The following is a 129,312-nucleotide window of genomic DNA, read 5'->3' on the forward strand; positions in this document are numbered from 1 at the left end:
AATGAGATAAGAGTTGATAAAATACGAAAATAATAATTAAAATAATATTTAGGAGATAAAAAAATGATAAAAATAAAAAATATTAATTAAAATAATATTTAGGAGATAAAAATTTGATCACAAACGAAAATAATATTTATGAGATAAAAATCGACAATAATATTTAGGAGACAAAATTCTGATAAAAATCGAAAAATAATATTTAGGAGATAATTCTTTTATAAAATTCGAAAACAATATTTAAAATAATATTTAGGCGATATAAATTTGATCAGATTCTAAAATAATATTTAAAATAATATTTATGAGATAAAAATCGAAAAAAAAAATTTATGAGATAAAAACTTGATAAAACATAAAAATATTATTTAAAATAATATTAAAATAATATTTAGGAGATAAAAATCAAAAATATTATTTAAAATAAAATTAAATTTAGGAGATATAAGTTTTATAAAATTCGAAAATAATAATTAAAATAATATTTAGAAGATAAAAAATTGATAAAAATCTAAAATAATATTTAGGAGATGAAAATTTGGTAAAAATCAAAAATAATATTTAGGAGATAAAAATCTGATACAAATCGAAAATAATATTAAAAATAATTTTTCAAATAATATTTAAGAGATATAATATATCTGATAAAATTCGAAAATAATATTTAAAATAATATTTAGGAGATAAATTTGATAAAAATCGAAAATAATAAACTATTTTTTTTACAAATATGACATTAGGGTTTCTTAGGGTTGCCCTAGCGTTTCTTTATCTTATATATAAAAGTAAGATATTTTGACCTTTAATCTAAACCTAAACCTAAGGGTAAATTTGTCAATTCAAAATTTGTCATATGTTTGTTTCCCTTTCGGTTTCTTCATGTTTTGCGTTTTTTTTGTTCGTTTGATGAAAATTTGAAAAGAAATAAAACCACCCATGACATAAGAAACTGAAAACATGACCGCACTAACTCGGAAAAAAAAAAAGAAAAAAATCCACATGTTCACGCATAATTACACGATTGTCTGATAACTTCCCTATGTTAACCAATCGGTAATAGAAAAAACCGAAAAAGAGCATATTTCTGCCCCTTTAGATTTTATAGGATCGGATATATATATATATATATATATATAAAAAAAAGAGAGAATGTTATAGAATCGGCGGAAGGGGCCGAAATGCAACTCTCAAATCCTCCGTCCGACAATACCTTCTTCTCAAAAGATTATCGTATTTTCAGGTGAATTAGTATCCTCTTAGGTAAATTTTGCATTTTGATTGTTTGATCCACGGAAATTGAGTGGTTTTTCTTTTTTTCTTTTTTTTTTTGGCTAAAAAAATTGTTTTTATGTTGTAATTTCTTACCTGCTTCAGTTGGTATTGCCTATGTTTTCTCTTAGTGACGATAAATTATGTGTATGTGATATAGCTGTGCATGTGTACTGTTTCGATCCTATGAGGGATTTATTAACTGTAGTAATTTTGAGCGTGTTAGTTGTGAATTAAAGGTTTAAACTTTCATGTATGTGATTTGTTGAAGATTGATAACTCAGAGTTGCAGTGGTAGTGCTCAAATGAAACTAATGGTATACTATTATCATTCTTGATTCAAATTATTCATTATAGTGAGGGTTGTAGAAATTAGTGTTGTACACTCTACATTCTTACAACCTATTTGTTGTTTAATTTGTTAATGGATTTTAGTTTCTCTTTGGACGACAAAGGTTTGGCATCAGTCGGCTGCGATAAACTTACGTCTTCACAGAACATAAAAGAACCTCCAGAATGATGACGATTTGATCTGCCATTCTCCTCTTTCTTATGCAAGGTACAATTGAAACTGTTAATGTATATTCTTAGGAAATAAGTTAGGGATTTGATTTGATATACTTTACATAAGTTAGGAGATTTGATTTCATTGTAATTAGTAATTTCCTTGTATAGCTTTCTCTCTATGTGTATAAATAGTGCCTCCTATGGAGAAGAATACAAAATCAATTTTTTCCTCAATTCTATTAACATGGTATCAGAGCTGGGCAGTGCGTGTTCTACCTGTTCATTCTCCACCTGTTCATTTGGGGTTGGGCTGGAGCGAGGAATACTATTATTTTCAAACAAGTCGATAGGATAAGGATATTTTGAAAGGCATTTTGAGTATATTCAAGAGCATTATCAGATCGAAAAGTTTTGATGCGCTGTGAAAATTGAGTTTCAACCATTTTTGCAAAATTACTATATATGGACAATAGTTCTGAGCGAGATTTCATGAGAAAGATCCAACTATAACGAGAATAATCATCAATGAAGACAACAAAATATCTCGAGCCACCAATACTAGTAACGGGGGAGGGACCCCAAACATCAGAATGAATTAAGTCAAAAATTTTATTAGAAACTGATGAACTAGTACTAAATGGTAAGGCTGGTTGTTTTCCTAACTGACACGAGGTGCAATCAAAATGTTCTTTAGACACAGAACCTAACAGACCTTTAGAAGCTAAGTGCTGAAGACGAGATGTAGGAGCATGACCAAGGCGAGAGTGCCATAGAACAAGAGAAGGTGAAGAAGATGCAACATCGTTTGATGCAATTCCAGTTATTCCGGTTTCTTCGTTTCTTTCGCCCAATATAATTCGTGAGTATTGAAGAAATAATTGCAATATGCCTATGTTTTGTGTGTTATTTTCTTACCTTTTCACTCTAATGTTCTGATTTATTTACGATTTACGATTCATTAAATTAATCAATGGTGTGTTTAGGGAAACACACCCCCAAAGTTCCATATTCTTAATTCCTTTACAGCCAAATTTGTGTATGATCAAACAACAACGATTAAGAACGGCTCCGGAAATAATTTTCTAGACGGTTTAATAAGAGGTTATTGATGACTGTAGAAAATAGCATGCCTTCTTAGCATTGAGCTGAATTTTTTTTTTTCACGAGTTCTAAATATTCAAAAAATATTGCAGTACAAATTTTGTACCAGCAAACATCAGAGGTTAAAAGAGAGCTCCTGAAGCAATTCCGTATTCAGGTAAACAGAGGTTAAGGATGACTTTACAGTTAAACCTCTGTAAATTAATACAGTCGGGACTAGGAAAATTCAACGAATTTAGCGAATTATTAAATTTTGAGTTAATAATTTAACACATTTTCACCGATTCGGGACCGAGAAAAACTATTATTTAATCGAGGTTATTAATTTATTGAGTATTAATTTATCGAGGTTTTACTGTATATCTCTATTGCTTTTGGTGAATTTCATATATTGTAGAAAGATTGATGTTTTGGAACTGTGTTTGCTTTCTTACATATATTGTTGAATTGTTTTAGTTCCAATTATATGATTCCCAAGTGCCTCATATACTACAAACTCTCAGACTGATCAAGAAACTCAATTTTCCGAATTAGGAAAAAAATATGTTTTTTCCTTCTCTTTATTATGATAATAAGCTACCTGAGGTTCTATGTTTTTTCATTTCCGTTCTATACTTATTATCGATTGGACAATCACTTTTGCAGAACTTGGTCATTTTTCGTTATTCTCGGACGAAGATGAATGACAAAGAGAGAAACACTAAGAAGAACCTTAACTTGCATAATTGATAGGAGTACTCACTATTTCAATTGAATATATTTTACCACACTTAATGTTTAATGTTATGGAGTTCCTTTATTTTATAGGTTTGTGGTTATTTTTCAGAGAAAAATTGTGACGAGAAGATGTTTAATATGTCGATTAATACACAAATTATCTGATTGAATGAAGAATGGATTAACATCCTCATCCATCATAAGATTGGTAGTTACTCTCCCAATTTGCAAGTCTGTATATAATGTGTATAATATTTTTCAAATTTGTATGTAGTACAGTACGCATATAATATTTTGCAAGTTTGTATATAATATGTGTACCGTGTCTGTATCTGTCTTTTTTTGCCTTTTTAAATGTATGTATAACCAGTGTAATGTATCACAACAGTTTGTATATAATATGTTTCATTTTTTCTCCTTTATGATACGACATCTTATTGTATACACGTTTTTTATTTGGTGCTTCTACATTAGTTAAATTTAATGTCAGCAAAAGGTTTAACATAAATTTTGACAGATTTTGGTTCGAATGAGTACACTATTCTCAACATGGTTACATGAACGTACACAAGTTCGTCTTTTATTTTCTTTTGAGCAATAATTTTTTACATCGTTTGACACGAAATAATATTATTAAGAAGACGTCTAGAACATTTTGTGTGTAAAATATTTCAATAGAAAATAAGGTGGAAAGTAGAAACATATTTGTAAACTCAATAATTTAATATTTTTGCAGAATTCCAAATATGAATTTCTAGATAAATATAGTTCAAGTATTTATCTGTGCAAAAACGAAAATGTCTATAGATTGATAGAAAGTACATTACAATAATAATGCAAACATGTAATTTTTTAAACCGAAATTTTGTAATTTCTTTATTTTTCCAGAATTTAAAAAATGCATTTCCATATCAACGACTGAGAGCTTAGACAAATAAATCCGTCGTGCATCTAATTATAACATCTATATTTTAGTATAAATTGTATTATGGATGCTTCAATTTTTTCATATATTTTCTAAACAAATAAAATCATCAAGGTAAGAAATTTAAAGTTGGTTTTTACATGTATTAATTAATTTATGTTTTTCTTAAACAAATTCATGCATTTATAGAGCAATGCATTTCAATTATAATTTTCTTTTGTTTTGGAATGCTATCCCGTGCAACGCACGGGAATGGTTACTAGTTTTATATATAAGATAAGATTAGGAGATTTAATTGTTTGTGCGTTAGAGATATTTATGGCTGAAAAAAGGAGTGATTGGGCTGGTTCGGGCATAAAAATTTGATAAAAATCGAAAATAATATGTCAGAGATAAAAATCTGATAAAAATCGAAAAACAATATTTAGGAGATAAAAAATTGATGAAAATCGAAAATAATATTTAAAATAATATTTAGGAGATAAAAATTTGATAAAAAATCGAAAAGTAATATTTAGGAGATAAGAATCTGATAAAAATCGAAAAAAATATTTAAAATAATATTCAAGAGATAAAAATTTGATAAAAATCGAAAATAATATTTAAAATAATGTTTATGAGATAAAAGTTGATAAAATATGAAAATAATAATTAAAATAATATTTAGGAGATTAAAAAATGATAAAAATCAAAAATATTATTTAACATAATATTTAGGATATAAAAATTTGATCACAATCGAAAATAATATTTAAAATAATATTTAGGAGATAAAATGTTGATAAAAATATACAATAATATTTAAGAGAAAAATCTGATAAAAATCGAAAAATAATATTTAGGAGATAATTCTTTTATAAAATTCGAAAAAAATATTTAAAATAATACTTAGGCGATATAAATTTGATTAGATTCTAAAATAATATTTATGAGATAAAAATGTGATAAAAAATAAAAATATTATTTAAAATAATATAAAGGAGATAAAAATCTGATAAAAATAAAAAATATTATTTAAAATAAAATTAAATTTAGGAGATATAAATTTTATAAAATTCGAAAATAATAATTAAAATAATATTTAGAAGCTAAAAAATTGATAAAAATCTAAAATAATATTTATGAGATAAACATTTAATAAAAATCAAAAATAATATTTAGGAGATAAAAATCTGATACAAATCGAAAATAATATTTAAGAGATATAATATATCTGATAAAATTTGAAAATAATATTTAAAATAATATTTAGGAGATAAATTTCATAAAAATCGAAAATAATAAAAAAATGTTTTTACAAATATGACATTAGGGTTTCTAAGGGTTGCCCTAGCGTTTCTTTCTTTTATATATAAGATAAGATTATTATTATTATTATTATTATTATTATTATTATTATTATTATTATTATTATTATCAAAAGAAAACGGTGACCTCCGTCGTGGCAAACGCCGTTACTCCATTTTCTCCGACCAAAGCAACATCTCTCAAATATCTCCTACACGTGTCCATCTCTCTCTCGGCGGCCTCGATGCTACACCCAGTTATAATCATCGGGTGAGGCTCCTTGTGACACGTGTCCCACTTTATGAATTAATTGTTTTTTTTTATTATTATATTTATTAACTGAATATTTAACCATTATCAGAAGAACCCCACCCACATCCGTAATTTTCTCTCTCTATCTTCCTGCTTAATACCCTATATGCGAGCAACGAGTCTTCACATTTTCCTTGACTCATTCATAATACACGCAACTCTCTTTCTCTCTCTTACTAGCCGCCGGAAAAAAAAAATGCTGCAGCTGAACCTAAAATGAGAAGTCCGGACTCCGGAGCAACCACACGCACAGCAAACACGAAAATCTCGTTGGAGAAGACTGGATATTCTAAAGCCGAGAAGACTGGAACGGCAGTGGCCGCGACAGCAGACTGTTCTGTGCCGGCGAACCATGGATTTGATCCCAGGCCGCTGGCGATGTCAAACCTCGAGGACGTTCGCGACAGTTCCGCCGCCACGAATCCACTGCTGTCCACTTCTTCCGAGAATTAGTTTACGGGCACGTTTCGATGATGGGGCGGCGGAGGGCGATGGAGGATGCGGTGACGATTGCGCCGCCGGGGTGGATGGCAGGGGAGAACTACTTTTTCGCGGTTTACGACAGGCACGGCGGAGCAGATCTGGCGGAGCAGCGGTGGGGTGAGAGTTTGTCGATATAGAGAGTTAGAGAGAGAAAGAGAGTTAGAGAGATATGAAGAGGGGTGGGGATAACGGCTGATACGTGTGATTGAAAAAGAGAAGGTTGGGGCTAGAGTTTTATGTATTGAATTAAAACTGAAAGGGTAAATTAGGTTTTTATGTTGTCTAGGGGTCTCACTAATTAAGATCAGATTTTGGGTTTTTAACTAGGAAAGAAAAATTTGTTGGGTCTCCTCATATATATTTTGAAAAGTAGGGGGTTATCTCTCATTTCCCCATATTTTTATTCCATGGTCCATAAAAGCCTATAAAGTTTTTCCTCTGCTAATTCTCATCGGTTTTTTTGCAAGAATCACCTTTGTAATCTCGAATGGCTGAAAAGTCCTTGTGTTAAAAAAAAATTAGCATAAACCCCCTTATCAAAATTTGTCAAAGCTAAAAAAGTCCCTGAAAACATATCGTGTGATCCACACGCAGGTTGTGCGACTGAAAGTGTATTTTCAGGTATGAAAAGTCAAAAATATCCTTTGATGTTCTATTATAAATAAAGATAAATCTAATTGGTGCTTAATATAGATAATTCAAATTTTTGGATAAAATTACAATTTTCAAAATTTCTTAAACAAACAAGAAGAATACAGTAAAAAAATAAAATAAAATCTGAAGGAATACATCTTCCCCAAATTTCTTCCATCGCCTCCACTCTTTTCGCCGGTGACACCGTCCATAGCAGAGGTTAATTCCTCCTCGCCTTCAATACTATCTCCTCCTCCATCGCCAATTTCTCTTTGCCGCCGCAAAGTTCTTGAAGAACCCCAGTCCTCCGGCATTCATCGATAATGGAGAATCTTCTGCCCTTGCATGCTTCAACCACGATTTTCTGGCGAGAACGATGACTACGGGTAAATTATTTCGGCGAGATCTAAGGGTGAGGTCTGGTCCAAGGTAGGTTCGACGGGGCAGACGTTTTCCGGCCAAATCTTCCGGCGAGTTCTAAAGGTGGGGGTTTGTTCGAAGTAGATTCGATAGGGGAAAGTGTTTTCCGGACAAATTGAACGGAAACACTTTGATTCCGGCGAGTTGTGAGGCATTAATACTGAAAAATATTAAGAATTAAAGAGGATAAATGTCTTCTTCTTAGAAATTTAAATGAAGAATTATGATATTCTTTTTCATTCTTTTGCAGCTCCTTTTGTGTTTTTTTTTTTAAATTTCATTTTTTCCTTTGTAAGGGTAAATTAGTCATTGCATATAAGTCAACAGCCAATTTTGAAAAAAATGGGCAGTGTGCTCTGTGAAAGATAACATAGAGGGTATGTGCTAATTTATTTAACACGAGGGCTTTTATAGCAATTTGAAATTATACAGGGAGTTCCATGCAATTAGCTCAATTCTCATCCACAAGAAGCAGTATTATTTTCCCTCTTTTGTTCGCCCTAATCGAAAAAATTCCGAATTTCTAAATGATCACAATTAAAAAATAAATTAAGAAAAAAATCCGGAAAAGCATTTTACACTACATTCCATCCGACTTTGGCACTAACCATTTTTTTTTATCAAAGTTTTGTCACTAACCATACACAATACAAACTCAGGGCTAATGTGTAATTAAAGATTTTTTTTTCTTTTTTTACTAAATTCAAGTCGTTTACAAGAAAAAGTATTGAAGGAATCCTAAAACTTTAATCCGTTTGGTTAATAATTAAATATGATTTGTTTTTAAGAGAATAAATATTGATTTCTTGTCTCTGTTTGACCGAATAGACATCATAAGCAACCATGGCCAAGAGAAATAAACAGCTGGCTACCTGTTTCACCACAAAAATAAACAATTATAATAGTAATTAATAAACAAAAAAAAAATGAAAGAGTTCTTTCTATTTTCGATCTTTATATAAGGGTAAATTACAACCAACCCCCGAGGTACTATCAAATTACAAAAAACTACATCTTGTTTGAGTAATTATAACTACCCATGAACTATAAATCTTCTTACACATTCACCCTTGCGGTTTCAAATTTAATGGAATTTTCGAGATTACATGGAATATTATCACTTTTGTACCCGTTTTATCTCATTCAAACTCCACATTTTGAAGCTAGATGATTATAATACGTGTTTTTTGACTTGTATATATCAGATTATGGTATATCAGAAACTGTATTTTTACACAAAACGAGTACAAACTAGAGCACTTTCCACGAAATCTAGATGATTATGTTGAATTTGACATCAATGGTGGAGATGTAAGAAAAAATCATAGTTGAGGGAGGTAGGTGTAATTATCCAAACAAGAGGGATTTTTCGTAAATTGACCATACCTCAGGGGTGATTGTAATTTAACAATAAATAAATGACAGTATTAAATATATATATTGTTCCAATACACCAAATAAACGCGGCGACCAACCAAAAACCCATCACTTCAAAGCTGCAATTTGGTAAAAGCAATTCAATATTCCGACCAATCTTTTCTTCCCTCTTTCCTTCTACTATACTTCCTCGTATATATATATATATATATATATATATATATATATATATATATATATATACCCTTTGTCTTATTTGTGGGTTTATCTTACAGCCTCCCTCTCTCCCCCATCATCTGGATCTAAAAGAAACAGTGGCCTAATGAAGTCTATATCTTAAGTTATTTAGAGTATCTCTTTATTTTATTTTTAATTTTTGTTGTTGGGTATTTTGGTTTTTGTGATCTCATTATCTTCCAAAAATGGCATATAGAATGCTTGTCTCTCTCTCTCTCTCTTAACCTGGAACATTTTGCCATGAAGGAGTAATTAATTCTTAAGCATCTGCTGAAAGAAAAAAAAAATCATTTGAAATATATATATTAATATATATATATACAAAAAAAATGGCGAGAGAGAAGATAAAGATAAAGAAAATCGCCAACGTGGCAGCGCGGCAGGTAACATTGACAAAGAGAAGAAAAGGGCTATTCAAGAAAGCTGAAGAACTCTCTATTCTTTGCGATGCTCAAATTGGCCTCCTCATCATCTCCTCTTCATCATCTACCCCAATTAACTTCTTCAATTATGCCACCACCAGGTCTCTCTCTCTCTCTCTCTCTCTCTCTCTCTCTCTCTCTCTGTGCATAGATGTTTATATATAAATGTATGTGTATGTATTTACGAGTAGGGATGCTAAACGAGCCGAGCCGACTGAGCTCGATGAGTCGGCTCGAAAAAAACTCGAACTCGGACACGAGTTTTTCGAGGTCGAGTTTCTGACGAGCCGAGTTCGAGCCAATTTTTTGTTGTTTGTGAGTTCACGACCCAGCTCGAGCCTTATTTATTATTTTTATTAGTTTTTTTATAGATTACTTTTATTTAAATAATGTATAATAATATAAAATATTATATAAATAAAATATAAATATTAAAAAAATTATAATTACAATTTATTGTTTATTTTGTAATTTTTTTACATCTTTTAATAAAAAAAAATATTAAAAAAAAAAACAAAAAGAACGAACTCGACAAGCTCGAGCTCGACAAAATAAAATCGAGCCCGAGCCTGCCAAAAGAGGCTAGCTCGGCTCGTTCACACCCCTATTTACGAGTGCTTGTGTATCGGTGTTTCGGAGACATTTCGTGTCTGACACGGGCCATTTTTGTAATTTTCAAAAAAAAAAGTTTAGAAACATTATTCAAAAGTAAAATTTTCAAATATTTGGTTGATTACTTAGTTATGTAGGTCATTTGATGATGAATTCCAAATTAAAATGATAGTTTATAATGAGGATATTTGTATGAAAATATATACAAAGAATTTATTTATACATAAAAAATAACATATATACATATATTTATTATTTATAAATATACCCCCATAATTTTTAATTTTTACACATATCCCCACAATATTCTATTGTCCTACTTTTTAGAATACGTCATTCTCTCGTATGCTTTTCTACGCTTCGCCGTTTCCCATTCCTGTGTCTATGCAACATATACCAAATTGTGAATCTAGAACCAAAATCTCCAATCATATAATATGTGAACAACCCTATAACTTTATCATTCTTTTTTTTTTTTTTCCGATCCGTTTGGTGTGTGATGAAGTATGAAGGACATAATTGAAAGGTATAATTTGCACTCAAAGAACCTTGATGAGTTGGAGCAGTCATCGGAGCTGCAGGTAATTATTCTAAATTATTGCTATATATATATATTCAATGTACATTAATGGCTAGCTATATACATAACAATGTTCTTGATCGATAATTCAGAATTATCGATTTTCGTCCTTTACTATATATCAGCCTAACGATGTTTTACTAAAATTAAAATTGGTGAAATATATACGTAATGCATCAGCTAGTCCGGGACAGCAACAAAGAAGTGGCTGAGAAAAGCCATCAACTTAGGTTACATGCATTTTCTATGTGTCTAATTTTACATATATATATTCCATCTATATATCGATGCAATTATATATATTATAACTAGAAATTGTGCCGTCGTCGACAGGCGCATGAGAGAAGAGGAACTTCAAGGATTAAGTATTGATGAGTTGCAGCGTCTTGAGCAGTCAATGGAAGCTGGATTGAGACGTATTACGCAGAAAAAGGTGTGCGTTTGTGTGTGTGAGCGTGTGCGCGCGTGTATATATGTTTTTCTCTACAACAATATTAATAAATAATATATGGAATTAAAATGTGCAGTGATCTTGATTGAATTATTTTGATTTAATAATAATATATATTAATTGGCAGGAGGAGAAAATCATGAGAGAGATCAATCAGCTTCAAGAAAAGGTCTGTAGTATTAGTATATCCAAAAACTTTTGATATAATTAACTCGATTTACCTGTCCAAATAATACTACTGTTAGATTGTTATATGCTTGATTATAATGAGTATACAATACTATGTAGTAAGTTATCAATTTGCTTATTACTATATATGTGTTAGAATATACTATGATTTGAAACTGAAATTACTGGCCTTCATATTTTGGCTACATTGCCAAAATCTAAATTTTTTCGAGTATTAACGATGCATGGTATCTTGTACTACCTGCTCATGGAAAGGTGTTCTAAAAAAACGAGTTTCGGTTTCAGTTTCATAAGTATATTTGTAGATACATATTCGATAATGTTTGATTATTAGTTTCTTTCCTTATTAATAACCCCTAAAAAATGCAGAGAATGCAACTTATGGAAGAGAACAAACTATTAAGACAACAGGTTTGAACTTACAAACACGCACACACACACGCACACAAAAAAAAAAAAAACACGAGCATTCTAATTCCTAATTAGACATGCATTTAAAAACTTGACATGTATTTTTTGGGTAAATAAAGGTGGTGGAAATATCGAATCCCGACTAGGACCAGCTTTGTCGCAGAACTACCGAGACCCAAATTGGTAAAATAGTATTAGAGTTATGGGCCTGGATTTGGGAAAAACGAATTACGTATTGCGGACGATTTGTTGTTTTTGGTTTGGGAAAATAAAAGGCAAAAGTGTCCGTTTATTGATGATGTATATGCTTGTGAAAATCTACTTACTTTGCTGGAACAAATTAATTATTATGTCGCAGATGTAGTTCAGTGTGTGGTTATTATTAACTCTCAACTTAAGGAGATAAATGACACATAATGTTTGATAAAAAAGAAATAGGGGTTTTTTTGCATTAATTTATATTTTGGGTGTACTAATTAATCAAAATAAAATGGGCTAAATGTATATATATGTATAATATTGGGGATAAATTATAAGCGGGGTAAATTTTCACAAACAAAACATCCTCTGTTTTGCTCTGTTTTTTGAATTTTCATCTTTATAACAAGCTTTAGATAATTTGAGAGTGATGCTTATGCATTGAATATATTTTACTGCATTTTTGTTCGAGGATGTACTCGGTGATGAATCCATGATTTTATTCAAGAGTGTTCGAAATCAATTATAATAAAATATATCAATAACACTCGATAAAAATGGTGTACTAAAAGTTTACGGGGGTTCGGGGGCAGCGGCTGTGATTTTTTTGGTAATATTATACACATAAAAACAATACAAATATGTAAAAGTTTCAAAATTAAAAATCATTTGTACACTTTATGAGAATTTTAGAAAGAAAATAATTGCACCAGGATAAGAAAATAAAATTAAGAAATAGATTTGACATACTAAACGGATAGTTCCAAGTTGATATAACAAGAAATATAACATTTTTTTTAGCATCATATTACAATTTTAATTAACGGACTAGAAAATCTTTAAAATGTCTCAAATACGATCCTTATAAATTTCATGAAAGAGAATTAAACATGAGATCTTTCACTACATTCAACGTTGCTAACCATTCATGCACATTAACTTATATAAACAATTCTAACAATCATTTTATATATTGGCAAGACACAATGTAAAGTGATAATAAATATAAGTATTTAAATAATGTTAAATAGAATATTAAATGCGACATTTATTATTATTAAATAATGTTAAATAAATTATTAACAAATTTAATATAATAAAGTTTAAAAAGTATAACGAACTGCGGTTCAATATCCCCAAATATCTATTATTAATTATATAAATTAATAAACTCCACTATTGAAAAATATACAGAATACTCAATTAAATATAAAAAAAATGTATGACTTAATACAATCTCACTTAGGTTATTGAATCGATAGTGTTACAAATTCGAATAAAAAATAAAACAAGATGTTTATTTATAAGAAAAAAATAAATTGTAACTCATTCCAATTAGTTTTCTTACTTTAAAATAAAACTATATACTCAAAATACTATATTGTGATTTTTCTTTTAATATTAAGTTTAATCAAATAGTAAGATTTGATTGATTAAGCTCAAATTCTTTCAGGTAGTAAACGTTAATCAAAGATTTGAATCAATGAAGCTTAATAATTGACACAAACGTATTAAATGAAGTAACTATTTATAATTAAAGTCTAATATATTTTTAATTCAATTGTATCATAAAAAATAATAAATTTAATTCATAACATACGTAAGAATCAAATTGTAAGACTTGAATCGATTAAGCTCAAGTACGTTCAATTTGTAAATATGTTTCAAAGATTTGAATCGATTAAGTCCAACCATTGACATGAACGTATTAATCGAGTTAACTATTTATAATTAAAGTCTAATATCCTTTTAATTCAATTTTAATAAAAAATAAAAATAAATTTAATTCGTAAAAATTGTAAGAATCATATCGTAAATCGTAAGATTTAATCTAACCAAAATATTTGAATCGATTAAATCTTCCGACTTTTACAAATTAAATTTTATTCTTTTTATGATAAAATTCAATTAAAAAAAGATACTAAACTTTAACTATACATAGTTACTTCGATTAATGCATTATTGTAAATTGTTGAGTTTAACCGTATTTGAATATTGTCTACGAATTAAAATGACTTGAGCTTAAACGTTTCACATCATTGAATATTGTTTTCGAATTAAAAACACATTAGCTTAATTGTTTCAAATCTTACGATTTACGATTCAATTCAAACTTCAAATTCTTTCGAAATTCATTTTTAATTACACGAGTTGATTCTCATTAACTTAGATTTTTAAAATTTATTATATATAGATTTGTTAATATTGAATTTTTAATATATAATAATAGTTATATGAGAATTAGGAGTTTATTAAACATTACGTATATAAGTTTTAGGCCTAGTTCGGTTACCGCTATAAGGTTCTACTCACTAAATAGTAGGGGCTAATAACATATCCGATTGGCAAGATTCACACGTTTTCAAACTCGCTACTAAAATCAAACTCCGCTATTAAATGCTACTATTTCATTAAATTAGTAGAACCCTCCCCCTGAGATTAATTTAATAGGGGTGGCTAAAAAGGAATTAAATCATATTTTGTTATTGTAAACTAAGTGGTTTTATAGACAATTCATATATAATAAATGATTTTAATAAATTTAATAGAAAATATAATCTAAGAAACCGAACATGCTACTAACTAAATAATTAATTAGTGAGTAGGAAGTTAATCCAATCTCAATCTAATCTAATATTCCAATATAGCTAACCGAACGAGCCCTTATAATTATTAAACATTGTAGAGTTGTGATATACATGCGTCTTGTTATGAAATTTTCATAATTTGTTGTGTCTCAATGATAAGTATTCTCACATGCTTGAAGGGGTTATGAGTTCGAAGGTTTAATGATATTTACGAATACAATACACAAATCATTTAAAACTATCTCATATAAGCTGTGTTGCTGAGATCTACCCTAGACAAACCCGAAATAATAAACTAGATTAAATTCATTAAGGAATATTCTAGAAGGTTAATTAAACTAGATTAAATGTATTAATAAAGAATATTCTAGAAGGTTAATTAAACTAGATTAAATATATTAAAGAATATTCTAGAAGGTTAATTAAACTAGATTAAATGTACTAAAGAATATTCTAGAAGGTTAAGTCATGTATTAAATTAGGTTATTCATGTATTTGGTTTTAATTAAAGTTCATGTACTAGTTAGAGGGGAAGAACTAGATTTATGTTAGGGAAAATCCTATAAATACCACATGAACTATAGCGATTTGGAATAAGTCAAAGTTTTCAGGTTTAATAGAATTCTCCTACATGTGTGTGTGAGAGTGTTGAGTGAGTGAGCTCTATCCATTTTATATACTAAACTGAGTAAACAACGATAGTTGAAATAACAACACAAATTCTACTTGCAATTTTTGCAACACACATCACAGTAGGCCTCGGTATTGGACGGAAATATGCTACGGTGAAAGAGAAAAAGTCAAAACGAAAAGAAGGTGATCAAGCGACGCCGTTTTTTTTTTTCATGTAGAAAGGGCGCCGGACCGGTGGAATCAATTGGGAACGGATGTATGTGCTGGCGAGCGGAGAACAGAACACGGCCCCATGCACCGATAGTGGTTATTTCTGTGGAAAGAAATTCAATAAGAGAAAAGGAGGTAGAAAGAAGTTGTGCGCTTTGGCCACCATTGGACGACGCCCGGTTTAATTTGCAGGCGTGTTGGATAAAGAAAAAAGGACAGGAAAAGAAATTGGAGAGTGGATATTTAGGAGCGCGGCGCTCTTACTAAGTTTTAATTTAAAATAAATAAGCAAATAACTGCAGCAAAGCAACAGATCACAAAAGGGAACATCTGCTTGAAAAGTAGTGAAATAACTGAAAGGTAGCAGTACCTTGAAAAAGGTTTATTTAGCTTACCTTCATAGTGAAAGAAAAGCAAATTATACGATAACATAACCAAACGAAAATATTGAAAACATATAGTGGATGTTTTATTATTAGAGATGGTACAGTGGTGGTGGTGGTCCCGGGCCATGCATGCCCAGATACGTACGTACTAGCTAGATCATTTATTAGCAGTAGTAGTGGTGGTGGTGTGGTGGTGGCGGCGGCGCTTGCGACTAGCGTCTCGATTCTTCCCCCACTCGTGAATCTTGAGGTGGAGCTCGGCCGCAGCAATAAGGAAGTAAGCACCCTGAATAGGACTGAGAATAAGGATCAACTCTTTGAGCGTCTTGAGCCTCAAGTCATCGGCCATCTGCAGAACCCTCACCAGCCCATTCTCCTTGGATGCCAGAGCCGCATCAACTACCACCTGTTGATCATGTTCCTCCATATGAACCATCAACTCGGTCGTCAACCTGACCATGGAAGAGTCGGCAATTGTCTCCTGCCTCTTAGCCAGCTTCTCGGTTATCATCTTCTCCTCCCGTAAAGTACTCTTGTGCAACTCGTCCACCCGCACCATCTGACTGTGCGAGAGATCGCCCAGGTCCCCAGTGTTGAGCCCGCTTGGTAGATGATGATAGTCTTCCAACGCGGCCTCGAGCTGGAGGCCGCATTTGGAGTAGAGCAGGTGGAAGGCCGTGGTGGGCCTCCACCCGCCCACCCACATGAAGGCCTTCTCCAAGCTGCTCGTCCACGTCGGGCTGAACATTGACAAAATGTCCTTCTTCGCCCACAATGACTTCGTCTTGTAGTAATGCTCGTAGTGATGGACCACCTGCTCCACTACGTCTGATCTCCCGCCCCACTCCTTGGTGGCGGAGACAAGTTCTTGGAGTTGGTAGTTTTGCTCCACCATCCAGGAGTCGAAGAACATGTGGAAGGACACGTGTTCTCCGACCCCGCCTCCGGTAGCATGCACCGTGTTTGTGGTGCCATTGGGCAAATGCAAATTCGACATCGTGTCGTTGGGGGTGGGGGGTCTCTCTTTTTTCTTTTCTTTTCTTTCTTTCTTTTTTTTCTTTTCTTTCTTTTCTTTTAGTGGCAAGTTAGTTTGTGTCTTTTTTTTTTAACTCAACTGTTGTGATATATATATAGTGAATATTTATATTATACATAAATTTAGCTAGGTTCATTTTTGGGTTTGTGGTGTTGGATACATGTATCTCAAAAGTGGTCGGTTAGAGAGGATTCTAGGGACTTGCCTTTGTGCTCTGCTCTCACTGTGGTTTGGCCCGTGGGGGTGGGATATATATGATGACGATAACTATGACATTTTTATTGAATAACTCAAACAACCCTCCAAATATCCAAATCATTCACTTTACCCCCTAGTTTTATCATGCTCGTCTATAGGAACCCAAATATGCAACAAATTATGTTTTTTTTTTTTTTTTTTTTTTTTTTTTTCTTTTTTTCCCCTTTGATTTTGGCACTTTGAAAAAGGACACAAACCAACATCATCTCGTGCAGTGGCGAGTCCAGAAATTCGGTAAAGGGGGGGCTTCAATTTTCGGGGGTTCGGGGGCAGCGCCCCCGATATTTTTTTAGGATATGTTCGAAAATAGGAAAAGGAGAAACGAAAAAAAAGAAAGAAAAAAACAAATTTTAGAGTTTTTTGTATTAATTTGGATTTTGGGTGGGCTAATTAATAAAATTTGGGACTTTTTTATATGAATTTGAATTTTGGGTAGACTAATTAATAAAATACGGGACTTCTTTTGCATTAATTAAAATTTTGGGTGGGCTAGTTAATAAAATTTGGGTGGGCTAAATAAAGATATGGTAATATAGGGGGTAAATTAAAAATTGAGGGTGGGCTTGAGTCCACCCTTGCCCTAGGGTAGACTCGCCCCTGATCTCGTGTTGGAAAAAATTCAAACTGCCAAAATAAAATGGAAAATAAAAGTGGTGACCCAAAAAAAAAATGAAAACCATACTAAATTAACTTAATTTGGACACAATTTTTTTTTTTTTTAAATAACATAGTGAATTACGATGATGAAAGCAAAAAGTAAGAACACGTATAAAATGGTCAGAACAAAACAACTTGGTGTTATATATATATATATATATATATATATATATATATATATATATATATAAAGCTTCACGGATCAGATATAAAATATCAAACTATTAATTAAAATACTAATTTAAAGCCATTCCCGGCCATCCATGAGGGAGTATGAGCGGGTGAGGGAGGGGGTATGCTATTATGGATCAGGTTAAATGAAACATTATTTTATATATAATTCCTAAATTTTATAGATCATCATCAATATTATGGAACTAAACCTTAGCCCTTCTTTTCACTATTTTTGTGACGCAAATATCGAACCCGAGACCTGTTCATGTATGAAGAAGCTCTTTGCCACCTCAACCACTAGCCATTTCAATTAATTTATGTATAACAGTCAAATTTGTTTTTGAAATTTTTGGGTGTGTAGCTCCACACCATAGACCATAGCCAAATTCGCCACTGATTACGTATGAGAAATATTCCAAACAAATCATTGTATTAAATAGTTCAAGAACATAAATAATTCACAAATCAAGATATATAGTTCACTTTATACTTTATAGTACAGACATGCACAAACAATTAATTAATTAGTTATAGTAAATCATATAATTAATTCAGTAACAATTAAAGCACTATTCGATCGAAACAAATATTCCACATACATTATATATTTATTTATTTTTCCCAAAAAAAAATTAAAAAATTAAATATTTAAGCTTAAATCTTGAGGGCGAACTTCACAATGCTCAACACCACTATTCAAGTATTTAAAATTGAATGAAAATATTGCATGCATAATATAATTAATTAGTAAAATTAAGAAATGTAATAAGGTTAAAGAATAATTGTACCTGGTGGCCGGCACAGATTCTCCGATCGGAACACAGCCATGCATATTCTTCGATTTGAGATTTACAAATTATCAGATCTATATACTTTTGTGTATTTAAAAATTTCGAATTGAAGAGATCTCCATTTTTTTTGGTGACAAAATTTATAAGTACTAATTACAGAATTGGATTTACAATGAACGAAGAAAAAAACAAGGGTTTAGGATATTTTTGTTTGTTTCTCGTTCTAATCGCCTAGCTCCTACGAAATAATTATTTTCCAACAATATATTAATGTTTTTTCATTATATATCTATTTAAAAAGGGTGAATATCAATTTGCACCCCATAATTAACCCTAATTGGCCCTTTGCACCCCAATATTTCAAAATTGGTAAAGTCCACCCGCAAATTATATTTCTCATGGCACAATGCACCCCACATCAATTCCTTGTGAGATTTTAACCCAAAAATCAATATATCACTATATATTGTACCTTTGAAGGGATTTTCATGCTTGATTGTATATTATAGTTTTTATTTTTTATTTAAAAATAAATAAATTGTAAAGCCTTACTCTCTCTATCCCTTATTATATGTCTTTTTGGGGTGTTTTTTTTCTGTCCCAAATAATTAGTCATTTTGCAGTTTTTTTTTGATAATTAGTCATTTTGCAGTTTCAATAGGGTATTAATTGCATTTTTATAATGTTGTCCCTTATCACTCTTAATTAGTAAATAAAAAAATTTGTGACAAGGGTACTTTAATATTCCGTATTTTATTTTTGGTATAACCTATGCATATTTATTGACTATCTTAATATGCGCGTAACTACCCAAAACGACATATAACATGGGAAGGAGGGAGTATTTTGATTAATCCATTTAATTTTTATCAACTACACATTAAAAAAAATGTTACTAATGTCCAATAGTTCTCATTCTATTTTTCTTAATATATATTAATTTAATGGAAAATTATAATTTTTTTAAATTTAAAATTGAATTAGAAATTCTATATGCATTTATTAATTCGATACGAAACATATGAAATAAATCGCCACTTATGTTTTTGAAATTTATATACAAGTAAAATAATTAAAATAAATATTAAGTAAGAAAACAAAACATAAAGAATAATGAAAATTCTTCAAATGTTTAAAATATCATATGATATATTATTGAGTTTTGGCTAAAATATCACTAGAAATTGAGGCCGGTGCATTTTACCAGGACATATATTTTGTAAGGGTGGATGGACTTTGCCATTTTTTAATTGATAGGGTGCAAAACGCCAAATGCTGTTAATTCCGGGGTGCAAAACGCAATTCACCCTTTGAAAATGAAATAAAAGAAAAAAGAAAAAAGAAAAGCAACGTGTCTGCATGTGTGATTGCCAAGTGTCGACCCCTAATGATGACAAGTGTGAACAAGTGTCATTGCGTTTGGGGTATGCCTATCTGATTAATTCGGTAACTGGTCTACATGCATGTATGTAGAATATATATATATATATATATATATATATATATATATATATATATATATATATATATATATATATATATATATATATATATGGGAAATGTGAGATAACCCCCTAATTTTAAAAATATATATGGATAGGTCCTATGGATTTTTCTTTTCTAGTCAAAAACCCAAATTTCAATCTTAATTTGATAGACCTCCCTGAAAAAATTGAAATACCTATTTTACCCTTTTAGTTACAATTCAAACCCTAACCCACCTTTTATCTTCCACAAACTTTCCAGCCGTTTTTCTTATTCTTCTGCCTCCCTCTTTCTTCTTTCTCTCTCCAACTCACTTTCTCTCTCTAACTCTTCTTTCTCTCTCCTTCTCCCTCTCTCTTTCTTCTTTCTCTCTCTAACTCACTATCTCTCTTCGGCACACAACTCTCCGCGGCCACCTCTACTCCCCACCGCCTTGCGCCGCCCATCGCCGTTGCTTCCTCCCACCTCATTGTGCCGCCGACGTTGCTCTCCCACAGCCTTGCGCCGCCCCTGCTCCTCCCACAGCCTTGTGCCGCCGCCACTTTTCGTTTGCTCGACGCCAATCGCCGCCTTGAATCACCCGTCCAAATCGAATATACTCGGTGATGCAAAAAACATGATGGATGAGGGTTTGTTTGTTTTAAATTCGTTTTAAATCTCTTTCTACTTCCGTTTGAAGAAATAGTTTCTACGTTATTGTTTTTTTTTTTTTTTTTTTAGGGATGGCTCAAACCAGATCTATTATTTCTTATAAAATAAAACACAGATCTACTATGTTTTTCAAGATCTGTGAATAATTAATATTAAAATCTTTTTCGTTGCATTAATTTGATTTTTTATTTTGTTTGATTCTTATCTTGTTCATTTTTGTTATAATTCATATGTAATTTATTTTTTTGTATTTATTTGAAAATGATCCGAAATACCTCAAATGTGAGAGCTTTGCTTGTCTGTAGTAGAAACTTAATCAGTAGTGGTTACTTAGATGGATGATTTAGTTCAGGCTACATATAACTGACTATAGAATTTGTAGTATACTATATGTAGTCATATGCAGTCATATGTAGTCATGTCTACATATAACTATACATGACTATAGAATTTGTAGTATACTATAGTCATTTGTAGTCGATTTCAATATGGTAAATTTATCTAAAAAAACCATGAATAGAAATAGAAATATAAATTCTAATAATGCTCTATTTCTAGTAATGCAGTCCATTGTTCAATAAGAAAGTCGTGCTTCGGCGACTGGTTAGCAATCAGGCGCAACGTAGGGGAAGAAGGGCAATAGAGGTATGCTAAGTTGACACATTAGTAAGTTACATTTTGAAAATGGTGATATATTGTCCGACTTTGATGTCTTCTTGGTGAAATTACATTCAGGTATTGAAAAGACTGGCTCACCGTAGAGTAATGTACCATTCTTACTCGGTTCAAGTTCATGGCTATATATGTTCATCCACAAATGATGACAGTGGTTCATTTACTCTAGTACATGGTGTAAGTTTCTCTTTCTCAAAAAGTCAATCTAGAGGGGTGCTCCCGTTTTCATTTATTCTATTAGTTAATGTGCTAATGATTTCATATTTCCAATATGATTGAGGGTCTGAATTATTTTTATGTTCAGTATCATGGCAATTCTTCTTTGAGACATTGGCTTCAACAAGCAGATTGGCTACCAACTCTAGAAGCTACTCTCGTGTTGGATGAGGAGTATGTCAGGCGAGTCGGTGATGATACAGTGGGAGGACCGGAAGTTTCTCGACAATTACGTCTTATTCGAAACTTGGCTGTACTTGTTTCAGTGTAGGAGAGATTTGCGTTATCAAGTCATAAATAGTCACACGTGGTCATATACATATAGTCATATTTAGTCACGTGTAGTCATATACATGTAGTCATATATAGTCACGTGTAGTCATATACATGTAGTCATATATAGTCACGTGTAGTCATATACATGTAGTCATATATAGTCATGTGTAGTCATATACATGTAGTCATATATAGTCACGTGTAGTCATATACATGTAGTCATATATAGTCATGTGTAGTCATATACATGTAGTCATATATAGTCATGTGTAGTCATGTACATGTAGTCATATATAGTCACGTGTAGTAACTCGTAGTAATATATTGTTATATATAAGCTATATAAGTTATGTGTTTTTTCTGATGTATAGTGATGTTGATGATTGTGTTTTTCCAATTTTTTGTTGGGTATTAATTGATTTATAATATCAAGATTAAATTGTGAATTTTTGTATTTGGTGTAGATGAAGTTTTTTTTATATAATCATATGTAATATATATACCATAGTCATGTGTAGTCAATTTCAATACAGTAAATTTATCAAAATATTGAAACAAAATTAAAAATTAAAAATTAAAAAAATTAAAAAATTAAAAATTACAAAAATTAAACAATTTTAAAAAATTAAAAAAATTAAAAAAATTAAAAATACAACAGAGGTATATATAAAAAATAATAATAAAATAAACATTTATAATTTTTTATTAAAAAAATCTGATAATATGATAAATGCAGGTCTAAATATTAATTGCAGTTGATCATAATGCTGAATGCAGTTAGTAAAAATACTGAATGCAGTTGGGCAAAAAATAGATATAAGGGCACAATAGTACTTTTGCCTCCCCAGGGGTTATCTCAAAGGAAGAATTTTAAGGGTGGACCTATCCCTATATATTTTCCATATTAAGGGTGTATATCAAATGGACCCATATATATATTCATTGGGATTTTAATTTTAGATACATCTTTTATTTATAAATGATATTTGAGATAAATTTAATGGTCCTGAGAAATCATAAATGCCCACACTAATTAATAATTAATATAATTATTTAAATTAAAAAAAATTATACACATAATCTACACCCAATTTTTTTCCATAATTTATACCCACAAATCACGCTTCAGATTTATGCCTAAAATAATGCTCCCAAATCAATTCTAAAAATCTCATTTTTATTTCTTTTCTTATTTTCAATTTCTTCACAAAAAAAATTTGATTTTGTTTCTAAAAAAGTTTATATTTCATTTTTTAATTTTGGTTTTTTATTTTTTATACTTTTGTTTTTCAATTAAATTTAAAAAAAAAATTGTTTTTAACTAATTGAAATTCACTATAAACTTACCAAAAACCACTATGTGATTATAGTATTCCATTACGAAAATTCATTATAAACTTATCGAAAATCTCTATGTAATTAATAAAAACCACTATGTAATTAATGAAAACTACTATGTAAATTAACTAAAATCACTATGTAATTAGCAAATTCCATTACAAAAATTCACTAAAAACTTATCAATTAACAAAAACCACTCTATAATTAATGAAAACCACTCTGTAATTAACGAAAATCACTATGTAATTAACAAATTCCATTACAAAAATTCACTGAAAACTTATCATTAACGAAAACGACTATGTAATTAATGAAAACCACTATGCGTGCAAAAACCACTCTTTCTTTTAACTTTGAAATCCGGCAATGTGTCAAATCCACGTTGTAATTTGAAAGGATCGATCGACTAGATGCTAAAAACCACATAACAATGGGGGAGAAAAACCATGTGCATTCATATTAACATCATTTCGAACGGTGTTAAAACCACGACTATTATGCACTTACACATTTTGCGTAAAAAGTACGAAAACCACTCTGTAATTTCTTGAGACGAACTTCCTTCTTTGCCATATATGACACCTCTTGATTTCTATACTAATGATTCACAAAACAGCAACGTGAATGCCCCCGTCCTTAACATCTAAATCACGAATAATCAACACACATGAAACATTCCATTATTACCGATAAACAAACAACAATGGAACAGACGATTCCTAATGGCATCTATTTGAGGAGGCTGCACGGCGGTGGAGAGAGAGCAAATAAGGCCGCGACGGTGGAGATAAAAGAGAAAGGGCCAACGACGCGAGGGTGGTGCAAGGCCAATTCCATCTGTGGTGGAGCGGGAAGTCTCGCCAGGAGGAGTAGGGAAGAAAAGGCGTCGTCGTTCGATGGGGCAACGGTGTTGTGGGTGTAGAGAGAAGATAAAAGAAACCATCGTGATGCAAATATAAGATCTAGAGTTTGGGAAATAACTCAATATAAAATAATAAAAAAATTAATATCAGAAAGGGTATAATCGTGAAACTATATTTATTTGTATTAATTAAAATTATTTTGGATTTATCATAAAAATGTAATTTTTTTTTGGACTCATTATAATTGAAGGAGTCTAATGAGGGGTGTTTGTCAAATAGTTAATATATATATATATATATATATATATATATATATATATATATATATATATATATATATATATATATATATAAGGGTAAATTACAAACACTCCCTGAGGTATGGTCAAATTACAAAAACCCCCCTCTTGTTTGGATAATATACATCTATCCTCCTCAACTATGATTTTTTCTTAGACCTCCACCTTTATGGTGCCAAATTCAACGTAGTCATCTAGATTTCGTGAAATGTGCTCTAGTTTGTACTCCTTTTGTGTAAAAAATACAGTTTCCGATGCACATAAACTGATATATACAAGCTAAAAATCACATATTATGATCATCTTGCTTCATAATGTAGAGTTTGAATGGGATAAAACGGGTACAAAAGTGATAATATTCCATATAATCTCGAAGATTCCACTAAATTTGATGAGTTGAGGAGGTGGTTGTAATTATCCAAACAAGAGGGGTGTTTTTGTAATTTGACCATACCTCAGGGGGTGTTTTTAATTTACCCTATATATAAATATGATTTTACTTCTATATATAACTGCATCCCTTTTACCGCCGCTAAATATTTATTTTCTAATTTTTTTGTTTTTGGCCCATTATATCACGATACAACGTCGTTTCGTTTTCCCCTTCCCTTTATTTTTAATGCAGCCCTATTTTATATTTCTTTTTTTGGTCATGTTTAATTTTCTGCCGAACGACGTCGTCTCTTCATATCCGAGGCACCGAGCGCATTCGTTGATTGCAGTTCTCGGCCACTATTGTTGACAATCTTCCGGCATTCCTAATTTCAGCCTCGTCATCAAAGCTCTTGTGGCGCAACTCTTTGGGGGGGGCGGCCCCCAGGAAAAAGTACATTTTTTTTAATTACTCTTTTACATAATAGTTTAAAAATATATAATTTTGCTCCCTAAGTTTTTTTTTCTTCTCTATTCTTATTATGATTTTTTTTTCTATTTGCTAATACAATTTAAAATAATACTACTAAAATTTAAAATTTTTTAATTAAAAAAATAGGGTAAATTACAACCACCCATGAGGTATGATCAAATTACGAAAACTCCCCTCTTGTTTGGGTAATTACAACCACCCCCTCAACTACAAATATTTTTACACATCCATCCTTGCGGTTTTTCAAATTTAGTGGAATCTTCGAGATTATATGGAATATTATCACTTTTGTACCCGTTTTATTCGAACTCCACATTTTGAAACAAGATGATCATAATATGTATTTTTCGGCTTGTATGTATCATATTGTAGTGCATCAAAAACTATATTTTTACACGAAACGAGTACAAACTCGATCACATTCTACGAAATCTATATGATTATGTTGAATTTGACACCATAAGGGTTTTATGGTGGAGATGTAAGAAAAAATCATATAAGAGGGGGTTAGATGTAATTATCTAAATAAGAGGGATTTTTTCGTAAATTGACCATACCTCAGGGTGATTGTAATTTACCAAAAAAAATATAAATATATATATATATATTGATTTTAGCAATTTGTTTTGTGTGTGAATGACTCTAATTGGTTTTGGAGACGTTGCTTTTGAATTTTCGAAAATTTTAACGTACTTTTAAATAAATTAATTCCAAAATAAAAAAATCGACCACATTCAAAGTTGTTTAGCTTAGCCTCTACCGAAGCTGCTGCGTGTAATTCATGCATGGCATACGAATTACAGCAGCAGCTTCTACGTACATTTATACTAGTTTCGAGGTTTCCTGCTATTACTATACGGTTGTCTTTTCGAAATTGTTTTTCTATTTTCCTTTTGTTTTCAGTTTGTTCTTTAGTGTGTTTCTTTAGACTCTAATATTTAAATGGAATTATAAATGTTTGCTGTAGATGGTCCTATCAGTATCACATTCAATAAAACATTATGGTCCCATATTTTTTTTTTAATTAAAAAAATAAAAGTTGATATAATTGTCTCTATCGATTTTGTAAAAATATTTATATGTACTACAGTAAAGCATAAGAACATTTCTTAGATGTTATATACTTGTAAATAATACGGTAAGTGGCAAGTGATTATTCTTATGATTACAATTACTAGGTAAAATTTAAATTCAAGATTTAACTACTTAAAGTCATACTTAAAGCGTGCAAATTTAGACCGGATGGCCTGTTTTAATAAGAAAATTCATAATTGACACGTAGATAGTTTAAATAAAAATATAATTAGGATTCTAATAATTGAATAAAAAAAGAAAAAATAAAAAGAAAAACTCATAACTCGGAACACCTCCAACCCTAATTATAATCAGCGTGGATTTATTAAGAGAGCGTGATTTATTAAGAGTTAAGACTTAAGAGTGTTATATGTCAAAAAATTAGTGGAATCCGATTTATATTGTGATTTATTAAGAGAGCGTGATTTATTAAGAGTTAAGATTTAAGAGTGTTATATTTCAAAAAATTAGTGGAATCCGATTTATATTAAATATCGGCTGATCCGCTCAGAATTTAATCTCATACTTAAATTTAGCATTAATATTTAGGTGGTGTTTGAAAAACTTTGTTTAAAAGCAATAATTGATTGTGATTTAAGTTGGGATTAAGTTTTCCTAGCAGAGGCATGGTTTTTAGGACGTTTTCAGCGGTCCCCAAAGATCTCTTCTTGTGACACTTATTCCTGTCCCACGTAAGCAGGGCCAGTTCCAAAAAATTGATGTTTTTTAGGGCTTCCAATTTTGGTAAAGAATTGTTATATATTGTTAGATGTAATTTTTTTTCCAAGAATTGTCTTTAATTAGCTCAATCGGCAAAGACATGTTCATATTTGTTGTTGGTCGCGACTCCGACCCTCGGCAACGCGTTATCTCATAAGGGCCTTGTTACGCTCCGGTACCACTTAATTAGGCGAAGTTAAATATCTCTATTTTTTTTTCCTGGGTAAATTAGTAGAACTATAGTCCCCAACAGATGGTCTCTTCGATCGATGTTCACTGTAATGAAGTTGCATGCGAACTCGTGAAAAAAATGCCCGATTTTGATGCATGTGTTTGGTAATAAGCAGACGGAGAATCAAGAAATATGAAAAGGCAACAAAATTTGTCATACACCTAAGAAAATGGAAAAGTAGGCTTAGAGAAACAAGATTTTAAGCAAACTGGTATATATTCATATTGGGAAAAAGCAACAAAATGTTGTAAAAGTTACAACAACATCAATCAAACACATCAAATGGAAAACACTAAAGAAACTCAATCTGTAGGAGATGTGTTTTTGACTTCTCTCATTATCACATCTCTTTTTCACTGTAGGAGAAGAAAGAGGATGAGCACCTGTTTCAATATTCGTCTCTTCGCTCCTTTCTTCATCCGTTTCTCAACCTTATTTACGTACCCTTTAAATCCTACTCACAAATCAACACATAACTTCAAACTTCAAATTGGATGGTGTCGTCTATATATTATATAATATATATCTGCACAATTTTCTTGATCACAACCACCCAAAGTAACAAACAGAGTGAAGTGTGATTAATAAACCTCTTTCTTCGGCTTATCAAACAAGATTGTAGCTTGAGACCGACACCTCCGCTGGAGAAGCAGAGTGAATATACACAAACTCGATGTTTTTTCCGGCACCCAAAGAGTTCACCCACGACGGGAAAATGTAGGAATCGCCTGATTTTGTTAGACCCCATAGAGGACCGTATAGCTTGGAGATGTAAACCTTCAAATTCTTCAAGTTCTTGGATGACTTGTTCGTGATTGTCGTCGAGTATCTGTAGTAAATCTTTCCCTTCTGAACCCACGTAGCTGTCACCTTCTGAGTAACGGCAATCGATTTGGTAGACGACGAAACTGCAACTAATTCAATCAATAGTGTCAAATTCACATCCCACTAAAACAAGATTTTCCTCAACAAAGAAAACGAAAAATAAAGAAATGTACCTGGAGAGGGTCTAGCCACTGGCTTTGCAGATGGATTTAGATTTGCAGCAATTGGTTTAAGACTAGGTAACTCCACTATAATCAAGAATGACAATAACACAAAAAAGGGTCATCAAATTGACGCGAATGCTTTCTGTTATTTTTTTTGTTTGATTTGTACTTACAATTTACCTTATGTATTCCCCCTCCCCTTTTTTTGTGTGTTTGTTATTTTGTTTGAATAATTGTTTGTTAAACTATCAGTTAAAGGTCTGATCATGTTTTGTCCACAAATTATATATATCTAATAATATTGTACCTAGTATTCTATATATATATATATATATATATATATATATATATATATATATATATATATATATATATATATATATATATATATATATATATATGAGAAATATATTTGGAGAAAAGAGAGAATGATGTCTCTTACGTATATTAATCATATATATAGTTACATGTAGGAAACTCTAACCTACTACACAAGGTAACCTAATATACAAGGAAACCTAATATACAAGGTAACCTAATAAATAAGAATAATAATAGGTATACGTAATTTATATAATATAGATACGCTGATACACCCCCGCAGTCGAAACGGGAAAGGAGAGGACGTGGAGACTGGAGACAAACTGTTGGAACAGTTGAGTAGGGAGTCCTTTCGTGAAGATATCGGCAAACTGGTAGGCGGATGGGACATGAAGGACTCGAACGTGTCCCAAAGCAACTTGTCTCGTACAAAATGGATATCGATCTCCACATGTTTTGTACGAGAGTGTTGAATAGGATTGCTCGATAGGTAGACGGCACTGACGTTGTCACAGTAGACAATAGTGGCTTTCGAAAGTGGGCAGAGCAACTCAGAAAGTAGGTTGTGTAACCAAGTCGTTTCGGCGACGGCATTTGCGACAGCTCGGTATTCGGCCTCCGCACTCGATCGAGAGGTAGTGACCTGTCGTTTGGAGGACCAAGAGATGAGGTTGTTGCCGAGGAAGACACAATAGCCTGATGTCGAACGGCGAGTGTCAGGGCAGCCACCCCAATCGGCGTCGGAGTAAGCGATAAGGGAGAGGTCCGGATTGGGGGAGAGCTGAAGGCCGTGATCGAGAGTTCCACGAATGTAGCGAAGGATACGCATGAGAGCGGCCATATGAGGTTCCCTCGGATCATGCATGAATAGACATATTTGTTGCACAACATAGCAGATGTCAGGACGAGTAAACGTGAGGTATTGCAGTGCACCGGCAAGACTGCGATAAAGATTAGGGTCTGCAACGGGGGGTCCAGTGGTCGAAGACAACTTGCTCTTTGTGTCAGCCGGCGTAAGACAAGGGTTGCAGGAAGCCATGTGTGCATGCTCTAGGATCTCGTCGGCGTACTTGCGTTGAGAGAGAAATAGCCCATTCGACGAGCGAGTGACTGAGATGCCGAGAAAGTAGTGAAGGTCGCCAAGATCCTTCATTGCGAACTCTTGATTAAGGGCAGCGATGATGGAGCGGAGCAATTCAGGATTTGAGGCCGTAAGTACAATGTCATCGACATACAGCAGAAGGTAGGCGCAGGAACTGTTGCGACAGTCGCGTGAACTGCTGCGACAGTCGCGTGAACTGTTGCGACAGTACACAAAGACTGAAGTGTCGACTTGCATTATCTGAACCCCATGGTAGTAAAGTGAGATGCAAAACGCTTGTACCAAGCACGTGGTGCCTGCTTGAGACCGTAGAGTGCTTTGTTCAGACGACACACGTGGGTGGGGCGAGATGGATCGACGAATCCGGGAGGTTGCTCGCAGTAGACAGTTTTGATTGCCATGTAAGAAGGCATTTTTCACATCAAGCTGGTGGATTGGCCATGATCGCGAGAGAGCAATACTGAGAACTGTTCGAACAGTGGCTGGTTTGACAACTGGGCTAAAAGTCTCGTCAAAATCGATGCCTGTCTGCTGGTGAAAACCACGAACAACCCACCGTGCTTTGTATCGCTCAAGAGAGCCATCAGACTTGAGTTTCTGTTTGTATATCCACTTACCAGAAAAAACATTAGTGAACGGGGGGCGGGGCACAACATTCCAAGTATTGTTTTTAATTAAAGCAGTATATTCCTCAATCATGGCGTTTCGCCAGTTTTGGTCAAGAAGAGCTTGGCGATAGTTAGTGGGAATGGAAGAGGTAGAGGACGCAACGAGAGAGAAGGGGACTTTGGGTTTGTGGATGCCCACTTTACTGCGAGTCACCATAGGGTGAGCAGGGGGAGGTGGTGGAGGTGTGGGAGTGGGGGAAGGAGATGTAGAAGTAGGAGAAGGGGTTGAGAGCTGGCCGTGGTCGAGAGGTGGTGCTGCAGGAGAAACAGGTGTTGGTTGTGTTATAGGACTGTTGGACGAACTGTTGGAATAGGGTGGTTCACTGTTCGAACAGTTGGATGAACTGTTGCAACAGTTAGACGAAGTCTGGGGGAGGAGGAACATGGACTGTTTTCGTCCAAGGCAGAAGGAGGAAGTGTGTTTTTGGGGGGAGTGGACTCAGCAAAAGGAAATTTAGTTTCGTCGAAAGTAACATGACGAGAAATTATGATTCGGCCAGTGGATCTATCAAGGCATCGATAGCCTTTGTGAGAGGAAGGGTGACCGAGATAGACACAAGTAGTAGAACGTGGGGCGAGTTTATGTGGTGTGGTGGCGGTGAGGTTGGGATAACAGAGACAGTCGAATACTCGAAGATGAGAGTATGTAGGCTTGATGAGGTAAAGAGCTTCGTGAGGGGTCCGGTTTTGGGTGGTTTTTGTAGGTAAGATATTGAGTAGGTGCGTGGCCATATGAAGGGCTTCGACCCAAAAAGTAGGAGGAAGATGAGCTTGAAAGATGAGGGATCGAACCATGTTGGTTATGGTGCGGTTCATTCGCTCAGCGTGTCCGTTTTGAGGGGAGGTGTGGGGACATGAAAAACGATTTAGGATGCCGTATTTAATGAAGTAGTTTTTAAAATCCGCATTTTTTAATTCACGACCATTATCACTTTGTAAGGCTTTGAGGGGATGTTGGAATTGAGTTTTTAGAAGTGTATAAAAATTGACAAAGGTTGTAAAAACGTCAGATTTATTTCGAAGAGGAAAAGTCCATAAATAATGGGTAAAATCATCAACTAAGACAAGATTTATTTTGTTTGAATAATTGTTTGTTAAACTATCAGTTGAAGGTCTGATCATGTTTTGTCCACAAATTATATATATGTAATAATATTGTACCTAGTATTATATATATATATATATATATCGTTCCGACTTCTTGCATGTTTAGTACAAACTTCACACTGATGTGAAATTGTTTAATCTTGGTCAAACTCTATTGTTTTTGCTCTTGGGTTCCCCAAAAGACTTTAGATCAGTATAGTTTATATCTTCTCTTTATAAATGAGTGATATTTCCATATTAATCAAATGTGGAGCTATGTTTGTACCTCAACAAGGTTACAAATAGCAAATTTGTGTGTGCCTTTTTTTTCCGGGATATTCTTTTGTCTAATTATGCCTCGTTTGCTTATCTATATCGGATTAGACCGAATTAGATTAGGTTAGATTAATTCCATACTCATTAAATAATAGTTAATAATATGTATGGTTTTTTAGATCACATGTGGTATTAAATTAGTTAGGTTATGTTATTATAGGTGATTTGTCTATAAAGTCTTTTATTTAATAAAAGTAAGTTATTGTTTCAAGGATAAAATTGTAATTTTCATTTTAATCACCCTTTACAAAACTAATCACGGAGGGGGTTGGGGGTAGGGGTGAGATCGGCTCGGATCGGGTCGGTTTTAGCCTCAAACCGAACTTGGAACCGAAATGGTCGGTTCACGAAGAACCAAAAATCAAACCGGTCGGTTCATGTCGGTTCGGTTCTACTCGGTTTTTCGGTTTTTTTTTTTCGGTTTCGGTTTTTTTTCGATTCCTAAATTTCCGGTTCGGTTTCTTAACGGTTCCGGTTTTCGGGTCGGTTTTCAGCCCTTTTTTTTCTCTAAAATAAATCTAAATAAGCCCAAAATAGGCTAAAAATAATTCAGCCCATTTGGAACCAACAAAGCCCAAAAAGAAACGAGTTGGGGCGGGTTATTGGGCTGGGGCGGGTTATTGGGCTAGGGCACATTAAAATTCAGAGAAAAAAAAATCAGGAATATATATTAGGCCCTATCAAAACGACGTCGTTTCGGGTCGGTTCGGTACATCGGCTCGGTTAACCACTTGAAAAACCGAGTGTGAACCGAAAATTTCGGTTCGGCGGAAATAAAAAACCGTATATGCGGTTCTTGCTTCGGGACGGCACACTTCGGGTCGGTTTTTCGGTTTTCGGTCCGGTTTTTCGGTTTTCGGATTTTTTTTCCTCACCCCTAGTTGGGGGTGTAACTAATTTCATGATGTAGCAGCACTTAATTGCGGATTTCAACTTTAGTAACAGATTTGAGTAATATTAAATTCTACTAACCAAACATCTTATTAATTTCTACTATTTAGTTAGTTTAAGCTAACAGTAGCTGCAAGCGACGCCTTAATAAATGAGTGGCAGCTTGTTTGCAGGTGTGCCTTCCTTCCTATAGGCTGCAAATTAAACAGTATTTCTCCAATTTTATTCCAACTGGGCCACCCATCAATTCAAAGCCCAATTTCCCACGACGCCCAAATAGAGCAATAGTCTAGCTTTGCTGTTCTTTCATATTTTTTCTTAATTTGGATACAAGTAGGTTGTGTATATCTAGGGCTAACAATCGGGTCATAGAGCCGAGCTTAGATTGGCTCAAACTCACATTTCATCAGCTTCATTACTATAGGTTCAAGCTCGGGTCATGTATTTTTAGGTTTCAGGTTTATATCGACTCATATCGAGCAATATATAAATCACATACTACAAAACTTTGCAGCCGAGCTTGTTCGGAAAAAAAGAAAAAAAAAAAAAAGAGCCGTGCAGTCAAAATCTAGAATATTCATGAAAAGCAACATAAAATAAAAAACTATAGTCGCAAAATAAGATGAAAATCATTGTTTTTTCCTTGAAACAAATGAAGCTTAATGCTACAAATACTTAATCCTTAAGTAACTATTTAAAAAAGCATCAAAGTCCAAAATAAATAAAGTAAAAGAAGATTAATATCTCTTATTACTGGAAAGGTTTTATATTTCTCTTATTAAAATTTTAACATCTAAACAAAAATGATCCTAGTAAACTTTTTACTGTGTTGTTTTATACTTTTATTGAATTAGATTGATATGCCATTAATGGTTGGCGGCATATTGTACTCGAGTCCAAAACTGATTATGCAGCGAATATAAAAATAATAGTAAAAAAAATAAATGAATAATTTACATCTTCGGACGTGAAAACAAAAATATTTTGATGAAATATAAAAACAAAAGAAAGAAGCAGCATAAACATATGAGTATAAATTAAATATATCTATTTGTGTGGATGCATGTAATTAATTGATCTGACCGTGTCGCATGAAGTTTCTCATACTCATCAAATGGGCACAGAAGTTTATGGCATCACTCCAATCTCGTGTATATTTCAATTTTTGGAACAATAGGCTAAACTATTCTATTGTATTTAAATTTTATTTAAACTTGATTTATTTGTATATTAAATTAAAAAAAAAAAAAAAAATTTATGACCCTACTTAAGAATTTAGTCTTCTAATCTATCTTATTATATACAAACTTATAACTTCAATTTTTTTCGTACAATAATTTAGATTTAAAACTGATCCTTTGATAACATGATTACTAAAAAAAAACAATGAAATATAAATCAATGTTGTCAAAACCGAACCGGCTATAGAACCCGACGACCATTCAGGTCATGGTTCGATAGGGTCGAACTGGTTCAATCGGGTTTTTTTCTTTTTATTTTGTTTGATTAATTTTAATGTTTTAAAAATACTATTTTTTATATTTTTTTTAATCTTCGTCCTATTATTTTTACTTTCACACCTCATCATATTTTTTACTATATTTCTTTTGCTTTCACTTTAATTTATATTTTCCCATTTTTTCTTCTCCAAATCTGGCAATCCGTCATCCCTATTCGACCACCCATGGCCAAATTCGGTCATCCATAACTAATTACGTTGAAGGCTCGCTCAGATCGAGCCACAAATAACCAACTCCGCCAGTGGTTTGAGTTGTTTTGGTCGAAAATCGGGTTCTTTGACCGATTCCCGGGTTTTGATCATGTACCCCCGATTCTTGAATTTTCCAGTTTTAGAGGTCAGATCGGACCGCCTCATCGCCGATTCGCGGTCAAACCGGTCCGGCCTGCCGGTCCAGTCCTATTCTGATAACATCGATATAAATGCAATGCAAAATGATAATGCAATTGATATATATGCATTACATATTGGATAAACTAGAAGTAGATATTATTCCCTAAAAAACAAAATATCCAAATTGCATTATTTGGCATATTGTACAGCAATTTGGCGCATATATATAATGCATTAATTCATGACATTTTATTCAAACTATATATATATATATATATATATATATATATATATATATATATATATATATATATATATATATATATATATATATATATATATATATATATATATATATATATATATATATATATTATAATTAATTTCTCAGATGCATGCATGTAATTAATATATAAAAACTAAAAAAAAAAAAAAAAAAAAAGAAGTTCCTAACTTCAATGTTTGTACTGAATACTGATTCACGGATCAGCAGGCAGGGGAACAAAATTTTATAGAACGTTTTGGTTTCTACTAAGGAGAACCATTGATTGAGCGGTGGTTTTCGTTATATTTCCCGCCCACGCGCGGTAAGTGTGTATTTGCATGCGCCAGTAGCAGAGGAGTTCCTGTTGGCGCCATATTTCCGGTTATTGAAGATCGAGGAAATCCGCCAAGTTTTGGAATTAAAAGATTGGCAAAGATTTGTTTTCCATATTTATTTTGGAATTTATTAGAGTCCTATTCTTATAATACTTCTATTAGGACTTAGATTTATTTCCATGTATTGTATTCTAGTTAGGTATCTTTTGTACTTATCTAGAATAGAAGTAGAAATCAACTAGGATTCTATTACCTAGTTAAATAGATTTCTTGAGGTTCAAGTTAGGTCTTAGGGCTTATTTTCGTGGCTATATAAGCCTCCAAGACATACAAGAACCGTGTGCATTATTTTGGGAGAAAAACCTCTTCATAGCATCGAAGTTTTGCCAAGGCGTTCTGCGGAGCAGGACTGTGCCATCGTTGCACTGTGCCAACATATACAGATTTGCTGTATAGATCTCAAGGGAGATCAGCCGCGTTTTCTGAAGGGAGTTCAGGCTTGAAGAAAGTTCAAGGCACGCGGGTGGAGCTGCTGTTGGAAGAAACACGAAGTTCGAGTTGTGTACAAGAACGGCATATTACATAAAGAGGGAGTCTTTAGTGTTTTTAATAAGTCCTATTAATGTACACTGTAAATCTGAACTAGTGAAATCGTGTTTGCAGGTCCACGTGGATGTAGGGCACATTTGTGTCTGAACCACATTAATTCCTTGTGTTCATTTATTTGCTTTAAGTAGTTTATAACTGTGTTAACACAAGAATTATAGTTGTAACTGAATACTATTTCCACAACTTAACTGTTACAACTTAGGTTAATTGATTTCTATAGGCATATAAATCAACAATTGGCATCAAGAGCCTCTCACTAGATAAACATAGTGTGTGATTTTGGGAATTTGATTTATTTGCCATTTTCTTCCATAGGTACTATGAATGCTCATATGGCAGGCGGTTCCACGACTCGCCCACCACTGCTTACTGGAACCAATTACTCTTATTGGAAGACCAAGATGAAGATGTTCATCAAGTCAATGGATGAAGATGCATGGCGCACAGTTCTGACTGGCTGGAAACGACCTGTTGCCACAGATGAAAAAGGAATTCAAACTGAGAAACATGAAAAAGACTGGAGCAAAACTGAACAGATTGCCGCAAATATGAATTCCAAAGCATTGAATGCCATATTCAATGGAATTGATATCAATCAATTCAAAATCATCTCAGCATGTGAGTGTGCCAAGGAAGCATGGGAAAAACTTCAAACAGCCTATGAGGGGACTACCTCTGTTAGATTATCAAAACTTCAGATGCTTGCTACTCGTTTTGAGGATCTTCGGATGGAGGAAACTGAAACCGTGAGCGATTTCAACTCCAAATTATGCGACATCGCAAATGAAGCCCATGGCCTCGGTGAAACTTACCCTAAAGTAAAACTTGTTCGTAAAGTGCTGAGATCTATGCCAGACCGGTTCGCATATAAGGTCACTGCTATAGAGGAAGCAAGTGATGTGGACTCATTGCGGCTTGAAGATTTGATCGGAAATCTACAGACCTTTGAAAACAAGCTGAACATCAGTAGAATGGATAAAGAGAGAAAAATCGCTTTACAAACTGTGTCTGTTGTGACACCATCCGTGCCCTCAGCTCCCATGACAGCACTCGAAGTCAAGCTAACAAAATCCATGTCTCTAATAGCCAAAAACTTCGGAGAACTCGTGAAAATGAATGGACATCCCAGAAGTCCTACAAACAAGCGAGAAGTTAGGAAGGGGATTCGATGTAGAGAATGTCGTGGCTATGGCCATATTCAATCTGAATGTGCAAACACTCAGAAGAAGCAAGGAAAATCACTTGCTACAACCTGGAGTGACGATAACTTTGAATCTGATGGTGAAAGTGAAGCAAGTGATGCTGAAACTAGTATTGACTTCTGTGGTACATGCAGGGTTACTGACGTGACACAAGATGTTGTCACATGCACTGAACCACCACACCTCAGGTATGCTACTCGTAATCTCGAGAATCATAGAAATTTAAACACAATATTTTTGCCCACAGGAGAAGAAGATTCAGAGAATGATGAAGAATGCTCCATTGAGATGATTCAACAGCAACTGAATGATCTTCTAAAGCAATGTCATGAGGTTAGTGATGAAAACAAGCGTTTGAAGGAGAAAGTAAAGGAACTGGAAGAGGAGAATGAAGCAATTAAAGTCAACCTGAAGGCCAAAATCGATGAGCTTGAATTGGAAAATGAGGCACTGGAGGTAAAACATGATTTTGCTTTGAAAGATATTGACAATCTAAAAGAATTGTTGAGACATTTGCGAAACAACGATTGCAATAAGACAAGGCAGATCAAGAAAAATCCTCCTTAATGAAAACTGCTGAACCCTGCCTCAACCTGAAGTGTGACAACTCCCCTGTCGCAACAACGTTAGAGGCGTCAGTCAGTAAGTTAAATCGCACTACGATTCTTCCTTCAAAAAGGTTAGATGAAATTTTAAATGCTCATCCCTCAAATCCTGATAAACTTGGTCTTGGCTATATTGGAAGTAAGTTCGATGGTAAACCTAATCCAAATCGAAAAATTAATTTCGTGAATAATACTGCCAAACCTACTTCACAACATGTTGCCTCACAGTCTTATACAAAAAAGTTTGTGCCAACTTGTCATTTCTGTCACAAAGTAGGACATGTTAGGCCAAAATGCTTTAAAAGATGGAAATTGATAAATAAGAGTTTAGCATATCAATCATCCAATTCCGCTGCATGGGATCACAATTCCCAAAGAAGATACTCTGATAATAAATGGATGAATAAGTATAATGCAAACTGCTTTCCTGCTATTCTTTCTTTAAAAGCATGTACTACGAACTCTTGGTATTTTGATAGTGGTTGCTCCAAGCATATGACAGGTGTACCTAATTACTTGAAGAACCTGCATAATGTGTCTGGTGGACAAGTTACTCTTGGTGATGGAAACAAGGCCTTTGTGAAAGGAGAAGGTAACTTGGATGTTGGAGGATTACCTAACCTTGACAACGTTCTGTATGTAGAGGGTTTGAAATCAAACCTACTCAGCGTAAGTCAGCTATGTGATCTATACGACTCAGTGTTGTTCACCAAGCGTAAGTGTGAAGTGTTTGATCGAAACCACAGGTGTGTTCTATCTGGTTATAGATCCTCTGATAATTGTTATAAAATTGATCAAACTGACCAAGTTGAACAGTGTCCCCTCACCACCTCTGATATCACAGATATGTGTTGTCATCGACTGGGGAATTTGAATTTTCAGGATCTAACACGAAATATTAATGCAGGTTGTGTGAAAGGTGTTCCCCAACTGAACTCCAATACACCAGATTTATGTGGCGAATTTCTAATGGGGAAACAAACTGAGAGCATTGGAAGAGAAATACCAGAAGACAAAATCACAGAAGTATCAGTGCCGACATCTGATGTCACAACTGAAGACGTTACCACTGGTAAAGAAGGTATGAAAACTTGCAATAAGCTGAAGGTTGACTACCAGGAAATGGTCAGGTATGTCTATTTCACTTCCACTGTAGAACCAAAAAACATCAAAGAAGCAATTCTTGATGAATTTTGGGTGCTAGCCAAGCTTGAAGAACTTGAGCAGTTTTCTCGAAATGACATGTGGGAACTGGTTCTGAGCAATGACAAGGTAAAGCAACTAGAGGATGGTGTATTTATCTCACATAGCAAATATGCCAAGAACGTGGTAAATAAATTTGGGTTGCAAAAGGCAAAGCCTTTAACAACACCAATGACCTCAATTGAGAAGTTGGGACGAGATTGTGATGGCACAGACGATGATTCCACACTATACAGGAGCTTGATAGGAAGTTTGTTTTATCTTTCTGCTAACAGATATGATATTCGTTTCAGTGTAGGTATTTGTGCTAGGTACCCAGCAAGCCCTAAAGAGAGTCATTTGAGTGTTGTAAAGCGCATTATCCGATATGTTAGTGGAACACCCGAATTGAGAAAATGGTATTCAAAAGATACTAACAATTGTCTTGCAGGGAACAGTGATGCTGACTGGACAGGAGATGTGGATGACAGAAAAAACATCACAGGAGGTTGTTTCTACATGGGTAACAATTTGGTATCTTGGTACAGTAAGAAACAAAATTCCATTTCCTTATCTAATGCTGCGTGTGAATACATAGCTGTAGGGAGCTGTTGCACTCAACTCTTTTGGATGCAACATATGTTAAATAACTATGGCTTACATGAAAAAGAGTTGCATGTTCTTTGTGATAATGAGAGTGCCATAAATATTTCAAAAAATCATGCTCAGCATTCTAGGACAAAACATATTGATATTCGTCTTCATTTCATCAGACAATTAGTTGAGCAGAAACGTGTGACTATAGATTATGTGTCCACAGACAATCAACTAGCTGATATTTTCACAAAGCCTCTTGATTTCCTTAGGTTTGATTCCTTGCGTAAAGCGCTTGGAATTTGCCATGTGCAAAACTGAATTTTCTATGATAGTGCAATTAATGTTTGTGTCCGGATTGCACTTGAATTCTTTAATCGGACATTATATGTGTCACCTAAATGTGACATCATTGTTTTTGGACTAGGAATGATTGAAGGTTCATTTTGACTAATTGTTTGTGTGTTAGTTTTTGTGAATTAATTTTTGTTTCCACAGATAACCATAATAGAAGTGTGCTGCCCCCTCTATCGGGAGTGATCAATGTCTATGACCTCATTCATCTCAAAGATCATACCTCTATTGGGAGAATTATGCTACCGCATATGCATCTCTGACTTCTATTTAAAAGCTATGTGGATTCTTAAGGAGGTTGCCCTCCTAATGTTTGCTTGAACATCATATCAACAAAAAAAAAGAGGAGAAGAAAAATAGTTCGAATTAAAAAAAAAAAAAAAAAAAAAAAAAAAAAAAAAGGGAGAAGAAAAGTTGGGATGATATTCAAGCATATATTAGGAAATTCTCCTTGAAGTCCACGACCGAATTGCTGTGCTAATCGCATACGCATTCATAACCCTTAAAAATTACCTAAATTATGATTTCTTGAGTATGGTTATGGGGTTATAGTTATATCGTGCATCCAAGAGTTTGCTTGGTGGCCTTCTATTGTGATTTTCTTTAAGATTATCTAATTAATTCATGAAAACCAAGCCCTCAACTTTTAATCTTGTGATCTTCTTGATTTTCTTTTCCTTAAAAGATGTGATTTTTTTTTCTTTTAAAATTTTTTAAAATATTTTTTGGGCTTTGTGAATTTTTTGGCTACTAGTTGTCTCTGGCCACGTGGCCATGGCCATGTCATCTGCCTTCTCTATTTTTTGATGTTTCGTGTGGAGAATATCTTGTTTGTTATTGGTCACGGATTTTTGGGGATCTTCTTCTGATTTGAAAATACCCGGTATTTGAAGAGTCCTCTATTTTTCTGCCTCTTTTCTCGTTCTTTGTGCTTTAAATATCTGCCCCTTCAGGGTTTCCGAGTTTATTGTGGCCTCTGGCTGACTGTTGACACATGGTTGTCTTGATACGTGATCTGTCCGAATCTCTAAAGAAGCATGTGGGAATATACTTCTGTTTTATCATGATGTTTGTGGGATCTGTTATCATCCTATCTTTAGGGATTCTAGGATTTCTCAATATTTCTTATACTCGACCTCTCTCTCCAATATCTCTCTATGTTTTTCGAAAGCTACTCGTTTCTTCTCTTTTCTGTGCTCCACAGATTTACTATGGAAATAGACAAATCGGTCGAGGGGTCTGAAATGAGGAAGCGCAAACAACTGTGCATCGCCGTCCGACAAGAAGTCTAGAAAAACGTCAAAGTTTGTGACGACAACAGTGGTCTCTGTAGTTCCCATCTCCCTCATGGCCATAATTCCGGAGCCCATACTCACACATGTGCAGTCACCAGCCCCAAAGCTCCGAATAAGGTGTTGTCTCTGATCAGTTGGAGAATAAGTGATCCTTCCATGTCTAAGGCAGAAGATGTTGGTGGTGAAGACCATGTCGCAATTGAAGAAGCTACGTTCAGTGCCCATGTGCAGCTTTGCCGCTCTCAAAGGAAGTTTGAGAGCAATTATGGTCTTGAGGATGAGTCATACGCTTCGAGTGGCCACCAATCTCTTTCAGAGCAGACTTATGCTGCCTTTACTGTCGTACATCCAACTAGATCTGAGTCATCAGAATCTTCACCAGAGTCCTAACTCTTTGTTGACTCTCCGTTGATGGGACTCGCGGTTACTTGCAAAGGGAAATTTTTCAATGTGGCTCCTGAATTGAATAAAGATCTTTACCGGTGTAAGAATCAAATCACTGTTTAGTCCTTTGTGTCAAGTACACCAAAGCCGCTGTGATCACTGTATGTTGAGTTTCCCTGAAGCGTCACTCATGCTGTTTTTATCAACATTGGGAAGTACTTCTATGCTCAAGATGGAGCTCTTGCTAACTCTCGCACAAAAAGTTGGAGTGTCTGTCTTTTTCCTCGTTGACCTATCACTCACTGTCACAACATTTCTTAGTGAGAACTTCAGCTTCTATGCCTGAACGACCAATCACTATTCATCCTAAGGTATTGGTTGAGCATTTTGATGATCCTCAAGAAGATGCTTTGTCTGTGGTCCAGGTTGCTCTCAAGGCGAAGAAGAGTTTACTTAATGCTTCTGGGCCCATGACATCTGGTTGCTCCTGAAATTGGTTGTATCAATGAGAATTTTACAAAACTTCACGTGAGGATTACATCTGTAACTCCTGCTTTGATCAATGACTTTTCTAAGTGTCCAAACGGGGTTACACCTAAACCTTCTGTTTCTATGGACACTCTGGCCTCTGTTCTCACTGCCAAAGTATTGAAAAAATGGCCTGGTCCGAAATCTGCTTCTCATGTCTCTAAGCTGGCTCAATTGTATTCGGTCCTGTTCAAGATAGGCATTTCCAACTGGTTTCCCACTAACCACAATGCCACTCTCAATCCCACCCAAGCTGAATTTTTATGGTGCATCACTCATGACCATAAAATCAATATTGGTGATTGGATTTTCAATCAGATTGGTGTGTTAGCCAATTCCCGAACCGAGCGTGAGCATCTGCCGTTTCCTTCTTTGATATATCAGCTCTTGATCAAACAAGGCCTGCCCACTCGTGATACCACTCTGTTGGATCCTACTGGCCGTCCAATCACTATCCATGGCTCAGTTTGCTCAGGGATTTTCGTCTATTCAGGACCAGCTTCTTAAGACTTTGGCACAGTCTGGTCAGAAAGGGGGAGTAGCAACAACTCCAGATGCAACTCCGCATGCCCCAGCAAAAACTTCAAGGATGAAGCAGCAGTCCACAACCACAAGGCAAAGCGTCCAACAGTTCTCATGATAATGATCAGCTCTCCGACTATGATTATTAAGGGAAGTTTCTTTGAAAATCCTTTTTGATGTCCTTTTTTATGTCTTATTTAGGACTGTTATAGTTATGATTACTTTCATGTCTTTTGGATATCACCTTGGTTATCTTTATTTTGTGCCTTGGGCTTGTTTTGGATAACTTTGTGCTGCAGGAAATTTCTCTGTTACAACATCTATGTGTTGCAACTTCTGTTGTACTAACAGTATGTGATGCAGGGGGAGTTAATCATTCCTGCAAAGAGAGAAAATCTCATATGCAGGGGGAGTTCTTGTTAAATATGGATTCTGACCAATCTATGCCAAAGGGGGAGATTGTTGGCGCCATATTTCCGGTTATTGAAGATCGAGGAAATCCGCCAAGTTTTGGAATTAAAAGATTGGCAAAGATTTGTTTTCCATATTTATTTTGGAATTTATTAGAGTCCTATTCTTATAATACTTCTATTAGGACTTAGATTTATTTCCATGTATTGTATTCTAGTTAGGTATCTTTTGTACTTATCTAGAATAGAAGTAGAAATCAACTAGGATTCTATTACCTAGTTAAATAGATTTCTTGAGGTTCAAGTTAGGTCTTAGGGCTTATTTTCGTGGCTATATAAGCCTCCAAGACATACAAGAACCGTGTGCATTATTTTGGGAGAAAAACCTCTTCATAGCATCGAAGTTTTGCCAAGGCGTTCTGCGGAGCAGGACTGTGCCATCGTTGCACTGTGCCAACATATACAGATTTGCTGTATAGATCTCAAGGGAGATCAGCCGCGTTTTCTGAAGGGAGTTCAGGCTTGAAGAAAGTTCAAGGCACGCGGGTGGAGCTGCTGTTGGAAGAAACACGAAGTTCGAGTTGTGTACAAGAACGGCATATTACATAAAGAGGGAGTCTTTAGTGTTTTTAATAAGTCCTATTAATGTACACTGTAAATCTGAACTAGTGAAATCGTGTTTGCAGGTCCACGTGGATGTAGGGCACATTTGTGTCTGAACCACATTAATTCCTTGTGTTCATTTATTTGCTTTAAGTAGTTTATAACTGTGTTAACACAAGAATTATAGTTGTACCTGAATACTATTTCCACAACTTAACTGTTACAACTTAGGTTAATTGATTTCTATAGGCATATAAATCAACAGTTCCCTTTACGGCCTTCACGGCGGCAGAAGGCTGAGCTCCGCCGCCGCCTTGACCTTTCAAATTTATAAAGTGGATCTGCATGCCTGTTATTATCATGTCAAGAAGAAGTTAAAAGAAGTACTTGTGCCACCGCAACAAGAGTCATGACCAAGTGGCGAATCCAAAATTCTTATCCAATATTGATTATATATGTAGATATATACGGTTAAAAAATTACACGGTGTAAATAACCAGCGAGCCTCATTTCGGTCGAATTAGCCTTTCAATGCGCTATCGTCAACGATATTGCATATCCCAACCCTTTATTTTTCGTCCACACATACCATTTTCATATTTTTCACCTTTTGGCTCAACACAATTTCAATATTTCATGTTAGTTAATTGAAAAATACAAATTACATCCCACAATCTTGAATTAATGTAAAAAATCATGTCTTCAGAATAGACAAAAAATACGAACAAAGGTTTTCGTAATTTGACCATACCTCAGGGAGTGGTTGTAATTTACCCTAAAAATTAATTTTACTTTTTGCGCCTCTATATGATCGAAAAAGAAAAAACAAAGATATATATTTGCACAATGAAACCACCAGAGTTTGAGCCGGTGAAAATTTGTATAGCGTTACGTGGGTTCGGGGGCATCGCCTTTAATTTTTTTAAAAGGATTATAGACATTAAATAATAATAAAATATGTAATATTTTCAAATAAAAAAGATTATTTTACAAAAATTGGGATAATTTAGATAATATTTAGACATAAAATTCGTGAAAATACTTCAGAAGTGGTAAATAAATTAAAGTTACAAGTAGCAAAATGTGTATTTTCCATTAGCAAATTTAGAATTTTCGAATTATAAAAAAATACACATAGAGTTTGTTTTGTTCGAGTTGTTACAACTTACAATTGAAATAGGTGCACTTAATCCAATTTATTGAACCTTGTCTACAAAACTCCTAGACACTCCGTCCTCTATATATAGATTTGCAGATTATATGTGTACGTATAATCTGGAGTCTGGACAACAAAATTTCTTACTCAAACTAATTATTACTACCCGCCGGAAAAATAATGACACAGCTGTTAAAGTAACAAACACTATGAAAGGTCCAAGAAAGCCAAAGACGGCGGCTTTGCACGCTAATAAGAAAACACGAAAATCTTGCCGGAGAAGGCTACAGGTTCTGCAACTGATCAGATTCGTCCCCACGGCGGCGGCGGCGGCGAAGTCGAACCTCGAGGTGGCGGCCCCCGATCAGAACTCGTCGACTTCTTCTACTGAGTCTTCCAACAGTAGTAGAAGAGGCGAGCAGGTCACTAATACTGGCGGCGGCGGCGGACCGTCGTCGGGGAGCCAGTTAGGCGACTTGGGCTACGGGCACGTGTCCATGATGGGGCGGCGGCGGGCGATGGAGGATAAGGTGACGGTGGCGCCGCCGGGGTGGATGGCTGGGGAGTACTACTTCTTCGCAGTGTACGACGGGCACGGCGGGGATCAGGTGGCGGAGAAGTGCGGAGAGAAGATGCACACGTGCCTCGCGAGGCACATAGAGAAGGCGAAGAAGCTGCCGGAGGAGAGATCTATTGACTGGGAGAAGGTGATGGTGGACTGTTTCAGCAGCATGGACGAGGAGCTTGACCGGAACGACGGGGCGCCTGAGCAGGGGGACGATGGGCCGGCGGCGGCGGCCGCTTACAAGAATATGGGATCGACGGCGGCGGTGGTGCTGGTGGGTAAGGAGGAGATGGTGGTTGCGAACTGTGGGGATTCGAGGGCGGTTCTTTGTCGCGGCGGGGTTGCAGTCCCCATGTCCACTGATCACAAGGTTTTACGTGTATATATATATATATATATATATATATATATATATATATATAAAACTGCTCTTATTATTATTATTTATCTTTGAATATAAAATTGATAATAAATATGTGTTTAATTGTAATAAATAAATATTAATGACGTCAGCCCGATAGAGAAGATGAGAAAGAGAGGATAGAAGCTGCTGGGGGCGAGGTCATAAATTATAACGGCTGGCGTGTCCAAGGTGTACTTGCTACTTCAAGATCCTTAGGTATAAAAATAAATAAATTAAAAAACAAAAAAAAAACACTCTATTCAACTCACAAATTAATCAACAGTAAATATTAATATTGTTGTGTTATAACAAATTAATTGGGCATGCAGGTGATCAGTATCTGAAACCTTACGTAACCTCGGTGCCTGAGGTGAGTGTCGTAAGACGATCCGATTCCGACGAGTTTCTAGTAATAGCGACCGACGGTTTATTCGATGTTGTTACAAATGAGGCTGCATGCGAAGTTGTGAAGAGATGTCTGGATAATAATACCCGAAACCGTAGACACGAGGCCGGTGCTTCTCATGCATCTACTCTTTTGGCTGAGCTGGCAATTGCGAAGGGAAGCAGAGACAACATAAGCGTCATCGTTGTGCAGCTGAATAAGTGATCATATCAAATCGACAATGTCTAATGCCTTTTATTTTTATTTTCTGTTTGATTTGTACTTTTAATTATTACCCTGCAGCCATGTTTGTAATTTGTCTGTGTGTTTGTTTGTTTGTTTTGTTCGAGTTGTTGCAATCATCGGTTGCACGTCTGGATGTGTATGCACAGCGAAAGGCTTTCCACTTTGGCTAGTACTTTTCGCTTTTTGTTGTAATGCGTGTGAGTTTTTAATTTGTCTGGTATTGTATATAAGATAGTACTAGGGGTTATGTTGCCATGCATATATGTAAAGCTCTGATCATTTGTTCTTTAAATGTATAATTGGCAACTTATAAATTTCATTCAATTTGCAAAAAAATAAATGCAGAAAGTTAAATTATGCAAAGAATTAATCACTCACATCCAAATAGAGCTAGGTAGGCGTTTAAATGAGTTGAGTCGGTTTATTGAACCTGATGAGTAATGAGCTGACTCGACAAAAGTCTCATGAGCTCGAACTCGTTTTACTTGTGTTCGTGAGCCTTTTCTAATTAATAAATAATAATAATAATAATAATAATAATAATAATAATAATAATAATAATAATAATAATAATAATAATAATAATAATAATAATAATAATAATAATAATAATAATAATAATAATAATGTATTAAATACTAAAAATAAATGTTACTTAGTATAGTCAAAAAGTCTAAATTTAGAGTCGTGAGAGAAGGAATAGCAACCCTTCGAGACCATGATAGAACAAAGATGGGATATATACCTTATGAAACCGCAAAACCTGCGGCCTACAAAAGATTAAATATAGGAACAAACGTGATTTTGTCGGGCTAAAAATAGACGGTTTCCGTGCATCGGAAACGTCCACGTTACCCTTAATTTACCAAAAGAAAACGGCAGCCTCCGTCGTTGCAAACGCCGTTACTCCATCTTCTCCCATCGAAAGCAAACTCCACAAATATCTCCCGCCAAGTCGGCCTTCTGTTACACGTGTCCATCTCTCTCTAGTCTCTCCCCCTTCCTACTTATATAATACCCTATATGCGAGCTCATTATACACGCATCTCTCTCTACTTTCTCTCTCTTACTAGCCGCCGGCACAAAAAAGATGCTGCAGTTGAACATGAAATGAGAAGTCCGAAGAAGCCACACGCAACGCAAACACGAAAATCTCGTCGGAGAAGACTGGATATTCTAAAGCTGAGAACTGCCGATTTGATCCCCAGGCCGCCGGCGATGTCAAACCTCGAGGACATTCGCGACAGTTCCGGCGAATTGGTTTACGGGCACGTTTCGATGATGGGGCGGCGGAGGGCGATGGAGGATGCGGTGACGGTTGCGCCGCCCGGGTGGTTCGCCGGAGAGTACTATTTTTTCGCGGTTTACGACGGGCACGGCGGAGCTAAGGTGGCGGAGAAGTGCGGGGAGACTATGCACAAGTGCCTCGCGGCGCATATGGAGAAGGCGAGAAAGCTGCCGGAGGTGGAGGAGGAGGAGGAGCGGGGTTTTGATTGGGAGAAGGTGATGGTGGATTGTTTTGGTGATATGGATCAAGAGTTTTCGGATGAGGTGGCGCACGGAGAGGCTGAGCAGCTGTATTGGAGGATGGGATCAACGGCGGTCGTTGTGCTGGTGGGAAAGGCGGAGGTGGTGGTTGCTAACTGCGGGGACTCGAGGGCGGTGCTTTATCGCGGCGGAGCGGTAGTCCCCATATCGACTGACCATAAGGTGACGCGTTAACCGCTTTGCTTTCTGTTACTCTCATAATAACTGTCTTTAAAAAAAAAAAAATTACATATTACTTCTCGCTTTACATTTTCAATAGATTGATTACTTAATTTCCAGTTTATACACTTATTAAGGATTTCCAATACTGCATTAATTATTTAATTTCTAATTTATACCCTTATTAAGGAACAGAGTGAGAACTGTTGAAATATCTTAATTCTTCACAAGGGTTTAATTTTCAATCATTTAAAAAAAAAATTAATTTAGCAGAACTAGCCCAATTTATTTTATGTTCAGCTTCTTCACGAAACATGACTTTAATAATAAATATAAAAATTGTTAATGGAAATCATCAAGCCTGATAGACAAGATGAGAAACAGAGGATAGAAGCTGCTGGAGGAAGCGTCACAAATCGGAACGGGTGGCGCGTCCAAGGAGTTCTTGCCACTTCAAGATCCTTGGGTGTGTAATATATCAATTATATATATATTAATATTTCAAATTACATAAACAAAATCCTCGATCATTAAATAATACACTTTGTTTGGCAGGTGATCATTATTTGAAACCTTATGTAACCCCAGTGCCTGAAGTGACCGTAGTAAAACATTCGGATTCCGACGAATTTTTGATAATAGCAACCGACGGTTTGTTTAATGTTGTGTGTAATGAAGTTGCATGCGAGCTTGTGAAGCAATGTCTGACGAGCGGCCATAATAGTAGACAGGCTGGTGCTTCTGTGGCAGCTACTTTGCTTGCTGAGCTGGCGATCGCCAATGGAAGCAAAGACAACATTAGTGTCATCATTGTACAACTTAATTAAGTGAAAATCGACACCAATGCTTTTGGAATATTTACCCTTTTTTTTTTCTTTTTGGTGTGTTTACTTGAATTAGTGTAAAAGGCAATCAATCTGGACTCTTGTTTTTTCGGTTGTAGGTTTGTGAGCGTATCGAGTGTCGAAATAGTATCTGCTATGTGAAATCAACTGTCGTTGTGTCTTTTTTCTTTTCTTTTAAATAATTTTCGAGGTGATTTTACGAGTTTGAGATTCAATGTTGAGGTTCGTTTATGGAGTTCAAACAAGAGTGTTTAATTTCTATGCCTGTTTTTGACAATAGGCTGATGGAGAATCAAGAAATATGAAAAAAAAAAAAAAAAACAACAACAAAATTTGCTTTAAACATGAAAATATGGAATAAGAGCTTAGGGCAACTCAAACAGAGAGTTTAGGGCAACTACCACGGAGGCCCTAAACGAGGCCCCAAATGGACCAACCGCCAATTTGATGGTCGGACACAGAAACCCAAATGGACCAACCGCCAATTTGATGGTCGGACACAGAAAAATAAGCTTTCAACGCTGCCATCAACCAATGCCCTATTTTGGGATCCTTCACTAGGACTTGGACCCTGATGGGATCATATTTCACTTGTATCCCAACCTTCAGGGCATAGTGGGCCGTACCGAAGGCCCAACTGGGCAAAGAGAGTAACGGGGGCCAGGTGAGGTCGTCCGAAGGGTCTCGATAAGATGAGCCAAGAGATATATCGTTCCCATGAATTATGATCGCTCGGTAGAGGTCATCACACGAGAGCTCGCCCAACATCTCTTGGCGCAGGAAGGAGTGAGAAGAGAAAACACAAAGAATGGCGAACTGATCTCATGATCGTTGAAGGATGAGATCCGAAAATAACGTCCATAAGAAGATAAAGGAAAAATTGTAAATTGAGGTCATTGATTGAGCAATCATAATTATAGACGAAGATAGCAACTGTAAATAATGGAAGAGACATAAATAATTCTCCATATAAGAAAGTGTAAAACAACCCCATTGGACATCTTATTTATAAAAGGAATAACGTTGGCTACGATTTGGAGAAACCCTAGATTTTTTTGGGATAAATTCCTTGACACGTAGCATTTTCTCTTATGTTTCCCTTCGCTCCACCTTCTCTCGAGCTTCGACCAACTGTAAAAATCTCATCGATCACGTCTTCTTCCTCACTCTCACCGCACTTCTTTTTCAGTTTTCATTTTTCTTTTGGGGTTTATAAACGATCGGCATCTATGGACATCGAGCACATATCTTTTTTGGAGATTCCCGTGCAGAAATAATCTCTTTTTTCCCGGTTATTCGAAAAATTTCTTAGTGTAAGCAATTTTTTCTATAACAAAATGTAAATGCAACGTCCAGTCTCTGTTAATTGATGTATATGTTTCAAATGTATATTAGTTTTATCAGACCTTGGACATGGAAGTAGTTGGGCTGAAGGATTTGCATGGACCCAGACACTCAAAATGCAATGCTTCTGAGACAAGCTCTATGGATCATCAGCTCCTGGGGGGCAAAAGGAATTTGGATTTTTTGATTTTTTTTTTTTTTTTTTTTGAATATATTACTATATATGCATACCAAATATTTTAGAATATAAAATATTTTGGAAAATTTGTAATAACTATAGTTGAAACAAAATACAATGAAAACTATGATGGGTGGTCTATTTGAAGCAAAAAATATTGTAATTGTTAATAAATATATATTACTATTTTTTATCCATTTTTTTTTTATCCTGTGCAAATTTTAGAATATTTTATCCAATATAAATATATATATATATATATATATATATATATATATATATATATATATATATATATATATATAATAGCGTTTTGAAATCTGGGTCACTAGTATATAGTTTTTGTTTCCTTTGCATTAACGGAATCTTTCAATAAAGAGTTTCTGATCCATAAAATAGGGGTGAAAATCGACGGAATGAATCGAGAATGATTTTTTTCGATTGTAAAATGTTGGTTCCAATTTCCACTATAAAAAAATTGGAATGCAATAGTTCATTCCGAATTCAAAATGCCTTGGAATCGGCGAAATTTCGAAAATTAGACTAGTTTATAATCTCTTGTTCAAAATTCATATATAATGAGAATTTTTACAATATTTTCATGTCTTTTTCAAACTTTTTTGCAAGAAAATTCAGAAGAGATTTTGACAAAATTTAATAAATAAAACCAAAAGTAGGATTTGAAATGAGATTTTATAATTAGAAAAAATGCAAGAGACTTTAATAGAAAAATGGTTTTTTACTACGACCATTAACCGATGCAAAAGATATCAAATTCGTAGTAAAAATATTTTTGCTACGAATTTGACCCGTAGCATATACCGGATGATTTGAAATGAGATTTTCTGATTAGAAAAAATGCAACAAACTTTAATAGAAAAATGGTTTTTTACGTACTACGACCATTAACTGTTGCTAATTAAGATATCAAATTCGTAGGAAAAATATTTTTGCTACGAATTTGCCCCGTAGCATATACTGGCGTGACAAAAACTTTGCTACGGTAAATAGTCGTAGCAAATACTTTTTTGCTACGGTAAATTTTAATATTTACTACGACTCCGAGATTGTTACATAGTAAAATGTACCTTTTGTTACGGCCTTTTACGGTAGTAAAAAAATTCGTATTAATTAAGAGTCATTTTTCTATTAGTGAGAGTTTTTTATATCAATTAATATTTTCCAAGGTTTTAATTTACTTGACCATTTGATATTTATCCTTTTCAAAATATATAATAAATTATATTATAAATTTCTAAAAGCAATTGAAATAGTCGGAACTAAAATCAGATCTGAAATCAGAATTTTCGGTAATTTTATATACAATTTCGATTCCGTTCTAAATAAATTCGGAAAAATCGGAGATCGGAAGTTCGGAAATCGGAATAATAGCAGAGTATAGACAAACAACTTCATGTTATAACATAAAAATATCCATCTTTTAAAAATGATATCATGCATGCTATTCATGAAACTTAGTCTTCTAGGATTAGATCCTAATATTCTCCACCATTTTATGAAGCATAAAGTGATAGCATCAATATCAAGTATTAATTGGCAGAATGTTGAAAAGATTTAATATTTGACAACATCCATGCAATAGTCACAAACCCTCGCCTATATATAAATCCTTAAATTCTAAATAGATTAATCTAACTCAAATATATATTACTATAATTAACCCCTCTATTTACATATATACCATTAAAATATCGCGTAAATTACAACCACTCATGAGTTATGGTCAATTACAAAAAAAAAACCATGTTTAGATAATTACATCTATTCCCTCAACTATGAATCTTCTTACGCTTGTACTCTTATGGTGTCAAATTCAACATAATCATCTAGATTTCGTGGAATGTTCTCTACTTTGTATTCGTTTTGTGCAAAAATACAGTTTCTAATGCACTAAAATTTGTTATATACAAGCCAAAAAACACATCTTATGATCATCTTGCTTCAAAATGTGGAGTTCAAATGGCATAAAATGGGTAAAAAAAAATGAGAATATTCACTAAATTTAAATCCGCAAGTGTGTACGTGTAAAAAAATTTAAAGTTGAAGTGTGATTGTAATTACCCAAACAAGAGGGATTTTTTGTAATTTAATCATACATCAGGGGTGGTGGTTGTAATTTACACTCAGATATATAAGATTGTCCAAACAAATGTCCTATCAAGTAAAAAAGAAAAAGAAAAAAAGAAAAAAATTATTGGGATTCCAAATGACTTTCTACCACCATGCTTAGTTAAGTGGGATTCGAGAGCCTTTTTGAGGACCAAATTTCATACAGATATTCGAAAATAAAGTTTGTAGAATGAGTTTCATTTCATGTTTATATTCTTTATATATATATAGATGCTTCATGCCTTGCTACATGATTACTTATACTCTGCTGCACAGTGCATACCTTGTATAATAATAATAATAATAATAATAATAATAATAATAATAATAATAATAATAATAATAATAATAATAATAATAATAATATACTGAACTTCCAACCCTGTCAAGTGTCAAGACTGTATCACCTAGAAAAATAATTGACCAAATAACTATATACCATTATGAAATAACTAAAGGACAAGAATGTAAAGATAACTAGATAAGCATTAAAAGTAAGACGTCATGAATAAGGACGACGGGATATAATTTAAGAAAATAATTTGAATGTTAAATGAATAAATTAATTTTATATAGACCATTTTTATTGCAAAATTATGCACCAAATCCTCTTATGTTAAAAGAAAATTGCATAAAATCCCCTCTGTAGTAGTGAGTTTTACATTCATGAAAAATGAGAGTTTTACGCAATAAAAAAAATCACATAAATTTGGTGCAAATTTATCTTAACACAGAAGTTTTATGTTATTTACACTCGTAAATAAATTGAGATGATTTTATCTAGTTTGGTTAGTATAAATTATAAAATCGAATGTGTTGTAATTAATTAACAATTTCATGAGGCTAAAAGGCAATTATTTACATAAACTTGTAAGGCCATAGGGTTTGAAACTTATTTTAAAATGACATTTTAGGTACTTCTGCGTGGTCAATGGGGCATGTCAAATTATTATCGAAATAGAGATGGTTTGCACTAGTGCGTAATCCGCATGATAGTTAGTCATATATAATTTCGAAATGAGCGCTCATCAAAATAATCCCTAAAAAAAAATTGGAGAAACTTCTTTAAAATCTTAGAACTTATGTAATTTTCCAAATTCCGAAAATTTCATCGATCTTGATTTCTAGATTATTTTTATACTTGGGAGTTTCACTCTAACGATATTCAGGCCGACGTGCAATTAATTGACTCCCATAGGTAAATATTGATTTGTTTTTTTTTAGAGAATAATATTGATTTCTTTGTCCTTGTTGCACCGAATATACCGAAGCAATTACCAACCCCAAGAGACATATACAGCTGGCTACCCATTTCACCACAAAAAAAAACACACACACACATAATGAAAATAATAAAAAACAAAGAAACAGGAAAGAGTCCATCCTATTAATAAATATTAGTGTAAATTCCACTTTTCCTTTGTGTTTTGGTTCGCTATCACTTTACCCTCTTCTACTCTCGATTGTCTCAATGTGGCCCTTGTTATTAGTTTTCAAATATTTGACCTTAACACCGTTTGATCTAAGCTCGGAAATTACAAAAACACCACTTCTCTCAGTTTAAATAATTATTAAAATAATAATAATAATAATAATAAATTCAAGACAATGAGAAAACATAATCAACGACGCCAACCACAATTTATATGTATATTTTTTTTTGTTTTTTTTAATAATTATTTATAATGGGAGGGCTGGTTTTTTTTGTAATTTTCAGACTTATATCAAACAATGTTAAGGTCAAAGGTGTGATAACAAACGACGAAGGCCACAGTGGGACAATTTTTCAAGTACATGGGCCAAATCAATGCAATCGAGCGTAGATGATAAGGAACGTCAAATTGGATTCGAATTGCAAAATAACTATTTAATTCGGAGAAGAGTTATTAATAGGCATTGGTGGAGATATCGAAAGAAATTATGGAAAAATAATGGTTTTCGACGAAATCAAATTGCATTTTAGTATGAAACGAACTCTATCTCAAGTGAAACGGTGCAAGGAACAAAACTCATGAGCAAAAGCTCATGAATCACGTCAAATTTCGGCAATCCAACGTCGTTTAGACTCATAAAAGTTCGTTTTTGCTATTTTAGGCAAGTTTTATAAATTAATATCAAATCATAGAAAAATCGTATTAGGATTTCGTAAATTGGGTTGTTCCCATAATTAAGTGATCTATTAGAATCAGACTCTAACTCGTTTTTGCCGTTTTTGGTAATTTTAGTATTTTCTTAATTTAATAAGGGTTTTCAGTTTCATTAGTATATATAGCAGCATCAGGACTTTATTTTGAGAAAAAATTCGAATTTTAATAAAATCTTTATAGTTTTCTCTATTTTCTGGTGGATTCCAGAGTTTTCGGTGGATTCAGAATATTATTTTGTTCTATAGGATTAATTCGTAAAAAATATTTTTTTATCGTGCTTCCGTTCTGCATCGGTAGAAAGGGTAAAGTGATATTGAGCTAAAGTATAAGGGAAAAGTGGAATTTACCCTAAATATTAACAAGGGCTAATTTGCTAAAGACCCCGTGAACGTCTATTATCTTTCAAATCAGGACATACCAACTTTAGCAGTTTGCTAAAAGTCTTTTGTTTTTCACGCTCGCCTTCATCGCTCTACCTTAAATGTTTCCCGTCAAATTTCGTCCAACCCCATTACACTTTGTCAAATTTGTTCAACCCTCGCCTCTGCCGCTGCCATCATCGAAGCTTCACCACAGGCGCAGATACACATAATCACACACAAACGCAACCACACACACATGCGACTTTGATTACACTCATTTTGTCATTCATATCCGTTGTGACCTAACAATCATGAAAACCAAAACATAAAAATATGAAGAACTGTTTGGTGATGGTAATGTTGGTGGCGATGTACGCACCAGAGGTTAAGTTTTTTTCTTCAGCTTATTTTAAATAAGCTATGCAAATAAGTCTTTAAGCTGTCTAACTTCATTGTAAAATTACATGAAAAACATTTTTTTTCCTATTTTTTTGCTCGTTAATGGAACCAAGTTTTGTAAATAAGTTTTCTAAGTTGTATGTGTAAGTTGTGTACTTGTGCATATGTTGTGGAATGCATCTATTCTTGTTTTAATTTTTTCTTCAATTTATTTTAAATAAGTTATTGCTTATTAATATAACTAAATTGTTACCTATTAATATAACTAAGCTGTACAAATCACCGCGTCTCCGTTACTATTAGTTTTCCTAAACAATTCCGTTAGGGAGACTCCAGAAAGGCAAAATCGGGGGTTCGAGCTAGTTTCCTCTATTAATACAAATGATATATATAAAAGTAAGGTTGCTCCTAGTAAAATTTAGAAATTTTTCCCGCTCATTTGGAAAATTCTTGAGATTGAATAACATCATTGATTTACAGTAAATTTACTGAGACTTGTTAATAAAGAAGAAAATTCGTCAAAATTCAACATTAATTTAGATAAATAAATATACAACCATATTACAAAAATATAAAATTAAATTACTAATATGGCAAAAAAAGTTTATGAATAAGTGATTATCATCTACGCATATAGCAAAATATCAAAATGAATTGAAACTTCAGATTTGTCATTTAAATTGAATTTTACTACAATCACGTACATCACACGCACCAAAAATCTAGCATATATATATATATATATATATATATATATATATATATATATATATATATATATATATATATATATATATATATATATTGGGACCACCTGTGCATCTCTTTCACATACAGTCACACACAATTCGGTAATTCGATCTCATTCATTGGTGGCCTCTCGACCAACATGAAACGCTAGCTTTTTTTCCCATTACACCAAATCAACACCCCACCGTCAGTTCAAATCTTTGCGATCAAAAAAAGAAAAGGAAAAAAAAGCATACGCACTCCAAATTGGTAAACTGTAAAAGCAATAATTCAATTATCGACTGGACCAATCTTCCTTCTTTATACATACCCGTGTCTTATTTTGGTGGGACTATCTTATTACTGCGGTCTTTGGTTATAATTTGGAGGTATAATATCTTCCTTTTTTTTATTATTATTTTCTTTTTATTTTCTTTTTAGAGGGAAGTATAATATCTTTCCTTTAATTTCTTCTTTTAATTTTCCTTTTTTTTTTTTAATATGTATTTAGGGTTTTGTGGTTTCATATATGGCTGCGGCTATATGCAATACTCATTCCACTTGTGCAAGACCAAATTAAAGAAAGATTCCAAAAGATTCTATTTTATTAAGATGGAATGACAAGTATGCCCATAAATTAAATTGACTTTTTCTTCTCGTGTAAGACCAAATACAAATAATGAGAAAAAAACAAAAATCGACACCAAGGTGTCGAAAAACTATGCTACAAATCGACACTTAAGCGTCGAATTTCATACGTAAAAATCGACATTGACATGTCGAATTTATAGCACAAATTCAAATGTCGAATTTTATACCTCAAAATCGACATCTAAATGTCGAATTTTATACCTCAAAATCGACATCTAGATGTCGATTTTTAGCTGTAAATTTCGACCTGTACATGTCGAATTCGTTTGCGCGGGATTTTTTTGGGAAAATCGATATTCTAGCTAAAAGAACCCATAAATGCATACATTTTTGGGTTCTTCCATCGTAGAATCTTCTATTTTGATGTCTCCTGACTCCATACTTGCCATCTTTGTAAGATTTGTTGAGTTTTGATGGTTTTGAATTTCTAGGTTTTGTGGGTTAATGGAGGAGGAAGGAGAAAGGTCTTGTGCGTTTTGGAAGATGGAGAAGATGATAGTTGATCTTGTGGTTTTGTGGTCTTGTGATAGGGTTTTTTGTGTTTTTTAATTTTTGGTCTTGCATATTTGGAATTTTTTATTTTTTTAATAAATAAGGGTATTATAGTATTTATACATTGAAAATTTTAATTTGGTCTTGCATAAGTGGAATTAGTCTTGCATATAGCCGCAGCCTTCATATATATATATATATATATGTTACCGGCCTCCTCGGCAAATAATGCACCTCTGATCTCTCTCTTAACCTGGATTTTGCCATATGAAATAATAACTCTTTTTTTTTTCTTCTTCTTCTTCTGATCTTTTTCTTTCTCGTTTACATCATTTCATTTTCTTTCTCCTTGATTGCCTTCTTAGTATTACCTTAACCTTCTCATTAGGGGGGGCATTTTTTTTGGAAAAAAATGTATAACAAAAGGTTTCAAGGACAGGGTCACCGATTTTTTTAGATTGATTCCTTAAAAATTACTAAAACAAGTCAATATATTTACAGTTTTTCTAATCAAGAATGTGAATAAGAATTATTTTTATTTTGGGGAGGGGGCGACAACACATATTTATGAGATTTATTATAAATACTACATTAGAAAACAGTCAATTTCTATTTTTTGAGGGGCGGCTGTCCTCCTTGGCATAGCATAGGTACTCCCCTGCGCGCGCGCGCACATACACACATACGTACATACATCCATCCATATATATATATATATATATATATATATATATATATATATATATATATATATATATATATATATATATATATACATACAAAAAAATGGCGAGAGAGAAGATGAAGATAAAGAAAATCGCCAACGTGGCAGCGCGGCAGGTAACATTGACAAAGAGAAGAAAAGGGCTATTCAAGAAAGCTGAAGAACTATCTATTCTTTGCGATGCCGAAATTGGCCTCCTCATCATCTCCTCTTCTTCTAATACCCCAATTCACTTCTTCACCTATGCCACCACCAGGTCTCTCTCTCTCTCTCTCTCTCTCTCTCTATATATATATATATATATATATATATATATATATATATATATATATATATATATATATATATATATATATATATTAAGTATTAACGAGTGCGTGTGTGTAGATGGTGAAAAATGGGGTTTGTATACGTCAGTACATCTGTGTCAGTGGGTGCGTGTGTGTGTGACATGTGGCCGGGTGCGATTGATGAAATTGTCAATGTTTGTAAAACCGGGACCAATTGGATCGGGTCAACTTATTTCCTAACGGTTTTTATTTTTAAATTATTTTTATTTCTCCGATCCCATCCGCTCTCTTCGCTCTCCATTATCCAACTCACGTGGTGTCTATTTTGGTTTTTTTTTCTTTCTTTTTCACCAAAAAATTATATAACAATAAATCGAAAGAAAAACAAGTAAATAATAATATTTTCCTCCCCATTTTTTTTTTCAACTATTAGAGCAACTCCAACCCACCCATTGTTATCAAATGGGGTTATCAAATACTCATTTGATAATCAGAATTATACTTTGATATCTCTATACAACTAGTGAACTCCAACCACAAGTATCAAAAAATAATTATCAAACAAATTTATGATTATTTATATATTTATTTTACCTTTTCAATAGAAAAAAAATTTATATATAAATAGAGATTATTTTTTTTCCGTGAAACTTTGTTGAAGCTCTAGAGAAAAAAAAAAAAAAATATGTTGAAAACGTAGAAAATTTAATTTTATTTTGTTGAGATTTTTTTTTCCAGTGGAAATTTGTTGAAGATGTAGAAAATTTAATTTTAATCTGTTGAGATTTTTACGTAAAGAAAAGAAAACTCAATTATTTTGAGATTTTTCTTTTTTCACGTGCTCCTATTTCTTACGAGAATATTTGATAACTATTTATTTGGGTTGTATTTTTACTCCCCGAAGGATGAGTTATCAAAATAGAACCTTATTTTAATAATCCCATTGGAGGAAAGAGTTTTTAAAATTGAAGAGTCAAATGGAGGTTAAGGGATTTGATAACCCATTTAATAACCCGGTTGGAGTTGCTCTTAGTTGTGGGCTTTTTCATTATATAACTATTTTCTTATAAAACCCAACAAGAATTAAATACATAAGCCCACAGGCCACAAGTGATTGAATAAGAAATGCCCACCTTAAGAGGCGGGTCGTGACACGTGGGCACAGAATAATGGCAATTCTTTTTTTATTTTTTTTAATTTATTTATTATTACTATTTTTGTTTATAAATTCCGATCCTGTCAGCTCGATCGATCATTAATAGTAGTTACTTTATCCAAAAAAATTGCTAGTAAACACATTTACTTTAATTTAATTTGGTGCTTTTATCATTTTTATGGTGCATGGAATCACTAGTTCATTAGTGTGTGAGTGTCGGGTATATAAAACCAACACAAGAGCTTTATTATAACAGCAAAGCATTATTATATTGAGCTTCACGATTTTTTTGACAATTTTTTTTGTTTTTTTTCCGATCCGTTTGGTGTGTGATGAAGTATGAAGGACATAATTGAAAGGTACAAATTGCACTCAAAGAACCTTGATGAGTTGGAGCAGCCATCGGAGCTGCAGGTAATTATTCAAAATTATTGCTATATATAACAATATTCTTGATCGATAATTCAGAATTATCGATTTTCGTCCTTTACTATATGCCTAACGATGTTTTGCTAAAATTTAAAATATTGGTGAAATATATATCTATCTATATATATATATATATATATGTAAAATACAGCAGCTAGTCCGGGACAGCAATTTCTCCGAGATTAACAAAGAAGTGGCTGAGAGAAGCCATCAACTTAGGTTACATGCATTTTCTATGTGTCTAATTTTACATATATATTCCATCTATTTATCGATGCAAATGCTATATATGCACTTCTTTTTATTATATATATATATATATATATATATATATATATATATATATATATATATATATATATATATATATATATATATATATATATATATATATATATATATATATATATATATATATATATATATATATATTATAACTAGAAATTGTGCTGTCGTCGACAGGCGCATGAGAGAAGAGGAACTTCAAGGATTAAGTATTGATGAGTTGCACCGTCTTGAGCAGTCAATGGAAGCTGGATTGAGACGTATTATGGAGAAAAAGGTGTGCGTTTGTGTGTGTGAGCGCGCGCGCACGTGTGTGTGTGCGCATATATATATGGTTTTCTCTACAATATTAATAAATAAATGGAATTAAAATGTGCAGTGATCTTGATCGAATTATTTTGATTTAATAATAATATAAATTAATTGGCAGGAGGAAAAAATCATGAGAGAGATCAATCAGCTTCAAGAAAAGGTCTGTTGTATATACAAAAACTTTTGATATAATTAACTCGATTTACCTGTCCAAATTAATAATACTGTTGTTAGATTGATATATGTTTGATTATATTGAGTATACAATGAAACCGAAATTACTGGCCTTCATATTAATTATTGCCTAAATCTAAATTGTCCCAGCACTAATGATAGTATTTTGTACCTGATCATATGGAAACTTGTTCTAAAATTCATTAAAATTCGAATACAAGTCGTATATTTGTAGATACATTTTCAATCTTGTTTAATTGATTTTGTTTTCTTTTTCTATTTCTTAATCAATAACCCTACAAAAATGCAGATGATGCAACTGATGGATGGCAACAAACTACTAAGACGAGAGGTTTGAACACACACACGCACACGCACACGCACAAGCACACACACACACACACACCACACATATAACGAATTACATTTGAAGTCGAGCACTTGAAATATATTTGAAATCATGAGTGGCGGTGAGATTCGAACTCAGGATCTCTCATTTGGCCCGGCTCTCTGATACCATACTGAATGACTACCTCAACCAAAAGCTTAAACTTTTAATGAAACGTATCGTTTAATACCACACATACAGAAGCATTCTAATTAGACACGCATCTAAAAACTCGACGTGTGATTTTTGTGAAATAAAGGTTATGGATATTATAACAAATGGAAGCGGCGACGAAGAAGTAAGTAATGAAGTGTTGTGTCAATTATGTCTGTAACTCAACTGGTCCTCCAGAAGCTTGGGTGAGATTTTTTTTTCTTATCTTTTATATACCCTTTGATTAATATATTCTAAATTTGTGCAGATATATATATAAATATTGTTAACATATATCTCAACTGCTTTAGCTTGTGCTGAACATTAGTAAATATAAAATAGCACATTATATTGTTATTTTACAATGGAACTTTTTTTGATCTTGCAGGCTGGCAAGGCGAAATCTGAATGTCCAATTTACAGGGAATTGACTATTTTAATTGCTAATTGGATATGGATATAATATGAATGTAATGCTAAGTAATATTTTTCTTTATGGATGTGTAATATATAATGAATAATCTCACTATAAGGGAATGCATAGTTTGTATATGTTTTTATTATTGTTATGAAAACGAGCTCAAATCAATCACAAAAACCAAGTCCGATCACAATTACATTCACACACGCACAGTTTGGACAATTTACATTTGAAACCTTGCACTCGAAGGACTTGAAAATGATGGTGGCGGGATTCGAATTAGACCCTTTAATTTGGCCCAACTTTGATACATGAGAAGTTTTGAAGAATTGGAGAATTAAACAACCACCTACTACTATTATTATACTTTCTTGACCTTTTCATTTGACCTGATTTATAAATATTAAAAGATTATTATGAGAGATACCAGCTATTAATGTTATTAGTACTTAATACTTATACTTCAATCTTCTTGACCCACTCTGATTTGGTCCGTGGGGCTTCCTCCGCGTTCAAGGCTTGAGAGAGTGTACCTGCAACGCCGGGGGAGATCCCGGCGGGAAAGCTCCGACGATCAAGTCAGTTACGTGTGATTTAAGATGTTATTACTGTAAAATATGCAAGTATGTATATGTGTATATTTGGAGAGATGATGTTTCTTCTATTTATAGATGGACCTTTCTTGATCTCCAAGGTTTCCTTTTATTAGGGTGTTGTCCTCTTCAAGTTACATTTCCTGGGCCTTCGTAATTTGGGCCCGCTCCTTGTTATTGGACTTGGGTTATTTTTATCCTCAGCTGCGAACTGCGGCATGCCGAAGTCATGGGTCGTCATTTGGAGATCACAGCTCAATATCTTTTCTTGTGGTAGTGAGCTATTTCTTCTTAACTCGTATTTGTTCATCTTGGTCAGAATGACCCATATCACACTCAATATATATTTCTCCATTTGTTCCACAACTTCTGTCTCTTTTAAGATTTTTTTTTTTGTTTCATATTATATGTCATTTTACAATTCCAATGCAGCATTAGTTACATTTTTTTCAATTATACTTCTATTAACTCTCCAACATTATTTCTACATTAGTTAGTAAACAAGGGTATTTTGGTCTATCTATATATATTTTCATAAAATCAAGACATATTTATTGAGATTTTTTAGACTTGTGCGAAGGTGAAAAACGACATATATTTAGAAACGGATGAACTAATATATATAGCTTACCATTGGCCTTAGCTTGTATACTTCACAACCTCGATTCCAGTATTTTTCAAATGTACTTAATCAGCTAACTGGTGCAGAGGAGAAATTAATATATCCAGAACAATATCTGCAAACCCAAAAAAAAAAAAAAAAACTAATAATAATTTAAAAGAAAACATACCATAAAAGATAGATCATAAATTAAAAGCTCGAGTTTATTGCAATTAGTATACCCCATGTTTTGTATGTGTCGAAAAATAGATACATAAATAAAAATGACAACTAATATCGGAAAGAGGGAGTATATATATAAGCTAATTTTATTTAGAATGAAGGCAGAAACTACGTAAACCTTGTCCATTAATATCTGTTTCTTGTTTGTTTTCATTATTGATCAAATGTACGGTCTAATTAACCATTGGCTTTGAGCTCCAATTCAACTTGTTAATCAGTTAAGTAATGTGTTAATCTTATAATTATGTGCTAATCAAGAACCTTTAACCAATCAATTGTAAATTAAGGTTATTGTTACTCTGTTTTTAATTACTTTTCATTACGTGGTCCATTATATTTAAACATTCTCGAATCATGCACAAAAGAAGAAAATGCTGAAGGTGTGATCCGATTAATGATTCATAGATATTACAATGTTTGATCCAATTATAAAATGTATCTAAACCAAAAAAAAAGTGTTATTTCCAGAAATTTTCTAATTAAATAGCATATATATGTATACATATATATAGAGGTAATATAATATCTTAACCTAAGATATCAATGAATAATTATTGCTAGTTAATGGACGATTATACATATATATATGAATAATTTTAGTACATGTTTAATTAATTCACTAATCCACTGACCAACTAATATTCATTATCTCTTCTAGTGCTGTGTTCATTTTTTACAAAACAAAGAACTCTCGGATTGTACAAAATGGGAGAGATCTGTAGTTCATTTACTACCGAGTTTTGAGAGAGTGGAGAGCATAGAGCTTCTAGAATACCTTGTTTTCATTTGCATTTTTCTCATTACAAAATTGAGTATGTTTGTGTTCATTATATCATTGAATACTAGCTAGTTTATACTCCTAGGCCCTGTTTGGTTGGCAAGATAAGATTAGCCAAGATAAGATTAAATAATCTAATGAAACCCAATTATTTTATTGGAGTTTGAAACGTCCAACAAAAAAATTCATTAGAAGACAAGATAAGCCAAGATAAGGCAAAAATAAGCCATGATTATATAATTTTAGCGGGTCAACCCGTCAATCTATTGAGGATACCAAACATTAAATTAAGTTCAACTATTTAGTTAATCATAATTTATCTTAGCAACCAAACAGGACCCTAGTATTTAGTATTACTAATTAAAAAGTGAAAACCCATACAACGAGCATAGCATAAAAAATCATTTAACACAGTATTTATAGACTGAAGTGATGTAGGGTTCACAGTGAAGGTTCCACCGAACCCAAAAATTACCAATTTTGGAGTAAATATTTCTGCTCTTGTATACGTATAAAATTAATTAATTGGTTAATTAAATTAGCCAATTAAATAGTGTCTAAATTAAATTATAATTTGGGTAAATTACAAACACCCCCCTGAGGTATGGTCAAATTACAAAAACACCCCTCATGTTTGGATAATTACAACCACCCCCTCAGCTCTTCAAATTTAGTGGAATCTTCGAGATTATATGAAATATTATCACTTTTGTACCCGTTTTATACCATTCAAACTCTACATTATAAAGTAAGATGATCATAATATGTGATTTTTAGCTTGTGTATATCAGTTTGTAGTGCATTGGAAACTGTATTTTTACACAAAACGAATACAAACTAGAGCACATTACATGGAATCTAGATGATTATATTGAATTTGGCACAATAAGGGTGGAGGTGTAAGAAAAAATCATAGTCGAGGGGGGTATATGTAATTATCCAAACAAGAGGGGGTTTTTGTAATTTGACCATACCTCAGGGGTTTTTTTGTAATTTACCCTTATAATTTATCTTACAAAATAAGTTATGGAGATAATTATCAATTAATTATTGGCCAATATGATTATTTCTTCTCTTTCAAGTTATAAGAGATAAATATCAATTTAAAGAGAGCCAATCAAATCGCGCCACGTCATCAAGTAGACTTTAAATAGGACTCTTATTCTACCACTATAAATAGGGACCCTCTCTACACAATTCAAAACACAACTCAAGAAGAAGAAAAACAGGAGAAAATTCTCTCTACAATATTCAAGTCGTTCTTCAACAAATTCAAGGAAATTCAAAGTCAAACGCATATTCTTCTTGAGAGAAGAATCAGAGGATTAACGATATTTTATTTTAATTCAATAAATTATTTTGTGCAAATTTTTCTTGTTTGTCTAAATCGCAGATAAGAATTCGTTGCCACAGCTCTAATTTCAAAAATTTTGATTTTGACTTTTCTAATTTATTTATTTGAATTTGAAGTTATATCAAAATTCAAAACTAAAACAAATAGAATTTCCGATTCCCAATTTAATTTTTATTTTATTTTTAATATCTATTTAAAAAATAAATCAAAAAGACACCCATAAGCAATAACGATTTAGTTTAAATGTGCAAAATTAATTACATTTTTATTATTTTTATTCCATGGCCCAGAAAAGCCTATAAAGTTTTTCCTCCTTGCTAATTCTCATCCACAAGAAGCAGTATTATTTTCCCTCTTTTGTTCGCCCTAATCGAATAATTAAAAAATAAATTAAGAAAAAAATCCGGAAAAGCTTTTTACACTACATTCCATCCGAGTTTGGCACTAACCAATTTTTTTTGGGTAAATTACACCTACACCCCTGAGATATACTTAAATAATTTGAAGGTTCCTGTGGTATCGATAATTACAATCACCCCCTTGAGACGTAATTATAAACTCCAATGGTATAATGCATTGGATGCGTTATTACGATAGAGTTCTAACGGACTATTGGTTTCAGGAAGTGCTGAAGACAACAAAGAGTTATGGGTGATTTAAAGGATATTGGGGGAGCCATGTCACCCCATAACTCCTCATAACTCTATGTTATCTCCACAACTAGCTAAAAGTAATAGTCCATTAGAACCCTATCGGAATAATGTATCCAATGCATTATCCGTTTAGAGTTTTTAACTACCTTTCAGGGGGTGAGTGTAATTATCGGTAACACAGGGACCTTACAGTTATTTAAGCATACCTCAGGGATGTGAGTGTATTAACTATTTTTTTTTATCAGAGATTTGGCACTAACCATACACAATACAAACTCAGGGCAAATAATTAAATATGATTTGTTTTTTAGAGAATAAATATTGATTTCTTTGTCCTTGTTTGACCGAATAGACATCATAAGCAACCATGGCCAAGAGAAATAAACAGCTGGCTACCTGTTTCACCACAAAAATAAACAATTATAATAGTAATTAATAAACAAAGAAAAAAGAAAGAGTTCTTTCTATTTTCGATATTTATATCAGATAAATTACAACCAACCCCTGAGGTACGATCAAATTACAAAAACTCTCATCTTGTTTGCGTAATTACAACCTCCCATCATACTATAAATCTTCTTACACGTCCACAATTGCGGTTTCAAATTTAGTGGAATCTTCGAGATTACATGGAATATTATCACTTTTGTACCCGTTTTATCCATTCGAACTCCACATTTTGAAGCAAAATGATTATAATACGTGTTTTTTGCCTTGTATATATCAGATTGTGGTGTATCAGAAACTGTATATTTACACAAAATGAGTACAAATTAGAGCACATTCCACAATATCTAGATCATTATGTTGAATTTGACACCAAAAAAATAGAGGTGCAAGAAAAAAATCATAATTGAAGAAAGTAAATGTAATTATCCAAATAAAAGGGACTTTTTCGTAAATTATCCATACATCAGGTGATTGTAATTTTTCCAATACACCAAATAAACCGGGCCACCACCCAAAAACCCATCACTTCAAAGCTACAATTTGGTAAAAGACTAAAAGCAATTCAATTTTCCGACCAATCTTTTCTTCCCTCTTTCCTTCTATTACTATACTTCCTCGTATATATACCCTTGTCTTATTTGTGGGTTTATCTTACAGCCTCTCTCTCTCTCTCTCTCTCTCTCATCATCTGGATCTAAAAGAAACAGTGGCCTAATGAAGTCTATATCTTAAGTTATTTAGAGTATCTCTTTATTTTATTTTTAATTTTTGTTGTTGGGTATTTTGGTTTTTGTAGTCTCTCTCATATGTTATCTTCCAAAAATGGCATATAGAATGCTTCTCTCCCTCTCTCTCTTAACCTGTATTATTCTGCCATGAAGCAGTAATTAATTCTTAAATTTCTGCTGAAAAAAAAAAACAAAAAATCGTTTGAAATATATACATACATACAAAAAAATGGGGAGAGAGAAGATGAAGATAAAGAAAATCGCCAACGTGGCAGCGCGGCGGGTAACATTGACAAAGAGAAGGAAGGGGCTATTCAAGAAAGCTGAAGAACTCTCTATTCTTTGCGATGCTGAAATTGGCCTCCTCATCATCTCCTCTTCTTCTATTACCCCAATTCACTTCTTCACCTATGCCACCACCAGGTCTCTCTCTCTCTCTCTCTCTCTCTCTCTCTCTCTACATAGATAGATGTTTATATATAAATGTATGTGTATGTATTTACGAGTGCTTGTGTATTGGTGTTTCGGACACATTTCGTGTCTGACACGGGCCATTTTTGTAATTTTCAAAAAAGAAACATTTATTCAAAAGTAAATTTTTTAAATATTTAGTTGATTACTTAGTTATGTAGGTCATTTAGTGATCAATTGATCAATTCCAATGATACTAGTTTATAATAATATTATTTGAGGATATTTGTATGAAAATATATACAAAAAATTTATTTATACATAAAAAAAACATATATACATATATTTATTATTTATAAATATACCCCTATAATTTTTAATTTTTACACATATTCCCACATTCTTCTGTCCTACTTTTTAGAATGGTTTTTTTCTTTTTTGCAATAACTGCGCTTGTGTAATCTAATTGTCGTAAACCCCGTGTTAAAATAATTGGCAGGGACCCCTAATAACTTATCGTGTGTTGCACACGCGAACTTTGCGACTGAGAGTGTAGTTTTTTTACATTAAAAGACACAAATTTAAAAATTGCAGATTCACCCTGAATTTTTTATAAGCACCAAAATGGAGTTTTCAATTTTTTTGTTTCAGTCCCTTACACTTTCATAAAAACCCTCTCCTACACTACACCCAAAAATACCATTGCCGGCCAGTTCAAAAAACTCCTAACTAGCCGCCCAACTTTGCCACAACCTCCGCTTCGCCGCCCGCCTCACTACCTCCCGGAGTCTACGACTACCCTCTCCACCGTCGACGTCAACAAAACCCTCGACTCGCCAAAATCTCACAAATGCCAAAAGGAAAGGTTAACACCCCCTTTCATCTGTTCCATATCTCCCAAGGAACTTCGACCACTTCAACCGGCGATAAATGCCACAGTTCCACCAAATCAAAGCACCACTATGGCGGCGGTTTGCGTCGGTCTGATATGCGAGTGTGGGATGTGCGGTGGTGGACGACTGATTTGGGCTGTGAGAGGTAGACGGCCGACACCGGCGGGAGTATGGGGCGGCAGCGGGACGAGGTAATTGTCGCGGGTGGTGGTGGAAGTTTGAAGGAAGAGGGGCAGCTCTTGCTTTTTTTTTTCTTTTTTCACAATATTTTTAATTGGGTTTTGGATATTCTGCTTTATTTTATATGAGGGATAATTTTGTCTTTTCATTCAATTCAACAATTGAATTTGATAAATGGGGCACTGTGCAATCTAAAGTACAGCATAAAGGGGAATTTGCTAATTGTTTTATCACGAGGACTTTTTTGACAATTAGAAATAACACGGGGGTGTGCTATTAGCTCTTCTAGAATACGTCACTTTCCCGTATGCTTTTCTACGCTTCGCCGTTTCCGCGTTCCAATGTCTATGCAACATATACCTATTTGTGAATTTAGAACCAAAATCCAATCATATAATATGTGAACAACCCTATAACTCTATCATTTTCTTTTTTTTCGATCCGTTTCGTGTGTGATGAAGTATGAAGGACATAATTGAAAGGTATAATTTGCACTCAAAGAACCTTGATGAGTTAAAGCAGCCATCGGAGCTGCAGGTAATTATTCTAAATTATTGCTATATATATATTCAATGTACATTAATGGCTAGCTATACATCACAATATTTTTGATCGATAATTCAGAATTATCGATTTTCGTCCTTTACTATATATCTGCCTAACGATGTTTTACTAAAATTAAAATTGGTGAAATATATACGCAATGCATCAGCTAGTCCGGGACAGCAACAAAGAAGTGGCTGAGAAAAGCCATCAACTTAGGTTACTTGCATTTTCTATGTGTCTAATTTTACATATATATTCCATCTATATATCGATGCAAATGCTATATATGCACTTTTTATTATTATATATACATATATATATATATATATATATATATATATATATATATATATAATCTATATATATTATAACTAGAAAGTTTGTTGTCGTCGACAGGCGCATGAGAGAAGAGGAACTTCAAGGATTAAGTATTGATGAGTTGCAGTGTCTTGAGCAGGCAATGGAAGTTGGATTGAGACGTATTATGGAGAAAAAGGTGTGCGTTTGTGTGTGTGCGCGCGTGCTTGTGTGTGTGTGTATGTAATATATATATATATATATATATATGGAATTAAACAGTGCAGTTATCTTGATCGAATTATTTTGATTTAATAATAATATATATTAATTGGCAGGAGGAGAAAATCATGAGAGAGGTCAATCAGCTTCAAGAAAAGGTCTGTATATCCAAAAACTTTTCATATAATTAACTCAATTATTTTAGATTGTTATATGCTTGATTATATTGAGTATACAATACTATATAGTAAGTTATTAATATGCTTCTTACTATATATGTGTTAGAATATATTATGATTTGAAACCGAAATCACTGGCCTTCATATTTTGGCTACATTGCCAAAATCTAAATTGTTTCGAGTATTAACGATGGTATATATCGTGTACCTGCTCGTGGCAAGGTGTTTTAAATAAAACGAGTTTCGGTTTTGGTTTCCGTTTCGTAAGTATATTTGTAGATACATATTCGATAATGTTTGATTATTAGTTTCTTTCCTTATTAATAACCACACAAAAATTGCAGAGAATGCAACTCATGGAAGAGAACAAACTATTAAGACAACAGGTTTGAACATACAAACAAACACACACACACACACACAAAAAGAAGAGACAAGCATTCTAATTCCTAATTAGACATGCATTTAAAAACTTGACATGTATTTTTTTGGTAAATAAAGGTGGTGGAAATATCGAATCCCGACTAGGACCAGCTTTGTCGCAGAACTACGGAGACCCAAATTGGTAAAATAGTATTAGAGTTATGGGCCTGGGTTTTGGGAAAAACAAATTACCTATTGCGGACGATTTGTTGCTTTTGGTTTGGGAAAATAAAAGGCAAAAGTGTCCGTTTATTGATGATGTATATGCTTATGAAAATCTACTTATTCTGGTCGAACAAATTAATTATTATGTCGCAAATGTAGTTCAGTGTATGGTTATTATTAACTCTTAACTTAAAAAAGCAGATAAATTACACATAATGTTTAATATAAAAGAAAATAGTTGCATTAATTTATATTTTGGGTGTACTAATTAATAAAAATAAAATGGGCTAAATGTATAAATATGTATAATATTGGGGATAAATTATAAATTGATGGTGGGCCTGAGTCCACCGCCCCTGCAGATATATAGATAGATAATTAATAAATAAATACAAGCGGGGTAATTTTTCACAAACAAAACATCCCCTGTTTTGCTCTGTTTTTTAGTTTTCTTCTTTATAATAACAAGCTTTAGATAATTTGAGAGTGATGCTTATGCATTGAATATATTTTACCGCATTTTTGTTCGACATGTCCATGATTTTGTACAAGAGTGTTCGAAATTAATTATAATAAAATATATAAATAACACTCGATAAAAATGGTGTACTAAAAGTTAACGGGGGTTCGGAGGCAACGGCTACGATTTTTTTTGTTTTGGTAATATTATACACATAAAAACAATACACATACGTAAAAATTTCAAAATAAAAAATCATTTGTACACTTTATGAGAATTTTAGAAAGAAAATAATTGCACCAGGATAAGAAAATAAAATTAAGAAATAGATTTGACATACTAAACGGATAGTTCCAAGTTGATATAACAAGAAATATAACATTTTTTTTAGCATCATATTACAATTTTAATTAACGGACTAGAAAATCTTTAAAATGTCTCAAATACGATCCTTATAAATTTCATGAAAGAGAATTAAACATGAGATCTTACACTACATTCAACGTTGCTAACCATTCATGCACATTAACTTATATGAACAATTCGGGAAAATTACAGTTTATGTCCCTAACTTTACCACTAAAATGATTTATGTCCTCAAATATTTCAATTCACGAAATATGTCCTTTAACTTGCCACTTTTGATCACTTTATGTACTGCCGTTACCGCCGACAGCTAACTTCGACGAAATAGCACGTGTGGCTCACGTGACGTCTATGTGGCCGTTAAATGTCGAGCTGGACAACACCCAGTGTCTCCCTGGCCGATGAAACGTGATGTGGAGCGACACGTCAATCTCCTCCCTTATTTCTATTTTAAAATCCCTAATTCGCCATACCCCCAATGAACCCGTAATTGAGGTGAAATTCGAAAATCTCATTTCGAATCCTTTAATTGAGGTGAAATTCGAAAATAGCAGAATCGTCTTCTCAAGTTTTTTAATGTCTGAATAGTTAAAGCATCACAATCGCAAAACAATTTTCAATTTGGTAAGTTTCCTCAAAGTTGTTATCTTTGACCAATTTTCGATTTTGGTAATTTCCTCAAAGTTAAGGATACTTACTGTAGTTTGGAGTCCACTGAAGGCCGGATTCACTCCTTCTTGACATTTTCTTCTCCAGAAATCACCCAAAGCAGTGCGGCGTCTGTGAAGGGAAAAAACTCTTCAAATGTGAGAATGTTTGGATTTTTTTATTGGTTTATGACTTCGAGTTTGATATGGGTTCGACCAAGAATGCAGATTGGATTGAAAATTTGGGAGTGGATTGAGGAAATTGAAATTGTGAAGTGTGGACAAATTAGGATTTATGGGAATTAAGCATGAACTGTGAATTAGTAATTTGGGAGAGTGAGTTAGATGAAATTAGTAAATTCGTGTGTCGGGTCAACATTTAATATTCAATATATTATTCCACATCACATTTAACGGCCACATAGACGTCACGTGAGCCACACGTGCTATTTCCGTCGAAGTTAGCTGCCGTTATAACGGCAGAACATAAAGTGATAAAAAATGGCAAGTTAAAAGACATATTGCGTGGATTGAAATATTAAGACATAAATCATTTTAGTGATAAAGTTTAGGGACATAAACTGTAATTTTACCGAACAATTCTAACAATCATTTTATATATTGGTAAGACACAATGGACGTGATAATAAATATAAGTGTTTAAATAATGTTAAATAAATTATTAACAAATTAAATATAATAAAATTTAAAAAGTATAAAGAACTGCGGTTCAATATCCCCAAACATCTATTATTAATTATATAAATTCATAAACGCCACTATTCAAAAATATAAAAAAAATACTCAATTAAATATAAAAAAATGTGTGACTTAATACAATCTCACTTAGGTTACTGAATCGATAATGTTACAAATTCGAATAAAAAATAAAATAAGATGTTTATTTAGAAGAAAAAAATAGATTATAACTCATTCCAATTAGTTTTCTTACTTTAAAATAAAACTATATACTCAAAATACTATATTGTTATTTTTCTTTTAATATTAAGTTTAATCAAATAGTAAGATATGATTGATTTAGCTCAAATTCTTTCAGGTAGTAAACGTTAATCAAAGATTTGAATCAATGAAGCTTAATAATTGACACAAACGTATTAATTGAAGTAACTATTTATAATTAAAATCTAATATCTTTTTAATTCAATTTTATCATAAAAAATAATAAATTTAATTCATAACATACGTAAGAACCAAATCGAAAGACTTGAATCGATTAAGCTCAAGTCCGTTCAATTTGTAAATATGTTTCAAAGATTTGAATCGATTAAGTTCAACCATTGACAAGAACGTATTAATCGAGTTAACTATTTATAATTAAAGTCTAATATCCTTTTAATTCAATTTTAATAAAAAATAAAGTAAATTTAATTCGTAAAAAAATGTAAGAATCAAACCGTAAATCGTAAGATTTAATCTAACCATACTATTTGAATCGATTAAATCTTCCGACTTTTATAAATTAAATTTTATTCTTTTTATGATAAAATTCAATTAAAAAAAGATACTAAACTTTAACTATACATAGTTACTTCGAATAATGCGTTATTGTAAATTGTTGAGTTTAACCGTATTTGAATATTGTCTACGAATTGATATGACTTGAGCTTAAACGTTTCAAATCTTTGAATATTATTTTCGAATTGAACACATAAGGTTAATTGTTTCAAATCTTACGATTTACGATTCAATTCAAACTTCAAATTCTTTCAAAATTAATTTTTAATTACACGAGTTGATTCGCATTTCCTTAGATTTTTAAAATTTATTATATATAGATTTGTTAATATTGAATTTTTAATATATAATAATAATTATATGAGAATTAGGAGTTTATTTAACATTACGTATATAAGTTTTAGGGCTTGTTCGGTTACCGCTATAAGATTCTACTGACTAAATAGTAAGGGCTAATAACATATCCGGTTGGCAAGATTCACACTTTTTCAAAGCCGCTACTAAAATCAAAGTCCGCTATTAAATGCTACTATTTCATTAAATTAGTAGAACCATCCCCTGAGATTAATTTAATAGAGGGTGACTAAAAAGAAAAAATACAATTTTATCCTTAAAATCATATTTTGTTGTAAACTAAGTGGTTTTATAGACAATTCATATATAATAACTGAGTTTAATAAATTTAATAGAAAATCTAATCTAAGAAACCGAACATGCGACTAACTAAATAATTAATTAGTCAGTAGGGAGTTAATCCAATTTCATGCGATCCAATCTAATCCATATAGGTAACCGAATGAGCCCTTATAATTATTATTAGGGGTGGAAATCGGACGGATCGGATCGGATCTAGGCCTTTCGGAAAATTTCCGATTTTTTTCGGAAATCATTATAGCCTTCCGATTTCGATTCCGATTATTTCGGATTCTTAAAATGGATTCCGATTCCGAAAAAATCGGAAATTTCGGAAAATTCCGGAATTCCGAAAAATTTCGGAAAAAGAGAGAGAAATAGGAAAAACAGATCAAAAAAAACATTAATAAAAAAAAAATCCAAAACTCAACAGCAAAATCAATGGCGAGTGTAAAGCAAACAGAAATTCTATTTTCTTCATATTACATGAACAAATCAAGTATTACACATTAATAATTCCTAAAACAACCAACCATCTACTGAAGCTACAAAGCAAAGAAAAAGGGAAAAATGTTATCAATACATGATTGAAATCGATCGGTGCATTGATGAAGCGAGCAACTCGAAGGAGTAACAAGTACGAAGATTAACTCAATACTCCCTCCGTTCCTTATTAAGTGTCGTTTTTAGCTTTGCACAAGGATTAAGAAGCTCAATAAATGTGTCTTGATTTTAGGTAAAATATATTAGAAAGACTAAAATAACCTTGATTATTTAATGATGTGATAAGAGAGAGTTAATATTTATAGTTGAATTAATAAGGTTAAAACAGGAAAAAATGCATTTAATGCGGTATTGGAAATCTAAAGTGACAGATAATATGGAACAAAAATATTTTTAAAAAGAGACAGTTATTGTGGAACAGAGGGAGTATTTGACTGAAGAACGTAACGAAAACGAAGAATAGCCAAAGCAGCTCTCTGCGAAGAAGAAAGACGAATCGGACGATTAGGTATGAAGGTGAGGAGAAGAGCAAGACGGCGCAGACAAAGTGAAAATTGGATTAGGTTTGAGAGGAGATATGCTGGGCATTTTGGTTTCTAAATTGGGCCATTAGTACATGGGCCAGAATAAAAAATAAGAATAAAACAATCAATTTATAGTCCAGCCCAAACAAAACCTCAGTTTTATTAGTATGAAAATATATAATTATGTAATACATTTTAAATGTATTAAAATTTCGGAAAATTTCGGAAATTTTCGGAATTATTTTCGGATCGGAATTCGGAAATTCCGGAGGTTTTATATCAAATTCCGCTTCCGATCCGATTTTTTTCGGAAAATTCGGAAATCGGAATTTCGGAAATCGGACTACAAAAAATCATTCCGAAATCGGAAATAATCGGATCGGATTCGGCGGAAATCGGAAATTCTGTTCCGATCTCCACCCCTAATTATTATACATTGTAGAGTTGTGATATACATGCGTCTTGTTAGGAAATTTTCTTAATATGTTGTGTCCAATGGTAAGAATTCTCACATGCTTGAAGGGGTTATGAGTTCGAAGGTTTAATGATATTTACGAATACAATACACAAATCATTAAAAAATATCTCATATAAGCTGTGTTGCTGAGATCTCATCCTAGACAAACCCGAAATAATAAACTAGATTAAATGTATTAAAGAATATTCTAGAAGGTTAATTAAACTAGATTAAATGTATAAAGATAATAAGCTAGATTAAATGTATTAAGGAATATTCTAGAAGGTTAATTAAACTAGATTAAATGTATTAAGGATTATTCTAGAAGGTTAATTAAACTAGATTAAATGTATTAAGGAATATTCTAGAAGGTTAATTAATAGATTAAATGTATTAAAGAATATTCTAGAAGATTAATTCATGTATTAAATTAGCTTATTCATGTATTTGGTTTTAATTAAAGTTCATGTACTATTTAGAGGTGAAGAACTAGATTTATGTTGGGCAAATCCTATAAATACCACATGAACTATAGCGATTTGGAATAAGTCAAAATTTTCAAAATAAGTCAAAGTTTTCAGGTTTAATAGAATTCTCCTATGCGTGTGTGTGAGAGTGTCGAGTGAGTGAGCTCTCCATTTTATATACTAAACAGAGTAAACAACAATAGTTGAAATAACAACACAAATTCTACTTGCAATTTTTGCAACACACATCACAGTAGGCCTCAGTATTGTACGGAAATGTATATGCTACGGTGAAAGAGAAAAACTCAAATGAAAAGAAGGTGAAGCGACGCCGTTTTTTTTCATGTAGAAAGGGTGCCGGACCGGTGGAATCAATTGGCAACGGATGTATGTGCTGGCAAGCGGAGAACAGAACACGGCCCATGCACAGACAGTGGTTATTTCCGTGGAAAGAAATTCAATTAAAGAAAGGAAGAAAAAAGGACGGGAAAATAACTGCAGCAAAGCAACAGATCATGCACAAAAGGAACATCTGCCTGAAAAGTAGGGAAATAACTGAAAGGTAGCAGTACCTTGAAAAAGATTTATTTAGCTTACCTTCATAGTGAAAGAAAAGAAAATTATACGATAACATAACCAAACGAAAATATTGAAAACATATAGTGGATGTTTTATTATTAGAGATGGTACAGTGGTGGTGGTGGTCCCGGGCCATGCATGCCCAGATACGTACGTACTAGCTAGATCATTTATTAGCAGTAGTAGTGGTGGTGGTGGTGTGGTGGTGGCGGCGGCGCTTGCGGCTAGCGTCTCGATTCTTCCCCCACTCGTGAATCTTGAGGTGGAGCTCGGCCGCAGCAATAAGGAAGTAAGCACCCTGAATAGGACTGAGAATAAGGATCAACTCTTTGAGCGTCTTGAGCCTCAAGTCATCGGCCATCTGCAGAACCCTCACCAGCCCATTCTCCTTGGATGCCAGAGCCGCATCAACTACCACCTGTTGATCATGATCATGTTCCTCCACACGAATCATCAACTCGGTCGCCACAGAGTGAGTCAACCCGACCATCGAAGAGTCGGCAATTGTCTCCTGCTTCTTAGCCAGCTTCTCGGTTATCATCTTCTCCTCCCATAAAGTACGCTTGTGCAACTCGTCCACCCGCACCATCTGACTATGCGAGAGATCGCCCAGGTCCCCAGTGTTGAGCCCGCTTGGTAGATGATAGTCGTCTTCGAACGCGGCCTCGAGCTGGAGGCCGCATTTGGAGTAGAGCAGGTGGAAGGCCGTTGCGGGCCTCCACCCGCCCGCCCACATGAAGGCCTTCTCCAGGCTGTGCGTCCACGTCGGGCTGAACATTGACAAAATATCCTTCTTTGCCCACATTGATTTCGTCTTGTAGTAATGCTCGTAGTGATGGACCACCTGCTCCACGACGTCTGGAATCAGCAGCACTGATCCCCCGCCCCACTCCTTGGTGGCGGAGACGAGTTCTTGGAGTTGGTAGTTTTGCTCCACCATCCAGGAGTCGAAGAACATGTGGAAGGACACGTGTTCTCCGACCCCGCCTCTGGTAGCATGCGCCGTGTTTGTGGTGCCGTTGGGCAAATGCAAATTCGACATCGTGTCGTGGGGGTTGGGTGTCTCTCTTTTTTCTTTGCTTTTCTTTCTTTGTTTTTTTCTCTCTCTCTCTTTGCTTTTCTTTTAGTGGCAAGTTATTTTGTGTTTGATGGCTGTCTTTTTTTAACTCAACTCTTCTCGTATATATATACATATAGTGATTATTAGTGATGTAATTATACATAAATATAGCTATGTTCATTTTTCGGTTTGTGGTGTTAGATACATGTATCTCAAAAGTGGTCGGTTAAAGAGGATTCTAGGGACTTGCCTTCGTGCTCTGTCTCACTGTGGTTTGGCCCGTGGGGGTGGGGATACATTTGATGATAACTATGACACTTTTATTGAATTACTCAAAACAACCTCTCAAAATATCCAAATCATTCACTTTAACCCCTAGTTTTATCATGCTCGTATTTAGGAATCCAAATATGCAACAAATTATGGTTTTCTTTTTTTTTTCTTTGATTTTGGCTCTTTGAAAAGGGAAACAAACAACATCATCTCGTGTTGGAAAAAATTCAAAATGCCAAAATAAAATGGAAAATTAAAGTGCCGAGCCAAAAAAAAATTAACTTAATTTGGACACAATTTTTTTTTTCTTTTTTTTTTTTAAATAACATAGTGAATTACGATGATGAAAGCAAAAAGCAAAAAGTAAGAAGACGTATAAAATGGTCAGAACAAAACAACTTGGTGTTATATATATATATATATATATATATATATATATATATATATATATATATATATATATATATATATATATGTTAAAAAAAAAAAAAGCTTCATAGATCAGATATAAAATATCTGACTATTAATTAAAGGGTGCAAATTTAGACCGAATGGTCTGTTTTAATAAGAAAATCGGATACCATAGGATGATTGACACGTGGATAATTTAAATTAAAATATAATTAGTATTCTAATAATTGGAAAAAAAAAAAAAAAAAAAAAAACAACCACAGCAGAACCCGTAACCCATCTAACCCTAGCGTGATTTATTAAGAGTTAGACTTAAAAGTGCCACATGTCAAAAAATTAGTGGAATCCGATTGATATTAAATATCGGTTCATCCGTTCAGAATTTAATCTCTTAATTAAAATACTAATTTAAAGCTATCCCCATCCATGGGGGGTGTGAGCGGGTGAGGGAGGGGGTATGCTATTATGGACCTGGGGTTAAATGAAACATTATTTTATATATATATTTTCATGTGATTTATATATAAATTCTAAATTTTATAGATCATCATCATTATTATTATAATTTGTAGATATCCTTATCATGTTTTTTTTACTATTTTATCCTTATTGTTTTCTATTATTTTATTAATTGTTGTTTTATTCGTGATTTTTATTTCAATAATAATAGTTTATATTATGTCAACAAGCTTTTCAACCAACCAATGGGGGTTTTCAGGAAAAAAAAAAAAAAAAAAAAAAAAAAAGAGGAGAAATGGACTGTGCCTAAATTAATTAAGATATCACGAGCAATTCATAAATGGTAACGAACGAATTTGGTTGAATTTTGTTGAATAATTCAAGAATCAATATAGTTCACGGATCAAATTGAGAACTTATTGGAATAGTTATATATGACAAATATTCCAAACAAATCATTGTATTGATCAATATTTCAAGAATATCAATAATTCACAAATCAAGATATATATATCACAAATTCACAATGCTCAACACCCCTATTCAAGTAATTAAAATTAAATGAAAATATTGCATGCATAATATAATTAATTAATTAGTAAAATCAAGAAATGTAATAAGGAAAAAGAATAATTTTACCTGGAGGCCGCCACAGATTCTCCGATCGGAACACAGCCATGCATCATCACACTAGGAATCTCCAAATAATTCTTCGATTTGATATTTTGACCAATTAAAAATCGTATTTCCAAATTGTCAGATCTATATACTTTTTCGTATTTAATTTCGAATTGAAGATAGATCTACATTTTTTTTTTTTGGGTGACAAAATTTATAAGTACTAATTACATATACCTACAGAATTGGGTTTACAATGAAAGAAGAAAAAACAAGGGTTTAGGATATTTTTGTTAGTGTTTCGTTCTAATCGCCTATCTCCTACGAAATAATTATTTTCCAACAAATATATTAATGTTTTTTCATTAATATATCTATTAAATAAAGAAGTAAAAAAAGGAAAGAAAAAGAAAAGCAACGTGTCAGCATGTGTGATAGCCAAGTGTCGACCCCTAATGGTAACAACTGTTTAACAAGTGTCATTGCGTTTGGGGTATGTGTGGGTGATATATATGTGGGTACATGCATGTATGTATAATATATATATATATATACATGATTTTACTTCTATATATATTTGCATCCCTTTTTCCGCCACTAAATATTTAAGTTCTAATTTTTTTTTTTTGTTTGGCCCATTAACTAACGATACGACGTCGTTTTCGTTTTCGTTTTCCCCTTCCAATTTCTCTGCTTCTTGTTTTCCCTTTATTTTTAATGCAGCCCTATTTTATTTTATTTTCTTTTTTGGTCATGTTTAATTTGTTACCGAACGACGTCGTCTCTTCATATCCGAGCGCATTCGTTGATTGCAGCAGCATATTATTTCTCGGCCGCTATTGTAGACAAATCTAACAGCATTCCTAATTTCAGCGTCCTCATCAAAGCTCTGTGGCGCAACTCTTGGGGGGCAGCCGACCCCCAGAAAAAAGTACATTCTTTTAATTACTCTTTTACACAATACTTTAAAAATATGTAATTTTGCTCCCTAAGTTTTTTTTTCTTCTCTATTCTTATTATGATTTTTTATTTTCTATTTGTTATTACAATTTAAAATAATACTACTAAATTTTATACTTCTTTAATTAAAAAAAATATATGAATATGTACTAATTTTAGAAGAAAAAAAAAATTGTGAATGACTCTAAATTTTTTGGAGACGCTGCTTTTGAATTTTCGAAAATTTTAACCTACTTTTAAAAATATTATTTCCAAAAAAAAAAAAATCGACCCCATTCGAAGTTGTTTGGCTTCGCCTCTACCGAAGCTGCTGCGTGTAATTCATGCATGGCATACGAATTACAGCAGCAGCTTCTACGTACATTTATACTAGTTTCGAGGTTTCCTGCTATACGGTTGTCTTTTCGAAATTGTTTTTCTATTTTAACTTTTGTTTTCAGTTTGTTCTTTGGAGTGTTTCTTTTGACTCTAAAATTTAATTTGAATTATAAATCTTCGCTATAGATGGTCCTATCAATATCACATTCAAATAAAACATCATGGTCCCATAATTTTTTTTTTAATTAAAAAAATAAAAGTTAATATAACTGTCTCTATCGATTTTGTAAAATTATTTATATGTACAGAGTAAAACATAAGAACATTTCTTAGATGTTATATAAGTGTCGGTGAGTGGCAAGTGATTATTCCTATGATTAGATAAAATTTAAATTCAAGATTTAACTATTTAAAGTCATACTTCAATTATGATCATTAATATTTAGGTGGTGTTTGAAAAAAGCTTATTTAACAGCAAAAGTCAGTGATTCTGAGTTAAGTTGGGACAAACAGGAGCATGGTTTTTAGGACGTTTTCAGCTGTCCCCAAAGATCACTTCTTGTGACACTTATTCCCCGTCCCACGTAAGCAGGTCCAGTTCCGAAAAATTGATGTTTTTTAGGGCTTCCAATTTCGGTAAAGAATTGTTATATATTGTAAGATGCACAAAATTTTCCAAGAATTGTCTTTAGCTCAATTGGCAAAAACACATTCGTATTTGTTAATGGTCGCGACTTCGACCCTTGGCAACGCGTTATCTCATGAGGGCCTAGTTACGCTCCGGTACGATGTTGTCTGTGATGAAGTTGACTGCGAACATTTGTGAAAAACTGGCCGATTTCTATGCATGTGTTTGGTAATAAGCTGATGGCCGAGAATCAAGAAATATGAAGAGGCAACAAAATTTGCCGTACATATAACTTGGGCAGGTGACGAGTATCTAAAACCTTATGTAACCTCCGTGCCTGAAGTGACTGTAGTAAGCCGATCCAGTTCCGACGAATTTCTATTAATAGCAACCGACGGTTTATTCGACGTTGTCTCGAATGAGGTTGCATGCGGAGTTGTGAAGAGATGTCTGAATTGCAGGAGGCGCGGCGATTCTGAGGCAGCTACTTTGTTTGTTTGTTTGTTTGTTTGTTTGTTCTGGTGTGATTGTTTTAGTGTTTTTGTTTGAGTTGTTGCTAAACGAATCTTCGGTTGAAGGTCTGGTATGTACAGCGAAGGGAATTCGCCTTGGGCTAGTACTTAATTTTTTCGTTACTTAATTACTGCAGCAGGTTTGTCGTCGATCAGGTGTGAACGTGTACCGTTGTGTTTTGTCTATGGGTGTCTATGTAATGTATATTATGTGTCAACTAGTAGTATTGTGTATTTGTGTATGTACTATATCTAGTACTATTGTATATATATGCCATGTTGAATACTTCCATAACTGCTGCAGTTGCTTTGCAATCTGATGTTTATTTAGCAAAGCTTATTTCTTTTATTATTATTATTAGGGTAAATTACAAACACCCCCCTGAGGTATGACCAAATTACAAAAACACCCCTCTTGTTTGGATAATTACAACCACCCCCCTCAACTCATCAAATTTAGTGGAATCTTCGAGATGATATGGAATATTATCACTTTTGTACCCGTTTTATCCCATTCAAACTCTACATTATGAAGCAAGATGACCATAATATGTGATTTTTAGCTTGTATTATATCAGTTTGTGGTGCATCGAAAACTGTATTTTTTACACAAAGAGTACAAACTAGAGCACATTTCACGGAATCTAGATGACTATGTTGAATTTGGCACCATAAAGGTAAGAAAAAATCATAGTTGAGGGGGGTAGATGTAATTATCCAAACAAGAGGGGGTTTTTTGTAATTTAACCATACCTCAGGGGGTATTTGTAATTTACCCTTATTATTATTAATTTTTTTATTTATTTAGGAATTAAGTAGTCGAACTTTAGTTTGAAGATTTGGAATATTGTCAGATAATTAATATAGGGGTTATCTTGCCGAGCATATTAACAAGGCTTCTAATTGATTGGGGTGAAAGTCGGATGGATCGGATCGGAATTAACATTTTCGGAAAATTTCCAAAAAATTTCGGAAGTACAAAATCAATTCCAATTCCAATTCTAAAATTTTCGGAATCTAAAAATTCATTCCAATTCCAAAAGGCTCAGAATTTCGGAGAAAAAATCGGAAATCGCATAAGCTTTAAAATTTCAATACTTAGCCGAAATTTTCTAAAATGTTCATAATTTATCGAAAATAAGAGCATCCACGTCGATAAAAGTAAAACTAATAACTACTAAATTTCAGTTTAAAAAAATAAATAAAAAGAAACACGGCATAATATCCAATAAAACTTCTAACAACAATTCATTATGTCAAAATCCTAAAACAAAACTTATAGGTGTATTTTAAAAAAAATAAGTATTATATAATATATACTATTTATAGGTGTATTTTTCGGAAAAAAATCGGAATTTTTCGGAATTAATTTCGGAATTAAATCGGATCGAAAATCGGAAATTCCAAATTTATTTTGTATAATTCCAATTCCAATCCAAAAAAATCGAAAAATTTCGGAAATCGGAATTTCGGAAGTCGGAATGAAAAAAGTTGTTCCAAAATTGTAACTTTTCGAATCGGAACCGGCAGAAATTGGAAAATCCGTTCCAACTTGCACCCCTAGTAATTGATAACTTTCATGCAATTTACTTGATAATTTTAGTGCAAGAGTGGACATATTCAAGCATTAATGCCACACATCCCACGAGAAGTAGGAGCGTAAATGAGTTGACTCGGTTCATGGTTTTGATGTGAGTAATGAGTTGGCTCTACAAAAGTTTTATTTCGAGCTCGATCGTTCTAGTTGTGCTCGTGAGATTTTTGAAATATAAAATATATGTACTAAAAGTTATGAGCGTAATTTGACATCGTTAAGCCACCGTTGGAGAGTTGGAGTACAAATTAGATGGTTCATGCCGCTCCAATCCCGCTCCGGCATGTTCCAGTACCCGTGACGCCCGCAACACTCCGATTTATCGCATTGTCTCGGCGTTCCGGCAGTTTATTGTCTGTTTCTCGACGTTCTAGTCCTGGAACAGTGTTGTTACGGACTTCAGAACGGAGAGGGTTATTCCCGTTTCATTCCGGTGCCGTTCCCGCGAATCCTTCCCACCAAACTCATCACTATGGATGGTATAAATACAACTCTGTCAGTCAAGGTGAAAAGATGAAATATTAATTACTCAGTACGTCCTTCTTTAAGAAACATATCATTTTCCACATAATTCGACTGATTTAATCGTCAGAGTGTTAATGATCGGAAAACATATCCCGACACTCCCTTTTGCAGGTCTCCTAAAGCAGTTGGACTCTTTCTAAGTAAGGTATTTCTTCAAATGGTATATGTTCCAAGATTTTGGCGGTCGTTTGCCCTCTTTGATTTCGATCCAGTATAACCCATCGGACAATTTTTCTAGTACCCAGTACAATTCTGTAATTTTGAGGGCGTCTTGAGCACCCAATAACAATAATAATAATAATAATAATAATAATAATAATAATAATAATAATAATAATAATAATAATAATAATAATAATAATAATAATAATAATAATTTTATATTACGAAGGTCAAAAAATGAAACCACGTCACTTGTTCTATACTTGTGTAAATTGTAATAATGTTTGAAATATAGATTTAAAAGATGTTACTTGGCGTAGTCAAAAAACTCTGGCAATGTTTAGAAGCGTTTTGGATCTTATTTTGATTTCATTTCGAGGAAATATGTTTTGGGGGAATAATTTGAGAATGAAAGTAATGTTTGTTTGTATTTTGGAAGGAGACAAAATACACTGTAGCAGTCAAATCATGTTTAAAGGTGTTAGAAAAAGGTATTTTTGAAGAAAAAAATTTAAAAATGAAGTGATGTTTATTTGCTTTTTAGTGAAGATATTTTTTACTGTAGCAGTCAAATCATTTTACTGTAGCAGTCACATCATGTCTGAAGGAGAGAGAAACTTTTGGAATTGTTTTGAGAAAATGATTTGAAAAGTGTAATAAATCCTATTTTATTTTGGGGAAACAATGAAAACAAAACAAAAATGCATCCAAACATAGCCTCTAAATTTAAAAAACTCTAAATTTAGAGTGTGTTTAGCGTCCCTTCAGTACCATGACAGAACATACATGCGATTTATAGCTGATGAAAGCGTAAAACCTGCGGCCTACACAAAATTAAATATATGAAGAAAAAAAAAAACAAAAAAAAGGGTGATTTTGTCGGGCTAAAAATAGACGGTTTTGGTGCAATAGAAATCGCCACGTTACCCATAATTTTACCAAAAGAAAACGGCAACCTCCGTCGTGGCAAACGCCGTTATTCCATCTTCTTCCACCGAAGCAAACTCCATAAATACGTCCCGCCAAGTCGGCGTTCTGTTACACGTGTCCCTCTATCTCTCCTTAATTCCCTACTAATTACCCTATATATGAGTCCGGGTCTTCACATTTTCCTCAACTCATACAATATATATTATATGAGTAAATTGCAAAAAGTTCCGCTGTGTAATCTTCAAATAGCAAAAACCTCCATGTGATAAATAAACTAGCAAAAATTCATCTGTGAAATTTAGTCAAAGGCAAACATCCCCCAGTTGACTTAAGTGTGGCTCACTCGCGGGTTGCGCGACTGGTAGTAGATTTTTGGACGTGAAATAACGAAATTATCCCTAAAAATGTATTTATATGTATATATATTATATGTATATATATTTTCCTTTTAATTTGATTGTTTAGAAATTAAAATATTGTTAAAAAATAGTAAATAATTAAATTTAAAATTTATTAAAAATTTATTAATCAAATTAAGTATAGATTTTTTTTAAATATATAATAACGGAATTTAAATTTTCTTTTGATGTTGCGATAATTTAAAATATATACAAAAACTATGTGATAATAAAAACAAAAATAAATTAAAGACCCCATTGTACCTTTTTAAGATATAACAAAAATAAAATAATTAAAATATTTAAAAAAAAGAATTTATTAATTGCAAAATCCCGGAGGTATTTGTGTCTTTTTATGTGAAGTCAACACTCAAATGATAAATGGGCCGAGTGTGCTATTTAAATAATTTGGATTTTTGCTAATTTATTTATCATAGAAGGATTTCCGCTAATTAGATATTACACAGGTGGGATACTTTTGCAGTTTACTCTATATTATATACACGTACCCCTCTTCTCACTCTCTCTACTTTCCCTCTCTTACTAGCCGCCAGAAAAGATATATATATATATATATATATATATATATATGCTGCCCCTGAGACTGATGATGCTAAAATGTAGATCACCTGGGGTAGAATGAACTGGGAGAGCAAAGCAGATCAGTAGCTTGACAACTTGATGATCCTGAGGTACCTGCGATCATAGAACACATGAACTAAGCCGGGGGTTGATCCGGCGGAAACCCCTCCGACGCTCAAGTCAGACGTGCTGATCATAGAAATAGTCCAGAGAATACGCATTGTAGTATTGCTCAGTTAATAGGACGTACCTTAATAAAATGAGTAAAACCTCTATTTATATGTCGTTTATTGGGTTGAGTTTGCTTTGTTGGGCCCAAGCCTTACTTGAAGGTGTTTGGGCCTCGGTGATATTAGTCTTCGATATTGGGCTCGTAGCCCAGTAGGTAAAGAAATTGTAGGCCCATTGGGTTGGCCCAATTAGGCATATCATTAAGCCCCCCACTCTCGAGTCGATGTGGGGGCCATGTTGTAATGGGTCTCAAATCGTGTCGAGAGTAAAAATTGTAGAAGTCGATCGTTGGCGTATGGCCTAATGGTATGCGAAAACGCGTTGGAGCGTGTGTCGGAGGGGCGTGAATGCGCGTTGGCGCATAGCGCGACAAGGTCGTCGCGATGTAAGTTAATTGAGTCGTCGGTTTTGTCTCGCGGCGATGTAGTAGCGAATTATCTCCTCGTGGGAGTTGTCTCTTCGCGGGGTAATAGTGTTGATCGAGTTATCTCCTCGTGGGAGTTGTCTCGCGATAATGTAGTAGCACGGATCAAGTAATCTCCTCGTGGGAGTTGTCTATGGGGTAATAGAGTTGATCGAGTTATGTCCTCGTGAAAGTTGTCTCACGATAATGTAGTAGCACGGAGCTAGTATTCTCCACGTGGGAGTTGTTATTTTTCGACATTGTCGATGTTTTGACGCGTTGCTTATATGTGTTTACATATAGCCTTGTGCGTGATGTACTTGAGGAGGGGATCAGACTCTCAAGATTTTTTTATGGGGGTCGTGCCCCTTGTTAGACCTCGTGGGTCTTAAGTATGTTTGGACCGTGGCCACGTTTTAATGAGGGACCCGTCGAAAACAAGTAGATAAATTTGAGTAATCAAGCTGGCCAGGCTATATAGATTCTCATAATATTTCTAAGTGTTTCTAGGGTTGTAATCGTGCTAACTTGAGCTTGCGATTACATAGTGAGTTTCGGGCGAGTTGTCTCCTCATGGGAGTTGTCTCGCAGCGAAGTTGTAGAATCATTGGATGACGCACGACTGACGAGTGTGCGGATTGATGTCGCTCTGAGCGATTTCTCTCCTCGTGGGAGTTGTCTCGCATCGAGTCTTATTATCGAGTGAGGTGGTTGCACGTGGGAGTTATTTCGCTGAGGGTTCGTAGTACCGAGCGAGTTGGCTCCTCGTGGGAGTTGTCTCGCTGCGGGATGTGGGACAGAGCGAGTTTGCTCCTCGTGGGAGTTATCTCGTTGTGGTTTCGTAGATCCGAGGGAGTTGGCTCCTCGTGGGAGTTGCCTCTCAACGGGTTATAGTACCGAGCGAGTTGGCTCCTCATTGGAGTTGTCTCGCTACGGGTTGTAGGACAGGGCGAGTTTGCTCCTCGTGGGAGTTGTATCGCTGCAATTTGCGGGACGAAGCGAGTGGTCTCCTCGTCGGAGTTATCTCGCTGTGGTTATGAGACCCGAGGGAGTTGGCTCCTCGTGGGAGTTACCTCGCAACGGGTTATAGGACGGAGCGAGTGTTCTCCTCGTGGGAGTTATCTCGCTATGGTTTCGTAGAACCGAGGGAGTTGGCTCCTCGTGTGAGTTGTCTCGCAAGCCCCCCACTCTCGAGACGATGTGGGAGCAAACTCGAAAGGGCTACCGGATCGTATTGAGAGTAGATCGGTGCTGTAGTCTTGCGTTAATCGTTGGCATGGCGTGGAGAAATAAAATTTTTTATTTTTATTTTCCATAAGATAGCGAACGCAATTTGGTAGGTGCGTTAAAGAGCTCGCGCAATTTGGTGGAGCGCGTTGAAATTCTCGTGCGATTTGGTGAAGCGAGTCAAAATCTACGCGCAATTTGGTGGAGGGCGGTGAAAGTTCCGTGCGATTTAAGGGGATCGCGCAGTCCAAGGGCGCCTTGGAAAGCGCGCGCGCGTGCTTGCGCGCACCCCCATTATATATATATATATATATATATATATATATATTTTTTTTTCTGTCAGATGACGCGCGCGCGCGTCAGCGCGTGTACTCCACGCGCGCGTGCTATGCACGCGCGCTTCCTCCTCCTCTTTTTTTTTTTTTTTTTTTTTTTTCTCTCCTGCTGACGCGCGCGTGCGGTGCACGCGCGCCTCCTCCTTTTTTTTTTTTTTTTTGTGATGGAGCCGCGCGCGCGCGGCTTGGCTCGGCTGCTTTCTCCAATTGTATTTTTTATTCTCTTTTTTCTTCTTCTTCTTCTTTCTTCTTTCTTTCTTCTTCTAATTCTTCTTCTTTTACTCTCTTTTTTCTTCTTCTTCTTCTTGTTCTTGTATTTTTTTTCTTCTTCTTTCTTCTTCTCTTTTTTCATCTTCTTCTTTTTTCTTCTATTTTTTCATCTTCTTCTTTTTTCTTTTTCTTTTTTCTTCTGTTTTTTCATCTTCTTCAAGGGTCTCGCGTACGCGATTTTACCCCGCTTTTTTTTTTTTTTTGTTGATATTCACCCCCTTGGGGATGTTCTATTTTTTGAGTAGGGAGATTATCCTTGTTCCTTGAGATGAGATGTGCACCCCCTTGGGGATGTTCTATTTTTTGAGTAGGGAGATTATCCTCGTTCCTTGAGATGAGATGTGCACCCCCTTGTGGATGTTCTATTTTTTGAGTAGAGAGATTATCCTCGTTCCTTGAGATGAGATGTGCACCCCCTTGGGGATGTTCTATTTTTTTGAGTAGGGAGATTCTACTCGTCTCTTGAGATGTGAACCCACTTAGGGTTGAGAGGTAAGGGTCATGCCCAACCTTAGGATGGGGATAATTTCCCACTGTAGGATGAGGCGTTCGAGACCTATGGTCTGAGGTGGATGCGCACGGTTGTGCCATTGGTTCGCGCGTGCGCGTCAGACCTTTTTTTTTATTTTTGAAGTAGGGACGTGAAACACTTGATGGGATGTGAGACCCCTTGGGGTTGAAAGGTAAGTGGATGTACCACCCTTGAGATGAGATGCCCAACTTTAGGATGGGATGGCCCCCCATTTAGGATGAGGCGATCACGAACCACTGGGGTGAGATGCCCAACCTTGGCGATTTATGGTGCCACTGATTCAGTGGCAGCACGAGTTGAATCTTCCGTGATCATACGCTGAAGGTCTTCTTCGGTTATCTGAACCGTTCGAGAAGTAAATAGAAATTGATCATGTTGAGGACCCAGTGGGGCCTCACGAGGAGGAGCGTTGGCTCCTGCTATGACGATGTATGGTGTCACTGCTTCAGTGGTAGCACAAGTTGAAGCTTCCGCGATTATACGCTGAAGGTCCTTATCGGTTATCTGAACCGTTAAAGGAGCTAGTAGAAGTTGATCTTGTTGAAGGTTCGGCGATCCTATGCTGAAGGTCCTCTTCGGTTATCTGAACCGTTCGAGGGGGCGGAAGTAGACCCCCAGAGAGTCAATGACCCATGGCGAATGAAATGTTTTGGGGGCATTGTGAACCCCCAGGAGTCGATAACCCTTGGCGAACGAAATATTTTGGGGGCAGTTGTAGGCCCCCAGGGAGTCGATAACCCTTGGCGAACGAAATATTTTGGGGGCGATGTAAACCCCCAGGGAGTCGATAACCCTTGGCGAGCAAAATATTTTGGGGGCGATGTAAACCCCCAGGGAGTCGATAACCCTTGGCGAGCAAAATATTTTGGGGGCGATGTAAACCCCCAGGGAGTCGATAACCCTTGGCGAGCAAAATATTTTGGGGGCGATGTAAACCCCCAGGGAGTCGATAACCCTTGGCGAGCAAAATATTTTGGGGGCGATGTAAACCCCCAGGGAGTCAATGGCGGTGGTGCCATGGGTGGCTCCACATGTGGAGCAGGTGATGGTATCGCGTTGGGAGCATTTGCTCCCATCGTGGCGATATATTAGATCACGGCCTCTATGGCAGCGCGAGTTGAAGCTTCTGCTATCATGCGTTTAAGCGCATCCTCGGTTATTTGAACCATTCGAGGAGCAGGGAGTGATGGATCGGCGAGTGGTGGGTCCCGAGGGGGGATCACCTGAACCTCGCGAGGCGGATCCATGGGACGTGGAGGAGGTGGCAAGCCAGAGCCTCCACGAGGTGGGAGGTTGTTAGCTGTGTCATTTTCTCTCCGAGCAGACGCCTCAGGAGGATCTTGTTGGCTACGTGATCTGGTTTGCATCGTTCCCACAGACGGCGCCAAAATGATGATGCTAAAATGTAGATCACCTGGGGTAGAATGAACTGGGAGAGCAAAGCAGATCAGTAGCTTGACAACTTGATGATCCTGAGGTACCTGCGATCATAGAACACATGAACTAAGCCGGGGGTTGATCCGGCGGAAACCCCTCCGACGCTCAAGTCAGACGTGCTGATCATAGAAATAGTCCAGAGAATACGCATTGTAGTATTGCTCAGTTAATAGGACGTACCTTAATAAAATGAGTAAAACCTCTATTTATATGTCGTTTATTGGGTTGAGTTTGCTTTGTTGGGCCCTAGCCTTACTTGAAGGTGTTTGGGCCTCGGTGATATTAGTCTTCGATATTGGGCTCGTAGCCCAGTAGGTAAAGAAATTGTAGGCCCATTGGGTTGGCCCAATTAGGCATATCAGAGACTATAACGAGAAGTCAGAAGAAGCCGTACGTCAAGCAAACACGAAACTCATATTCTATAGCTGAGATCTGCCGATTTTATGGCGACCCGCCGGCGACGTCGAACCTGGGAAACATTCACGACAGTTCTTCTGCCCAGCCTTCCGGAAGCCGGAATACCGATGGAGATTTGGTTTACTTGTATGTTTCGATGATGGGGAGGCGGAGGGCGATGGAGGATGCGGTGACGGTTGCGCCGCCGGGGTGGATGGCAGGGGAGTACTACTTTTTCGCGGTTTACGACGAGCACGGCGGAGCAAAGGTGGCGGAGAAGTGCGGGGAGAAGATGCACAAGTGTCTCGCCGGTCATGTGGAGAAGGAGGTAGACGTGGAGGAGGAGGAGCGAGGTTTTGACTGGGAGAAGGTGATGGTTGATTGCTTCGGTAATATGGATGAGGAGTTTTCGGATGCTGGTGGGGATGAGGTGGCGCACGGAGAGGGTGAGCAGCTGTATTGGAGGATGGGATCGACGGCGGTCGTTGTGCTGGTGGGAAAGGCGGAGGTGGTGGTGGCTAACTGCGGGGACTCTAGGGCGGTGCTTTGTCGCGGCGGGGCGGTAGTCCCCATGTCGACTGACCACAAGGTGACGACGCGCTAACGCTTTGCTTTCTGTTACAAAAGTTTAGCCAAATCTTTCATTTAATATTAATATTTCCAATATTTTTATTTCATTTAATATAGCATAACTAGCTCAATTAATGTTCAGCTTCCTAGCTTGTTCATTAAATGTGACATTGATAATTAGCGAAATTTTTACTAATTTAATGTGAATTAATCAGCCCGATAGAGAGAGATGAGAAACAGAGGATAGAAGCTTGTGGAGGAAGCGTCACAAATCGGAACGGGTGGCGTGTCCAAGGGTACGTAGTATATCAATTATATTAATATAATTGATCCTTGGGTACGTAATATATCAGTTATAATATTTCTAATTACATAAACAAAATCAGAAATCCCATTCTTTTATATAATTAAAAAATTTGGCTGGTGATCATTATTTCAAACCTTATGTAACCTCAGTGCCTGAAGTGACCGTAGTAAGCCGATCCGAATCCGACGAATTTTTAATAATAGCAACCGACGGTTTGTTTGATGTTGTGTGTAATGACGCTGCATGCGAGCTTGTGAAGAAATGTCTGGCGAGCGGCCGTAATAGTAGACAGGCTGGTGCTTCTGTGTCAGCTACTTTTCTTGCTGAGCTGGCGATCGCCAAGGGAAGCAAAGACAACATTAGTATCATCGTCGTACAACTTAATTAAGAGAAAATCCACACAAACACTTAATTATGTTCTTGTTTGATTTCTAATTTTCATTACCTCTGTTTTTTTTTTGAATTAGTGTTAAAGGCTATCAATATGTACTACTTTTTTCCCCTGGTTGTAGGTTTTTGTGAGTGTATCAAGGTGTTGAAGTAGTATCTGCTATGTGAAATCAACTATCGTTGTTGTTCGTAGCGCCTTTTTTTTTTTAATGAATTATTTTTTTAGTTGATTTTATGAGTTTGAGATTCAATGGTGACGTTCCTTCATGGAATTCAGACAAGAGTGTTTAATTTCTATGCTTGTTTTTGGCAATAAGTTGATGGAGACTTAATCAAGAAATATGAAAAAACCAACAAAATTTGCTTCAAACCTGATCAAAATATGGAACAAGAGCTTAGGGCAACTCCAACGGAGAGTCTAAGCGAGGCCCCGAATGGACCCACATACAACAGACAAACGAACCTCTCGCTGAAAAGTACTGAAACTGAAGCGAGAGGTACCTTGAAAAAGGTTTATTTAGCTAATTACCTACATAGTACATAAGAGCAAATTTTACGATAACATAACATAACGAAACGAAAATATTGAGAACATAGTGGATGTTTTATTATTAGAGATGGTACGGTGGTGGTGGTGATGGTGATGGCCATGCATACGCTAGCTACTCCATCAGTTTGTTGATGCATGCCCAGATACGTACTAGCTAGCTAGCTAGATCATTTATTAGTAGTAGTATCTAGCTAGCTAGATCATTTATTAGTAGTAGTGGTGGAGATGGTGTGGTGGTGGCGGTGGTGGTTGCGACTAGCGTCTCGATTCTTCCCCCACTCATGAATCTTGAGGTGGAGCTCAGCCGCAGCAATAAGGAAGTGAACACCCTGAATAGGAGTGAGAATAAGGATCAACCCTTTGAGCGTCTTGAGCCTCAAGTCATCAGCCATCTGCAGAATCACCACAAGCCCCTTCTCCTTGGATGCCAGAGCCGCATCAACTACCACCTGTTGATCATGATCATGTTCCTCCACACGAATCATCAACTCGGTCGTCAACCCGACCATGGAAGAGTCGGCAATTGTCTCCTGCTGCTTAGCCAGCTTCTCGGTTATCATCTTCTCCTCCCATAAAGTACTCTTGTGCAACTCGTCCACCCGCACCATCTGACTATGCGAGAGATCGCCCAGGTCCCCCGTGTTGAGCCCTCTCGGTAGATAGTCGCCTTCAAACGCGGCCTCGAGCTGGAGGCCGCATTTAGAGTAGAGCAGGTGGATGGCCGTGGCGGGCCTCCACCCGCCCACCCACATGAAGGCCTTCTCCAGGCTGTGCGTCCACGTCGGGCTGAACATTGACAAAATATCCTTCTTCGCCCACATTGATTTCGTCTTGTAGTAGTGCTCGTAGTGATGGACCACCTGCTCCACGACTGGAATCAGCACTGATCTCCCGCTGACATCGAAGGCGACCCCGCCCCCGCCCCCGCCCCACTCCTTGGAGGCGGAGACTAGTTTTTGGAGGTGGTGGTTTTGCTCCACGATCCAAGAGTCGAAGAACATGTGGAAGGACACGTGTTCTTCGACCCCGCCTCTGGTAGCATGTGCCGTGTTTGTGATGCCGTTGGGCGAATTCGACATAGTGTCGTGGGGGAGGGTGGTCTCTTTTTTCTTTGTTTGTTTTTTTTTTCTTTTTTCTTTCTTTTCTTTTCTTTCAGTGGCAGTTTGTGTCTTCTTTTTTAATTTTTTTAACTCAACTCTTCTGATGTATATATGTAGTGAATATTTACATTATACATAAATTTAGCTAGGTTCATTTTTGGGTTTGTGGTGTTGGATTCATGTATCTCATCTCAAGTGGTCGGTTAGAGAGGATTCTAGGGACTTGCCTTTGTGCTCTGCTCTCACTGTGGTTTGGCCCGTGGGGGTGGGATATATATGATGACGATAACTATGACATTTTTATTGAATAACTCAAATAACCCTCCAAATATCCAAATCATTCACTTTACCCCCTTGTTTTATCATGCTCGTATATAGGGTAGACTTGACCACCGGTTCGGTTAGAACCGGAACCGAACCGGGGTCAACGATTTTAGAACCGAACCGGAACCGGAACCGAAAAAACCAGTTCGGTTCCGGTTCCTCATTTTTGGAACCGGGAACCGACGGTTAGAACCGTGGTTCTAACCGTTTGAACCGGTTTTTAAAAAAAAAAAAAAAATCCTAGCTCTCTCCCTCTCTCTCTCTCTCTCTCTCTCTCTCTCTCTCTCTCTCTCTCTATATATATATATATATATATATATATATATATATATATATATATATATATATATATATATATATATATATTGCTACTATATATATATATATATTGCTACTATATATATATCTTTCTCGCTCTCTCTCTATATATATATTTAAGTATTAAGAAAAAAAATTACGTATTTAAAAAAAATTAAGTTTTTTAAATATACTTTCCACTTAAAAAAAACTATTTTTAAAAGTATTTTTTTAAAGTTTTTTAAAGTATATATATATATATATATATATATATATATATATATATATATATATATATATATATATATATATATAATAAAAAAATAAAAATTTATTGTTAAGAACCGGTGGTTCTACCGGTTCTAACCGGGAACCGAACCGCAAGGAACCGAAATTTTTCGGCTCGGTTCCAGTTCCTCCAAAACCGGAACCGGAACCGGCGGTTCGGAACCGGAACCCGAACCGAACCGAACCGTGGTCAGGTCTATATATAGGAATCCTGATATGCAACAAATTATCGTTTTCTTTTTTTTTTTTTTTTTCTCTTTGATTTTGGCACTTTGAAAAAGGAAACAAACAACATCATGTCGTGTTGGAAAAAAATCAAACTGCTAAAATAAAATGGAAAAGGAAAGTGTTGACCCAAAAAAAAAAAAGAAAAAGAAAACCATACTAAATTAACTTAATTTGGACACAATTTTTTTTTCTTTTTTTTTTTTTTAAATAACATAGTGAATTACTATGATGAAAGCAAAATGTGAGAAGACGTATAAAATGGTCAGAACAAAACAAATTGGTGTTATAATTTATATATATTTTTAAAAAAAAAAAAAAAAAAAAAAAAAAAGCTTCACGGATCATCATCAATATTATGGACCTGGTTAAATGAAACATTATTTTATATACAACTCCTAAATTTTATAGATCATCATCAATATTATAACAAAATTTGTAGATATTTATTACTCCTAATTATTATTATTATTTTTTTTTTTATCTCAAAAACAAAAAAAATATCAATTTTTTTTACTATTTTATCCTTATTGTTTTCTATTATTTTTTTACTATTTTATCCTCATCGTTTTCTATTATTTTATTACTCGTAATTATTATTATTTTTTCTTTATCTCAAAAAAAAAATCAAGTTTTTTTTTTACTATTTTATCCTTATTGTTACTATTTTTTTCTTATTGTTTTCTATTATTTTGGAGAGGGGATGTGCCTAAATTAATTAAGATATGGGCGATTGGAACTAAACCTTGCACTTCTTTTCACTGTTTGTGAGACGCAAATATCGAACCCAGGATCTCTTCATACATGAAGAAGCTCTTTGCCACCTCAACCACTGGCCATTTCAATTAATTTAAATATAACAGTAAAATTTATTTTTGAAATTAAGGGTGTGCAGCTGCATACCCTATACCATAGTCAGATCCGTCACGGGTTATATATGAGAAATATTCCAAACAAATCATTGTATTAAATAGTTCAAGAACATAAATAATTCAACAAATCAATTAGTAAATTAGTTATAGTAAATCATATAATTAATTAAGTAACAATTAAAGCACTACTCGAGCGAAACAAATTTATATATTTATTTATTTATATTTCCCAAAAAAAAAAGGAAAAATTAAATATTTAAGCTTAAATCTTGAGAACGAACTTCACAATGCTCAACACCCCTATTAAGTATTTAAAATTAAATGAAAATATTGCATGCATAATATAATTAATTAGTAAAATTAAGAAATGTAATAAGGATAAAAGAATAATTGTACCTGGTGGCCGGCACAGATTCTCCGATCGGAACACAGCCATGCATATTCTTCGATTTGAGATTTTGACCAATTAAAAATATCTCAAAATTGTGTTTACCAATTATCAGATCTATATACTTTTGTGTATTTAAAAATTTCGAATTGAAGAGATCTCCATTTTTTTTTTTTTTGGTGACAAAATATATAAGTACTAATTACATATACCTACAGAATTGGATTTACAATGAACGAAGAAAAAAACAAGGGTTTAGGATATTTTTGTTTGCTTCTCCTTCTAATCGCCTAGCTCCTACGAAATAATTATTTTCCAACAATATATTAATGTTTTTTCATTATATATCTATTTAAAAATGGTGAATTTCATTTTGCACCATATAATTAACCCTAATTGGCACTTTGCACCCCAATATTTTAAAATTGGCAAAGTCCACCCACAAATTATATTCTGGGGTGTTTTTCTTTTTCCCAAATTATTTTTCATTTTGCAGTTTCAATAGGGTATTAATCGCATTTTTATAATTTTGCCCCTTATCACTCTTAATTAGTAAATTAAAAAACAATTAATGACAAGGGTACTTTAGTATTTCGTATTTTATTTTTGGTATAACATATGCATATTTATTGACTATCTTAATATACGGGTAACTATCCAAAACGACATATAACATAGGAAGGAGAGAGTATTTTTATTAATCCATTTAATTTTTATCAACTACGCATTAAAAAAAAGTTTAATAAAGTCCAATAGTTCTCATTCTATTTTTTTTAAATATATATTAATTTAATGGAAAATTATGATTTTTTGAAAATTAAAATTGAATTAGAAATTTTATATGCATTTATTAATTCGATACGAAACATATGAAATAAATCGCCACTTATGTTTTTTAAATTTATATACAAGTAAAATAATTAAAATAAATATTAAGTAAGAAAACAAAACATAAAGAATAATGAAAATTCTTCAAATGTTTAAAATATCATGATATATTATTGAGTTTTGACTAAAATATCACTAGAAATTGAGGAGGGTGCATTTTACCAGGACATATATTTTGTAAGGGTGGATGGACTTTGCCAATTTTTAAATGATAGGGTGCAAAACGCCAAATGCTGTTAATTCCGGGGTGCAAAACGCAATTCACCCATTAAAAAGGAAGTAATAAAAAAGTAGAAAAAAGAAAAGCAACGTGTCTGCATGTGTGATTGCCAAGTGTCGACCCCTAATGGTAACAAGTGTTAACAAGTGTCATTGCGTTTGGGGTATGCCTATCTGATTAATTCGTAACTGGTCTACATGCATGTATGTAGAATATATATATATATGTTTTTACTTTTTACTTCTATATATAACTGCATCCCTTTTTATTTTCTATTTTTTTTTTTGGCCCATAATATCACGATACGATGTCGTTCGTTTTCTCCTTCCAATTTCCCAGCTTCTTCTTTTCCCTTTATTTTTAATGCAGCCCTATTTTATATTTCTTTTTTTGTCATGTTTAATTTTCTACCGAACGACGTCGTCTCTTCATATCCGAGCGCATTCGTTGATTGCAGCAGCAGATTCTTAAGTTCAGCCTCGTCATCAAAGCTCCTGCAGCGCAACTCTTTGGGGGGGGGCCGACCCCCAGAAAAAAGTACATTTTTTTTTAATTACTCTTTTACATAATAGTTTAAAAATATGTAGTTTTGCTCCCCAAGTTTTTTTTTCTTCTCTATTCTTATTATGATTTTTTTTTCTATTTATTAATACAATTTAAAATAATACTACTAAAAAAATATAAATATGTACTGATTTTAGAAATAAAAAAAAAAATTGTGAATGACTCTAAATTTGTTTGGAGACGTACGCTGCTTTTGAATTTTCGAAAATTTTAAACTACTTTTAAATAAATTATTTCCAAAATAAAAAAATCGACCCAATTCAAAGTTGTTTGGCTTAGCCTCTACCGAAGCTGCTGCGTGTAATTCATGCATGGCATACGAATTACAGCAGCAGCTTCTACGTACATTAATTTATACTAGTTTCGAGGTTTCCTGCTATACGGTTGTCTTTTCAAAATTGTTTTTCTATTTTCCTTTTGTTTTAAGTTTGTTCTTTGGAGTGTTTCTTTTGACTCAAATATTTAAATGGAATCATAAATGTTTGCTATAGACGGTCCTATCAAGGTAAAATGAGTTTTTTTAATTACGTAAGTTTACTAGTTGAGAGTTTTAGTCCACCATGTTTAAAATTAGAATTTTAGTCCTGTAAGTTGCAAGTTGCAAAAGTTGGAAATTTTGATCCTACGACCTGCTATAACAGGTAATGTGATGGCCGGTTGAATGAGTTGACATTTAAAATTTAAAAATAAATAGATAAAAAATAAATTAGGTGATGTGGCTAATGAGTTGAATGATTTTTTAGGGAAATAAAATATAGTATCAATTTATTTTATTTGATGAATGAAAAAAAGCATTTTTTTTCCTAACTATTTTTTAATTAATATTTCATTGTTTTCAATTGATAAAAATAGTACTTAATTTTATGTTATTACTCGTTATGGATATTTGTTTCTCTTAGTTTGTGATGATGCTAAAAATAGATCACCTTAAGTAGTTGAGATCGAGGGAGCTGAGAGAGCAAAGTGAATCACTGCTCACGGGCTAGATGGCCCTGAGATACCTGCGAACAAAGAACACGTAAACTAGGCCGGGGTTGTTCCGGCGGAAACCCCTCCGACGCTCAAGTCAAGCGTGCGGATAGTCGGTAATTGTAGAGAGAATTTGAATAGAAGAATTGATTGAATAATAATAGCGTACCTTAATTAAATGAATTTAAGTTTTATTTATACTTTATTGATTGGGCCGAGGTCAATTTATTGGGCCAGCCTTATTTGAATGTGATTGGGCCTCCGTAGAAATAGCTATCAAGCTGGGCCTGTGGCCCAGTAAATATGGGTCTATTGGGCTGGGTTAATAGGCATATCAGTTTGATATCGTATTTTATGTTTAGAGGTTCTAGAATATTCTTTTGGTACATTTAATTTAATAAAGTTTTGAATATATTTTATTATTACTAAAAAAGATATATTATTATTTTTTTGGTTAATTCGTAAATGTGTATTTGATTTTTTATACTAATTATAATTGTGCATGTCATTTAACTTTACAACAAATTTTCATAAAAGTTTTTTTTCGATTTTTTATTGAATTTGATTGTTGGTTCAGTTTAATTGTGATCACTAAATATAAATTTATAAAAAATGAATAGTTAGATAAATATGAATTAATTACTATTTTATCAAATAAAAACTAAGAAATATTAATTAAATATTAGTTATTCTTATTTCTTTCATAAAAAATATAATGATAGACTTTATTCAATGGTTTATTGTGGTTGTTTATTGCAAATATAGCAAAGAAATAAATATATAAATTAATATTTTAAAAATTTCTCATTATTTTTGGTGAATTTGACATTGATGATCAAATTTCTCTCCAAAACCATCCAACTCATTCGCCACATCACCTAATTCATTTTAATCTATTTATTTTTAAATTTTAAATGCCAACTCATTCAACCAACCATCATCACATTACTTGTTATAGCAGGTTATAGAACCAAAAATCTCAACTTTTTTAACTTACAAGGCTAAAATTCTGATTTTGAAATATGATGAACTAAACCTCTCAACTAGTAAACTTACAGGACTAAAAAACTCATTTTGCCGTCCTATCATTATCACATTCAATAAAACATTATGGTCCCATAAAATTATTTTTAATTAAAAAAAAAAGTTAATATAATTGTCTCTATCGATTTTGTAAAAATATTTATCAGTAAAGCATAAGAACATTTCTTAGATGTTATATACTTGTAAATAAATCGGTGAGTGGCAAGTGATTATTCTTATGATTATAATTACTAGATAAAATTTAATTATTTAAATTCAAGATTTCACTACTTAAAGTCATGCTTAAATGATCATTAATATTAAAGTGGTGTTTGAAAAAACTTATTTAAAAGTAAAAGTTAGTGAATTGTCTTTCACTCAATCGGCAAGAACATATTCATATTTGTTGTTGGTCGCGATTCCGACCCTTGGCAACGCGTTATCTCATAAGGGCCTCCTTTACGCTCCGGTACCACTTAATTAATTAGGCTAAGTTAAATATCTATATTTTTTTTTCCTGGTTAAATTAGCAGAACTAGTCCACAACAGATGGTCTCTTCGATCGATGTTGTCTGTAATGAAGTTGCATGCAAAAATGCCGGATTTCGATGCTGTGTTTGGTAATAAGCTGATGGAGAATCAAGAAATATGAAAAGACAACAAAATTTGCCATACACCTAAGAAAATGGAAAAATAGGCTTAGAGAAACAAGATTTTGCGCAAACTAGTATATATTCATATTGGGAAAAGGCAACAAAATGTTGTAAAGGTTACAACAACATCAATCAAACACATCAAATGGAAAAAACTAAAGAAACTCAATCTGTAGGGAGATGTGTTCTTGACTTCTCTCATTATCACATCTCTTTTTCACTGTAGGAGAAGAAAGAGGATGAGCACCCGTTTCAATATTCGTCTCTTCGCTCCTTTCTTCATCCATTTCTCAACCTTATTTACCCTTTAAATCCTACTCACAAATCAACACATAACTTCAAAAGTAACTTCAAACTTCAAACTGGATGGTGTCGTCTATATATTATATAATATATATCTGCACAATTTTCTTGATCACAACCACCCAAAGTAACAAACAGAGTGAAGTGTGATTAATAAACCTCTTTCTTCGGCTTATCAAACAAGATTGTAGCTTGAGACCGACACCTCCGCTGGAGAAGCAGAGTGAATATACACAAACTCGATGCTTTTTCCGGCACCCAAAGAGTTCACCCACGACGGGAAAATGTAGGAATCGCCTGATTTTGTTAGACCCCATAGAGGACCGTATAGCTTGGAGATGTAAACCTTCAAATTCTTCAAGTTCTTGGATGACTTGTTCGTGATTGTCGTCGAGTATCTGTAGTAAATCTTTCCCTTCTGAACCCACGTAGCTGTCACCTTCTGAGTAACGGCAATCGATTTGGTAGACGACGAAACTGCAATTAATTCAATCAATAGTGTCAAAAATTTACATCCACTAAAACAAGATTTCCCTCAAAAACGAAAACGAAAAATAAAGAAATGTACCTGGAGAGGGTCTCGCCACTGGCTTTGCAGCTGGATTTAGATTTGCAGCAATTGGTTTAAGACTAGGTAACTCCACTATAATCAAGAATGACAAAAAAAACATCATCAAATTATGTATAATCGGCAAATAAAAAAATACGATTTTTTTTTTTTTTTTTTTTTTTTTAATCTTAGGAATATTGAACTGACCAGGAAGAAGCTGATTATAGCCACTGTGACCAGCATGGAGTCTGGCTAAAATGCCGAGAAGCGGGGCATTGTTGTAAGTAGCAGGCTCGGTTTGCTCGTAATTATCTCTTTGATCAGCAAAGTTGTCGTAAGCATCGGGTCCACCAACAATTGCACCGGTAAGGAGATTAGGGTCACTGGCCTTTCTGCCGAACCAAGTGGCGTAACCTCCTCTGCAGCTAATAAACGAAGGGTCAACTTTATAGGACACAATTGAGGATGCCCTGTGGTGCACTTGTTTCGGGTAATTGTTTCCGTATCCAACCATGTAACTCGTCGCTCGCGGGTTGTCTCCTAGTATGTAGTCAACCTAATTTCCCACGAAAAAAAAAACATGTGAGTGAGCTTCAAGGGGCCTTTTTATTTTGTACTTCCAATAACATGTGAATTAAAAAAAAAAAAAAAATTTGAACTAGTACACGAGTGTTGAATGCAAAAAAAAACCCGTATTCGTTTACCTGAGATTTAGCGAAGGAGAGAAGCTCGTTAGGGGAAACATTGCCGCTAGCACACTTGAGCGACTTGCCGGCGGAGGTTAGATAGTCGGAGTAGACAGTCATGAGGAAAGAAGCACTGGTAACAAACTGCATGTTGTTCCATCTCTGTCGGAAAATGAGGCCGCCAGGTGTCTTTTGAGCGTTACGGTTGCCTTTACCCAAGCACGAGCACATGAAAAACTCTGCTTTCTCCTGGTACTTTCCGAACACCTGTGTATAACTACCACCTTTCCCTGCCATCAAGAACTGCAGAAAACAAAGAAAACCAATAAATAAATATGCCATTTAGTAGTAACTTGCATAATCTTAAATTCAAGAATAACAAATCTCAATACTCAATTCTTGTGTTGACACTTTTGAAAACCATTTCAACTTTCTGAGTGTAAAATGAGTTTCACACGTGTTCTTAATTACCATACTTGGAATTAATTAAATAAATCCTTAAAAATGCATCAAACTTCTAATATTAAAAATCCCAAAAAAAAAATCAATGAAATAAAAACTGTGATCATATATATATATATATATATATATATATATATATATATATATATATATATATATATATATATATATATATATATATATATATATATATATATATATATATATATATATATATATATATATATATATATACCTTAGCAACCAGTGTCTGAACACCAGCATATTTAACATCCCAGCCAAATTCAGTCATGCCCCAACCAGTTCCACCAAGTGCATCTCCATTCTTCCCTAAGTAATTCAAATAGTACCCATTGTTCGTTGCTTTGTATAGCCATGCAGCTCCCCACAATAATTCATCCTAAAATAATAATAATAAATTAGTTAGTTAATTAATTAGTTAATTAAAAAATTAGGAAAAACATTTTAAAAAAATCAAAATAAAGTATAGATCTTTAATTTTGAACGTAATTAAGAGAGGGTACAATCACGTACTGCGTATCCACTAACAGATCGGTAGTACTTTTGCGCAACAGTTATGCTACTGTCGTATTTGCCCCTGTACTTGTCCGCAAAATCGAAGAGCTGAAAATAATAAAAGAATTATAATAAGGGTAAATTCGACATTAGTGAAAGAGAAGAAATCACGTGCATCACCGACAACCGTGCACATGCACCGGGCCCACGGTAACCACCGGATCCTTGACAGATTATCTTGTTTAACGGTTGAGATTTGGGGTACGTCAGATTTAAAAATTAGGGTGCCGAACTATACCCGTGATTTACGGCTAAATTTGGGCCCCACCACATGATCCCATTTTATGCGCCGAAATATGTTACCGAAGCCATTTAATGCCACAAATTAAAAATTCTACTTCTATAATTAAATTAACTATATTTTAAACTATATAATTTACATTAGTAAAAAAATATTATTTTTTGTAAAATAATAAATTATGGGATTAATAGTCCAAGATATTGTTACTGCGTGGGACCGAATAAATTAATTTATCGAAGTTTTACTATATTATATTTTGTTTCTGAGATATTAATTATTGTTTTCATATAGTACATAATTATTAGGAGCCAAATTTTAAACAAAAATTATTTTGAAACAAGTGGAGAAATCAAACATTCTATTTCAATGGACTAGTCCAAAATTACTCTTTACACGTATTTAGAAAGCTATTAAATAACATTTAGTATGAGAAATAAATTATTACTGTGTTAAAGAAAAAAATAATTGGTAAAAAAATTTAATTAAATATTAAACTGTAAAAAAAATTGTAATTAAAGAAACAGCAAAAAGAACACGAGTATAGTCTTTTAAATTAATTCCTGTACAGTAGTACCAAATCTATACTAGCATTAAGATTCCATTAAATTAATTAAGATTGACATTTTAAATCAGTTTTGCTAGAATGCGCCGCTACAGTTTATATTGACATTTTTTTCGGTTTTGTGAAGATCTGGTCACCGACAACAACCAGCCTGACAGAAAGCTGGGCTAAACTTAACTACCCTAATAACTACGACCATTTCACTAACATGCGCGCACCAACCGCTATGCTAAAATGCGCATAATAAACAAACCGACAACTCCGATTACGAAACACACACACACAGTCACACACTGACCACACACCGCTCAGTAGGGCAGTTACACTGTACCTCTCACACTAAAAATATGGAAGCACAAAATGACAAAATAAATTAGCTAACCTGGTAGGCGTGTTTAAGGAGCTCGGCGGAGTAGGAAGGATTGTAGCGGCGGAAGACGATGGAAGCGGCGGCCATGGCGGCGGCGGTCTCTCCGGCGAGGTCAGATCCAGGGTGGCTGGGGTCGATTCTGTAAGCAGCTCTTGAGGTGGTCATATCCTCCGGCCTCTGCCAGCAGTTGTGATCTGTGTTTCCATCTCCCACCTTCAAAGTCAAACCAAAATCACCATCAGTTTCTTAATTCAGTTAAAGTTTCACTAACAGTGTTAAATTGGTACATAATAATTAATATTTTAATGCTTTTTTGCTACAAAATCAGCCCCAAATTGAAACTACCAAACGCAGTTTGACTGGAAAAAAAAATGTGTGTGTGTGTGTGTGTGAGAGAGAGAGAGAGAGGTGGAAAGAGTAATTACTTCGCCGTAGAGGACGTTAGGTTCAGGGTGAGCTTTGATGAGATAATCAGTGCCCCACTTAACGGCGTCAATGGCGTGGCCGAGTTCGCCGCTGGCCCCCATTTGCTTGCCGTATTCGAGTATGCTCCACGACAGCATAGTAACGGTGAACGCCATCGGCAGTCCGAATTTCACGTTGTCGCCGGCATCGTAATACCCTCCGACTAGATCCACCTGCAAATGAAGAATCAGTTCGAATTCCACACTTTTCCGTTGAGAAAAATACTGTGCGCAAAAAAAAAAAAAAAAAAAAAGGGAGAAATTCTCTGATAAATTACCCCGTTTAATTTTCCGTCGTTGAGGCCGGAATTACCCCTCCATTGGACTCTCTGGCTACCGGGCAAGTAACCGGATCTCTGAGCTTCGAAGAAGAGAATGCTCTTCGTCAAAGCTTGGCCGTAGTCGTGGCCGGCGAATGCAGGAGGAAGAAGAAAACAGAGCACCAGAAACAGGGGAGCCATTGAAAAACAGAGCCCCACTGATTTCTCCATTTCGTTTTTAAAATGTACAATATACAGATCTGTTTCTACTGTAAATGTGTGTGTGTGTGTGTGTGTATGTAAAACAATAGCTTAATAATGTGGATTTTTTGAGCTATCAGAAACAATTTCTCTGATAAACTCACCCAGAAAATGTTGGAGAGAGAGAATGAAGAGAGAGAAATGGGGAATGGGGGTTGAGTGAATGAGAAGAGCTAACGCCGGTATATATGGAGAGAGAGAGGAAGGAAGGTGCCAATACTACAGAGAAAGGGCAGAGATTAATTAATAAATGAAGTTTGTTTATTTATTAATTATTTCTACTATTTGTTTATTTGGATAAATTACACCTACACCCCTAATGTATGCTAAAATAACTTTAAGGTTCATGTAGTATCGGTAACTACAATTACAACCCTGAAATAGGGATCTAACGAACTATTAGTTTCAAGAAGTAGGGTAGACAACATAGGAGCTACGGAATGACATGATTCTCCTAACATCACTAAAATCCTTGTTATTTTACAATCTCTCCGTTCCACAATATCTGTCACTTTTAAGAATTTTTTTTTCTCCATATTATCTGTCATTTTAGAATTCCAACACTAAATCAATTACATATTTTTCAATTATGCCCTTATTAACTTTTCAACACTCTCTCTGCATTAATTAATAAATAAGGGTATTTTGGTCTAACAATATCTATTTTCCTAAAATCAAGACATATTTATTGAGTTTCTTAAGATTTGTGCAAATGTGCAAAACGACTATTATTTAGGAAAACAAAGAGTATAAGATTTGTAAATTTCCGTCTATGGTAGGATTAAAGTCCCGCGGGAAAAACAAATTTAGTCATATTGGTTCCTAGAACATGAAATCTTGGCTCTAGTAATTGTTTCAGGGGTCTGGTTGTAATTACCAATATCATATGGGGTGTAGGTATAATTTACTCTATTTATTTTAAATGAATAAAAATAAAAATAAAAATAAAAATAAAGGAAAAAACACTATTGCTGTATTATTTATGAGGGGGGATGAAAAATGAGCAGAGGCATGTGCTTTTGTTCGGTGCTTTTTTGCTAGGAAGGGTCGGCTTTGTACTTAAGTAATTTTAATCAGAAGAAGAAGGTGATTAGTTTAGTTAATGGTGATTAATTAAGGGTCAATTATTGTAATTATTCTAGATTGATAGGACAACTACTTGCCAGATTTTGTGAAGCTTATGGAGAGTTACCAAAAGCAGTAAGAACAAGATGAGTTTTAGTCAAAAAGTTTCTTCTGAGGAGTCTCTCTCCTTTTTTTAAATGACCATAATGCCCCTGGTCTTTGTATTGAATGCCATGTGGATTGGTTGGTTAAACTTTCATTAGCATTGGATGAGTTGGATGTGAGGACACCAAAATCATTTAATTTTAATGTTGTCAGATTTAATACTCCAAATGGAGGGAAAATTCATTTGGGTTTGGAAGGTTTTCATGTGCTTTGTGCAGTTAAATCTTGAACGCCTATGAAATACTACACCTCGTGGAAAATATCGAGTGAGTTTACGACAAAGATTTATACAAATAATTATTCAGTGAGCACACATACATATGGGTATTTGTGTTGTTATGTCTAATCAATTGTTACGAGTTATTTGGTGAATTTCATCAGATGTAGCATCTACAAAATCGAATTTAAAAAAGACTAATTTATTTGAAAATTGGAACGAAACTTATTGTAATAATTTTTTTGAAAAATTACTATAGTCCCAAAATTTATGAACTCTAGTCGATTCTATAAGTTTTTGAAATTTTGGAATCATACAAGTTTTCGAAGTATCAAAAAATTTCTATAAATATTAAGAAATTAAGAAAACCAAAATTAAAGATACTACTTTTGTGTCGTGCAATCTTATGGATTAGATAAGGCGCACAAATTTTCGCAAGAAAAAAGGCTACAAGATAAAAAGACTATCAACTAACCATGATCACTAAGTAAAATTAATGGGGAGTTAGATGCTAATCAAGTGTAAATAAACAAGTGTAGCATCTAATTTATCTAAAATTTATATTATAACATAAATATGTTATTTATTAGTAATGTATTTGCAGAAAAAAAAAGGGATTTTAAAATATTAATCAAAATGAAAAATTAAATAGAAAAACTCAAAACAATTTATATATATCAAAATCCCCAAAAAAAATAGAAATTAAAACTTTTTTATCTTTAAAATTTGAAAGAAAACAAAACGTGAATATTTCATTCTGATTTTTACCTCTAGACTTCACCGATTATTTCTCAATTTTTTTCACACAATCAATTAAGTTATATTGATTAAATAATAAAAACTAGCTAAATGTTAATATAAATTAAGAATTGGATACTAAATATAGTTTGAGATAATGGAGTCAATTTTTATCTATTGTGCATGTAAAACAATTCAATGAATCTTCAAGTAATTCTTTTAATTGGTGGAATAAATTTAACTCATATGATATTCGAGTTTAAAATTATTTTCTATATATGTCACTTTTTTCAATCCAAACGCAACCTTAAATTTTTTTTTGCATCTTTTGAGTGATTTATTATCTTCCATTAATACGTGTCATCACTTTCAATTTTCATAAACCAAAAAAGAAAACAAATAACAAAAAAATACCATAATTACATACATCTTTCAATATTTTTCCATCAGTAGTGTTTGCTTTTAAATTATATTTATCTTAACTTTCTACCATCTTCCACTTCAAGTAAAATTAGTTACTAAAAAGTAAATATACTAATCGGATAAGCTTCATACATATTTAGCTTGTGGACAACATTTATTCTACCGGCTTATAAATCACTAAGAATGCTTTTCTCTTATGTGATTTCTTTAATTTGAGTTAATGACAATTTCACATTCATATTCCACTACAAGGGCATTGCTCGAGTGGTATCAGGGTGGGAAGGGTAGTGTTAGGTCACGGGTTCTGTTCCGTTTGGAAAAGTTCAATTTATCACGGCCCTCAAGAATGGTGTAGTTCTTCTCAAAAGAAAAAAAAAAGAAAAAAAAGGAATGGTGTAGTTGATATGATAAGAGAGTGTATCATTTAACGATTCGACTTTGATTCCCGGGTCAGTATTTTCTAAGTTGAGTTTGTCACACTTTACTTGCCTATCAGACATTTGTTGTCGTTACGAGTTTCTTTACTTTAGAAAAAAGGAAAAAAAGTACAATTTATTTCATACAATAATATTATAACAAATTTGCATACAATTTAAATATTTGCAAAATAAAAAAAAACGAATTTAGAAAAATGCGAGGCATTATTACAGCTAATTTGTATCACTGCCAAACAAGCATGTATGATGCATAATGTTAAGATATTTAATGTATTATAAAGTCTATCTGGAAATAACTAGATATTCACATGTTTGGCTGCCCAAGCATGTTCAATTTGGGATTTGATGATTTTGTGACATATTTAAGTGCATGATTTTAGTGTGCATATATATATATATATATATATATATATATATATATATATATATATATATATATATATATATATATATATGTGTGTGTGTGTGTGTGTGTGTGTGTGCGCGCGCGCGCACGCGCACTGAGTAAATCAACGTTCTCGTATAATAGCTTGCAAATTATATGAAAAATGTAAACCACACTAGGTTAACCATGTTGGAGAAGCTCGATCTAGCGACCATTGGCAAAGCAATTCGAACTTGGATCAATTGACACGAGTTCAATTACTCCAACAGTAGGTTAAAAACAATGTGTTTACAGCTAAAATGAATTATTTGAATCCAAAATAATGTGTTTACAGCTAAAATGAATTTTAGATTAAAGAAAAAAAAAACCAAAGAATTGTATGCAACATAGTTAGAACAAGGGTAAAAGTGTAAATTGATCAGTATGATTAGGCGCCCTCCACACGTGCCACACAAGTGATTCGACCTGTAATACGATTCGACAACCCGACAAACAAAACTCACAACCATTTAATTCTGTATTTGCATTCACATTAATAAAATCACCACCGACAGCATTCTGTTAAAACTCCCTTTCTTTTTCACCGTTATTAATATCCGGTCAAAACGGAGCGGGGGGCGCCTCCACAAATTCGTCCTTCTTTTTGTCTTTTTACTATTTCTTATTTTCATATATGTAACAAGTAAACCTAACCTAAGATACTTTGGGAGTAATACAAACAGAAGTTCATCTTAATACATCCAAATTAAATTACACAATAATAAGACGAAATTACACTTGTCGAAGTGGTGATGGATAAACAAAAATTTGAATAAATTTAAACATTATCCTGAACAAATGGAGCGTAGGACCTCAAGCGCTATCAGTTGTCCTGTAAAAAGGCGCAAACCCTAACATTTTTAGTGTATTCGACACATACAAACGTCCACGACATTCGATTGTGGGCCGCACCCGGGTCTCCCCACGTTAACAATTGCTGCAAAGCCTAATCTAACTTATTATCCATCCCTTAATCCGACAAGTATTTGATGGAGGAATGTAAATCATGGTGACTCAACGACCGGTTAAGGTAGCGGACCCGGACCTGGTGTCCGCAAGGAACCAACCCTCATTGGAGTTGATATTCCCACACTGCTGCTCTCAGGATTCGATTCTAGGACATTGTACCAATTTACCACATCTGGAATCAGTTGAGCTATACATATTATTATTATTATTATTATTATTATTATTATTATTGTTATTATTATTATCTTGGGATGTGAGAGAATGTGATTCTTGATTTATCTTATTCATTTCTTTTTGTATTTAAAAAGAGGGAAATAGAGAAAGGAAAAAGGAAAAGAAGAAAATGCCAAAAAAGAAGAGGTTAGGCGATCGTGGTCAAAAAAAATTAGGTCCACTAAGGAACACTTTATTCTCAACCGCAATCAACGGCCTAAGCCCAAAAAAGAAATACATGTAATCTCTATTTTCTCGTGCGCTTTTGTTAAAGTCTAGACAAACAGAACGCTTACGATTATTATAAAATTCATTATTTATTAATTTAATTATTTATTTATTACTTTAAACAGAGTGTGGAAACACACGATATATGAACACGTCATGCACAAGTCAAAAAGAGCAGGTCTCCGTGATTACCGGCTCTCGCCGGTTTTGTTACGGCTACGGCAACTGTTCCCACTGGCGGAGGTGACCGGGTGGAACCTGCTGAGCAGGTTACGTTTGTGGTCCTCTCCTCTCTATATTTCGGTAGCCTTATTAAAGTGACACTTGGTGGACTCTAAACACTAGTCACATGTGTAGTAGGTTCAAAATTAAACCAATTTTACAGTCGATAAATTACTAATTTTATTTAAATAATAATTTCTTCTGGTCTTGATTCAAAAATGATGTAATTAATTTTTAAATTAATACAGTCGTAAGTCGTAACAAGCAAAATTCTATTAATTTAATGAAATATTAAATTATCGAACTTATAGAGTCTAATTGTAGTACTTTTCACGAAAAAAAAAAAGAGAGATCATTTTCAATATTAAGTGAAAATTTTCACTTACCTCCCTTGTATTACGGAAACTTTCATTTACCCCCTGAATTATATGTCATACCTATTATAACATTATTTAAGCAAAATATCTTCCTTTTTATTTTCGATTAAAAAAAAACCTTCCATTATTTTACATACTCATTTAATTTATTATTATTATTAGTAGTATTTGTTATTGTTATTTTATTTAAAAATGCAACTAAAAATAAACCACTACAAAAATTAGACTTGTAAATTCAGTCATACCGGAGATTATGGCATATTTCTCGACCAAGATGGACTTTACAATTTTCAAACAATTGATGTGTGTCACATTTTGAGATGACTAATGACTTTACACAAAGATGTGCATTAAAATCAATGTATCTACACAAAACAATTGAATATTTTATTTCTTAAACTCTCATTATATTTTAGTCCGTTAGAACCCTATCGGAATAACGTATCCAATTCATTATCCCATTAGAGTTTCTGACTACGTTTCAGGGGGCTAAGTGTAATTATCGATACCACAGGGACCTTACAGTTATTTAAGCTTACCTCAGGGGGGTGTGTGTAATTTACCCTTATTTCTTTCTTTCTACCTAAAACATGTCCATACGGCCAATAAATCACCAAATTTATTAGTTTATTTTGCACATAATTATTACTCTCTCCGATCGTTTGTTAACTTGACTCAGTCTTAAAATTCTCAATAAATATGTCTTGATTTTAAGAATATAGATGTAGATAGACCAAAATACCATTGTTTACTAATTAATGCAGAAAGGGTATTGGAGAATTAATAAGGGTATAATTGAAAAAATATGTAATGAATACAACATTGAAATTGTAAAGTGACATATATGGAACAAAAAAAATTCTTAAAAGAGACACATTGTGGAATAGAGAAAGTATTATATTGCACAATACAACCTCAATAAATTAATAATATCACTTAAATATTTTTTTTAATCCAAAATATTAGAGTATATTATATTATTAGATATTATAGGATATCAGGATTCTATTATGATTCGATCACCTAGATTAGTTAGGATTTAGTTACCTAGCAGACTCTATTACCCTGCATTATTTCTCTATATATATTTCATGTAAATCAACCCACACTAATGGGGGTTTCTGTTACGTATTATTATTTCTCTCTAATTCTATTTCTCATATACAAAATATTTACTTCAAATAGAATTTTAATGGTCTCGTCTGATATATTAATTTATAGAAATTTAATTGTAGTTTACATTAGTTTGGTCGGGCTGAGCTCAAGCCAACTCGAATATGGGTCTGTCTATAAGCATGTTGAGTTCAGTCTAACTGGATTTAGGGTTGTGAGAATTATAATTTTTATTTTATTTTATTATTATTTATTTAATTATTGTGGGAAAGCACATTATACGAAGTGGCATGTCTTCCGGGAAGCAACTTTATTTGCATTCCAATGAGTACATTAATTAGGTCTTGTAATTGAAGTAAAGATTGACACTATCGGTTCTTTATTTCTGAACAACAATAAATGCCAAATTATTTATTATTTTTCATTTCTTTAATCTGATTCTAAAATTTAGCCCTTGGAGTATAATTTAACTAATGTCAATTGAAACTTATAAATTAGTTATGGACAATCTAACGAGATGCTTCCTCCTTTATTTTAATATTTGTATCTGAACCATGTTAAAATTTGTATCTCATTTAATTATGTTTACTTACAAACTGTTGCAATATTTAGGTGGTGTTTGCAAAAGTTTATTTAAAAGCATAAGTTAATGATTGTGAGTTAAGTTGATATTAAGGTGGTGTTTGCAAATGATTATTTAAAAGCAAAAGTTAGTGATTGTGATTTAAGTTAGTTTTAAGTGCTTATTTCTAAAAGTTAGGGGTGTTTTCAAATATTCCGTAAAATGAACTTAATAGAAAAAGCAGGGTTAAGGGTACTTTTAAAAAAATAGCTTAAAACAGATTATTTTAAGAGAAGCAAAAGCAAAAGTTGATTTTACAAACACGTAAAAACAGATTATGAGCAAAAAAAACCGCATAATCACTTTCAAAAAGCATTTGCAAACACCACCTAAGTGTTTAATTCTAAAAGTTGAAGGTGTTTGCAAAACATCTGGAAAATAAATTTAAATAGGAAAAGCATGTATATGGGTGCTTTTAAGATTATAGTTTAAAGCAGCTTATTTTAAAATTGAAGAAGCACAAGCAAACTGGTTATAAGAGGAAAAAAAACTCATAATCTATTTCTAAAAGTTCTTGCAAACACCACCTTAATAAAACAATTATAAAAAAATTAATATGACACAAATAATATAATATTTGCATAACTATGAACTAAAAGGCGAAATCCCTCGCCCCCAGGGCCCCCATCCCTTGGCCCGACAAGGATTGATGGAGGAATGTAAATCATGGTAACTCAACGGCCCGTTAAGGTAGCGGACCCGGACCTGGTGCCCACAAGGAACCAATCTCATTGGAGTTGAAATGAGTGGTTGGAGCATGGATGTATGAATAAATAGGAGGGCCACCCTCCAAATTAAAGGAAGCTTCATAATTAATTACATATAGCTGTATTTCTTGTCTGTTGGCTTCATAATTAATAATGTACATTATTTTGTAAACCACTGCTATGATTTTTCTTTTCGAAAAAAAATAATTAATTTTAGAATCTTACATTTGCTGACAAAATAAAATATTGCATGCATCATACATAAATTCTCGCCTTCAATTTGGCTACTGGATTAAGATTGCATTTCCCATTATTAAAACATATTTAAATTGTAAAATGTAACTGAAAGATTGAATGTATCATAGGATTATCTAATCCCGCGCATGCTAATAATATTACCGCCGCTCGGGATAACGGAATCCTGGCTTTAACTAATGCTTCAGCCTTCAGGTGTGTTGACTAGTCAAGCGTGTGTAGAATTTACTGTCCCCATGCCCTCACACGTGCGAGTTGGAGGTGCTTCGTGTGCAATCGTGGCTTATTTTTTGCAGCTTACATATATTCCTGTCTTGGGAGAATGATTAAGCATGATAGTTGTCTTGCTCCCTTTTAATTAATTCCTGCCCTTTGAACACTAATTAATAATGTTCTTTTTTGATATTTTAATTGAATAATATCTCCCATATAATATTTATATAAAAGTGTGTGTGTGTGTTATGAATTATGATAGATTAGTTATGAGACTAAATATTTGATTAACTGACTAGTTTCATCCAAAGGTGTAAATGAGTCGAGCCGACTCGTGAGCTTAATGAGCCGGCTCGAAAAAAGTTCGAACTCGAATTCGAGCTCGAGTTTTTTCATGAGTCAAGTTTCAGCCTTTTCTTAGTTGAACTCCAGACGGTTAAAACAGCCGAGTTCGGCGCGTTCACTCTGTGTTAGTCCCATCGAATAAATAGAAGGATTATTGAATTTTGCATAAGTAGTTTATTATTTTATCACCAACTCCACAAATGCATTCATCGTAAAATAATATTTTTCAAATAATTAATTGTTATAAAATTATTAATTCTAATATTCTACATTTATAAAGGAATATAATACAAAACGTATATTTCTAAATTTTCTTGGATATTGTATATGAAAATTTGTTTTTTTTTTAATTATTATTTTATTTTTATTATTCAAAGTATTTCATTTGAGTTGTGGAAGCTGGTTGAACCGGTCAGTGATTAAACCCAAAAGACCATTTGACCGGTCAAACCAGTACTGAAGAGCCTGTTGGATAACTCAAAAGTCAAAACCATGCACTATGGAGTAATTATTATTTTTCTATTTTTTTTTTAACAAAAGAATAAAAATATCAAGAAATCTGCTTTCAATTTAAAAAACACTTGACAATTGACACTGATAAAATCGACATTCCCCTAAATCAATGGAGAAAAATATGGGTCAGCTTCCATAATCAAACCAAATTAGTTTCCCTACATTAATCCAAAAAAGTACTCCCTTTCCTATTAAGTGTCGTATTTGGCTTTGCACAAGAATTAAGAAACTCAATAAATGTGTCTTGATTTTAGGTAAAATATATTAGAAAAACTAAAATAATCTTGATTATTTAATGATGTGTTAAGAGAGAGTTAATACTTATAGTTGAATTAATAAGGTTAAAACAGGAAAAAAGGCATTTAATGCAGTATTGGAAATTTAAAGTGACAGATAATATGGAACAAAAATATTTTAAAAAAAAGACAGTTATTGTGGAACAGAGGGAGTAATTAAAAACAATAGAATAAAAAAATCTAAATTCCAAAAAAATCTAAGCTCCAAAAAAAAATTAGAATTATTTATAAAAATATGTCAGCAATAATCGACTTCACTATTAAATTACTAATTTAAAATTTGGATTTATAGAGGTCGATGAGAAGACAAAGGAAAATAAGAGAATTGACGAGTGATGCAACGATGATTGGTATATGTGCATGTTAGTATATGGGCGTAAACAAAACAAAGTCCATGTTGCCGGTAGGGAGAAAAACAACAAAAACTTTCATCTTCACTTCAATTCAACAAAAACCTCCCGTGAATGAAACGATTGCGGTGGCATGTGCTACGCCGCCATTAATAATATAAAATAAAATAAAAATACATTCGGGCATATTTACGAGTACGCAATGTGAATGCAAGGATGCCTAGTCGAGTAGGAGAGTGCACTATCTAATGATTTGAGTTCAATTTCTTCTGCCAACACTTTCTAACTAGGTAGACCTCGTCGCACAAGATCTCTCACTGCACTTTACACATTTACTGTGGTTTGTGGGCTATTTTAGAGCATGGAACAATACTCAATGTTGCGGGTTCTTATGTTAAGAAAAAAGAAACAAGTGAAAAATGTTAGAAAAAAGAATAATAATTGTGTCAAAATAGTTGAACCATTTATTTTAGGGCAAATTGCGGTCATCCTCTAAGGTATGGTTAAATTATGAAAAAAAATCCTTGATTTGGACAATTACAATCACCAATCAATTATGTATTGTCTTACACATTAATTCATCCTTACGGTCTCAAATTTATCAACTGAATGATGGGTTTTTTAGTATGAAAATACATAGTTGGAGAAGGTAGTTAGAATTACCCAAACAAAATTTTCGTAATTTGATATTACCTCAAGGGTTTGGTCGTAATTTGTCCTTTATTTTATGCGCATTAAAGTTAGGTCTTGTGTGTGCTAATAACTAATTATTATTGAGTTAATGACAATAATTAGTTATTAGGACCACTCCAATAGTATTGCATGTGGAATCATTGGAATTGAGATAAAGCGACAAAGCATGCATGAATTCATTTGATCCGGTTCAAAGTTGTGCTGTAATGATAATATTACTAGTGTATTATATTTCTTACGAGGTAGTTATTTTCAACAGGAGGAGTCACCATCAAATTTAAATATTTATATGAAATAATGTTGTAAAGTTATGTGACAAATTCTTTGGCCCCTACCCAATTTTCACCATTACATTTTGATTAAATTAGCATTTGTTTTGGCAAAATGGACGGCTACATATTATTTATCAATTATTTTGAAATTTTATTAACTCAGTATAATTTGATTTTAGGATCCTAATTGTATGATTGAATAAAATTTAAGATAAAAACTTAAAAAAAAAAAAATCTCATAATTGCGATTCGGTTTGGAAAATTGTTGAAGTGGTAAAATACTATATTCGTCATATTTTATATATCGTTTTGAGTGGTTGCGTACATATTAAAAAAAAAATCAATATACATGCATATATCATACCAAGAAAATATAATAGATACTAAAATACCCTTGACATAAATTGTTTTTGAAATAACTAATTGAAAGTGATGAGGGCAAATTAAATAAAAAATAATGTTTTATTGAAATTCTAAAACGATAAATAATTTGTGGAAAAAAAAACACTACAAATAGACAAATAATATGGGGAGAAGTACCAAATAAATAGAAAAAAAAATATTTAATTAGTTATAACTCTAACTAATCGATTAATAAATACATGTAATTTGTAAAATAAAAAAAATAAAAAACAAATAAATAAATAAATAAAAGAGTAAGTAGTAGTATATATATGTTTGGACCTACAACCAAAATATAATAGTTTGGGAATGAAATCATTGTGTCGTTAGCAAGATTTTGTTATAAAAAAAATGCTTACGTTACATTACTTTTTAGTGGTCATAAATATTATCGATTTCTGTACGTAGACATCATTATTAGTTAAACAATATCGAAAATTTTGTCAAGACTTGACCGTCGGTAGCTAATAATAATATTTTCTTAATTAGCAATACTTCTATTCTGGATTTTAGAATTTAACATATATTAATATTGGGTTTTCAAATTCGATTAGTAAATATTTTTCATCAATAAGAAGTATATTGTGGGATAGATATCCCACAATATAAAATGTTTTTGTTCATTTACATTTAAAAGAAAGAGAGAGAGTACAAACAAACTGGAGTTTGCGACTCTGCGTTTTTTCGTTTCTAAATAGTTGTTGTTTTGCACAAATTCTAAAAAACTCAATAAATATGTATTGATTTTAGTAATACATATATGTTGTTAGACTAAAGTACCCTTGTTTATTAATTAATGCAGAGATAATGTGTTGTAGAGTTAATAATAACATAATTGAAAAATACGCAACTACTGCAGCATTGAAATTCTAAAGTAACAGCTAACATGGAACAAAATACTCTCTCAGGAGTGACCGATATTACGATACGGAGGGAAGTGAGTAATGTTTAACTTAATTACTTATTTTACTACGTAACTAATGCATGCAACGTTGAAATTCTAAAGTAACAGCTAACATTGAACAAAATACATTCTTAGAAGTGACCAATATTACAATAAGGACGGAAGATAGTAATGTTTAACTTAATTACTTACTTTACTTTAATTGCACCTTGAGTTAGTAGAACCTTGATGTATCTTTACTTTTTTTTCTTTTTCTTTTTCTTTTATATATATATATATATATATATATATATATATATATATATATATATAATTGAACCTTTATGTTATCATGGTTATATAGGAAAATAAGGAAAAAAATCAAAGCATAGAGCCACACAATTAGCACAATATCCCAAACTTCTTTGTACACGTCCCATGCAATTTTCTCAAGATATTTTCAATTGCATATTTTTAAAACTAGTTAATTCATATTTTGGCAATTAGACATTTAAAATAGAAAAACAAGTGGGATTATCTTATTAAAAATATTTATATAAAAAGAAAAACAGTTGCAACAAAAGAAAGATGAAGAAACAGAAGAAGTGGTGTGGAGACAAAGAATGGGATTAGAAAGCCGACACCCAAATCTATGGGATAATAACATATAACCCCACTAAATAACTGTAATAGATTTTTGGGCCCATTACTTTTTGTATCTTACTTTGCATATCTTATATTATCCTATCCAACCGATTTTTCTTTTTAATTTCCACTAATCTTAAGTCGGATTCTTAGATAACTGTAGAAAAAACAGTGACAGTAAAAACAGTGAATAATCAGATAGACTAACGCTCAAACTCCCATATCAATAAGTCCATAGAGGCACACAAATTAAGTCAAAGTTGGTTGAGGCTCAAGTTGGCCCTAATTTAAATAGTCAAACCCAAGATGACTTATATTAAGAGGCTTAAACATCGAGAATATATTTCTCCATATATAATACGCAATTCATAAATTCCTAACAGTCTCGTAAATTTTCTGAATGTTCTATCGCACAAAACTGGACTTGAGTGTTAGTGGGTTTTCACCAGGACTAAACCCCGGCCCCCTAACGACTTTTTGTGAAGTATGAATCAATAGCGCGAGGGAGGAATTACAAGACGTGATCTGAAATCGAACTATCTGAAATTTTATTCTTCTAGGCACAAAACTTAATAACAAATGTTTTTATCTCAGGTATCCTCGATAAGCAACTATATTACAATAACACATTTTTATTTATCACTATTAATAATGGTGAACTATATTGGGCAGTGGCGGATCCAGGATTTTTGCCAAGGGGGTTCGAAATGGTAGAATAAAAAATTAAAATATCACTTTATAAAAATAGTGAACCAAAAATTTATAATTTATAAATTTTAGGTGAATTGTGGAAATATTTAAAGACCAAAAAGTTGAAAAATGTTAAGATTTCAAAAAAATTCCATTATTGTGAGGGTGGGTTTCGAACCCATGACCTATTAATAAAAAAAAGACATATCTTTACCACTTCAACCAACTACCTTTTTTGTTATTTTATGTATAATAGTAATATTTACTGCAAATCAAGGGTGTGCAACTGCACACCCCAGACCATGGCTACATCCGCCACTGATATTGGGTAACATGTCATGGTATATTTATATACTAAGGTAAATTGTGTAACTCGTTTTAACTAAATTTCTTAGAATACCCCAATTCACTTGCACGTGGAGAGTAATTAAACATTACTGTTTCTCACAAAAAAAAAAGGAAAAAAAAAGAAAAAACATTAATGTTTAACGGTTGATTTCACAGCCGTTACTTCATTAAGTGTAATTTAACGGTGAATTCACAGCCGTTACTTCAAGAGCACGCCGACACGTATCAGGTATAAGTTTCAGAACAATTAATGTGTAGCGTACTCGATCATGTGACCGCTCGTGCAAAAGTACAATAAGCCCCACGGTGGGCCCACCACGTGGCACCTGCTGAAACACATGCATTTCCCCCTTTCAATTTTTGTTTTTCTCCATTGAGGTATTCAAATTTCCTCTCTAGTTTATGAACATATTTTCACAAACTAAATCTAGTACTATCCCTTTCCAATTAATTGTCGTTTTTCAGTTTTACACACTGATTAAAAATGTTGATAACGTTAAATTATAAAATATAAAATGCGAAAGTTAATAGTTAGTTAGAGTTGAATTAATAATATTAAAATATAAAAAGAAAATATATTTAATACAGTATTGAAAATCTAAAGTGACAGATAATATGAAATAGAAAGTACTTTAAAAAATAGATAATTATTATAGAACATATGAAGCACGTTTTTAACTTGAAACTTTCCTAAACTTAATTACATGAGATCGATGATCCTTTAGCTATCCAATATACTTTAGAGCATCATCGATATCGATATCGAGAATTTATAAAAACGGAATAAAATAATAAAATCGACAAAACGAGCACATTAATTTTTTTTATGGTGGAAAATAAAATTGGAAGAACATAATCAGGAAATAGATGTGATTTGATTTTGCAAAGTGACAGGGAGAAAATAGTAAGAGACAGTGAAGAAGCATATAGAAGAAGAAGAAGAAGAAGAGAAGGCCGTGATTAACGGCAAATAATTAAGTTTGTAACTTATGTAGATGACAAATTATTATGTAACACGCACATGACATTGTTCTTTTCTTTGGGGTTTATTTATTTTTCTAGGTTAGTTTAATGGTAAGCATGGCTTTTTCTTTCAAATTGTTTTTTTATGGATAAGTTGACTCAAACTAGACTTCGAACAAGGGATACTTATATATTTCCCATTAAATAAAAAATGTTAAAAAAAAAAATAAAAAAAAAACTATGATGTGTCAAGTCGCCTAAATTATTAATTATCAAATGAGGTATAAACAAATTGCAATGTTGATGAGTAATTATTTTAATAAGGCCTTTAAAATACAAGTATCTATGAAAGGCCCATGAAGAAGTCTCACCGTATCAAATTTTAAAACCGTTTGGCTAAGATTATTTTAAATAATTGATATTTTTTTCTGATAAATTATTTTAAGAGTTGATAAATTATTTCATCTTATTTTAAAAATTAAATTTTAAAGTATTCGAATAATGATCTTATAAGCAATTTTTATATATTATAAGATCTTAAATAAAAATGTGGGGGTAAAAGTACTTTTCGAAAAGAAATTACTTAGGTGGTGTTTGCAAATGCTTTTTGAAAGTGATTATGCGGTTTTTTTTTGCTCATAATCTGTTTTTAGGTGTTTGCAAAATCAACTTTTGCTTTTGCTTCTCTTAAAATAATCTGCTTTAAGCTATTTTTTTAAAAGCATCTATAACCCTGCTTTTTCAATTTTAGTTCATTTTCCGAAATATTTGCAAACACCCCCAACTTTTAGAAACAAGCACTTAAAACTAACTTAAATCACAATCGTTAACTTCTGCTTTTAAATAATCATTTGCAAACACCACCTTACTCTGCACCAGCTGTTTTCCAGAATTTTCAAAATATTTTTTTTATGTACATACAAAAAAATTCAATTTCAATTATGAAGAAGCATTAGTAAAATTCTGTGTATGTGTGTGTGGTGTGTGTGTATATATATATCCAATTATAAAGATTTATTTTCCAGAAATTAATTGTTGCACAAAATGAGTCTCCCACGATTGTACCTGTGAATGTCACTGTGGATATTGAACAAATCATGCAATATTTATTTGGTGATGAAACAGCGCACGTGCGCCAACAGAGTTGGGAACTGGCCATGTGATTTGAAGGTATTCTCATTATTCGATACCATAATAATAATGAAATGTGCGAATAAGAGATTATTGCATTTACCACCCCTATATTTCTCTAATTGCTAAAAGAACCCCTTGTCTTTTTGTGAATAGCAAAAACCTCCCTACAATTCAATTTAAACTACCACCTAAGAACGTTGTGCGCTAAACAAATGCATTATAAGGAGATTTTTGCTAATACGAATAACACAGGGAGTTTTTTTGGCGATTCGATATAATACAGGGGGTACTAAATGCAATAAACTCGAAATAATAAACATGAAGATGATGATATACTCTATATTTTTACCTGGTGGTTGCTGTTGAACCAAAAGGACAAGGAAGAAAGACTCCAGCCATTTTCATCTCAAATTTCAGAAGCAATATATGTATACCACAATTTTAAAATACGTCAAAATCGAGCATTTAGAACAAGAGAAACATTGCCCTAAAAAGTTGGGTTAGACAAGTCACTAAAAACCGTTTCCCTATTTTTCCTATCAGATCAAAATATAAGAATTCAAAAGCCATTTTACCTCACAATAATCTTTGCGTAATCTGCAGCTAATCTTTCCAGCTTTCCTTACTAAACTTTCTCGAAGCCATACCTTTGGAAGAAAGGCTCGGAGTGAGAGGTAATGAAGGTGTCTTCGGTGCTTCTTCATCGTCCCAGCTGTCATCCCAGCTGTCATCCCAGCCCTTGATCTCACCTGGCTCGATTCTGCTGCCATGAGAAACGGGTAAATCCATATCCAGCTTCTGGTATTTGGGTACTTTTCTTGCGAAATACTTTATACCTAATTTGGTGCACACGAAAACTGATAGTGCGACTATTAGTAGTGCAGCCACAATTAACAGAAATGCAGTGGATAAAGTCGGGTTAAAGATATTGGGTTTTGGGGGTTCGTTGGAATGGTCGATTTTGTTTTTCCCCAATAATTGGTCTCTGATGTTGAGACTGCAATTGCCGTGTCCTGCTGTGAGTATGATGATGTGGCCATTTTCGATGCCAGTGATGGAAACCTTGACCTGGAAATAATACACAATTCAGAACCAGTGGTAAGGAAAACATGCATAAGTAAAGGACTCAGATATTATCTAATACAGTATACAAGTACTTCATATATGCAGCTATTAGAAAGAAAGGAGAATGCACTAATATAGGTTTGTTGCTTTTCTTGGAATTTCTTGGAAATGAAATATTGTTTAAGTTGTGCCGGTAAATAAAGGGACGTCTAAATGCTACAAGAATCATTAATCACTTTTTCTGAAGTTTTACTAATATGTATTATAAATATGAGTGAGATAATATGGACTTTTACTAATATATATGTATTATAAATTAAATCAAATTTATGACAAACTGGAAATGAAAAGGAGAACCCATAATAGCTCAACATACTTAAGCATTATTAAGAACATGAAAAAAGATTTGCCTTAATCTAGATGATATTCACCCGCTGGCTGCTTGTTCCTTATTAACTGAAAACTGAAAGCTATCAAACGGTACGAGATATAAGGCACGGAAAGAATGCATGAAGGCGGCGTAAGGTCAAATGAAGGCTAACCGCGTATGTTATAACTACGGTTCCGTACCAACCAAAATACAAGACAAGGCTTGTGTCACAGGACTAGGTAAAAGAAATATATGACTCGGGAATAAAAGTTGCCCCTAGTGAAAATGGCAATAACGCAACGGCATTTAGCATGGACTAAAAAATTGAGCCGATCACATAAAAATCATATTTCTCCATTATAATTTGGACCAAAGAAAATTATACGAACAGACTCAAAAGGATGGAAGAAAGTCTAATTTAAAACCGTTTCGGTGCCTGTAGGTGTCGACAAATAAGCCAAGGTGACCACATGCTTTATGTCTTGTATTTGGACAACGACGTGATCCACTTCATATTTGCATGATTTTAAATTAAGAATATTAACCACGTTACTTAGCAAAACTGAAAACTCAGACTGATATAACATTCAAATCCAAGAAAATAGTTTCTACTTGACCACCTTTTATATGACAATAAGATACGAGCAATATAAACCTCATGAATGGATGAGAATTAGGGAATACAGTATATACCTCGGTATCTTTCTTCTCTTCCAGCTCGATCTGATTTTTCTCTAGCTGAACTAAATCAGGAGCTGAAATATTAATGCTGAGGGAGCCTTTTCCCATGTTTTGAATCAAAAGCGAAAGGGCCGGAGATTCTGAGAAAGAAAGAGTGAACTGTCGTCATCCTGTTCACACCCAAATAGTTATCATGTTTGTATTTAGTAAGCACACACATTCATAAATACTAGATATGCACGATTACATTCATCGCTCAATCCTCTATCAAGATAAATTTAAAATTTTTAATTCAACTTAATGCAAGATTAAAGAGACAAAGAATTGGACTCTAATTAAGAACGAAAGTACTACTTGCTAATAACCATGGCAAAATAAACCCAACAAACGTAAATCATCTTTCAGAAATATTAGAAGAATAAAAAGAAATAACAAAGGAATCCACAACCTAGTATCATCAACCACGAGCTAATCTCTCGACTTAAACTGAGAAATACAGAGATGCAGTAATAAATATTGCGAATTTAAGCAAGTATACTCGAAAAATCATCAATTAACACGAGAATGAACTTGATAAGAAAAGCAATTGGGTGTACCATTCCCGGGAACTCTCAAACAAGCAACGAACGTCTTGTCATCATCCGTACAACGATTTGAAGACGAATCACATTTTTCTATTAAAGGTACCAAACTCGCCCCATTTGCTTCCTTACCCAACCCGGAATCCGACCCATCGTTCTCCTTTATCTCCTCTTTCTTCTGCCCATTCTCCCCTCCTTTCGACACCAACTTCTCTTTTGATTCATTCTTATCTAAGTCACCGCCCTCATCCTTCTTCGTATGGTCAACTATTTCATTTACTGTACCATTACCAACACTATTTTTTGTACCCCCAACATTTCCCTAACAGTACAAATTACCATATTTTAGTAAACAACACAAAAAAAAAAAAAAAAACTAAATTGTTTCCATAAACCACCAACAATAAATACCAGATTTTGACGATTTAATTACCTCCGAATCTGCAGTTCCACAAAAACAAACGACTGATGCTGTAAGTACAACCACCAGAAGCGCAAACTTAATCTTCATCTCCTCCCTTCACTGATTAAACGATCTGAAAATTAAGTAAAAACGCAGTCAATCAACAAAAGTAACTACGAAACCAGCAAATAATCACGAAGTAATAACCTAACATCTACTTTTTCCGATTAACTGATTTAATCGGCGAATTGATTAACTAATCTGTACAAACAAAACTTTATACAATCGTTAATATCGAAACACTGAAGATAAATAGAAAGAGAAAAAATCGACGAAAAATAGCTAGGGTTCGTAAATCGTTGTGTATCTATATGTATGTATACAAGTATAAAGTATTTCACCTGTATGTACAATGAGGAGACCGTTATATGATCTGTAGAAATGAAAGGGAAAAATGGGGAAGAAAGCATCGGAATTTTCCAAGTTAGCAGAGAAGAGCAAGATGAGTCAACTTAGTTGACTGGTAAAATAGCTAGGGTAGTATTTGGAAATGGTTTTTTGGTTGATTATTATTATTTATTGATTGTTATTGTTTATTTTTTGAAAAATATGTATCGTTGAGGAAGAAATTGAGAATAAAAATAATATTGATTTTATGTAAGAAAAAACATTGTAGGAGTGAAGTTATTTGAGAAAGATCGGAGAAAGATTATCCACTATAGCTGTCACTGAGTAAACATCAATTCTCGTATAATAGTTTGCAAATTATACGACAGACGCAATACATACTAGATTAATTATGTGTGACAAGTTCGACCTATCAACCATTTTTAAGAAAAATTCGAACTTGGGTCAGTTGAATATATTTAAAAAAATTACTTGATCATGTATAGAGATTGTTACAAGGGTAAAATCACTTTTATCTCTATACTTTTTTTTAAAAAAAAATTCCTTATTTGTTCAATTATAATTTCTTTTTCTTTATGCTATTTCAGCTACAATTTCCACTGATCATAGGAATAATATAACAAATTAAAATAAAAATAGAATACACTCAGTAACAAATATTTAAAAAAGAAAAAAAAAAAAAAAAGTACTTTCTGGTGTCTTCCTAATGTTTCATGGGCTGAGTTATTAAAGAATATGACATGAATTATTTTGGCCCAATTAGAACTAAATACGATTTTCTTCAGCCCACTTTAGGTTGAAATTTTTTATATTATTACTTTTTAAAAATATAAGTAAGGCGGGAAATGAAATCAAACTATTTGATACTCGTTTAGAGTTTGTTAGTTAAAAGTTCGTTGTTTTTGGTTTGTTATCTTCATGAATCAAGTTTGAACATCTTTATTTTCGTTTGATAAACTATGAAGTTCGAGCTCAGTTATAAGATAAAAGACGGCGTTTATTTTATTTTCATGCATCAAAATAAAATTACTTTTTCATGATTAGCATCTAGGAAAGTAACAGTAGAAAAAATAAAAGCCCAAAAATCTTGATAATAATATTAGACTATCATTTATACTCAAAATTCAATTTATTTTTTATTTTTTACCAAAAATTCAATTTGTTTAGTCGGTGTTAAAATTCTGCCCAGTCTAAAAAATAAAGTCAAATTCCCCTAAACATAGGGTTTACCAAGTCTTAAGAGCATGTTGGAAAGTGACAATAGGCTAAGGTGTACACCAACTTTAATTGAATTCCATTAATTAATTATAAACCCCTAATATTTAAATTTTTATTTTGTTTTGGAAATAAAAGAATCCACAAGCAATCTATAAATACACTGGATAAATCTACATTCTAGACTAATCATGTATGACAAGCTTGATCAAGCGAACATCGACAAAGAAATTAAAACTTGAGTCAATTGAGACAACTCATTTGCTCCAACCGACAAGTCGTCGTTTAATAAAGAGTAAATTTGTAAGTTGTAAGTTATAAGTTTGTAGCTCTCTCTCTCTCTCAATCAATTAATTGCTCAATTATTCCAATTCCGTTGATAAATTGCATTTAATTCAAAAAGTTAGAGTTACAAAAAAAATTGTCAAACCGACTTCCAGTCGATGCCTTTCTGGAAATTGCTAGTTTGCTACTATAGATTATGACATAAGTAATGACGTGGCATGTACTAGTGATTTTCATTGGACATTAGTTTTTTTTTTTTTTTTTTTTGATTGGACATTTGTCACACATACAATTATGTTGAATTTATCGAATTTTGGTTATATAATTGAGTTTTATATTAAATTCAAAATAATATATATTTATATATTTTGTGTCCATTTATAAGATTTTATACTTTCTACAATAATGTGTGAGACAAGGTCATGAGGCCCATGACGGTAGGTCCAAATGCATGGCCCCTAGGAAGAAAACAACCTTAGATTGTGACAATTTATATATATATATATATATATATATATATATATATATATATATATATATATATATATATAGTGAAGAAGTGTTGCAATCTAATATCCTTATTCACTATTTTTTCATTCTATTAATTCCGATCAAAGTAAGCTGCAGGTTTTTCCGATCAAAGAATGAATAAATAGTATTATACAAGTAACAGTGCCCAGGTTTTTCCGTGAACAAATACAGTTAGCTGCAGGTTCACTTATTAAGGAAAATAATGATTATTTATAATTAGAAAAATACAATTTATCTTTATAAATTAATACAGTTGAGACCAGTAAATTTATATTAATTTACTGAAATATTGAGTTATCGAACTAATAATTTATTATATTTTCATTGAATTGAGATCGAAATAAATTATTGTTTAAGCGAAATTATTATTTTATCGAGTTTCTACTATAATTAGTACCGGAGATTATGAAGTAATACTTTTGAAACCTCCATGATCATAATATCATTCCTACGTCTCAAAATTCAATTAGTAAGTAAAAAATATGGGTGACGGAAGCCCCTCGTCACCATGACGTCACCATGCGGGATTTATGTCCACAAAACGACGTCGTAACGCATTTACATAATGGATTCACGAGAAAGTGACGAAACGATAATAATGATAATTTACGTACATTATTATATATTTATTATAGGACACGTCCGCGGGTGTACAGTTGGGTGGTGACGTGTCGCTTTCAGGAGGATGGGGACCACATTTGTGTGTGGCGACCAAAGTCTTACTAAGCGCCAAAACATACCTTTTTGCGGTCAACTTTTTCTGGCCGTCCAAATTTCGTGGTGATGGTGCCTATGATTGTCTGCGGTATATTTACTTATTTGCCCCTCGAGAGATTTAGAATTTTTTTCATTTAAATAATTATTCTTAGGGTAAATTAAACATACACTGAGTGAAATATGCTAAAATAACATTAAAGTTCATATGGTATATGTAATTACAGTAACACCCCCTAAATAATTATCGAAGCCAAGAGTTTATGTCCTGGGAACCGATATGCATTATATTAGGAGAGCCATGTCACCCCTAACTCTTTGTTGTCTCTACCTCTGCCGGAAACTAATAGTACTCTGATGAAACCTTAACGGAAAAACTTATCCGATGGATTATTCCATTAACGTTTTTAACAATGTTTCAAAAGAGTGATTGTAATTAGCAATACTAAAAAAATCTTTAAAATATTTTAGTATATTTCAGGGGTGTACGTGTAATTTATCCTTATTCTTATTTGAAGTGAATTTTCTTTTGGCATTAATATTAAACAAATCCGCCTAACCTCAAAGAATACTAAACCTATGCTACAAAAGAGCAACTGATGGATGAAGAATAAAATGTTAGGTATATTGTCAATTTGTGTATGATTTTTGTGGCGTCACATAAAATATGGAACGAGGTTAATTAGATAATTAGTATATATGTAATTATATGTTAATTAAGATTAATAAAATGCTATCCCACTAATTATAATTAGGTTTAATGGATAATAAATAACATTAATGTATGCAAGTTGATCTGCTTGGTGCATGAATCATAACTCAATTGGCCTTGTTGCATTTTGATGCAAATTATATATCCAAATTTATAAGGAATCTTATATCTTATATATAAAAGAAAGAAACGTTGGGCAATCCTAACAAATTCTAATGGTATGTCTGTAATTATTTATTTTTAATACTTTTTCTCTACTAATTTGTAACTATAATTTTTAACAATTATCAAAATCTTATATATAAAAGAAAGAAACGTTGTACAACCCTAACAAACCCTAATGGTATTTCTGTAATTATTTATTTTTAATATTTTTCTCTACTAATTTGTAACTATAATTTTTAACAATTATCAAGATTAAAACTAAACCGTGAAGAATCCTACCTTATTGCTACTTATGTAATTATTTATTTTTAATATTTTTTCTGTACTAATTTTTTAACTATAATTTTCAACAATTATTGATCTCCTAATCTTCATCAATATATCTCAAATCTTAAGAGATAAAGCTAGAAATTCAATATGAATAATACTACATTATTAAATTTTATTATATTAGTGTACTATATTTTCTTATTATGTATTAAATTGATTATTTTTTTCGCTATTTAAATAATATCCCGTGCATCACACGGAGGGAAAATGCTAGTATTATTGAAACGAAGGTTATTTAGTCTTTTTTAATATGTTTTTTTTTTTCTTAAAATCAAGCGACATTTATTATGTAAAGCTGGTAAGAGATATATATTTAGGAACAGAGAGAGTAATTCTAAATCCGTCGATCCAAAAAAAAATGAATTCGGAAAATAAGAGGCTACATTTGGAATTTTAAGTATCTATACAAAATAGGGTAAATTACAAACACCCCCTGAGGTATGGTCAAATTACAAAAATACCCCTCTTGTTTGGATAATTACAACCACCCCTCAACTCATCAAATTTAGTGGAATCTTCGAGATTATATGGAACATTATCACTTTTGTACCCGTTTTATCCTATTCAAACTCTACATTATGAAGCAAGATGATCATAATATGTGATTTTTAGCTTGTATATATCAGTTTGTGGTGCATCGGAAACTGTATTTTTTACACAAAAAGAGTACAAACTAGAGCACATTTCACGGAATCTAGATGACTATGTTGAA

At 33.5% G+C, this 129,312-nt stretch overlaps 10 protein-coding genes, 2 long non-coding RNA genes and 1 pseudogene across 18 annotated transcripts; 8 read left to right on the forward strand and 5 right to left on the reverse strand.

The window, feature by feature from the left end:
- The first annotated feature begins 856 nt into the window (after positions 1-856).
- Positions 857-4,019, forward strand: LOC105969378 (uncharacterized). The gene is made up of 6 exons (XR_016032221.1): positions 857-1,240; positions 1,705-1,848; positions 2,760-2,877; positions 2,970-3,034; positions 3,523-3,611; positions 3,704-4,019. It is a non-coding gene; the product is annotated as an uncharacterized LOC105969378 (long non-coding RNA).
- A 6,925-nt stretch (positions 4,020-10,944) lies between these two features.
- Positions 10,945-12,273, forward strand: LOC105973710 (MADS-box protein JOINTLESS). The gene is made up of 5 exons (XM_088817483.1): positions 10,945-11,112; positions 11,216-11,315; positions 11,461-11,502; positions 11,892-11,933; positions 12,053-12,273. The coding sequence occupies exons 1-5, from the start codon at positions 11,054-11,056 to the stop codon at positions 12,077-12,079; spliced, it is 270 nt and encodes an 89-aa protein (XP_088673609.1). The 5' UTR covers positions 10,945-11,053; the 3' UTR covers positions 12,080-12,273.
- Positions 12,274-15,921: 3,648 nt separating this feature from the next.
- On the reverse strand, positions 15,922-17,891 carry LOC105973633 (protein DOG1-like 3). The gene has a single exon (XM_012998667.2). It carries the CDS (start codon positions 16,943-16,945, stop codon positions 16,106-16,108), a length of 840 nt encoding a protein of 279 aa, XP_012854121.2. The 5' UTR covers positions 16,946-17,891; the 3' UTR covers positions 15,922-16,105.
- Positions 17,892-20,619: 2,728 nt separating this feature from the next.
- Positions 20,620-22,613, forward strand: LOC148772605 (uncharacterized). 3 transcript variants are annotated; one of them, XR_016030981.1, is made up of 4 exons: positions 20,620-20,978; positions 21,559-21,645; positions 21,736-21,852; positions 21,980-22,613. It is a non-coding gene; the product is annotated as an uncharacterized LOC148772605 (long non-coding RNA). The 3 variants fall into 3 exon arrangements; XR_016030980.1 differs by having other exon boundaries at positions 20,621-20,978; positions 21,567-21,645; XR_016030979.1 differs by lacking the exons at positions 20,620-20,978; positions 21,559-21,645 and having other exon boundaries at positions 21,652-21,852.
- Positions 22,614-27,979: 5,366 nt separating this feature from the next.
- GH9C2 (glycosyl hydrolase 9C2) lies at positions 27,980-105,481 on the reverse strand. 2 transcript variants are annotated; one of them, XM_012998737.2, is made up of 9 exons: positions 104,976-105,452; positions 104,659-104,871; positions 104,246-104,446; positions 103,019-103,108; positions 102,720-102,884; positions 102,041-102,325; positions 101,544-101,892; positions 28,560-28,634; positions 27,980-28,469 (listed from the first exon to the last, which is right to left on the reverse strand). In XM_012998737.2, the coding sequence occupies exons 1-9, from the start codon at positions 105,186-105,188 to the stop codon at positions 28,168-28,170; spliced, it is 1,893 nt and encodes a 630-aa protein (XP_012854191.2). In that variant the 5' UTR covers positions 105,189-105,452; the 3' UTR covers positions 27,980-28,167. The 2 variants fall into 2 exon arrangements, with proteins under 2 accessions (XP_012854191.2, XP_012854192.2); XM_012998738.2 differs by lacking the exons at positions 27,980-28,469; positions 28,560-28,634 and adding exons at positions 100,544-101,263; positions 101,355-101,429 and having other exon boundaries at positions 104,976-105,481.
- Positions 44,885-46,789, forward strand: LOC148772606 (protein phosphatase 2C 51-like). 2 transcript variants are annotated; one of them, XM_088817464.1, is made up of 3 exons: positions 44,885-45,785; positions 45,929-46,007; positions 46,148-46,789. In XM_088817464.1, exons 1-3 carry the CDS (start codon positions 44,955-44,957, stop codon positions 46,426-46,428), a joined length of 1,191 nt encoding a protein of 396 aa, XP_088673590.1. In that variant the 5' UTR covers positions 44,885-44,954; the 3' UTR covers positions 46,429-46,789. The 2 variants fall into 2 exon arrangements, with proteins under 2 accessions (XP_088673590.1, XP_088673587.1); XM_088817461.1 differs by having other exon boundaries at positions 45,929-46,034; positions 46,148-46,539.
- Positions 47,418-49,216, forward strand: LOC105973707 (putative protein phosphatase 2C 8). Of its 2 annotated transcripts, none has more exons than XM_012998740.2 (3): positions 47,418-48,159; positions 48,517-48,622; positions 48,712-49,216. In XM_012998740.2, exons 1-3 carry the CDS (start codon positions 47,473-47,475, stop codon positions 48,981-48,983), a joined length of 1,065 nt encoding a protein of 354 aa, XP_012854194.2. In that variant the 5' UTR covers positions 47,418-47,472; the 3' UTR covers positions 48,984-49,216. The 2 variants fall into 2 exon arrangements, with proteins under 2 accessions (XP_012854194.2, XP_088673564.1); XM_088817438.1 differs by having other exon boundaries at positions 47,472-48,159; positions 48,541-48,622.
- Positions 58,186-61,907, forward strand: LOC105973708 (MADS-box protein JOINTLESS). Of its 2 annotated transcripts, none has more exons than XM_088817470.1 (8): positions 58,186-58,413; positions 59,942-60,017; positions 60,184-60,251; positions 60,495-60,594; positions 60,748-60,789; positions 61,114-61,155; positions 61,451-61,550; positions 61,733-61,907. In XM_088817470.1, exons 1-7 carry the CDS (start codon positions 58,220-58,222, stop codon positions 61,523-61,525), a joined length of 597 nt encoding a protein of 198 aa, XP_088673596.1. In that variant the 5' UTR covers positions 58,186-58,219; the 3' UTR covers positions 61,526-61,550; positions 61,733-61,907. The 2 variants fall into 2 exon arrangements, with proteins under 2 accessions (XP_088673596.1, XP_012854196.2); XM_012998742.2 differs by having other exon boundaries at positions 58,198-58,413; positions 60,187-60,251.
- LOC105973709 (MADS-box protein JOINTLESS) lies at positions 67,091-70,662 on the forward strand. The gene is made up of 7 exons (XM_088817475.1): positions 67,091-67,588; positions 69,111-69,186; positions 69,362-69,411; positions 69,592-69,691; positions 69,831-69,872; positions 70,238-70,279; positions 70,395-70,662. Exons 1-7 carry the CDS (start codon positions 67,395-67,397, stop codon positions 70,419-70,421), a joined length of 531 nt encoding a protein of 176 aa, XP_088673601.1. The 5' UTR covers positions 67,091-67,394; the 3' UTR covers positions 70,422-70,662.
- LOC148772607 (protein DOG1-like 3) lies at positions 76,177-78,262 on the reverse strand. Its single transcript, XM_088817448.1, has one exon. It carries the CDS (start codon positions 77,634-77,636, stop codon positions 76,761-76,763), a length of 876 nt encoding a protein of 291 aa, XP_088673574.1. The 5' UTR covers positions 77,637-78,262; the 3' UTR covers positions 76,177-76,760.
- On the forward strand, positions 90,958-92,313 carry LOC148772608 (putative protein phosphatase 2C 8; annotated as a pseudogene).
- On the reverse strand, positions 92,868-93,808 carry LOC148772609 (protein DOG1-like 3). Its single transcript, XM_088820917.1, has one exon. The coding sequence runs from the start codon at positions 93,749-93,751 to the stop codon at positions 92,873-92,875; it is 879 nt and encodes a 292-aa protein (XP_088677043.1). The 5' UTR covers positions 93,752-93,808; the 3' UTR covers positions 92,868-92,872.
- Positions 105,482-121,538: 16,057 nt separating the features above from the next.
- Positions 121,539-124,800, reverse strand: LOC105973817 (uncharacterized). The gene is made up of 5 exons (XM_012998869.2): positions 124,642-124,800; positions 124,271-124,373; positions 123,853-124,159; positions 123,269-123,396; positions 121,539-122,208 (listed from the first exon to the last, which is right to left on the reverse strand). The coding sequence occupies exons 2-5, from the start codon at positions 124,346-124,348 to the stop codon at positions 121,744-121,746; spliced, it is 978 nt and encodes a 325-aa protein (XP_012854323.1). The 5' UTR covers positions 124,349-124,373; positions 124,642-124,800; the 3' UTR covers positions 121,539-121,743.
- Between the last annotated feature and the right edge of the window lie 4,512 nt (positions 124,801-129,312).

The sequence above is a fragment of the Erythranthe guttata genome, chromosome 1 (genome assembly GCF_056151865.1).
Source record: "Erythranthe guttata isolate IM_541 chromosome 1, IM_541, whole genome shotgun sequence".
In the NCBI taxonomy this organism is placed as follows: Eukaryota; Viridiplantae; Streptophyta; class Magnoliopsida; order Lamiales; family Phrymaceae; genus Erythranthe; species Erythranthe guttata.

Excerpts from the sequence above, each read along its gene's own strand:
- LOC105973710 (XM_088817483.1), top strand. The coding sequence starts at position 11,054 with ATGCATCAGCTAGTCCGGGACAGCAACAAAGAAGTGGCTGAGAAAAGC. Across the intron at positions 11,113-11,215 it reads GAGAAAAGCCATCAACTTAG|GCGCATGAGAGAAGAGGAAC; the intron begins GTTACATGCATT and ends CGTCGTCGACAG. Across the intron at positions 11,316-11,460 it reads GACGTATTACGCAGAAAAAG|GAGGAGAAAATCATGAGAGA; the intron begins GTGTGCGTTTGT and ends ATTAATTGGCAG.
- LOC105973633 (XM_012998667.2), bottom strand. The coding sequence starts at position 16,945 with ATGTCGAATTTGCATTTGCCCAATGGCACCACAAACACGGTGCATGCT.
- LOC148772606 (XM_088817461.1), top strand. The coding sequence starts at position 44,955 with ATGTGTACGTATAATCTGGAGTCTGGACAACAAAATTTCTTACTCAAA. Across the intron at positions 45,786-45,928 it reads CCATGTCCACTGATCACAAG|CCCGATAGAGAAGATGAGAA; the intron begins GTTTTACGTGTA and ends TAATGACGTCAG. Across the intron at positions 46,035-46,147 it reads TGCTACTTCAAGATCCTTAG|GTGATCAGTATCTGAAACCT; the intron begins GTATAAAAATAA and ends TTGGGCATGCAG.
- LOC105973707 (XM_012998740.2), top strand. The coding sequence starts at position 47,473 with ATGCGAGCTCATTATACACGCATCTCTCTCTACTTTCTCTCTCTTACT. Across the intron at positions 48,160-48,516 it reads CCATATCGACTGACCATAAG|CCTGATAGACAAGATGAGAA; the intron begins GTGACGCGTTAA and ends GAAATCATCAAG. Across the intron at positions 48,623-48,711 it reads TGCCACTTCAAGATCCTTGG|GTGATCATTATTTGAAACCT; the intron begins GTGTGTAATATA and ends TTTGTTTGGCAG.
- LOC105973708 (XM_088817470.1), top strand. The coding sequence starts at position 58,220 with ATGGCGAGAGAGAAGATGAAGATAAAGAAAATCGCCAACGTGGCAGCG. Across the intron at positions 60,252-60,494 it reads GAGAGAAGCCATCAACTTAG|GCGCATGAGAGAAGAGGAAC; the intron begins GTTACATGCATT and ends TGTCGTCGACAG. Across the intron at positions 61,156-61,450 it reads ACAAACTACTAAGACGAGAG|GTTATGGATATTATAACAAA; the intron begins GTTTGAACACAC and ends TGTGAAATAAAG.
- LOC105973709 (XM_088817475.1), top strand. The coding sequence starts at position 67,395 with ATGGGGAGAGAGAAGATGAAGATAAAGAAAATCGCCAACGTGGCAGCG. Across the intron at positions 69,187-69,361 it reads AGCAGCCATCGGAGCTGCAG|CTAGTCCGGGACAGCAACAA; the intron begins GTAATTATTCTA and ends GCAATGCATCAG. Across the intron at positions 70,280-70,394 it reads ACAAACTATTAAGACAACAG|GTGGTGGAAATATCGAATCC; the intron begins GTTTGAACATAC and ends TGGTAAATAAAG.
- LOC148772607 (XM_088817448.1), bottom strand. The coding sequence starts at position 77,636 with ATGTCGAATTTGCATTTGCCCAACGGCACCACAAACACGGCGCATGCT.
- LOC148772609 (XM_088820917.1), bottom strand. The coding sequence starts at position 93,751 with ATGTCGAATTCGCCCAACGGCATCACAAACACGGCACATGCTACCAGA.
- GH9C2 (XM_012998737.2), bottom strand. The coding sequence starts at position 105,188 with ATGGAGAAATCAGTGGGGCTCTGTTTTTCAATGGCTCCCCTGTTTCTG. Across the intron at positions 101,893-102,040 it reads TCTCCTTCGCTAAATCTCAG|GTTGACTACATACTAGGAGA; the intron begins GTAAACGAATAC and ends GTGGGAAATTAG. Across the intron at positions 28,470-28,559 it reads AGTGGCTAGACCCTCTCCAG|TTTCGTCGTCTACCAAATCG; the intron begins GTACATTTCTTT and ends AATTAGTTGCAG.
- LOC105973817 (XM_012998869.2), bottom strand. The coding sequence starts at position 124,348 with ATGAAGATTAAGTTTGCGCTTCTGGTGGTTGTACTTACAGCATCAGTC. Across the intron at positions 124,160-124,270 it reads GTGGAACTGCAGATTCGGAG|GGAAATGTTGGGGGTACAAA; the intron begins GTAATTAAATCG and ends TTGTACTGTTAG. Across the intron at positions 123,397-123,852 it reads TTTGAGAGTTCCCGGGAATG|AATCTCCGGCCCTTTCGCTT; the intron begins GTACACCCAATT and ends TTTCTTTCTCAG.